The following is a 127,500-nucleotide window of genomic DNA, read 5'->3' on the forward strand; positions in this document are numbered from 1 at the left end:
CCCCACCTCCTCCCCCAACGTCCTCCTCCCTCCACCTCCTCCCTCCCCCCTCCTCCTCCTCCTCCCCCACCTCCTCCACCTCCCCCACCTCCTCCCCCACGTCCTCCTCCTCCACCTCTCCTCCCCCCTCCCTCCTCCTCCTCCCCACCTCCTCCACCTCCCCCACCTCCTCCCCCACGTCCTCCTCCTCCACCTCCTCCCTCCCCCCTCCTCCACCTCCTCCACCACCTCCTCCCTCCTCCCCCTCCTCCTCCTCCCCCCTCTTCCCCTTCCTCCTTCCTCCCTCCTCCCCTTCCTCCTCCCCTTCCTCCTTTCTGCACCTCCTCCCCCTCCTCTTCCACCTTCCTCCACCTCCTCCCCCCTCCTCTCCCCTCCTCCTCCACCTCCTCCTCCTCCATCTCCTCCCCCTCCTCCCTCCCTCCTCTCCCCCCCCCCCTCCTCCACCTGCCCCTCCCCCAGTCCTCCTCCCCCTCCCCCCGTCCTCCTCCTCCCCCTCTTGCTCCACCTGCCCCCTCCCCCCCGTACTCCCCCCCCCCCCACTCAGGGCTGATTTTTAATTTCATGGCTCCAACACGCAGCGGCAAATTTGCATATTCGCTGCCACGCCATTTAAATAAACTAAATTACTCCGTGAGAAATTGGAATCTGCAAAATGCAAAGAGGGCGTCGTTATTTTATGCAGTGGCGATTGTATGCTGCTGCTGCTGATGTAGCTGCTGCTGATGTAGCTGCTGCTGCTGCTGCTGATGTAGCTGCTGCTGCTGATGTAGCTGCTGCTGCTGCTGCTGATGTAGCTGCTGCTGCTGCTGATGTAGCTGCTGCTGCTGCTGATGTAGCTGCTGCTGTTGATGTAGCTGCTGCTGCTGCTGATGTAGCTGCTGCTGCTGCTGATGTAGCTGCTGCTGCTGATGTAGCTGCTGCTGCTGCTGATGTAGCTGCTGCTGCTGATGTAGCTGCTGCTGCTGATGTAGCTGCTGCTGCTGCTGCTGCTGCTGCTGGATGTAGCTGCTGCTGCTGATGTAGTTGCTGCTGCTGATGTAGCTGCTGCTGATGTAGCTCCTGCTGCTGCTGATGTAGCTGCTGCTGATGTAGCTGCTGATGCTACCGCTGCTGATGTAGCTGCTACTGCTGCTGCTACTGCTGATGTGCTGATCCTGCTGCTACTGCTGCTGATGTAGCTGCTACTGCTGATGCTGATGTAGCTGATACTGTTGCTGCTGATGTAGCTGATACTGCTGATGCTGATGTAGCTGATACAGCTGATGCTGATGTAGCTGATACAGCTGCTGCTGATGTAGCTGCTGCTGATGCTGATGTAGCTGCTGCTGATGTAGCTGATACTGCTGATGCTGATGTAGCTGATACAGCTGCTGCTGATGTAGCTGCTGCTGATGTAGCTGCTGCTGCTGATGTAGCTGCTGCTGCTGCTGATGTAGCTGCTGCTGCTGCTGATGTAGCTGCTGCTGCTACTGCTGCTGTTGATGTAGCTGCTACTGCTGCTACTGCTGCTGCCAGAGCAGATGCTTCGTCTGCTGGCTGCTGGTGGTGCAGCAGTTAGCGCACTGCCCTGCTGTGAAATCCCCTCCGCACCCCCTCAGTTGTGAGTGCGAAGGGACTGGTGGCTACGGGAGGTAATGACAGGGGAGTCAGTTGTGAGTGCGAAGGGACTGGTGGCCACGGGAGGTAATGACAGGGGAGTCAGTTGTGAGTGCGAAGGGGACTGGTGGCCACGGGAGGTAATGACAGGGGAGTCAGTTGTGAGTGCGAAGGGACTGGTGGCTACAGGAGGTAATGACAGGGGAGTCAGTTGTGAGTGCGAAGGGACTGGTGGCCACGGAAGGTAATGACAGGGGAGTCAGTTGTGAGTGCGAAGGGACTGGTGGCCACGGGAGGTAATGACAGGGGAGTCAGTTGTGAGTGCGAAGGGACTGGTGGCCACGGGAGGTAATGACAGGGGAGTCAGCTGTGAGTGCGAAGGGACTGGTGGCCACGGGAGGTAATGACAGGGGAGTCAGCTGTGAGTGTGAAGGGACTGGTGGCCACGGGAGGTAATGACAGGGGAGTCAGTTGTGAGTGCGAAGGGACTGGTGGCCACGGGAGGTAATGACAGGGGAGTCAGTTGTGAGTGCGACGGGACTGGTGGCCATCGGATGTAATGACAGGGGAGTCAGCTGTGAGTGCGAAGGGACTGGTGGCTACAGGAGGTAATGACAGGGGAGTCAGTTGTGAGTGTGAAGGGACTGGTGCCTATGGGAGGTAATGACAGGGGAGTCAGTTGTGAGTGCGACGGGACTGGTGGCCATCGGATGTAATGACAGGGGAGTCAGTTGTGAGTGCGAAGGGACTGGTGGCCACGGGAGGTAATGACAGGGGAGTCAGTTGTGAGTGTGAAGGGACTGGTGGCCACGGGAGGTAATGACAGGGGAGTCAGTTGTGAGTGTGAAGGGACTGGTGGCCACGGGAGGTAATGACAGGGGAGTCAGCTGTGAGTGTGAAGGGACTGGTGGCTACGGGAGGTAATGACAGGGGAGTCAGTTGTGAGTGTGAAGGGACTGGTGGCCACGGGAGGTAATGACAGGCGAGTCAGTTGTGAGTGCGAAGGGACTGGTGGCCACGGGAGGTAATGACAGGGGAGTCAGTTGTGAGTGTGAAGGGACTGGTGGCCACGGGAAGGTAATGACAGGGGAGTCAGTTGTGAGTGTGAAGGGACTGGTGGCCACGCGAAGGTAATGACAGGGGAGTCAGTTGTGAGTGTGAAGGGACTGGTGGCCACGGGAAGGTAATGACAGGGGAGTCAGTTGTGAGTGCGAAGGGACTGGTGGCCACGGGAGGTAATGACAGGGGAGTCAGTTGTGAGTGTGAAGGGACTGGTGGCCACGGGAAGGTAATGACAGGGGAGTCAGTTGTGAGTGTGAAGGGACTGGTGGCCACGCGAAGGTAATGACAGGGGAGTCAGTTGTGAGTGTGAAGGGACTGGTGGCCACGGGAAGGTAATGACAGGGGAGTCAGTTGTGAGTGCGAAGGGACTGGTGGCCACGGGAGGTAATGACAGGGGAGTCAGTTGTGAGTGCGAAGGGACTGGTGGCCACGGGAGGTAATGACAGGGGAGTCAGTTGTGAGTGTGAAGGGACTGGTGGCCACGGGAGGTAATGACAGGGGAGTCAGCTGTGAGTGCGAAGGGACTGGTGGCCACGGGAGGTAATGACAGGGGAGTCAGCTGTGAGTGTGAAGGGACTGGTGGCCACGGGAGGTAATGACAGGGGAGTCAGTTGTGAGTGCGAAGGGACTGGTGGCCACGGGAGGTAATGACAGGGGAGTCAGTTGTGAGTGCGAAGGGACTGGTGGCCACGGGAGGTAATGACAGGGGAGTCAGTTGTGAGTGCGAAGGGACTGGTGGCCACGGGAGGTAGTGACAGGGGAGTCAGTTGTGAGTGTGAAGGGACTGGTGGCCACGGGAGGTAATGACAGGGGAGTCAGCTGTGAGTGCGAAGGGACTGGTGGCCACGGGAGGTAATGACAGGGGAGTCAGCTGTGAGTGTGAAGGGACTGGTGGGCACGGGAGGTAATGACAGGGGAGTCAGTTGTGAGTGCGAAGGGACTGGTGGCCACGGGAGGTAATGACAGGGGAGTCAGTTGTGAGTGCGAAGGGACTGGTGGCCACGGGAGGTAATGACAGGGGAGTCAGTTGTGAGTGCGAAGGGACTGGTGGCCACGGGAGGTAATGACAGGGGAGTCAGTTGTGAGTGCGAAGGGACTGGTGGCTAGGGGAATGATCGAGAAGGGAGCGTGGTCAGCTGACGGAAGAGGACGGTGGAGTTTGCTGGTGTAGCGAGCTTCCAGAGTCAGCGAGAACGGTCGAGAATGGGGGCGTGGTCTCGTGTCGTTATAAAAGGAAGATGCGTGGAAGAATCGGGGCTGTCGCGGTGTGGATCTCCGTCTGGTGTCAAGTGGAACGCGCCTTAAATAAAGTGCCATCTCAAGAGAAGTGTGGCAAGTCGTCATTACACTATTATCATCATTATCATCATCATCATATAAACGCTGCTGCTGCTGCTGAGTGGAGTGGTGGCGCAGCGGTGAACGCAATGAGCTGGGATCCTCAGTTCGCTCTTTGACCACTCTGCGGGTCGTTGCGCGTGTGTCACTTCGCAGGTAGCTTTCGTAGGCGCTGCTACTCTTGAACAGCAACTTGCCCCAACAGTCTGGTGAATTGCCCGATGATGCTGGATACAATTACCAGCGAAACGTCGTACTCAAATTGTAAATGTTGTGGTTTCACGCTTCAACACACCGGTGTGGGGCTAAAGCAGTGAACTATTTGTCTTTTGTCAACGTGACACTTTTTTGCTGATTGGCCGTGTCGGGTGGTGGAGGGTTACGACACATTTATAAATAACGCGATCTAAACACAAAAACGTTGATTATGAATAATATTGGTCGCGAAAGCCTGCTACGTGTTAAACTGAGTCTGTTTGGGGCTATACGAGACGGAGAGTGGGAGTGGGTGGTAGGATCTTTGTCTTTTGTTATGACGGATAGGTATTCGGGTAACATTACAGCCGTGCAGTTTGTATCATAGGCCAGTAGACATGGTATCTTTGAAGTAAATGTTTTTTTAATGGCAGGACATAATACAAATAAAAATATATAATGTATATACGAGAGAGAAAGCGTGAGCCCGTGTAGCATTATCTGTTTAATTCATGGGCAGTGTCACGGACGACGCTGCTTGCTGCTGCTGTCCACAACAAATGGAGCCACAGGGCAACTTTCATGTCTGGCTGTGCACGCGCCTCCTGCTCCACGGGGAAGAGAGAGAGACACTTTCTCTCTCGCACACACACCACACACACAGCACACACACAGCACACACACCACACACACAGCACACACAGCACACATACAGCACACACACACACACAGCACACACACAGCACACACACACACAGCACACACACACAGCACACACAGCACACACAGCACACACACACACAGCACACACACACCACACACACACCACACACACAGCACACACACACACACACAGCACACACACAGCACACACACACCACACACACACCACACACACAGCACACACAGCACACACACAGCACACACAGCACACACACACCACACACACACCACACACATCACACACACACCACACACACACCACACACACCACACACACAGCACACACACAGCACACACACACCACACACACAGCACACACACAGCACACACACAGCACACACACAGCACACACAGCACACACACAACACACACACACCACACACACAGCACACACGCACACACACAGCACACACACACCACACACACACATCACATCACATACACATCACACACAGATACACACACACACCACACATCACACACACACCACACACACAGCACACACACACAGCACACACACACCACACACACAGCACACACACAGCACACACACAGCACACACAGCACACACACAGCACACACAGCACACACACACCACACACATGACACACACATCACACACACACCACACACACACACTACACATACACCACACACATACACCACATACAAACCACATACACACAACACACACACCACACACCATACACACACCACACACACACCACCCACCCACACACCACCCACACCATACACACACCACACACACCACATACACCACACACACCACACACACACACACCACCCACACACACCACACACACCACACCACACACACCACATACAAACCACACACACACACCACACACACCACAACACACACCATACCACACACACCACACCACACACACACCACACCAGACACTATACCACACACACCACACCAAAAAAACCCCACCCACCACATTCAAACGCGCTGGGCCAATTTTATTGCTTATAAATTATTTAACAAAAAATATAAATAAAATATATTAACAAAAAAAATGTCCCTTGCTTAATAAGACTTCCCCTCGCCCCCCCCCTCGTCCTCCCGTCGCCCCCCCCTCGCCCCCCCTCGCCCCCCGCCCCGCCGGGCGGTGTTGTGGAGGGGGGTTGGGTAACGAGGGGCACGGAGAGTCTGGGGGAGGGCCGATAAGACACGGACACGTGGGGCCTGCCACTGCGGAGGGAGGAGGCGTGGGTGGGTTGGTGGTGGGTGGTGGTGGGTGGTGGGTGGGTTGGGTGGGTGGTGAGTAGGTTGGGTGGTGGGTTGGGTGGGTGGGTGGTGAGTGGGTTTGGTGGTGTGTGGGTGGGTTGGGTGGATGGTGGGTTGGGTGGGTGGGTGGGATGGGTGGGTGGTGAGTGGGTTGGGTGGTGGGTGGGTTGGTTGGTTGGTGGGTGGGTGGTGGGTAGGTGGTGGTGGGTGGTGGGTAGGTGGTGGTGGGTGGGTTGGGTGGGTGGTGAGTAGGTTGGGTGGTGGGTGGGTGGGTGGGTGGTGGGTGGGTGGGTTGGGTGGATGGTGGGTTGGGTGGGTGGGTGGGATGGGTGGGTGGTGAGTTGGTTGGGTGGTGGGTGGGTTGGTTGGTTGGTGGGTGGGTGGGTGGGTTGGGTGGTGGGTGGGTGGTGGGTGGGTGGGTTGGGTGGGTGGTGGGTGGGTGGGTGGGATGGGTGGATGGTGGGTTGGGTGGGTGGTGGGTGGGATGAGTGGGTGGTGAGTGGGTTGGGTGGTGGGTGGGTGGGTTGGTTGGTGGGTGGGTTGGTTGGTGGGTGGGTGGGATGGGTGGGTAATGGGTGAGTGAGTGGATTAGTGGGTAGTGGGTGGGTGAGTGGGTGGGTTGGGTGGTGGGTGAGAGAGTGAGTGGGTGGTGGATGGGTGAGTTGGTTGGGTAGTGGGTGGGTGGGATGGGTGGGTGGTGGATTGGGTGGGTGGTAAGTGGGTAAGTGGTGGGTGAGTTGATTGGTTGGTGGGTGGGTTGAGTGGGTGGTGGATGGGTGGTGGTTGAGTTGGTTGTGTGGTGGGTCGGTTGGGTGGTGGGTGAGTAGATTGGTTAGTGAGTGGAAGGTGGGTTGGTGGTTGGCTGGCTGTTTAAGTTTGGTTGGTGAATACGCACCGCAGTATTAACCAGGGCGGGCGCTGGATTTGAACCGTGAATGCGCTACCGCTACCCCGTGATGGCAGCGCGGTTTGTGCAGCCGGTGAAGTCCTCGTCCACGATCAGCGCGTCCGTGGTGGCCGGAGTTTCACTTCGACTCTGATCATCATCAGCATCATCATTGGCATCATCATCAGCATCATCATCAGCATCATCATCAGCATCATCATCAGCATCATCATCATCAGCATCATCATCAGCATCATCATCAGCATCATCATCAGTCCTACTCACATAATGCTCATCATTACCACCACCACCAGCAACATCACAGAGGGACAGAAGCAGAGAGAGAGAGACTCACAGAGAGAGACAGAGAGAGAGAGAGACAGATAGAGAGACACACAGAGAGACAGAGAGAGAGACAGAGAGAGACACGGAGCGAGAGACAGACAGAGAGACACACAGAGAGACGGAGAGAGAGACAGAGAGAAACAGAGAGAGACACAGAGAGACACAGAGAGAGACACAGAGACACAGAGAGAGAGACACACACAGAGACACAGAGACCGAGAGAGAGACAGATGGAGAGACACATAGAGCCAATGGAGCGAGAGACAGAGACAGAGACACGGTGAGAGAGGGGAGGGAGGATGAAAATATGTGGGGGGATGGGGGGATGGGGGATGGTGGTGGTGGTGGTGCAACGGATGAGATGTAATGAGCATTCGAACTTGTCGGTGTGTCTGGCATTTTACATAATTAATGTGGAGGTGAAAGGCCTATTTATATGCAGCGTCGTGGTCTGATTAACTTCGCAGCAGCAGCAGCAGCAACAGCCCGTGCCAGATTCCCGCACGGCACGAAGCAATCCGCAGTGTTTTGGGGTTCAGCTCGCAACGATGGCACGACACGAAACTGAACTTTCGTTTTTTTGGAAATGTTTATTTCGCCAGGTTACGGGGGCCCCATTGGAGCACGAAGGCTCTGAATCAGACGCGAGGCTTTGGCGATTCGAGAAAGGTAGCCCATCATCATCATCATCACCACTGCGGAGGGAATGTTCGCCAGTAGCCACGCGTGGCTCTGAAATGCGTGATGAACTGGAGCAGGTCACGGAGAGAGAGAGACACGCAAACTCCAAATATACAGCAGCAGGCGTCAGGGTCGGGATCGAACCCACGAGCTCCAGTAGACCAGGCGAGGTAGTTGACATCTCCTAGCCACCGTGATGATGATGATGAGAGAGAGACACGCAAACTCCAAATATACAGCAACAGGCGTCAGGGTCGGGATCGAATCCACGACCTCCAGTAGACCAGGCGAGGTAGTTGACATCTCCTAGCCACCGTGATGATGATGAGAGAGAGAGAGACACGCAAACTCCAAATATACAGCAGCAGCAGGAGTCAGGGTCGGAATGGAACCCACGACCTCCTGTACACCAGGCGAGGTAGTTAACATCTCACTGCCCATAGACTCAACACTGCCCATAGACTCAACACTGCCCATAGACTCAACACTGCCCATAGACTCAACACTGCCCATAGACTCAACACTACCCATAGACTCAACACTGCCCATAGACTCAACACTACCCATAGACTCAACACTGACCATATACTCAACACTGTCCATAGACTCAACACTGCCCATAGACTCAACACTGCCCATAGACTCAACAATGCCCATAGACTCAGCACTGCCCATAAACTCAACACTGCCCATAGACTCAACACTACCCATAGACTCAACACTGCCCATAGACTCAACACTGCCCATAGACTGAACACTACCCATAGACTCAACACTGCTCATAGACTCAACACCGCCCATAGACTCAACACTGCCCATAGACTCAACACTACCCATAGACTCAACACTGCCCATAGACTCAACACTACCCATAGACTCAACACTGACCATATACTCAACACTGTCCATAGACTCAACACTGCCCATAGACTCAACACTGCCCATAGACTCAACAATGCCCATAGACTCAACACTGCCCATAGACTCAACACTGCCCATATACTCAACACTACCCATAGACTCAACACTGCCCATAGACTCAACACCCCCTTACTGGACATCTGTGACCCCTACGCCACTCAACGTCTTATTTTCGATCGCGTAGTTCGAAACGCTTTCCATGGCTGTACCGGAGGAATCTCCATCTGGTACAGATACAACGGGAGGCTGATCAATGCCCGGGTGCGATCAAGGGATGGCTTCCTATTGCTCAACCATGTTATGTATGCCGATGATTTGGTAATTGCTGCTCACTCAGAGGAGGAGATGGAGGCACTGCTGCTGAACCTGGAGCGTGCCACTAAGAGGTGGGGTCTTACCATCAGCCCCATCAAAACTAAGCACCTGCCTGGGGATTTTGTGCCATCAAACACTCCACCTTTCAGCTCCCCATTGGTGATGGGGCAGTTGTGGAGAGAGTGGAAAGTTTCCCATACCTGGGCAGTGTGCTCATGACCAGCTCCGGTTTGACACCAGCGGTCTCACTCCGAATCAGTCGAGCGGCAATATCTTTCCATCGGTTGCGTAACGCTGCCGAGTGGAAGCTACCTGGTCTGTCGCTCCGCACGAAGCTTCGGGTCTTCTCGGCCATGGTCATGCCCTCCTTTATCTACGCTTGCGAAATTTGGACCCCCCTAATGGAACATCTGCGCCGGTTAGAAACATTCTGGCTGGCCTGCCTACGATCCATCCTGGGTTTAACCGGGCTGGATTGTGTGAGGCGCTTAGAAATCATAGAGGGGGCTGAACGAGCTAGACACAGGCTGGAGAAGAGATGGAGTGATGTGGTACAGGAGGATGTGAAGCTGAGTGGACTTGCCCAAGACCGCTACTAGTGGTGTCACGATCGGACGCTTTGGAGGAGGCTGCTGGGTTCCACCACCACCACAACCATCACCACGCCACCACCAACACGTCACCACGCCACCACCACCACCACCACTCCACGACCACTACGTCACCACCTCCACAACCACCACTACGCCACCACAACCACCACTACGTCACCACCACCACAACCACCATGCCACCACCACCACCACCACGCCACCACCACCCCTATCATGTCACCACCACCACAACCACCACCACACCACCACTACACCACCACCACCACCACCACGCCACTACCACCATAACCACCACAACCACCATCACGCCACCACCACCACCACTACCACCACGCCACTACCACTACCACCACCACGTCACAACGCCACCACCACCACTACCACCACAGCACTACCACCACCACAACCACCACCACGTCACCACTACCACCACGTCACCACCACTACCACCACGTCACCACCACACCACCACGTCACCACCACCACCACAACCACCAGGTCACCACCACCACCACAACCACCACAACCACGCCACCACCACCACGCCACCACCACCACACCACCACGTCACCACGCCACCACCACCACGCCACCACCACCACCACCACCACCACCACGCCACCACCTCTTGCCAGCCGCCGCGCGAATCGGCCCGCCTGCAATTCGTGACACTCGTGAAAATGCAAAATTGCGTTTAATTTGAAGTGCTGTTTATGCTCTACAAGGGTCCTTCACTGGGCCATAATGAGCCTCTAATTAGGCGCAGTAATTGTTGCGGTGATCGATCGTGAACCGCGTCTCGCTGGCTGGGCCAGGGGGAGGGGCGATCACACCCCCCCCCCCCCCACTCAGAGACTCACCACTGTCTAGACAACAGGCAGACTCCTCACCTGTGTCTAGACAACAGACAGACAGACTCACCTGTGTCTAGACAACAGGCAGACTCACCTGTGTCTAGACAACAGGCAGACAGACTCACCTGTGTCTAGACAACAACCCGACACTGACGCCTGCTGCTGTATATTTGGAGTTTGCGTGTCTCTCTCTCATCATCATCACGGTGGCTAGGAGATGTTAACTACCTCGCCTGGTGTACAGGAGGTTGTGGGTTCGATCCTGACCCCTGACCCCTGCTGCTGTATATTTGGAGTTTGTGTGTCTCTCTCTCTCATCATCATCACGGTGGCTAGGAGATGTTAACTACCTCGCCTGGTGTACAGGAGGTTGTGGGTTCGATCCTGACCCCTGACCCCTGCTGCTGTATATTTGGAGTTTGTGTGTCTCTCTCTCTCTCAACATCATCACGGTGGCTAGGAGATGTTGACTACCTCGTCTGGTGTACAGGAGGTCGAGGGTTCGATCCCGACCCTGACCCCTGCTGCTGTATATTTGGAGTTTGCGTGTCTCTCTCTCTCATCATCATCACGGTGGCTAGGAGATGTTAACTACCTCGCCTGGTGTACAGGAGGTTGTGGGTTCGATCCTGACCCCTGACCCCTGCTGCTGTATATTTGGAGTTTGCGTTTCTCTCTCTCTCTTCGGTTTTTTCCCTCCACGTTTATAATCGACGTCATGCGCTTCGAGGATTTGGAAACTGCTATAGATGCCCACGTGGTGATGATGATGGTAAGTCCACTTCGTTGAGCTACAGCTCAGTAGTGCGCCTTACACCTGGTGAAATACAAACATCGTCCCGTTTAAATGACTGAATTGGCATCACACAGCAGCGGCATAGGCAAACATCGCTCCCTACTGCCACGCAAACCTGGCAGGACCCTCTTGAAAACGAGCCCTCGGGACTCGTTGAGACTATTCCGGGTTTAACGAGCGTATCAGCAGTAGCAATAATAATAATAATCATCATCATCATGAAAGCACACACACACACACACCCCCTCCAATGCCCGTGAGATATCAAATGATCTCAGAGCAGATGGCCGAGAGAGAATCATCATCATCATCACCGTCACCGGTCTTCTTCCTCCTCCTGCTGCCTGCCGTGTGGTCACGGCGAGAGGCAAAAACAAAGTTACAAGAACCCAAAGTAGTTAAGGCACCACGGCGGCTAGGAGATGTTGACTACCTCGCCTGGTGTGCAGGAGGTCGTGGGTTCGATCCCGACCCTGACGCTGCTGCTGTATATTTGGAGTTTGCGTGTCTCTCTCTCTCTCTCATCATCATCATCACGGTGGCTAGGAGATGTTAACTACCTCGCCTGGTGTACAGGAGGTCGTGGGTTTGACACCGATCCTGACGCCTGCTGCTGTATATTTGGAATTTGCGTGTCTCTCTCTCTCATCATCGTCATCACGGCGGCTAGGAGATGTTAACTACCTCGCCAGGTGTGCAGGAGGTCGTGGGTTTGAACCCGACCCTGACGCCTGCTGCTGTATATTTGGAGTTTGTGTGTCTCTCTCTCATCATCATCACGGTGGCTAGGAGATGTTGACTACCTCGCCTGGTGTACAGGAGGTCGTGGGTTCGATCCCGACCCCGACGCCTGCTGCTGTATATGGTGGTGGGAATCAGGTTTCAAGTAGGAAACTGTGTGGGTGGCTTTCCTGGAGACAGAATGTCCCAAGGAAACATCAGGTCTCCTCTCAAACAGAACATTTACGAACGTCCACCCTGCGTCATTCCCTGTGGAAGAGGTATGTGGATGACACTTTCGTAATTTGGCCACATGGCCTCCCAGCATTGAACCATTTCCTGGACCACATCAATTCCAGACACCCATCCATCAGATTCACCATGGAAGTGGAGAATGATGGCAAATTACCACACTCATACACACACACACCCCCACATACACCCGCTCCCACACACACACCCCCACATACACTCCCACACACACACCCCCACAAACACACACACTCCCACACACACTCACAAACACCCCCACACACACCCACACACACACCCCCACATACACTCACACCCCCACACACACCCCCCACACACACACCCCCCCCACACACACACCCCACACACACACTCTCACACACACACACCCACACACCCACACACACCCACACACACACCCCCACACACATACACACCCCCACACACATACACACCCACACAGACCCCCACACACCCCCACACACACCCTCACATACACTCACACACCCACACATACACCCCCACATACCCCCACACACACGCCCACACACAACCTCCCACACACACCCCCACACACCCCCACACACACCCCCACATACACTCACAATCCGACACACACCCCCCACACACACACCGCCACACACAACCTCCCACACACACACTCCCATACACATCCACACACACACCCCCCCCACACACCCCCACATACACTCATACTCCCACACACACCCTCCACACACACCCCCCACACACACCCCCACACACACACTCCCACACACACCCCCCACACCCCCCCCCACACACCCTCCCCCACACACACCCACCCTCCCCCACACCCCCCACACACACACCCCCACACACACCCCCACACACACACTCCCACACACACCCCCCACACCCCCACCCTCCCCCACACCCCCCACGCACACACGCACCGAGGCTCAGCACCCCTAAAGTCTAATGATCCTCGTAAATCACGGCCGAGGCGAAAGGGCCCCCCCCCCCTCCCCCATTGAGGGTGACATAATTAATCAGGAGTCAAGTCTGTGGTGGGGGGTCCTTTACACGCTGCCCCCCCTCCCCCTTCCCCCCTCCCCCCAGCCCCCCCGTGACCGACCCAACCCCCCCAAAGGATTTATCTCGACATTGTCAGACTCGTGGCTAACGGTGCTTCGTGTTCGAGAGAAGTGGTGGCGGTGGTGGTTGTGGTTGGTGGTGGTTGTGGTGGTAGTTGTTGGTGGTGGTGGTGTTGGTTGGGGTGGTGGTTGGTGCTGGTGATTGGGGTGGTGGTTGGTGGTGATTGGTGGTGGTCGTGGTCGTGATGGTGGTGGTCGTGGTGGTGGTTGGGGTGGTGGTTGGTGGTGGTGGTCGTGGTGGTGGTTGGTTGTGGTCGTGGTAGTTGGTTGTGGTCGTGGTGGTGGTGGTTGGGGTGGTGGTTGGTGGTGGTCGTGGTGGTGGTCGTGATGGTGGTGGTGGTCGTGGTGTGGGTTGGGGTGGTGGGTGGTGGTGGTGGTTGGTGGTTGGTGGTCGTGGTGGTGGTCGTGGTCGTGATGGTGATCGTGGTGGTGGTGGTTGGGGTGGTGGTTGGTGGTGGTCGTGATGGATGGTGGTGGTGGTCGTGGTGGTGGTTGGTGGTTGGTGGTCGTGGTGGTGGTCGTGGTGGTGGTGGTCGTGGTGGTGGTTGGTGGTTGGGGTGGTGGTTGGTGGTGGTGGTGGTTGGGGTGGTTGGTGGTGGTTGGTGGTGGTGGTCGTGGTGGTGGTAGTGATGGTTGGTGGTGGTGGTGGTCGTGGTGGTGGTGGTCGTGGTTGGTGGTGGTCGTGATGGTGGTGGTCGTGGTGGTGGTGGTTGGTTGTGGTTGGTGGTGGTCGTGGTGGTGGTTGGTGGTGGTCGTGGTGGTGGTTGGTGGTGGTGGTGGTCGTGGTGGTGGTTGGTGGTGGTTGGTGGTGGTCGTGGTGGTGGTTGGACACGTTTCGTTCGCCCGCCTGTCAATATACTTAGATAGGTTTGTTGTTGACTATTTATTTTTTTGCAGAAGCGACTTGGCCACAAATGACAGGTCGACGAATTGGGATGATCATCAGCATCATCATCACGTGTGGAATGTGAAGGTTGCAGCCAAATACTCTGAACGCGTGGTCCTGTTGATTCTAAATGTGAAAGGGGTGGAAAAAAACACGGAGGACCCCGAGAAAAATCCACGCAAACACGGGGAGAGAGAGAGAGACTCAAACTCCAAATATACAGCAGCAGGCGTCAGGGTCGGGATCGAACCCACTACCTTCTGTAGACCAGGCGAGGTAGTTAACATCTCCTAGCCACCGTGATGATGATGAGAGAGAGACACACACCAACTCCAAATATACAACAGGCGTCAGGGTTGGGATCGAACCCACGACCTCCTGCAATCCAGGCGAGGTAGTTAACATCTCCTAGCCACCGTGATGATGATGAGAGAGAGACACACACACAAACTCCAAATATACAGCAGCAGGCGTCAGGGTTGGGATCGAACCCACGACCTCCTGCACACCAGGCGAGGTAGTCAACATCTCCTAGCTACCCGGTGTCTCGGACGATTGACTCCGAACTGCAGTTGTTGCGTTTAGTCACTTTACGATGTTTCTTGTTCATGCTTTTGTTTGTTGCGGTTGCACCCGAGTCAAGAGCCGCATGGTTCACAGGGTTATACCTAATAATGAAATTAAATGAAAAGCAGTGGCGACTGCCAGCGGTAAAGAAATGGTGAAGGGACGAGAAATGACAAAGCGTGGCAGGGGATAATTGATGGAGCAGACGAGGGAGTGATCTGCATATTAGCCATCAATATTAATAATAATGTTCAATCTTGATTAGAAGCTTTCGTGACTGCAGGAATCCATACTCTTTGGTTCTTTTGGTAAAGTCATGTTGGGTAGAAAAATAAAATAAAAATAAAATATTATGTTTTGTTTGATTTTATTGTCTATTGCCGCGAGTACGGGGCCTAAGTAAAAGTAAAACACGTAAATACTAAAACACATACATTTTGAACTCGCACGGTAAAATAATTGTATTTTTTCATTTGCTATACAGTCCAGATAATACGACAAATCGCTAACCTTAAACACCCAGTCGTTCGTAAAAGTCGAAGGCGGTATAGTACTATAGTAATAGAGCAAGTGCAGAATCACTGAACCGGAGTTGACAGCTTGAAAGCGTTTAGTGCGGGGCCCTTGAAAGTGCTGGGCCCGTAGCTACTACACGTGTAGTACACGTGTAGTAGCTACTACACGTGTAGTAGCTACTACTACATGTGTAGTAGTAGTAGCTACAGCAGGGCTCACACACTCACTCCATCAACACACACACTCACTTACACACTCCATCAACACACACACACACTCCATCAACACACACTCCTCCATCAACACACTCCATCAACACACACACACTCACACACTCCATCAACACACACACACACTCCTCCATCAACACACACACTCACTTAAATACTCCATCAACACACACACACACTCCATCAACACACACTCCTCCATCAACACACACACACTCACAAACTCCACCAACACATACACACTCCATCAACACACACCATCAACATACACACCATCAACACACACACACTCCATCACACACACACACCATCAACACACACACACACTCACACCATCAACACACACACTCCATCAACACACACACACACACATTCACTCACGCACAGCAGGACTCACACAGGACCTAATCAGTGAGGAAGGGGGGGGGGTCATTTGTTCTACAAATTTTTTTTGGGATGGTGATGGTGGTGGTGATGGTGGTGGTAGGGGTGGTGGTGGTGGGGGTGGTAGGGGTGGTGGTGGTAGGGGTGGTGGTGGTGGTGATGATGGTGGTGGTAGGGGTGGTGGTGATGGTGGTGGTAGGGGTGGTGGTGATGGTGGTGGTAGGGGTGGTGGTGGTAGGGGTGGTGGTGATGGTGGTGGTGGTGATGGTGGTGGTGGTAGTGATGGTGGTGATGGTGGTGGTGGTGGTGATGGTGGTGGTGGTAGGGGTGGTGGTGGTGGTGGTAGGGGTGGTGGTGGTGATGGTGGTGGTGGTGGTGATGGTGGTGGTAGTGATGGTGGTGATGGTAGGGGTGGTGGTGGTGGTGATGGTGGTGATGGTGGTGATGGTTGTGATGGTGGTGGTGGTAGGGGTGGTGGTGGTGGTGGTGGTGGTGGTAGGGGTGGTGGTGGTGGTGGTAGGGGTGGTGGTGGTGGTGGTGGTGGTGGTAGGGGTGGTGATGGTAGTGATGGTAGTGATGGTGGTGATGGTGGTGATGGTGGTGATGGTGGTGATGGTGGCGACTTTACCGAAAGAACCAACGAGTATGGATTCCTGCGCTCACCAGAGCTTCAAATCAAGATGAAACAGAATCCTCTTTCAAGGAACCACGTCTGCATTAACCACGCAGATATTGATGGTGAACATGCGTGCGTGTGTGTGTGGTTCACGCAACTGGTCATGCCTAAAGAGCTTTTGTTCGGCCGGATCGAGGGGGCTAAACGGGCGCGGCACGGGCTAGAGAAGAGATGGAGTGATGTGGTACAGGAGGACGTGGAGCTGAGTGGACTTGCCGATGACTGGTACCAGCGGTGTCAAGATCGGCCTCTGTGGAGGAGGCTCGTGAAGGACGCTACTGGGCAGTTGGAGGTAGTCGCCCTCCAACAACAACGGAGGGCGGAGGAGCGACGCTCACAACAACGAGCGGAGCGCCGGGTGGCTAAAGCACAGCAAGTTGGTACAGTAGGGGGCACAGGTGGTGCATCAGCCAGTCATCTCGGTCAGTCGACCCGTGGCACCTGCTGGGTCTGCCCCGTGACCTCCGGCCAGCGGGCGTTTGACACTTCACGTGGTAGCCTCAAGGTGCACTTGGCCTGGCACAAGCGTCGTGGTGACGTCACCGCCACTTAGTGGCGAATGGCGGTTGTTGTTGTTGTTGTTGTTCACGCAACTGTTTAATGGTCAGAAAAGATTCCGGAAAGAGAGATGCCCCATGATGTGGCTGCTCAACACCCGAGGTGTCAATGTCCTGATCGTGTTGTTCGCCTGTTGGCATCCTCTGGGTCTAACACCTGAAGACGGCCGCTTGTGTTGCGACCGAAACGTCGTCTTCTTGTTTTTTTCGGTAAAGTCACGTAGAAGGGAAGTAATAAAATAATAAAAAGAAACATAATAAAATAATATAATAATGGAAAATAATGCAATATATTAAAATATTTTATTATGTTTTATTTCTATTATTTTATAATTTCCCTTCCACGTGACTTTACCGAAAGAACCAAGAAGATGAATCCCTGCAGTCACGAAAGCTTTAAATCGAAATGTTATGATGTTTTATTTTAATTATTTTATTATTTCCCTTCCACGTGACTTTACCGAAAGAACCAAGAAGATGAATCCCTGCAGTCACGAAAGCTTTAAATCGAAATGTTATGATGTTTTATTTTAATTATTTTATTATTTCCCTTCTACGTGACTTTACCGAAAGAACCAAGAAGATGAATCCCTGCAGTCACGAAAGCTTTAAATCGAAATGTTATGATGTTTTATTTTAATTATTTTATTATTTCCCTTCCACGTGACTTTACCGAAAGAACCAAGAAGATGAATCCCTGCAGTCACGAAAGCTTTAAATCGAAATGTTACGATGTTTTATTTTAATTATTTTATTATTTCCCTTCTACGTGACTTTACCGAAAGAACCAAGAAGATGAATCCCTGCAGTCACGAAAGCTTTAAATCGAAATTTTATTATGTTTTATTTTAAATATTTAATTATTTCCCTTCCACGTGACTTTACCGAAAGAACCAAGAAGAGGGCTACACCTAATCAATGAACTTGAACTTTTCCTGGGCCACCGCGTGAATTCGAACACGCAAAAGAAGTCCTTCCCCACCAGTCCCCGTAGTCCTCCGCCCGTGGTTCGCCCCGCCCCCGCCCCCGTCCCCCCCACCCCCCCCCGTGGCGCCGCTGTGCGCCCGTGCTAGTAACCCTACGCCCCGAGCTATAGTCCCAGCGGCGAGATGAATGATGGTAGCAGGATTAGCGGTGTCACTTTGGCGACCACCACGGGAACTCTCTGATGCCAACTCAAAGGTGGAGGTGATTCGGGTGAGCGTAACCTAATTCCATATGAAGAACCGTCAGGAGGTTTAAAAGTACAACAAAAAAAATTCTGAATCTCTAATTAATAAATTGCTAATTACTAATTAGTGTTAAAAACAAATCTCTTGTCACACGAGACATTTAAAAAAATAAATAAACGTGCATTTAAACGATGTGTTGGCAGAAAACAGATGTTTTTTTGTATTACGTGAAAGATAATAATTAGGTATTAACGATGTAATAATAAATTAGCAATTCATTATGTTATATATTAATTATAATTTTTTTATTATCTAAAACATCTGTTACTGCCAACACATCGGTTGAATGCAAATTAAATTGTTTCTGTTTGGTGACAGCAGACAATGTCCTAACCTCGTCACACAGAATCATATTCACAGAATCTCTACGTGTCTCTACAGGTCTCTGTGGGTCTCTGTGGGTCTCTATGGGTCTCTATGTATCTCTATGGGTCTCTGTCTATCTCTATGGGTCTCTACGTGTCTCTGTGGGTCTCGATGGGTCTCTGTCTATCTCTATGGGTCTCTGTGGGTCTATATGAGTCTCTATGGGTCTCTACGTATCTCTACGTGTCTCTACGTGTCTCTACGGGTCTCTATGGGTCTCTGTGTATCTCTACGGGTCTCTGTGTATCGCTATGGGTCTCTATGGGTCTCTGTGTATCTCTACGTGTCTCTACGGGTCTCTATGGGTCTCTGTGTATCTCTACGTGTCTCTGTGGGTCTCTATGGGTCTCTGTGTATCTCTATGTATCTCAACGTGTCTCTACGGGTCTCTATGGGTCTCTGTGTGTCTCTGTGGGTCTCTATGGGTCTCTATGGGTCTCTACGTGTCTCTATGTGTCTCTGTGTATCTCTATGTATCTCTATTGGTCTCTGTGTATCTCAACGTGTCTTTACGGGTCTCTCTGGGTCTCTGTGGGTATCTATGGGTCTCTGTGCATCTCTACGTGTCTCTATGGGTATCTACGTGTTTCTCTGTGCCTCGGTGTATCTCTGTGTATCTCTATGGGTCTATGTATATCTATGAGTCTCTATCTATCTCTCTGAGTCTATATGTATCTGTATAGCAGAGATCGCAAACGGGTTTTGATTCCGTATCCGTACCCGTACCCGGCCGCACCAGGGTTGCAAACGGATGCCCGTACCCGGCCGGGTACGGGTAGCCGGGTATCGGGTAGGGTACGGGTATCGGGTACCCGGTTGCGACCTCTGCTGTATAGGTCTCTGTGTATCTCTATGGGTCTCTATGTATGTCTATGGGTCTCTATTTATATCTATGGGTCTGTGTGTATATCTGGGGAGAGTGGGGAAGGGCTGGGTGGGGGGGCTGGGTGCGGAGGAGAGGGGCTGGTCACCTCGTGGTGCCCTTATAAAACTCAACGTTTAACCTACTCACGCCGGCTTGTGCCCGCCCTCACAGTCGGGCATATTTGTGGAATACACCACGCCGCCGTTGACCCTGCAGGCCATTGACCGAGCAACCCAACGTTCCTACCAGCTCCCTCCGCAGGAATGTGTTTTCGGCAAAGTTACGTTGGTAGTATAAAAAAAAGAAGACCGCTTGTGTTGCGATCGAAACGTCGCGATGTCTTATTTTATCTAATGTTTTATTTTTATTTACGTTTCTACCCACGTGACTTTACCGAAAGCACCAAAGAGCACCACGTGGTTGTCGCAGCGACGACCAATGGCAACGGTCGTGGTCACGAGGTCAGTGACGACACAAAAGAGGTGGGCCGATCGGTGCGAGCGAGTGGCCGTCGAGTGATTAATTGGTGGCTTGCAACAAACAAAAAAACAGCGCGCAACGCGGGTGTTGTTTGCGTTTAGGGCCGAGACGAGCTCGTGATCGTGTTTACAGAGGCACACACGAGGGAGAGATTGATCGTGTGTCTGTCAAATCCATAATGATGACACAACGAGAGAGAGAAAAACAACAACTTCATTGAGTTGTAAGCGTGCGCGCGCGTGTCTGTCTCTCACGTGCAGGTGTGTGGCGTGAGAGGGACGCGGGGAGGGAGAGACACGGGGAGAGAGACACGGGGAGGGAGACACGGAGAGAGAGAGACACGGGGAGAGAGACACGGGGAGGGAGAGACACGGGGAGGGAGAGACACGGGGAGAGAGACACGGGGAGAGAGAGACACGGGGAGAGAGACACAGGGAGGGAGAGACACGGGGAGGGAAAGACACGAGGAGAGAGACACGGGGAGAGAGACACGGGGAGGGAGAGACACGGGGAGGGAGAGACACAGGGAGGGAGAGACACGGGGAGAGAGACACGGGGAGAGAGACACGGGGAGGGAGAGACACGGGGAGAGAGACACAGGGAGGGAGAGACACAGGGAGGGAGAGACACGGGGAGAGAGACACGGGGAGAGAGACACGGGGAGGGAGAGACATGGGGAGAGAGACACGGGGAGGGAGAGACACAGGGAGAGAGAGACACGGGGAGAGAGACACGGGGAGAGAGAAACACGGGGAGGGAGAGACACGGGGAGAGAGACACGGGGAGGGAGAGACACGGGGAGAGAGACACGGGGAGAGAGAGAGACACGGGGAGAGAGACACGGGGAGAGAGAGACACGGGGAGAGAGACACGGGGAGGGAGAGACACGGGGAGAGAGACACGAGGGGAGAAAGACACGGGGAGAGAGACACGAGGAGGGAGAGACACGGGGAGGGAGAGACACGGGGACACGGAGACACGGGGAGAGAGACACGGGGAGGGGGAGACACGGGGAGGGAGAGACGCGGGGAGAGAGACACGGGGAGAGAGAGACACGGGGAGAGAGAGACACGGGGAGAGAGACACGGGGAGAGAGAGACACGGGGAGGGAGAGACACGGGGAGAGAGACACGGGGGGAGAGAGACACGGCGAGAGAGAAACGAGGAGGGAGAGACACGGGGAGGGAGAGACACGGGGACACGGAGACACGGGGAGAGAGACACGGGGAGGGGGAGACACGGGGAGGGAGAGACACGGGGAGAGAGAGACACGGGGAGGGAGAGACACGGGGAGAGAGAGACACGGGGAGGGAGACACAGAGAGAGAGAGAGAGACGGGAGGGAGAGACACGGGGAGAGAGACACGGGGAGAGAGACACGGGGACACGGAGACACGGGGAGAGAGACACGGGGAGAGAGACACGGGGAGGGAGAGACACGGGGAGGGAGAGACACGGGGAGGGAGAGACACGGGGACACGGAGACACGGGGAGAGAGACACGGGGAGGGGGAGACACGGGGAGGGAGAGACACGGGGAGAGAGAGAGACACGGGGAGGGAGAGACACGGGGAGAGAGAGACACGGGGAGGGAGACACAGAGAGAGAGAGAGACGGGGAGGGAGAGACACGGGGAGAGAGACACGGGGAGAGAGACACGGGGATACGGAGACACGGGGAGAGAGACACGGGGAGAGAGACACGGGGAGGGAGAGACACGGGGAGGGAGAGACACGGGGAGAGAGAGAGACGGGGAGGGAGAGACACGGGGAGAGAGACACGGGGACACGGAGACACGGGGAGAGAGACACGGGGAGAGAGACACGGGGAGGGGGAGACTGGGGGTGCCCTTAGGCTAAACCACACAACAGCAGCAACAGCAACATCACCTCCCCTACTGACAGACTAACACACAGAGACAGCTGTCATTGGTGGTGGCCGCTGTGGTAACCACAGCGCCACCACCGCCACGTGCGCTTAACAATCACCATTATCAAGGTCCCCGCGCTAAACGCTTTCAAGCACCCGGTTCAGTGATTTTGCACTTGCTCTATTACTATAGTACTATACCGCCTTCGACTTTTACGAACGACCGGGTGTTTAAGGTTAGCGATAAATTCGTATTATCTGGGCTGTGTAGCGAATGAAAAAATACAATTACTTTACTGTGCTAGTTGAAAATTTGTGTTATAATATTTACGTTTTTATTTTTTTTCGGGCCCCTTTAGAGCATCGCATGCTACAGGCCCCGCACATGACGATGATGATGATGCTGCTGCTGCTGATGATGATGATGATGCTGATGATGATGATGCTGATGATGATGATGATGACGACGACGACGATGATGATGATGACAATGCTGCTGATGATGATGACGATGATGATGACAATGCTGCTGATGATGACGACGCTGACGCTGAAGACGATGCGTAATGAAGACGACGGGAATGACTCTGCCACTCACTCGCATCTCGGGCGAAATGCAAACTAGTCGACATGAAGACGGCGACTTTGAGGCCCTTTCAAATTGCCTTGGCGAAAATTGTCTCCGGCTAAATTGGCAACCGCGCGAAAGAACGGTGCCAAGTAGAGGCAAAGATCCCCCGCATAGCCTCAACAGACGGTGAGGGGCAAGTGCTGTTCATGAAGGCCGGGAAGCCACACTCGGTCGCCTTTGTCTCTCCCCAGTAGCGGTGCTTGAGCACCGCGTCAGGTACTCGTTTGAGGCTGAGTCGACCTAGGGGAGGCCCAAGGCCGGTTCGCATAAGCGTCACCGGTGTTGACCATGAGCGGGAATCGAACCCGGGTGGCCGGGTTTGTAGCGCAGTGTGGCGCTAACCGCTACACCACCGCACACACACACACACGCAGTGACACACACACACACACAGGGACACAGACACACACAGACACACAGACACACACACAGGGACACAGACACACAGACACAGTGACACACACACAGACACACACACACGCGGACAAGGACATTAACACACACAGACACACACGGACAAGACATTAACACACACACACACAGTGACACACACACACACAGACACGTGACTGTCAAGAGCAAATTGTCTCATAATTACACTTCTTCAAACGGCAGTGACAGTGCCCCGCAGGGGATGGCGTACGGGTCGGAGCTGTGTGACGAACACGGCGCGTAATTTGTTACAAATTACGCGCTAATGTCATTGCAATACATCACCGTGATTCTCGCCCATTCATCACTCACGTCCCGGGGAACGGTGGGACAAAAAAAAAAGAAAGTTGCAACACGGGGCAGGCGAACGTGACGTGTTCTCAATAAATAAATAACGTTTCGATTTAAAGCTTCTTTCGTGACTGCAGGGATTCATCTTCTTGGTTCTTTCGGTAAAGTCACGTAGAAGGGAAGTAATAAAATAATGAAAATTAATAAAATAATATAACATTTTTATTATGTTTTATTATTTTAAAATAATAAAAATAAAACATAATAAAATAATATAATATTTGTATTATGTTTTATTATTTTATTATGTTTTATTTTTATTATTGTATTACTTCCCTTCTACGTGACTTTACCGAAAGAACCAAGAAGACGCTTCAAATCGCTTTAAACTATTGTCATTGTAGTGCGTATTTAATGTGGCGCTGCACTCTGATGTCGTGGGAGAAAACATTTATTAAAAAGTATATTTAATTAAGTAGAACGTGTTGTCTATATTTATTTAAAGTTGCGCATTTTGATGTGACGTCACATTTCTCAAACCCCGCCCCCCCCTCGTCACACATCGTCACAAATGTCTGACACCCCCCCCCCACCGCCTAGGTGCGTGACGTCATTTATGGGCGGCCCCTATACAATGGGTGTGGCATCGTTAATGTAAGAAAGATAATGCTGTCGTCATAGTCGTCGTCCACGTGATGATGATGATGATGACGATGGTGATGACGTCACGTGGGCCAGCTGTTGTCGTCATAGTCGTCGTCCACGTGATGATGATGACGATGGTGATGACGTCACACGTGGGTGAGCTGCTGTCGTCACAGTCGGCGTCCACGTGATGATGATGACGATGGTGATGAGGTCACGTGGGCGAGCTGGTGACGTCATAGTCGTAAATTCGGGTGGAGGGGGGGGGTGTAAAGAGTCCGCGTGCGTACAGGGAGGGGGGCAGGGGTCAAGGGTTGACAGATTTGAATGGGGCCCCTGGGGACCCCACGTGGGCACCCTTTTCAGAAGCGATCCCGACCAATCACAGACGACGGCGGCTCACCCCACGTGTGACGTCATCACCATCGTCATCATCATCACGTGGACGCCGACTATGACGACGGCAGCTCACCCACCTGTGACGTCATCACCGTCGTCATCGTCATCACGTGGATGACGATTATGACGTTATCAGCTCACCCACGTGACGTCATTACATCGTCATCATCATCACGTGGATGACGATTATGACGTCATCAGCTCACCCACGTGACGTCATCACCATCGTCATGATCATCACGTGGACGCCGACTACGACGTCATCAGCTCACCCACGTGACCTCATCACCATCGTCATCATCATCACGTGGACGACGACTATGACGTCATCAGCTCACCCACGTGACCTCATCACCATCGTCATCATCATCACGTGGACGACGATTATGACGTCATCAGCTCACCCACAAATGTTGACACTCCGACTGATGCTCCTGCTGTTGTGGAGTGACTCATGCAGCCAGCTGTAGCTGCAGGGTTTGGTGGTACATGTTCTTTAAGTCGTTTATTGTGAAAATTCGGTCACAGTTCCTATGACCACTGCTGTTTCATTGCTTTCATGGCTTTATTTTGGTGATTTTTGAAAAGTTTTTCGGTTTGGCCATGTTTGTTTGTTGTAGTACAGAGTTAGACTGATGGCCTTAATCTAAGTTGTCTTGTGGTTGTTGTTGTTGTTGTTTGACTTGCATCCCACTGGGATTTTTGCACACAGCGTTGGTGTACGGTCATTTTTCTGCAATGTTTTGCTCTCTTTTCTTGGATTTTCTGTTTGCACTTAGTCACATATATTCACTTTAAGATGTTTTCTTGTTCATGTTTTGTTTTTTTGTTTGTTGCGGTTGCACCCGATTCAAGAGCCGAATGGCTCACAGGGCTACACCTAATAAAAATGAAATGTCACCGACACATAACCGACATGTAACCGACATGGAACCGACATGGAACCAACATGGAACCAACATGTAACCGACATGTAACCGACTGCTTTTCCTGCTCTGCCCGTGAACTCAAATGCCCCAAAATGACTCAATCTCCCTTCAACCCCCTACGGCCTTTCGCTACGTTGGCGGTGCTGATTGTGGCTGGCGGGGGGAGGAGGAGAGGAGAGGAGGGGGCTGCGCTCAGGAATTGTCCTCGGAAGGGAAAACCAAATCCCCGTGAGATTCTAGATTTGAAGCTTTCGTGACTGCAAGGATTCATATTCTTAGTTTTTTTTCTTTCGGTAAAGTCACGTAGGTTAAAAGTAAAAATTAAGACGGAAGCTTGTGTTGCCTCCGAAACGTCGTGATTTTTTATTTTATTTTTTATTTTACTTTCATTAATTTTAATTGTTTTACCTACGTGACTTTACCGAAAAAAACCCCCTAAGAATATGAATCCCCGCGAGATGTTTCGAGTTCTCCGATTTCTTGTTGTTGTGTGTGTGCGGGGGGGGGGGGGGTGGTCGACTTCTAATAACTAATTTAAATTAAAACATCTTCGTCTTTGATTTATCGCGGTAATCTGTCGCGGGGGTTGGGCGGCGATAATTCTCCGTTACAATGTTGCAATCGCGACATTTTATTTTGTTTACAATTATTTCCCGAGCAGAATTAACGGCGGGGACATGCGGGGCAATTTGTCAAAATCGCGTGATTATTCCAATTTTTGGAAACGCATTTTCATTTTTTTGTTAAGACATCGTTTTAACAACACTTGCTTGCGGCTCGGAGCGGCTAACGATGCACAATGGGAGTGGATGTTTGGATTTAAAAGGATAGAATGCTGATATTGTCGACGTCATCACCATCATCATCCGCAGCATCAGCAGCAGCAGCTACGGTTAATCCACTGCAAGATGAACATCTCTACTCTTTGCTTCTTTCGGTAAAGTCACGTAGATGAAAAATAGAAATTATAGTAAAAATAATAAAATGAAAATAACAAAATTTAATCGCGACGTTTCGGAGGCAACACAAGCTGCATTATCAGTGGTGTAGTAACGGCATCATCGGTTTGGTGTAGTAACGGCATTATCCTTGAGCGTAGTAACTACATTATCGGTGAGCGAAGTGACGGCATTATTGTTGGGCGTAATAACTATATTATCAGTGGTGTAGTAACTATATTATCAGTGGTGTAGTAACTACATTATCAGTGGTGTAGTAACTACATTATCAGTGGTGTAGTAACTACATTATCAGTGGTGTAGTAACTACATTATCAGTGGTGTAGTAACTACATTATCAGTGGCATAGTAACTACATTATCAGTGGTGTAGTAACTACATTATCAGTGGTGTAGTGACTACATTATCAGTGGCGTAGCAACTACATTATCAGTGGTGTAGTAACTACATTATCAGTGGCATAGTAACTACATTATCAGTGGTGTAGTAACTACATTATCAGTATTGTAGTAACGACATTATCAGTGGTGTAGTAACTACATTGTCAGTGGCGTAGTAACTACATTATCAGTGGCGTAGTAACTACATTATCAGTGGTGTAGTAACTACATTATCAGTGGTGTAGTGACTACATTATCAGTGGCGTAGCAACTACATTATCAGTGGTGTAGTAACTACATTATCAGTGGCATAGCAACTACATTATCAGTGGTGTAGTGACTACATTATCAGTGGTGTAGTAACTACATTATCAGTGGTGTAGTAACTACATTGTCAGTGGCGTAGTAACTACATTATCAGTGGCGTAGTAGCTACATTTGTGTTCAAGGCCTACTGAGGAAGATTACACGCCTCTCCGTGCCTCCGAGCGAAGGCTTGCGGTAAAGCCTCCTCGTTTTCCCCCTCCGATTTTGGAGGGAATATTCCAGACGGCAGGAGTGGGTCTCTCGCGTTCTCTCAGCTAGTTGGAATATCTGCTCCATAAGCCAGGGTCTCTGGGGAGGGTCTGGGCTGCGTACTCAACGCAGCCACAGAAGTTGGTTGAGCCACAGGCCTGAACCTCGCCAATTTCCCGTTGGCATCTGGATGAGGGGTGGGGGACGATGCCAACCCCCGGCTGCAAGAAATGATGAAATTCTCGCTTGCAACTTTCATCAGCTGGCTGCGACGCAAACACACAAACACAAGGGTGCATGCACACACGCACTTGTACAGACACAAACACAGACGCACACCTATAGGTGCACGCTGGCACACTGGTACACAGACATACTGACAACAACAACCGCCATTCGCCACTAAGTGGCGGTGACGACACCACGACGCTTGTGCCAGGCTATGTGCACCTTGAGGCCACGTGAAGTGTCGAACGCCCGCTGGCAGGAGGTCACGGGGTAGACCCAGCAGGTGCCACGGGTCGACTGACCGAGATGACCGAGATGACTGGCTGATGCACCACCTGTGCCCCCTACTGTGCCAACTTGCTGTGCTTTAGCCACCCGGCGCTCCGCTCGTTGTTGTGAGCGTCGCTACTCCGCCCTCCGTTGTTGTTGGAGGGCGACTGCCTCCAACTGCCCAGTAGCATCCTCCACGAGCCTCTTCCGCTGAGGCCGATCTTGACATACTTACAAACACACTGACACACATACCCACTGATAGACACACTGCTACACAGACCCACTGATAGACCCACTGATAGACACACTGCTACACAGACCCACTGATAGACACACTAATAGACAAACACTGCTAGACAGACACACTGCTAGACACACTGACAGACCCATTGATACACAGACACACTGACACACAGACCCACTGATGCACAGACACTGCTAGGTAGACCCGTTGATAGACACACTGATACACACAACCCAGACACAATGTAAAAACGCATCCACGCTAACACATCAGTCACTGTGAGGCGCATACGATTGGCTGAGAAGGCACCATGTGACCGCGAATACCCATGGGCGATTGGCTGAATTATTCAGTGAATTGGACAATTGAGTACAAATTGCCGCCATTTTATAATTGTTTACTTTGTTGTTGTGCGTGGGTTGCCAATGCCTCCATCCTAATTAACGATTCGTTAGGACGGCAATTAAAACCTGCCACGAATTAATAACGATGTTTTCTTTTGAAAAAAAAAACACACCCAACGAGGTTTTCTCCCTGGCTCCTCACCACGATCACTCAACCACAATCAACACCACCACAACCACCACCACCAAAGAGAAATATCTTCCCCATGTAGCCTTATTAGACTGTCGGGGCAAGTGATGTTAGCGAGTAGCACCTACGAAGGCCGGCACGGCACACGTGGGGCGTGGGTGGGTGGCCAGCACCACTCCCTGCCGCCTTTGTCTCCCCAACGGCGATGATAATTACACACCGCACCAACTACTCTTTCGAGGCTGAGTCGACCTAGCGGAGGCCCAGGACCGGTTCAGATAATCGCCACGTGGTGTTGGTGGCCGTGAGCGGGAATCGAACGCCGGACGCCGGGTTCGTAGCGCGGCGTAGCGCTAACCGCTGCACCACCGCTCCCTACCATCACCACCACCACCAAAACAGACATTTAATCTCGCACAATACTAACGAGATGCGAAATTAGAATTAATCTTAATTCCCCTTGTATGAGTGATAAACAACCGCTTAATGAGACGCTGCAAATAGCGTGGGATGATTATAATATATATGTTTTAAATCCGTTTCTCGAATGATCTACACAACAGCTTACGTGAAAGACACGCTGGGGAAAACGCTCCAATTGCAACGCGGTCCGAAGGATTGTTTTACATCGGGACATCGACACGGCCCAGCGGCACCGCTGAGCTCGCGGTTTGGCATCAAGGCTCCACGTCCCCACGTGCAGGCCAGGCGCTGAGTCAACCCTTTGTGCTGCACGGGGTTAGCTGCCGCTGGGGGTGCCCCCTTTCGAATGCTGTTGAGACGCGAGAGAGGTGGGCAAGGTGCCCATCGACTCTTCGTTTCAAGTTTCAAGTTCATGTATTAGGTATAGCCCTGTGAGCCATTCGGCTCTTGAATCGGGCGCAACCGCAACAAACAGAAAACAAAAACATGAACAAGAAAACATCTTAAAGTGACTATGCGCAAACAGAAAATCCAAGAAAAGACCGCAAAATATTGCAGAAAAATCACCATACACCAACGCTGTGTGCAAAAATCCCAATGGGATGCAAGTCAAACAACAACAACCACAAGACAACTTGGATTAAGGCCATCAGTCTAACTCTGTACTACAACAAAAAAACATGGCCAAACCGAAAAACTTTTCGAAAATCACCAAAATAAAGCCATAAAAGCAATGAAACAGCAGTGATCATAGGAACTGTGACCGAATTTTCACAATAAACGACTTAAAGAACATGTACCACCAAACCCTGCAGCCATAGCTGGCTGCATGAGTCACTCCACGACAGCATGAGCATCAGTCGGAGTATCAACATTTTTCAATGCACCTTTAAGATCAGCACACTAAATCAAAATACAGATCATACTTTGCAGCGGTCATCCGGAGCGAAACATTTGATTTTAGGCCACTAAATTGCAGTGGCAGCTATGGGTGTACAACTCCTCTAGAGCAGTTTTGAGTGAAGATCTCACAGGTAGTGACTCAAGTTGCAGTTTATTGGCATTTGCATTCCAGACCCTGGGGGCATCAATAGCAAAGGCCCTTCCTCCAATATGCTGTTGAGGCGCGAGAGAGGTGGGCAAGGTGCCCATCGATTCTTCGTCGTCAATAAACGCGCAAACAAAACAACGAAAAAAAATTAACCCGTAAAAACAAAGTTTTTCACTATAAATTCTTTATATGCGTGTTCAATGGGCCACAACCCAGCCCACATTGGTCTTTGAAACGGGCGGCTAGAGTCCTCTCGTCCTCTGGCTTGAGATGGCTGCCACCTATGGGTCAGATGATTGCCTGCCACCATTAAGCAATTGGTAATAAAATATACATTTTTTTACCTAAAAAATTTAAAATTTTGGAAAAAAAATTTCACGAAAATAAATTGTCACGCACGAGTCTGTGTGCAAAATGTCAGCTCGATTGGATCACGGGAAGTGGGTTAAAAAACGACCGAAAGATTTGCACCGTCGTAAGCGCGCAAGCAAGCAAGCGAACTTAATATAAAGGATTTTTAAAAACACAATCACCGATGGCGGGTTGAGGTGAGGGTCAAACCGGGGCTGGTCACGAGCACATTGGCCAAGTATGGGGGAAACTCGCAGCTCTCTCCACAACTGCTCCATCACCGATGACGAGCTCCGTGGTGACCGCCACTTAGTGGCGGATTGTGGTTGTGTTGTTGTATGAGTCCTGTTCTTTTGCTATGTGTGCAATGTCATGGTGATTGTGATGATTACGAGTGTTACTTGAAAACACATTCCTGCGGAGGCAGCTAGTAGGAACGTTGGGTTGCTCGGTCAATGGCCTGCAGGGTCAACGGCGGCGTGGTGTATTCCGCAAATATGGCCGACTGTGAGGGCGGGCACAAGCCGGCGTGAGTAGGTTAAACGTTGAGTTTTATAAGGGCACCACGGGGTGAACAGCCCCTTCCCTCCCCACCCAGCCCCACCCCTCCCACCCCCCACCCAGCCCCAGGCCCCTCCCCACCCAGCCCCTCCCCACCCACCCCTCTCTACCCAGCCCCATCCCTCCCATTTTTGGATGCACGACGGACGGACACAACAATCCCCTGTGGGCTGGTGGAACCAGGTGGTTCCTACCAGTATGTGTTGTTTGCAAAGGGAACACTGTTTTACCAGAGGCGTTTCTATTCCTCGTTTTGCAATATTTTATCGATTCGTATTCTTCACTCTGGATGCACCATTTTGCAAAATGTTTCTCTAATCTTAATGTTCACTTTAGCTAAATATTGAATTCATAATTAAGCAATACATTGTAATTTTTTTACATTTTTTTACTTTTTTCATTGCTGTATTTATTGTATTTGTCAATATTTATGCAACCTATCGCAAACATTGTTTTTAATTTGACAGTTTTTTTTGCTTCTTAGCTCACAGGGCAATTCTAAATAAACTGTTCAGCTGTGTGCGAGGAGCGGTGGTGCAGCGGTTAGCGCTACGCTGCGCTACGAACCCGGCGACCCGAGTTCGATTCCCGCTCACGGCCAACGTCATCAGTGACGATTATCTGAACCGGTTCTGGGCCTCCCCCTAGGTCGACTCAGCCTCAAACGAGTACCTGGTGCGGTGTGTAGAAATCGCAACTGGGGAGACAAAGGCGGCCGGGCGTGATGCTGGCCACCCACCCCCCTCGTGTACCACAGTGCCGGTAGCCATCAACACTTACTTTAACATTTTATCTACTAAATTACACCTTGCCATATTTGCTACATGTTAGCCTATTTGTATTTTTGTATTTTAAGATTGTATATTACGGCTAATTTACATTTTATATTGTATACTTATTCAAAATTTGACATACTTTAGCCCCTTAGTATTAGTTAGACTTTGTAACTTCAGTATAGTTAGACTGTATACCACTTAAATTTCGATTTAAAGCTTTCGTGACTGCAGGGATTCATCTTCTTGGTTCTTTCGGTAAAGTCACGTAGAAGGGAAGTAATAAAATAATAAAAATCTGTTATTACTTCCCTTCTACGTGACTTTACCGAAAGAACCAAGAAGATGTATACCACTTATTTAAGTTTTAAGATTCCTACATGTTGATTGTATGCACCTTCCTGCCATAGTAAATTCCTTGTCTGTGCGAACTTTCATGGCGAATAAACCCCTTTCTCATTCTGATTGTGCTACTCGCTAACAGCATTTGCCCCCGAAAGTTCTGTTAGTGGCTACAGCGAGAAATGACAAGACAGCGAAGACGCGTGGATAAGCATTTGAAGACTCAGTTTATTATAATTATTAAGAGGTAGTATGTGAACAACAATGGATATTCACAAAGTATAATATTTCTGTTGGTTTTCTTCTCTTTATTTTTAAAGATGAGATATCATTTCTGAGGTAAATTTCTTTTTTTTTTTAAACCTTTTACTTTTAATCATCATCATCAATTTGTCGTCGTTTGACTTCCTTCACAAATGAGTATAAAAAAAACCGATTTCAGCTACAACCCCGCCGATGATTTTCATTCCCTCACCTCCACCACCACCACCACCACCTCATCCCCCCTCCACCACCACCACCACCTCATTCCCCCACCTCCACCACCACAACCACCATCTCTTCCTAACAATATGTACAGGAACACTGGGCGATATCTGACGCAAAGGGAAAGGGGGGAGAGAACCCGCGCGAGGTACAAGTACCGAAATGTCAAATCGGCGGCACTTGCTTCTAACTGTCTCGGCTATTCAAATCAGTTGTTGACGTGTGGCGCGAGAGGAGATGACAAGACGCCCACCATTGTAATTCTCGATTCGTCATTGATTTTGTTGTTTGTATGTTTGTTGTTGTTTGTTGTTGTTTGTTGTCGCCGGGTGGTAGGTAGGTAAGGTGGGGGGGGGGGGCGGGGGTGGGGTGGTTTCCCCCCTCCCCCCCCCCCGGCGTAACCACGTGACCGCGTTCCCACGTGACCACGTAACCACGTGACCGCGTTCCCACGTGACCGCGTAACCACGTGACCGCGTTCCCACGTGGCCGCGTTCGTGGCCGTCGAATCTTGCGAACGGCAAGTTCATCGTCGCGCGCACGATCGTGAAATTGCGTGGACGCATCGGCCGAATGGTTGGCGAGCGAGCTCATACGGTCGGTCATCGGCGCGACAATTTTTTACTTTGCTTGGCTGCGTTTGGGCGGGTGGAGGGTTATTAACGACGCGAAAAACTTTGGTCCCGATCGTTATCGTCGTCGTCATTGTCGCCATCGTCATCATTATAAGCGTTGTTGTCATCGTCGTCGTCATCGTCATCGCAACAACAACAATTACGAATCGTATTCGGTCGCGTCAAGGGAGCCTACACACAAATAAACTCCTTAAAAAAAGTTTTTTAAAAAACAACGGTTTTATTAACAACTTCGTTCAACTCACCGTCGAGAAGTACGTCAATGGCGCCTGAGACAATCGGCGCCTGATTCTTGTGCGAGGCGATTCCACAGTTTAGGGACCGCGGCGTTTTTGACCTACACAAAAATCTATAATTAATAAGCCTAGATTTGAAGCTTTCGTGACTGCAAGGATTCATACTGTTAGGTTTTTTTCGGTAAAGTCACATAGTTTACCTACGTGACATTACCGAAAAAACCTAAGAGTATGAATGAATAAGCCGTCGATACAAAAATTGCAATTGCTTGAAAGGAGGCAATTACTTGATGAATTAATGCCGATTTGCATACAGACATGCATCGTCACCGGATCTGAGTACGCGTGCAAAATTTGGAATTGATTTGACAACAGGAAGTAGACTAACTTTTGATTACAAGATTTGACCACGACAAACACGAGTGAAGTTAAATAAAACCGTTGAAAAAACGCTCAGGACACGAGACATCACTTGTTATTAGTGTTGTTGTTGTGGTTGTTGTTTTCTTTTAAATCCATCTCCTACAATAACAAACATGCGTTTTGTACACATTTAAGTAGAAAATTTAAACCGAAATTAATTTCCCACAGCGACTACAACAAGCCTCGCTGGACATGCGAGAATAAAACTCGAAAAATGATTCCACTCTTACAGCTGATATCGAACCCTGTAAGTTCTATGTTTATATAGTTTTCGATTCGAACGAAGGGGAAATCTGCAAGCTCGGGTCGATCAGCATCGTCGACGAAATCATCGTCAGTAGAGTCGAAATCGTCGTCAGCAGAGTCGAAATCATCGTCGCCAGAGTCGAAATCATCATAGGCAGAGAGACGAAATCATCGTCGGCAGAGAAGAAATCATCATCAACAGTCAAAATAATCGTCGACTGAGTCGAAATCATCGTCAGGAGAGTCGAAATCATCATCGCCAGAGTCGAAATCATTGTTGACGAAATCATCGTCGCCAGTTGAAATCATCATCGCCAGAGACAAAATCATCGTCGCCAGAGTCGAAATCATCATTGACGAAATCATCGTCGCCAGTCAAAATCATCATCGCCAGAGACAAAACCATCATCGCCAGAGTCGAAATCATCATCAGCAAAGTCGAAATCATCATCGCCAGAGTCGAAATCATCATTGGCAGAGACGAAATCGTCACCAGAGTCGAAATCATCGTGGACGAAATCATCGTCGCCAGAGTGGAAATCATCATCGCCAGAGACAAAACCATCGTTGGCAGAGACGAAATCATTGTCAGGAGAGTCGAAATCATTTTTGACGAAATCATCGTCGCCAGTCGAAATCATCGTCGCCAGAGACGAAATCATCGTCGCCAGAGTCGAAATCATCATTGGCAGAGACGAAATCATCGTCGGCAGAGACGAAATCATCATCGCCAGAGACGAAATCATCATTGGCAGAGTCGAAATCATCATTGCCAGAGTCGAAATCATCGTCGCCAGAGTCGAAATCATCATTGGCAGAGTCGAAATCATCATTGCCAGAGTCGAAATCATCATTGCCAGAGACGAAATCATCGTCGCCAGAGTCGAAATCATCATTGGCAGAGTCGAAATCATCATCGCCAGAGTCGAAATCATCATCGCCAGAGACGAAATCATCATCGCCAGAGACGAAATCATCATTGCCAGAGACGAAATCATCGTCGCCAGAGTCGAAATCATCATCGGCAGAGTCGAAATCATCATCGCCAGAGTCGAAATCATCATCGCCAGAGACGAAATCATCATCGCCAGAGTCGAAATCATCATCGCCAGAGACGAAATCATCGTCGCCAGAGTCGAAATCATCGTCAGCAGTCGTCGTCGTGCCCACGAGCGACCGCTTTGTCTCCACGTGCCCCGCCCCCACCCCTGCTTGGCTGACGCGGACAATTGTAGATCGTAAACGGGCCAATCGAATCGTGCCGCCGACGTCACGTGGCGGACTGGACGGGCCGCCGTGATTGGCTCGACGCTCTCTCTCTCTTCCCGCTCTCTCTAACATTCCGTGATCTCTCTTTTTCCGCGCTCTCTCTTCCCGCTGTCTCTTCCTGTTCTCTCTCTCTCACTTCCCACGTTATCTCTCCGCACTCTCTACCTTCCCGCTCTCGCTCTCTTCCCACGCTAGTTGCTCGCAACCGGTGTGCAGGGCAAGGGGGGGGGGGGGCGACATCGGGTCCAGTTGTGTGCAACCGATCGCTCGGGGTGTCGGCCCGACTTCAGCATCGGTGTGAGAATGAGAGTGGAGGATTACTTTAAACCCCGTGGTGGGCTCGCGGATTTTTCTCCGCGGGTCCTCCGGTTTATCCCCCCTGCTGTAAAATTTGACGCGGCGACTACGACGACGACGACGACGACGACGACGATGACGACGACGATGACGACGACGACGATGATGACGACGATGACGACGACAATGATGACGACGATGACGATGATGATGACGATGATGACGACGACTACGACGATGACGACGACGATGATTATGAAGCCAACTTCGTAGAGCTATCGTTTGTGGTGACCACGTCGCTTCTGAAAATGAGCTCCGCACAGCTCAGTGGGACCTTCACCTGGTTAAAATAAAAACCAAGATTTCGTTTAGCTGTAATCACAGGGCCGTGAGAATTACTCTCAGTTGCGCAAACGTTGTCTCTGTTGCGAGCCACCGGTTGCGGAGGAGACCGCACCCGAGCAATCAGTTGCGCGCAACTCGGTTGCACGCAGCCTGAGCAATCAGACGCGTGCAACTCAGTTGCACGCGACTGAGGCACTGCCAATTGATGACAATGTGTTCTTGAACTCACGACTGACCATAACCACACCACGTAGATTTTTTTGAAAAACATTTAAAATGTTTCGTCCCCCAAAAACAATTGCAAAGTTGCACTTTAAATCACCTAGTCTCCTCAATCCTGTCCGCACCGTGAAACAGTTAAACATTTTCTATTTGGTGTTTGAACGTCTTAACACCTGCTTTATTGCCACGAAGGCTAAAACACCTATTCTTCTATTTTTGTTCGTAGGTGAGTAGGTGAAAATTTTCCTGTCGGCAAAACGCCGGTCGCACGGACCGGGGCGCGAAATCGACGAAACCCGATGCATTGTTGGAAAACCAAATCACCCAACCACGTCGCTAGTTAGGTGGGGGGGGGGGGGGGGGGGCTTCCTGTAGGTAGACTCAGCATAAAATCAACAACAGTCCGACTGACAAATCCAGCTTCCTCTAATGTAATTTTCCTCTATAATACATTTGCATTTACATCTTTTGCCGCCGCTCAGCCGTGGGCAGTCAAAGCCGTCAAGATTATTTTCACGGTTAAACAAACGAGTAGACGAACAAACGACCGACCGAACCGAACCCCAGGGACCCCGCGTCTCCCTCGCCCCCCTCCGCCAAAAAAACGGAGCGACCGGTTTTCCCCGCAACCCAGAAAACAAAAACCGCGAAGATTTAAAAAAAACAACCACCACCACCACCACCACCGCCGCCACCGCCACCACCACCACCACCACCGCCACCGCCACCACCGCCACCGCCACCGCCACCACCACCACTACTACCACCGCCACCACCGCCACCAAACTCCACCGGCCCACAACGACCGCCCCCGGTTTCGTCCACCACCTCTGAGCGAGCAGAGAGAGAGAGGTTCTACATGGCGCGGTTTTACCCTTTTTGCCGCCCATCGCGGCCATGCCGGGCTATATTTTTATTTTTATTTTTTAACCGACGAACTTTGTCCATCGTCGAACGAGAGCAATCCCGGTCCTTCGTTGGTGGGGGGGTGGAGGTGGGGGGGTGGAGGTGGGGGGGTGGAGGTGGGGGGGTGGAGGTGGGGGGTGGAGGTGGGGGGGTGGAGGTGGGGGGTGAGGGTGGATGGGGTGAGGGTGGGGGGGAGGAGGAAGGGGGGCGGTGGTGGTGGTGGTTGGGGGGGGGGGCATCGTCCGGTCACGGAAGCTCCCCGTCAAACGCCTTCGGTTTTTTGTTTTTGGAATTCGCCAACTCGACGTTTCGCGCCGCCGACACGTCAAGCCGACCGCGCTGCTCACAATCGGAGGGTGGGCGCGAGGGAAGGAGAGGGTTGTACAATTTTGATTGACAGCGGCCGGCGGTCAATCAAAGTCGAGGACGATTCAGAGGCGCGGGGGGGGGGTTTCAATCAATCAATCAAAAAACCAACCGCGGGCGAAGGAGCTGGCGAGCGCGGGGTCGCGGGGTCACCGAATCGCGCCAAAAAATTAACCAAAATTCTCCGCTGATCCTACAACGGGGGATGTTGTCGTTCGATCGTTTGTTGTTGTTGTTGTCATCGTTGTTGTTGTTGTCGTTGTTGTTGTTGACACATCCGCGACGACGAGCCGTGGTGCTCCTTCCCATCCTCCTCCGTCATCTTCCGTCTTTCGCAAACGGCCACGCGACATAGAAAAAGTTCAAAATGAAAAAAAACCCAAAAACAAACCAGAACCAAGTCCACGCCGCTTGCCTCGAGAGCGCGACGCCGATCGATAAACAAATTGTTGTTGTTGTTGTCGAGCCGGCACCACCGCTCGCAAGTCGTCGACCGCGCTTGCGATCGGTGGAGGGGGGGCGGTTGCGCAACCGGTTGCCGCCTTTCGAGCGACGGTTGCGTGAAACCGATTGCTCGGGCGTTGACACCCCCCCCCCCCCCCCCCGGGGTTGAACGGAATATGATTATATATAATATATCTTATTAGTTGCACGCCGGACAACACTAACGCATCCGCGCTCAAACTAAATTGTTCCCGAGCAAGCGACTGTCCTTACAATTGGATAGTTTATTGTTTATTATTTCTTCTTCTTATATATTTTGTCTTCCGAAGTTACAGATGCGGCGTGTTGAGTCTATGGGCAGTGTTGAGTCTATGGGTAGTGTTGAGTCTATGGGTAGTGTTGATTCTGTGGGTAGTGTTGAGTCTATGGGTAGTGTTGAGTCGATGGGCAGTGTTGAGTCTATGGGTAGTGTTGAGTCTATGGGCAGTGTTGAGTCTATGGGCAGTGCTGAGTCTATGGGCAGTGTTGAGTCTATGGGCAGTGTTGAGTCTATGGGCAGTGTTGAGTCTATGGGCAGTGTTGAGTCTATGGGCTGTGTTGAGTCTATGGGCAGTGTTGAGTCTATGGGCAGTGTTGAGTCTATGGGCAGTGTTGAGTCTATGGTGCAGTGTTGAGTCTATGGGCAGTGTTGAGTCTATGGGCAGTGTTGAGTCTATGGGCAGTGTTGAGTCTATGGGCAGTGTTGAGTCTATGGGTAGTGTTGAGTCTATGGGCAGTGTTGAGTCTATGGGCAGTGTTATTCTATGGGCAGTGTTGAGTCTATGGGCAGTGTTGAGTCTATGGGCAGTGTTGAGTCTATGGTGCAGTGTTGAGTCTATGGGCAGTGTTGAGTCTATGGGCAGTGTTGAGTCTATGGGCAGTGTTGAGTCTATGGGTAGTGTTGAGTCTATGGGCAGTGTTGAGTCTATGGGCAGTGTTGAGTCTATGGGCAGTGTTGAGTCTATGGGCAGTGTTGAGTCTATGGGCAGTGCTGAGTCTATGGGCAGTGTTGAGTCTATGGGCAGTGTTGAGTTTATGGGTAGTGTTGAGTCTATGGACAGTGTTGAGTCTATGGGCAGTGTTGAGTCTATGGGTAATGTTGAGTCTATGGGCAGTGTTGAGTCTATGGGCAGTGTTGAGTCTATGGGCAGTGTTGAGTTTATGGGCAGTGTTGAGTCTATGGGCAGTGTTGAGTTTATGGGCAGTATTTATGTATGTGAGTGCATGTTGAACTTCTTTCGCACCGTACGTAGCCAACCGTGCCTATCGGAGGTGCGATCATGGTCTTGGTTTTCCTGCCAGATCGGTCTTGGGAAACCTTTGTCTCCCCAGGACATTACAAGTTGCGTAATTGTGTAACAATGAAAAAATTAAAAGTTGTACGGAGATTTGCGGGTGGTGGAGCGGCCCAGCGGAAGCCGCGCGATCGCCAATCGGTTCAAAGGTGCCGCGGTTCGTGCCCGGTGGGCTGCCCTGGTTAATACCGCAGTGCGGGAATAAAACGTGATGATTATAATGTGCCCCGCCGCCGCTATGCGCCGTGTGCGCTTCGCTCAAAGCGGACGTTGAAAAGTACCCGTGAGGTGGTTCACCCTCTCCCGTGTTACGAGACACAGCGTGTGGGTGGGTGTGGGTGGGTGTGCGTGGGTGTAGATGGGTGTGGGTGAGTGTGGGTGAGTGTGTGTGAGTGTGGGTGAATGTGTGTGAGTGTGTGAGTGTGAGTGTGGGTGAGTGTTGGTGAATGTGGGTGAGTGTGGGTGAGTGTGTGAGCGTGAGTGTGGGTGAGTGTTGGTGAATGTGGGTGAGTGTGGGTGAGTGTGTGAGCGTGAGTGTGGGTGAGTGTTGGTGAGTGTGGGTGAGTGTGGGTGAGTGTGTGAGCGTGAGTGTGGGTGAGTGTGGGTGAGTGTGGGTGAGTGTGGGTGAGTGTTGGTGAGTGTGGGTGAGTGTGGGTGAGTGTGTGAGCGTGAGTGTGGGTGAGTGTGGGTGAGTGTGGGTGAGTGTGGGTGAGTGTTGGTGAGTGTGGGTGAGTGTGTGAGCGTGAGTGTGGGTGAGTGTGGGTGAGTGTTGGTGAATGTGGGTGAGTGTGTGCGAGTGGGGCGTGAGTGTGGGTGAGTGTTGGTGAGTGTGGGCGTGAGTGTGGGTGAGTGTGTAAGCGTGAGTGTGCGAGTGTGGGCGTGAGTGTGGGTGAGTGTGGGGGAGTGTGTGAGTGTGGGTGAGTGTTGGTGAGTGTGGGTCAGTGTGGGTGAGTGTGTGAGCGTGAGTGTGGGTGAGTGTTGGTGAGTGTGGGTGAGTGTGGGTGAGTGTGGGTGAGTGTGTGAGCGTGAGTGTGGGTGAGTGTTGGTGAGTGTGGGTGAGTGTGTGAGCGTGAATGTGGGTGAGTGTTGGTGAGTGTGGGTGAGTGTGGGTGAGTGTGTGAGCGTGAGTGTGGGTGTAAGTGTGGTGAGTGTGGGTGAGTGTGGGTGAGTGTGTGCGAGTGTGGGCGTGAGTGTGGGTGAGTGTTGGTGAGTGTGGGTGAGTGTGGGTGAGTGTGTAAGCGTGAGTGTGCGAGTGTGGGCGTGAGTGTGGGTGAGTGTGGGTGAGTGTGTGAGTATGGGTGAGTGTTGGTGAGTGTGGGTCAGTGTGGGTGAGTGTGTGAGCGTGAGTGTGGGCGTGAGTGTGGGTGAGTGTGGGTGAGTGTTGGTGAGTGTGGGTGAGTGTGTGAGCGTGAGTGTGGGTGAGTGTTGGTGAGTGTGGGTGAGTGTGGGTGAGTGTGTGAGCGTGAGTGTGGGTGAGTGTGGGTGAGTGTGTGAGCGTGAGTGTGGGTGTGAGTGTGGGTGAGTGTGGGTGAGTGTGGGTGAGTGTGGGTAGAGTGTGGGCGTGAGCCTGAGTGAGTTACTAGTTGGCTATGTCGGGTGGTGGCGGGTTTAACGACACATTTATCTATTTACGCGATCTAACCCGCAAAACCTGCATTACGGATGATATTGGTCGCGAAAGCCTCCAACGTGTTAAACTGGAACGGGGGGAAAGGTTGCCAAAGAGGCATCTCCCTCGCGAAGTCACGCGCCCGGCACACCACATCGAGTGAATCCCTCCTCCCCACCCTCTTCCCAGGCGCTCAGCGACGATCGACAAATCCACGCGGCCGCGAATCCGCTCCGCGCTCTAAACCGGCGAGCTGGAAAACCAAAAAAAAAACCGCATCGTTTGAAAAGTGAAGCCCTCGTTGAAACGGGACAGGCGGCTGTACAACGGAGGTCGTGGAGCCGGCGGTGGTCGTAGGTTTGAGTCGCTTGCCGTGGTTCCGCTGGCTGTTGACACGCACGGTGGAGTCACAGGCCCAGGCCGTGGTGATAGTCCAGTCCCAGCGCGTGGAGTTAACGACCGGGGCTGGGAGTCGCGAAGTGGACTCAAGTCGTGGACCGGATTCAGAAGTCGTGGACTGGATTCAGAGTCATGGACCAGACTAAAAAGTCGTGGACTAGATTCAGAGTCATGGACCGGACTAAAAGTCGTGGACTGGATTCAGAATCATGGACCGGATTCGGAGTCGTGGACCGGATTAAGAGTCAGGGACTGGACTGAAAGTCGTGGATCGGACTCCGATTCATGGACTGGACTAAGAGTTTTGGCGTGGACTGAGAGTCATGGACCGGACTGGGTTTCATGCAGCAGACTGAGAGTCATGGAGCGGATTAGGAGTCATAGAGTGGACTACGAATCATGGACTGGACTAGAAGTCATGGATCGGACTAAGAAACATGGACCGGACTAACAGTCGTGGACTGGACTAAGAGACAAGGACCGGACTCGATCAACTTCACATATGTGAGCCATCGTCAACGGAAACAAAAACACACACACACACACACAAAACACAAACCACTGATATTCCCGTCGCTGAACTCGTGAACGAAATGAACGGTGGCGAGACGTCGCCAGTGAGACACACGCGCTCGCGAACACGTACGCGCAAACACGTGCTCGCAAACACGTGCTCGCGAACACGTGCTCGCGAACACGCGCACGCAAACACGTGCTCGCAAACACGTACGCGCAAACACGTGCTCGCGAACACGTACGCGCGAACACGTACGCGCAAACACGTGCTCGCGAACACGTGCTCGCAAACACGCGCGCGCAAACACGTACTCGCAAACACGTACGCGCAAACACGTGCTCGCGAACACGCGCTTGCAAACACGTACGCGCAAACACGTGCTCGCGAACACGCACGCGCAAACACGTACGCGACCGCACGCGCGCACGACCGCACGCGGTTCCGCGAGAGAGCGGCGACGGCGCTAATTGGAGGTGTCAGAGTGGACGCTGCCGGGGCCGTCGGCCGGAGACGGCGTTGTGGCCTCCTGCCAGCGACCGTTCGTCTGCAACGAGAGAGAGAAGGGGGGGGAGAGAGGGAGAGAGAGCGCAAACGACGTCATCGGCCGAGCGTCGCTGGTGTCGTGGACGGGCGCTCGCTAACAAACGAACCACGTGACGGTGGACGGGCGCTCGCTAACAAACGAACCACGCGACGGTGGACGGGCGCTCGCTAACAAACGAACCACACGACGGTGGACGGGCGCTCGCTAACAAACGAACCACGTGACGGTGGACGGGCGCTCGCTAACAAACGAACCACGTGACGGTGGACGGGCGCTCGCTAACAAACGAACCACGTGACGGTGGACGGGCGCTCGCTAACAAACGAACCACGCGACGGTGGACGGGCGCTCGCTAACAAACAAACCACGCGACAGTGGACGGGTGCTCGCTAACAAACGAACCACGTGACGGTGGACGGGCGCTCGCTAACAAACGAACCACGTGACGGTGGACGGGCGCTCGCTAACAAACGAACCACGTGACGGTGGACGGGCGCTCGCTAACAAACGAACCACGCGACGGTGGACGGGCGCTCGCTAACAAACGAACCACGTGACGGTGGACGGGCGCTCGCTAACAAACGAACCACGTGACGGTGGACGGGCGCTCGCTAACAAACGAACCACGTGACGGTGGACGGGCGCTCGCTAACAAACGAACCACGTGACGGTGGACGGGCGCTCGCTAACAAACGAACCACGTGACGGTGGACGGGCGCTCGCTAACAAACGAACCACGCGACGGTGGACGGGCGCTCGCTAACAAACGAACCACGTGACGGTGGACGGGCGCTCGCTAACAAACGAACCACCGGACTGTGGACGGGCGCTCGCTAACAAACGAACCACGTGACAGTGGACGGGCGCTCGCTAACAAACGAACCACGTGACGGTGGACGGGCGCTCGCTAACAAACGAACCACGCGACGGTGGACGGGCGCTCGCTAACAAACGAACCACACGACGGTGGACGGGCGCTCGCTAACAAACGAACCACGTGACGGTGGACGGGCGCTCGCTAACAAACGAATCACGTGACGGTGGACGGGCGCTCGCTAACAAACGAACCACGTGACGGTGGACGGGCGCTTGCTAACAAACGAACCACGTGACAGTGGACGGGCGCTCGCTAACAAACGAACCACGTGACAGTGGACGGGCGCTCGCTAACAAACGAACCACGTGACAGTGGACGGGCGCTCGCTAACAAACGAACCACGTGACGGTGGACGGGCGCTTGCTAACAAACGAACCACGCGATGGTGGACGGGCGCTCGCTAACAAACGAACCACGTGACAGTGGACGGGCGCTCGCTAACAAACGAACCACGTGACGGTGGACGGGCGCTTGCTAACAAACGAACCACGCGATGGTGGACGGGCGCTTGCTAACAAACGAACCACGTGACAGTGGACGGGCGCTCGCTAACAAACGAACCACGTGACGGTGGACAGGCGCTTGCTAACAAACGAACCACGTGACGGTGGACGGGCGCTCGCTAACAAACGAACCACGTGACGGTGGACGGGCGCTCGCTAACAAACGATCCGTGCGACGATTCATCGGCGCCGCCATCGCCGTCTCCCACGGTCTTGCGACGGCGACGATCCAATCCTCCGTGCCTGCGCACGAGCCGATTCCATCGCTCCATCTCTCTCTCCGCTGGAGGACGCGGTCGGGGAAAATGACGTCGTCGTCGTCGTCATCGGTACCGAGGCCACGCGGTTGGGGCGTGCGTCACGGTCCGGCGCCGGCTAGCGGAGCTCGCAGATGCCTTCGGAGCGAGGCGGGGTGAACTTTGGGCACGTTTCCGGCATTTAGAGAACGGACCGCGTCTGGCAGAGCAGATGCCGGGGAAGTCACGGGCTGCTCTCTGCTGTATGCCCCACAGCGTCGTCACTGGGAGACACCTCGGAGGTCACGCTGCGATATCCGAAGGGCCGTTCTCCAACAACACGGAGGAGGAGGAGGGAGAGAGGGAGGATATTTCCGAAGGGGATTCCCCCCGCCCACTCTGGTCTCGTGACGACGTCATAATGACGTCGCCGTGACGACAATGACGTGACGTCGCCACGACGACGACGCCGTCGTGACGTCGCCGTGACGACACCGCCTTGACAAAGCCATGACGACAAAGGCGTGACGTCGACGCCGTGGCGACGCAGTGATGACGACGTAATGACGACGACCCCATGACAACGATGTGACGATGCGGTGACGACGCTATGACAACGCCGTGATGACGACACCGTGATGACGACACCGTGACGTCACCGTGACGACGCTATGACGACACCGTGATGACGACACCGTGATGACGACACCGTGACGACGCTATGACAACGCCGTGACGACACCATGACGACACTATGACGACACCGTGACGTCGCCGTGACGACGACACCGTGACGTCGCCGTGACGACGACACCGTGACGACGCCGCCGGTGGCGGTAAAACTTGACGGGGGGCGTCGGGTGACCGCGGCACGGCCGGCGACTTACGGTGAGAGGTTGTGGACTGTACATGTGGCGCGCCCCCACGGGGTCACTGTATCCGACGGTCTGATTGATATGGCGAAGGGAAGCTACCTGCACGACGGGAGACACACGGAAACACACGCATGACAGTCGACACACGGAACACGCACACGCATGAAAGCAGACACACCGAACACACGCACACGCACGCACACACATGACGACAGCAGACACACCGAACATACACAGACACGCACGCACACGTGTTCAGTTTCATCATGACAACGAAGATGGCGACGGTGGGATGGGTGGGTTGAGGTGGTGCTGATTAAGCTGCCGGCATGCGCGGCTGAAACGTCGGACATCGGCGAGGAGCGAAACGCGGTCCCAAAACGCGTCGGCAGGGCCACGAATGTAAAATCCGCAAAAAGAAACACAAGGCCGGGCGGGAGGGCTCTGAGATGTTAAACCAAAGAGTCAGGGTCAGGATCTAACCCACGACCTCCTTGCACACCAGGCGTGGGAGAGTTCCCAATCGGACGATTCGTTCGTGTCGCGATGCCGATAGCAGCCGTCACTGCGACACTTGGGTGAGGGGATGGTGGTGGTGGTGGCGGGAAATATGACGGTGACAGTTTTTTGTTTTTAAAGATGGATATCTCCGTGCAGAATGCTCAAGGATGCACGCGGTGTATTTTATCCCACCCCTCCCCCCTCGTTCCACTGGAACGCCGCAGCCGTGCCAGCGCTGACGCCTACACAGCACAGGTGGATTGGTGGTTTGCCGAGCCGGGTCGTGACCGCACAAGCGGGGTGGGGGTTGTGGTGGCGTTTGTAGCCTGGCTTGGGAGGCCAATCAGGGCCTCTGGTGGGGGGTGAATGGGAATCAGAGTGTTGATTTCAGGATCAGGATATTGTATTTATTCTGGAGGAATCCGATGAGCTATGAAGCTCCAGCAGCAACGACGCGTCGGTAGCGTCACGTCGGTCGGTGCCGACGCCGTGGGGACGCGGTATTACCACAGCGGCGTCTATGCAGTGGATGGAAAAAAAACGTGCTGGCTCGGCACGGTTCTGGCACGGCTCAGTTGTGTCAGTGGGAAAATAAAAAAAACCCGTGCTGGTTCGGCACGGCTCGATTGTGTCAGTGGAAAGGAAAATGAAAAACCCGTGCTGGCTCGGCACGGCTCGGTTGTGTCAGTGGGAAAAGATACACCCGTGCTGCCTTGGCATGGCTGGATTGTGTCAGTGGAAAGGAAATAAAAACACACCGTGATGGCTTGGCACGGCTCGGTTGTGTCAGTGGAAATTAAAGGAAAAAGAAAAACCCATGCTGGCTTTGCAGGGCACGGTTGTGTCAGTGGAATGGAAATAAAAAAACGTGCTGGCTTGTCACGGCTCGGTTGTGTCAGTGGAAAAAGAAAAACCCGTGCTGCCTCGGCACGGCTCGATTGTGTCAGTGGAAAGGAAAGGAAAACGAAAAACCCGTGCTGGCTCGGCACGGCTCGGTGGTGTCAGTGGAAAAAGAAAAAAACCTGTGCTGGTTAGGCACGGCTCGGTGGTGTCAGTGGAAAAATAAAAACCCGTGCTGGTTCGGCACGGCTCGATTGTGTCAGTGGAAAGGAAAACGAAAAACACGTGCTGGCTCGGCACGGCTTGGTTATGTCAGTGGAAAAAGAAAAACCCGTGCTGGCTCGGCAAAGCTCGGTGGTGTCAGTGGAAAAAGAAAAACCCGTGCTGCCTCGGCACGGCTCGATTGTGTCAGTGGAAAGGAAAACGAAAAACACGTGCTGGCTCGGCACGGCTCGGTGGTGTCAGTGGAAAAAGAAAAACCCGTGCTGGCTCGGCACGGCTCGATTGTGTCAGTGGAAAAATAAAAACACGTGCTGGCTCGGCACGGCTCGGTGGTGTCAGTGGAAAAAGAAAAAGGCACCGTATATCGTGACATCCCTACCTGTGATTGCACATGGCTCCCAACCTGTGAGGAGGAGAAGCTTTCGCCATTGAGACTCTGCATCATGAACAAGTCTCCTGCATTAGGCAAGCTAAAGGGTACGACGGAGGAACCTGAAAACAAGATAATCCTGCCTGAGCGTTAGGCTTTAACGGGAGGAGGTTCACGTGACGCGAGGTGGTTTAGTGTCGCGAAGGCGCCACCTGCGGAGAGACGGACAGGGGACGACGGGGCCGACACTCAGATCCAGGAGACCCAGAGAGGACTCTGATGGTTTCAACTCTCAACCCGTGACCTCCTTGCTTCCCGCCGAACGTAGGATCGCAGAGCTCGGGCGATTGTTGGCAGCGCTCGATCGGGCGGACGTTTCCCACCCCTCGGACTTGTGGCTCATGCCCATCGAGCAAAAACTGCGGTCATCGCGCGGCGCTTTTAGATGCGCTTCTGTGGCCGTCTGAAACGTTCTTTCTACCGATGTTCGGAAGCCGCTGGGAGCTGTGGTGCAGTTCAACATCAGCTAAGTAAGTCTGTGCAGGGTCTCTTTGTGACTCTGTGCGTCTCTATGTAACGCTACGGGTCGCTGTGTAACTCGATGAATTTCGAACTCTCTGTAACCGCAACGTCCTGTTGCTGGACTCGTCAAGGAGTTCAAAACCATCGTCACGCGACACTCCACGTCGAACAAAAACGGCAGTCACCGCATCATCGCGTGGCGCTTTCAGATGCGCTTCTGTGGCCGTCTGGAACGCTTTTCCCTTCCGATATTAGGACGCAATTGGAGCTATGTACTTTTACATCATCTAAATTGACAAACTACATTTCTTTAGAACTGCTTGTTGGTTTAACGCGTAGGAGGCTTTCGCGACCAATAGCATCCATGATGCAGGCTTTTTTGGGTTAGATCGCGTAAATATATAATTGTGTCGTTAAACCCGCCACCACCCGACACAGCCAATTAACCTCTTACTAATTGGCTGCCACCACCCAACACAGCCAATTAATTCTAGATTTGAAGATTTCGTGACTCCAAGGATTCATATACTTAGGTTTTTTCGGTAAAGTCACGTAGGTAAAAAATACTTTTATTAATTTTAATTTTTTTACCTACCTGACTTTACCGAAAAAACCTAAGAATATACAGCCAATTAACCTTACTAATTGGCTGCGTCGGATGGTGGCGGGTTTAACGACACATTTATATATTCACGCGATCTAAACCAAAACAACCTCTGTTTTGGAGAACTGTTTGTTGTTGTTGTTTTTAGTTTGGCGGCGGCGATACAGGAGGCCGTGGCGCCTTTAAACGTTTCTTTTATTTTTAAAGTTTTGATTCCAGTGACTTGCTGAGCTTCCCGTTGCAGCAATTTGCCACCCCCTGTCGCGTTGCGTTTCTTTTATGGTCGTTTGCCATCGTCTGTCACTCGTCACCGCTAGCCCCACCACCTTACTGGAAATCTCTTACAACAACAACAACATATAAAAAGAGAGCTGTGTAGTTCGCCGGATTTTACCGCTCTAAATCGAGATTCCGATTCTGATTCAGGTCGTTTCTGACAAAAGGTCTCCATAGCTCAGTGGTGGGCCTTACACCTGGTGTAAATAAAAAAAGAGAGTGTCGTTTTTAGTGGACGACAACGCCGAGGTCACTGCGGCCCGGGGTTCTGCAGGGGCGAGTCTCCATCAGCATCGCGACTTTACGCCGGAGTTACGTTCGTATCGGATGGTCTCGCGAGTTACCGTGACCCCCACGTTACAGACAGACAGACAGAGCCAATGCGTTAACCCCTTGGTCAATGAGTCTGGTGTTATGCAGGGTGAGTCCATACGACTTTACCCTAGAGCAGGGGTGGGGAACGTCCGGCCCGCGGGTCCGTACAAGGCCCGTGAAATCATTTGGTCTTGGCCCTGCCAAGGCAACCGCAGGCGGGACTCGAAATTCAATAAATCTAGGAGCAAACCTGGAAAAGCAGTTGCGAGTAGCAACATCATCAACACCAGCTAACATCACACGCCTCGCCGAAGAGAAGCAGTTCCAGCTCATCGCATTAGGGGGCGAGTTAATTAAAAGTTTGACCAAATATAGCGGGCTAATTTTTAAGTTGATCATTTTGTATGGCCCGCGAAATGATGTTTTAAATATCCAAATGGCCCTTGGCAGAATAAAGGTTCCCACCCCTGTCCTAGAGTCTCACTCATATCGGATCGACCTCCCCCACGTTACGCACGGACGGACAGACGACAGCTCTAGCGGATCGATGCTTTGAAAACAACTTGGTTTAGGAGGGGTGGGGGTGGGTGGTCTCCTGGATCTAAGTTTCGAGAGGCAGTGCCAGCTTCATGCAGAACGCAGGACAACAGAGGTTGGGACAAAGGGCATTGAAACATTCAGCGTGGATTCTTAGGACAGCTCCTGCTGAGGTGGCTAGGAGATGTTAACTACCTCGCCTGGTGTACAGGAAGTCGTGGGTTCGATCCCGACCCTGAGGCCTGCTGCTGTATATTTGGAGTTTGCGTGTCTCTCTCTCATCATCATCATCACGGTGGCTAGGAGATGTTAACTACCTCGCCTGGTGTGCAGGAGGTCGTGGGTTCGATCCCGACCCTGACGCCTGCTGCTGCATATTTGGAGTTTGCGTGTCTCTCTCATTATCATCATCATCACGGTGGCTAGGAGATGTTAACTACATCGCCTGGTGTGCAGGAGTTCGTGGGTTCGATCCCGACTCTGACGCCTGCTGCTGTATATTTGGAGTTTGCGTGTCTCTTTCTCTCTGTCTCCCCGCGGTCGCGTGGATTTTTTTATCCGGGGTCCTCCGGTTTTTTCTCCCCCTCCACATTTAGAATCGTATTTGTGGCTGCCGCTATACATTTCCCGCTGCGTACATTACCCGCCAAAATAAAATTAAAACGCACGCGGATTTTTTTTACACCTCGACTCCAGCGGGTCCATTCGAGCCAATGGCGTTACGTCGCCGGTGGAAATTCCACGTTCCCATGGCGGCGGGCGAGGGGGTAAGGACATCCATCGGCGGGCCACATGATCGCCCTTTGTGCATCAGTCTCTTGCTCCGACACCGGTCGTGAGACAAGGCCATGATTCAGGTGTCGAGGAGCTTGCGTGCATTGTTATCAGAGCACGTAAGTCCGCGTGTTTTGCCACGAGCGTGTGTGCTTAATGCAGCCTTGATGGGTGGTGATGATGATGATGCCTTCCAATACGTGTCTGTTTGTTGTTTGACGATCTTAACACTGCCCCGTATTGGTTTAACACATAGCAGGCCAGAATTATCCATAACAGAGGTTTTTGTTGGGGTTAGATCGCGTGAATGTATGAATGTTGTGTCGTTAAACCCTCCACCACCCGACACGTAAACAGAACGTGGCCAATTCGTAACCAGTATAGCACACACACACACCGGTTGTGCGTTGGAGAGTAAATCCCAGAGGTGGGACAAAGTCATTGTTATGCAAGTCCAAGTCGAGTCGCAAGTCATCAAATTCATGACTCGAGTCTGACTCGAGTCCAAGTCACATGACTCGAGTCCACATCTCATAGGTGGGACAAAGTCATTGTTATGCAAGTCTAAGTCGAGTCGCAAGTCATCAAATTCATGACTCGAGTCTGACTCGAGTCCAAGTCACATGACTCGAGTCCACATCTCATAGGTGGGACAAAGTCATTGTTATGCAAGTCCAAGTCGAGTAGCAAGTCATCAAATTCATGACTCGAGTCTGACTCGAGTCCAAGTCACATGACTCGAGTCCACATCTCAGAGGTGGGACAAAGTCATTGTTATGCAAGTCCAAGTCGAGTCGCAAGTCATCAAATTCATGACTCGAGTCTGACTCGAGTCCAAGTCACATGACTCGAGTCCACATCTCATAGGTGGGACAAAGTCATTGTTATGCAAGTCCAAGTCGAGTCGCAAGTCATCAAATTCATGACTCGAGTCTGACTCGAGTCCAAGTCACATGACTCGAGTCCACATCTCATAGGTGGGACAAAGTCATTGTTATGCAAGTCCAAGTCGAGTCGCAAGTCATCAAATTCATGACTCGAGTCTGACTCGAGTCCAAGTCACATGACTCGAGTCCACACCTCTGGTAAATCCACAACATTTACAATCGCGGATTTACCATTGTGGATATACTCTGCAACCCAGCGGTGTTGCTGTACTGTACTAGTGACGAATTGGCCACGTTCTGTTCACGTGACACTAAGCCTCACTAATTGGCTGTGTCGGGTGGTGGTGGTGGTGGCGCGTTTATTGACGCAGCATTTATATTTACCCGATCTAACCCAAACAAACTTCTATTATGGACTTCCTGTTTGATCGCGCCGGGGAATTGGTAAATTAAGCCTACGTTTATGTACACCTCTTTTAGCCCCGCCCCCCTCCCAATACGTTCCATTCATTGGCTACCACGTTCTGATACGCCCCCCCCTCCTCCCCCTTAACTTGTATTTAAGAACTTGCATCTTGGAATCCCTGCCTCACTTGATACAGAAAATCTGGCTGTGACGGTCCCACCTGATGACGGAGACTTGTGTTGCCTCCGAAACGTCGTGATTTTTTATTATTTTATTTTTTATTAATTTAAATTTAAATTTTTTTACCCACATGACTTTACCGAAAAAACTAGTATGAATCCTTGCAGTCACGAAAGCTTCAAATCTAGAATTAAGCCTATTGTCTATTTATATTTTGTCATCATTATCATCATCATGGTTTGAGACGCATCATAAGCAGAATACCGCGATTGTGCTAAGAATCCAGGTCTGAATTCGTTTTTTTGCAAATGGATTTTAACCGCGTGCGGACAGAAACACACAGCAAAAGCAAACTGGGCATGCCAAGCAAGTTAAGTGAGCCTCGCAGAATTAAGCATGACAATCATATTCTTCTCACGCCGGGTTAGGAGATGCATTTGCAGAACAGTTGCTCATGAAGCGAGTGGGTTTTTCTGCTGATTTCAGTTTGGGTGTGCACACTCAAACACCTACACGCGCACACATACAGACACACCGATACACACACATATACTTAACAACAACAACCGCCATTCGCCACTAAGTGGCGGTGACGTCGCCACGACGCTTGTGCCAGGCTATGTGCACCTTGAGGCCACGTGAAGTGTCGAACGCCCGCTGGCAGGAGGTCACGGGGCAGACCCAGCAGGTGCCACGGGTCGACTGACCGAGATGACCGAGATGACTGGCTGATGCACCACCTGTGCCCCCTACTGTACCAACTTGCTGTGCTTTAGCCACCCGGCGCTCCGCTCGTTGTTGTGAGCATCGCTCATCCGCCCTCTGTTGTTGTTGGAGGGCGACTGCCTCCAACTGCCCAGTAGCGTCCTTCACGAGCCTCCTCCACAGAGGCCGATCTTGACACCGCTGGTACCAGTCATTGGCAAGTCCACTCAGCTCCACGTCCTCCTGTACCACATCACTCCATCTCTTCTCTAGCACGTGCCGCGCCCGTTTAGCCCCATCCATCCAGCCAAACAAAAGCTGTTTAGGCATGCGGTGGCTGGGCATGCGGGCTACATGACCGAGCCAACGCAGCCTTGCCTGCCGGAGGAGCTTACCGATGGGACTTTGTCCAGATCTTTCGAGGATTTGTAAGCTCCTCACACAATCCAGCCTGGTTAATTCCGAGATGGATCGTAGGCATTCTAGATTTGAAGCTTTCGTAGGCAGGCCAGCCTAAATGTTTCTAACTGGCGAAGATGTTCTATTATGCGGGTTCACGTTTTGCAAGCGTAGAGAAGGGAGGGGATGACCATGGCCGAGAAGACCTGAAGCTTTGTGCGGAGCAACAGACCAGGTAGCTTACACACAACGTTACACAACCGATGAAAAGATATTGCCGCTCGACTGATTCGGAGTGAGACCTCTGCTGTTAAAATGGAGTCGGTCATGAGCACATTGCCCAGGTATGGGAAACTCTCCACTCTCTCCACAACTGCCCCATCACCAATTGGAAGTTGTGGGGGTGGAGTGTCATATGGCACAGAATACCCAGGCAGGTGCTTAGTTTTGGTGGGGCTGATGGTATGGCCCCACCTTTTAGTGGCACGCTCCAGTTTCAGCAGCAGCGTCTCCAACTCCTCCTCTGAATGAGCAGCTATTACCAGATCATCGGCATACATGACGTGGTTGACCAATAGGGAGCCATCCCTTGACCACACCCGGCATCGATCAGCCTCCCATCATATCTGTTCCAAATGGAAATTCCTCCGGTACAGCTACTGAAGGCTTCACAAACTACGTGGTCGAAATAGATGTTAAACAATGTTGGAGCCAGAGGACATCCCTGTCGCACCCAAAGGTGTACAGGGAATGGCTCTGACTCCCGGCCACGTAGTTTTACCCGGGCCTGCTCAGCATCATGAAGGTCCTTAATGAGCGTTAGCTTGTCCTCCCGGGGCCTACGGCACAAGCTTGTTAATTACATTTTGTGTTCGTGGTTTAGTGGTAATTTATTGAAGGTGGAGGGATTACCAGCCCCTCGCACCCATCCAGAGCTCCTATTTAGCCGCTGTGGTGGTCACAGACGCCACGAGGGGAAAGGCCAATCGGAATTGGCCCTCCCCCCCTCAGCACTGTCCACGACAGCGTTGCCCGTCCGGCACCACACCTACACACACATACAAAGATACAAAGATCCCCCGTATAGCCTTAACAGACTGTAGGGGCAAGTGCTGTTAGCGAGCACCTATGAAGGCCGGAACGGTACACGAGGGGGTGGGTGGCCAGCACCACGCCCGACCGCCTTTGTCTCCCCAGTGGCGATGTTTACACACCGCACCAGGTACTCATTTAAGGCTGAGTCGAACTAGGGGAGGCCCAGGACCGGTTCAGATAATCGTCACTGGTGTTAGCAGTGAGCGGGAATCGAACCCGGGTCTCCAGGTTCATAGCGCAGCGTAGCGCTAACCGCTACACCACCGCTCCCCACACACATACAGACATACCGACACACTGACACACACACACGCCCCCTCTAACAGAAGAATCTCACTTTTTTTTTTTTACCAAATTGACCAAACGGTTGCGAACTTGCAGGGATGTCACGATACCGCGTGCTGGGACACCGACATCTCAACCAGCTCCGTGGTTGCTCGTGGCGGTGGTGGCGATGTTTCGTGGTGGTGGCGGTGGCGGTGGTGCAGCGGTGGTGGCGATGTTTCGTGGTGGTGGCGGTGGTGCAGCGGTGGTGGCGATGTTTCGTGGTGGTGGCGGTGGTGCAGCGGTGGTGGCGATGTTTCGTGGTGGTGGCGGTGGTGCAGCGGTGGTGGCGATGTTTCGTGGTGGTGGCGGTGGCGGTGGTGCAGCGGTGGTGGCGATGTTTCGTGGTGGTGGCGGTGGTGCTGGCCGGGGCGGTGGCGGTGGTGCAGCGGTGGTGCAGCGGTTAGCGCCACGCCGCGCTACGAACCTGGCGGCACGGGTTCGATTCCCGCTCACGGCCAACACCACGTGACGATTATCTGAACCGGTCCTGGACCTCCCCTAGGATCGACTCAGCCGCGAATGAGTAAGCCGGTGCTGCGCTTAGGGAGACAAAGGCGGCCGGGCGTGGTGCTGGCCACCCACTCCCTCGTGTGCCGTTCCGGCCTTCATCGGTGCTGCTGCTACTCGCTACTGACAGCACTTGGCCCCAACAGTCTGTTCAGGCTACTGACAGCACTTGGCCCCAACAGTCTGTTCAGGCTACTGACAGCACTAGGCCCAACAGTCTGTTCAGGCTACTGACAGCACTTGGCCCCAACAGTCTGTTCAGGCTACTGACAGCACTTGGCCCCAACAGTCTGTTCAGGCTACTGACAGCACTTGGCCCCAACAGTTTGTTCAGGCTACTGACAGCACTTGGCCCCAACAGTTTGTTCAGGCTACTGACAGCACTAGGCCCCAACAGTCTGTTCAGGCTACTGACAGCACTTGGCCCTAACAGTCTGTTCAGGCTACTGACAGCACTAGGCCCCAACAGTCTGTTCAGGCTACTGACAGCACTAGGCCCCAACAGTTTGTTCAGGCTACTGACAGCACTAGGCCCCAACAGTCTGTTCAGGCTACTGACAGCACTAGGCCCCAACAGTCTGTTCAGGCTACTGACAGCACTTGGCCCTAACAGTCTGTTCAGGCTACTGACAGCACTAGGCCCCAACAGTCTGTTCAGGCTACTGACAGCACTAGGCCCCAACAGTTTGTTCAGGCTACTGACAGCACTAGGCCCCAACAGTCTGTTCAGGCTACTGACAGCACTTGGCCCTAACAGTCTGTTCAGGCTACTGACAGCACTAGGCCCCAACAGTCTGTTCAGGCTACTGACAGCACTAGGCCCCAACAGTTTGTTCAGGCTACTGACAGCACTAGGCCCCAACAGTCTGTTCAGGCTACGTGGCGGATTTGTGTCTTTGGTGTTTGCCGGCCGAAGTTGGGGTGTGGTGGGCGATGTGGCTGGGCTGCCGTGCCGGTGATGGTTGCGGTGGTGACGGTTGCGATGGTGGCGGTGGCCGCTTTTACCGGCCGACGCGGCGTGCCGTCGATGTTTGCGGTGGTGATCGTGGTTGCGACGGCAGCGGTGGCGGTGGCCGCGTTTACCGGCCGACGCGGCGTGCCGTCGATGTTTGCGGTGGTGATCGTGGTTGCGACGGCGGCGGTGGCGGTGGCCGCGTTTACCGGCCGACGCGGCGTGCCGTCGATGTTTGCGGTGGTGATCGTGGTTGCGACGGTGGCGGTGGCCGCGTTTACCGGCCGACGTGGGCGTGGTGGGCGAGGTGGCTGGGCTGCCGTGCTGCCCGGCGGCGCTGGTGGCCGACACGGCCGTCTTGGCCGCGTACAGGTTCGCCTCCTCCTGGAACTTGCCGATGTTCTTCTTGTACCGGATCCGCTTGTTGCCGAACCAGTTGGACACCTGCGCGCACAGTGACGGCCGTAGCCACGGTGACCGCCGTGGCCACGGTGACCGCCGTGGCCACGGTGACCGCCGTAACCACGGTGACCGCCGTAGTCACGATGACCACCGTAGTCACGATGACCGCCGTAGTCACGATGACCGCCGTAGCCACGGTGACCGCCGTAGCCACGGTGACCGCCGTAGCCACGGTGACCACCGTAACCACGGTGACCATCGTAACGACAGTAACCAATGTAACCACGGCGACCATCATACCCATGGTGACCACCGTAACCACGGCGACCATCATACCCATGGTGACCACCGTAACCACGGCGACCACCATAACCACGGTGACCACCATAGCCACGATGACCACCGTAACGACAGTGACCACCGTAACGACGGTGACCAGCGTAACGACGGTGACCACCATAGCCACGGTGACCACCGTAACCATGGTGACCACTGAACCCCCGGTGACGACTGTAACCACAGTGACCACCGTGCCCTAGCGAGGGAGAAATCTGCATCGCTGTGTCACAGGCCTGGAGAGAGCCACCACCACCACCACCAATGTCACCACCGCCACCACCAACGCAACCACTACAGCCATCCTGGTGGGATGCGGTGGTGGTGGCGGTAGAGAAACAGTCACTCTCAGAGCCTGCACATCATCGTCATCGTCGTCGTCATCGTCGTCGTTGTTGTCGTCATCGTCGTTATTGTCATCATCATCATCATCCTCATCATCGTCATCATCATCATCCTCATCATCATCGTCGTCATCATCATCGTCATCATCGTCGTCGTCGTCGTCGTCATCGTCGTCGTTATTGTCATCATCGTCGTCACCTTCATCATCGTCGTTATCGTCATCCTCATCATCATCGTCGTCATCGTCGTCATCATCATCAGCGTCACCATCGCCATCATCATCGTCGTTATCGTCATCATCATCATCCTCATCATCAGCGTCACCATCGTCATCATCATCGTCGTTATCGTCATCATCATCATCGTCATCATCGTCATCATCGTCGTTATCGTCATCGTCATCATCGGCATCATCATCATCGTCGTCATCGTCGTTATCATCATCATCATCATCGATGTTATCGTCGTCGTCATCCTCATCATCATCATCGTCGTCGTCGCCATCATCATGGTCATCATTATCATCATCGGCATCATCGTCGTCGTCGTTATCGTCGTCATCATCGTCATCACGACATCATCCTCATCGTCATCATCGTCGTCATCATCACGACATCATCGTCGTCGTCGTCATCGTCGTCATCATCGTCGTCATCATCGTCATCATCATCATCGTCATCATCATCATCACGACATCATCCTCATCGTCATCATCGTCGTCATCATCACGACATCATCGTCGTCGTCGTCATCGTCGTCATCATCGTCATCATCATCGTCATCATCGTCGTTATCATCGTCGTCATCGTCATCATAACCATCGTCGTCGTCGTCGTCATCATCGTCGTCATCGTCATCATCATCGTCATCATCACCATCGTCGTCGTCATCGTCGTCATCGTCATCATCGTCATCCTCATCATCGGCGTCACATCGTCGTCATCATCGTCGTCATCATCACGGCATCATCGGTGGTGGCGGTAGCGGTAGCGGCGGCGGCGGCAGCATCGGCCGCCTCCACACCTGCGACACAGCGATGCAGCACTTCTTGGCCAACTCCTCCTTGGCCTCCTCGCTGGGGTAGGGGTTGCTGAGGTGCGAGTAGAAGTACTCGTTCAGAATCTCCGTCGCCTGCTTGCTGAAGTTGCGACGCTTCCTCCTGCGGTGACGCGGACACACGGGGAGGGGGCGGGAGGGGGGGGGAGAGAGAGGGGGGGAGGGGGGGGGAGGGAGGGAGGGGGGGAGGGAGGGGGGGAGAGGGTGGGAGGGAGGGGGGAGGGTGGGGAGAAGGAGAGGGGGGGAGAGGGAGGGGGGGAAAGGGAGGGGGGAGATGGAGAGAGGGAGGGGGGAGGGGGGGGAAAGGGAGGGGGGAGATGGAGAGAGGGAGGGGGGAGGGGGGGGAGGGAGGGGGGAGGGGGGAGGGGGGAGGGGGTAGGGGGAGGGGGGAGGGGGAGGGGGGAGGGAGGGGGGAGGGAGGGGGGGAGGGGGGGAGGGAGGGGGGGAGGGAGGGGGGGAGGGGGGGAGGGAGGGGGGGAGGGAGGGGGGGAGAGGGTGGGAGGGAGGGGGGGAGGGTGGGGAGAAGGAGAGGGGGGGGGAGAGGGAGGGGGGGAGAGGGACGGGGGGGGAGGGTGGGGAGAGGGAGAGGGGGGAGAGGGAGGGGGGAGATGGAGAGAGGGAGGGGGGAGGGGGGGGAGGGAGGGGGGAGGGGGGAGGGGGGAGGGGGTAGGGGGAGGGGGGAGGGGGAGGGGGGAGGGGGGAGGGGGAGAGGGAGAGGGAGGGGGGAGAGGGCAGAGGGAGGGGGGAGATGGGGAGAGGGAGAGATGGGGAGATGGAGGGGGGGGGAGATGGGGAGAGGGAGGGGAGAGATGGAGAGGAGAGATGGAGAGGGTGGGGAGAGGGAGGGGAGAGATGGGGAGAGGGAGGGGGGGAGGAGATGGGGAGAAGGGGGGGAAAGGGGGGGATAGATGGAGAGGAGAGATGGAGAGGGTGGGGAGAGGGAGGGGGAGACGGGGGGAGATGGGGGGGAGGGGTGAGCAGGCGTGGTGTCCATGCTGCATCACGCGGCACCTCTCACGTGATCAGTGCCGGAGTCTTCAATCCTCTCTTCCTACCTGGCTCCGCTACCCCCCCCCACCACATACCCCCCACGTACCCCCCACGTACCCCCCCCCCCACCCCCCACGTACCCCCCCCACCCCCCCCCACGTGCCCCCCCCCACCCCCCACCTACCCCCCACCGCGTCTCACCGCGCGTCGAGGAATCGCGAGCGAAGGATCATGACGGCCTCGCACGTGCTCTGCTTGAGCTGCATCTGGATGGAGCTGAACTTGCGGTGGATGATTCCCACCATTCGCTCGATCTCCTTGGGCGAGATGGGCCGCGTGCGGCTCTGCTCCCGCAGCAGGTTCATCACGTGGGTCGTGAACTCGTTGCACGCCTGCCGCACAAAAAGGCAAAGGTGCCGCGCCGCCGGATAGCCTTTGGAGGGTGTCGGGGCAAGTGCCGTCAGCGATGGGGGGGTGTGGGTGGCCAACGTCGTTCCCGGCTGCCTTTGTCTCCCTAGTGGGCGATGTTTTTTTTGTATACAACGCATAGACACTCAATTGAGGCCGAGTCGACCTAGGGGAGGCCCAGGACGGGATCAGATAATCGTCATTGATGGTGTTGGTGGTGGTCGTGAGCGGGAATCGAACTCGGGTCGCCGGGTTTCGTGGTGCAGCATAGCGCTGACCGCTACGTCGTCGTGAGCATCGTTAACGTCGTTAACGCGGTTAACGTCGATAACGTCGTTATCGACGTTATCCTTGTCGTCACCGTCATTAACATCGTCATCATTAACGTCGTCATCGTCGTTATAGTTGCCGTAAGCATCGTTAACATCATCGTAGTCGTCGTCATCGTCGCTGTCGTCGCAATCGTCATCATCGTTTGCGTCGTTGTTGTAATCGTTGTAATTGTTATCATCTTCGTTAGCAATGTCGTCATCGTCATCATCATCGTCGTCATCATCGTCGTTAGCTCCGTCGTCGTAATCGTCGTTAGGGTCGTCATCGTCGTCGCCATCGTCGTCATCATCGCAGGCGTTCTCACCGTTATCATCGTCGTCACCATTATGGTCGTTACCATCGTAATCGTTGTTCACGTCGTTATTGACGTCATCGTCAACATTATCGTAATCACCATCGTCATCATCGTTATCGTCATCGTTATTGTCATCACCACCCAGCTGGTGGTGGTGGTGGTGATGGCGGAGGTGGCGGCGATGGTGGCGACGGTGATGGCGGTGGTGGTTGTGATAGCGGTACTGGTAGCTATGGTGGTAATGGTGGTGGTGTTGGTAGCGGTGATTGTGATAGCCGTGCTGGTGGTGGATATGGTGGTGACAGTAGCGGCAGTGGTGGCAGTGGTTGCAATGGTGGTGACAGTGGCGATGGTGGTGACAGTGGCGGCGTTGGTAGCGGTGATTGTGATAGCCGTGCCGGTGGTGGAGATGGCGATGGTGGTGACAGTCACGTGGTGGTAGTGGTGGCGATGGTGGCGATGGTGGTGACAGTCACGGTGGTGGTAGCGGTGGCGATGGTGGCGATGGTGGTGACCGTCGCGGTGGTGGTAGTGGTAGTGGTCATTGCGACAGCGGTGCCCGGTGGTGGCAACGATGGTAGCGGTAGCGGTAGTAGTGGTGGTGGTGGTGGCGATGGTAGCGGTGGCGGTAGTAGTGGTGGTGGTGGTGGCGACGATGGTAGCGGTGGCGGTAGTAGTGGTGGTGGTGGCGATGGTAGGGGTGGCGGTAGTAGTGGTGGTGGTGGTGGCGACGATGGTAGCGGTGGCGGTAGTAGTGGTGGTGGTGGTGGTGGTGGCGACGATGGTAGCGGTGGTGGTAGTAGTGGCGGTGGTGGCGGTAGCGGTGGCGGTGCTGGTGACGACGGTAGCGGTGGCGGTAGTGGTTGTGGTGGCGGTGGTGGTGACAGGGGTAGCGGTGACAGTGGTGGTGGCGATAGTGGTGGCGGTGGTGGCGACGACGCTAGTGGTGGCGGTAGTGGTGGCGATAGTGGTGGCGGCGGCAGCGACGGTAGCGGTGATGGTAGTGGTGGCGGTAGTGGTGGCGACGACGGTGGTGGCGACGGTAGTGGTGGCTGTAGTGGTGGCGGTGGCGGTGACGGTGGCGGTGACGGTAGTGGTGGCGGTGGCGGTAGTGGTGGCTGTAGCGACGGTAGCGGTGATGGTAGTGGTGGCGGTAGTGGTGGCTGTAGTGGTAGCGGTGGCGGTGACGGTGGCGGTGGCGGTGACGGTAGTGGTGGCGGTGGCGGTAGTGGTGGCTGTAGCGACGGTAGCGGTGATGGTAGTGGCGACGGTAGTGGTGGCTGTAGTGGTGGCGGTGGCGGTGACGGTGGCGGTGACGGTAGTGGTGGCGGTGGCGGTAGTGGTGGCTGTAGCGACGGTAGCGGTGATGGTAGTGGTGGCGGTAGTGGTGGCTGGAGTGGTGGCGGTGGCGGTGACGGTGGCGGTGACGGTAGTGGTGGCGGTGGCGGTAGTGGTGGCTGTAGCGACGGTAGCGGTGATGGTAGTGGCGACGGTAGTGGTGGCTGTAGTGGTGGCGGTGGCGGTGACGGTGGCGGTGACGGTAGTGGTGGCGGTGGCGGTAGTGGTGGCTGTAGCGACGGTAGCGGTGATGGTAGTGGTGGCGGTAGTGGTGGCTGTAGTGGTGGCGGTGGCGGTGACGGTGGCGGTGACGGTAGTGGTGGCGGTGGTGGTAGTGGTGGCTGTAGCGACGGTAGCGGTGATGGTAGTGGTGGCGGTAGTGGTGGCTGTAGTGGTGGCTCTAGCAACGGTAGTGGTGCCGGGCACGGCAAACCTGCTCGTATTTCTCGAGCTCCGTGTGGTAGATCTGCCGGATCTGCGCCAGCTTGGCGCGGTAGTCCGAGTGCTCGATGGAGTTGTCGGTGTTGGGGCCTCCACCTCCTCCACCTCCTCCACCTCCTCCTCCGGCCGCGGCGGCCGCTGCTGCTGCCGCGGCCGCCGCCGCTGATCCACCTCCTTTCTCGGGGCCGGCCACCCCCTCGGCCAGCAGCATGTTGTCCAGACGCATGAGCTGCGGATCGGGGGGCTCCTCTTCCTGTGCCCCCCGGATGCTCAGCACTGTGGGGGGGTGGGGTGGGTTTGGGGGGGGGGCACAGAGCGGGCCGACGATGATCTCTCAGCTCAAGTTTCAAGTTTCATTTATTAGGTGTGTGGCCCTGTGAGCCATTCGGCTCTTGAATCGGGTGCAGCCGCAACAAACAAAAAAACTAAAACGTGAACAAGAAAACATCGCAAAGTGATTATTCTTTGGTTATTTCGGAAAAGTCACGTATAAAGATAAAATAATAAATTAAATAATAGCATACGACGTTTCGATTGCAACACAAGCAATCGTCATCAGGGGGAGCCCCAACCACCCCCATCCCTCCAACTCCCCCCCAGCCCCCCACCACCCCCAACCACCCCCCCCCGCCCCCCCACTGGGGGTCCGCGTTTGTCGCGAAAATACAAAATGCGGTCCGAGCGAATTTGAGTCAGCGGAGATGAAAAATAAAAACGCGGTGATATTTTAGAATCACAAACACATCGTGAGCATGGCAAACACACCGCAAACACATAGCAAACACATCACAAACACATCACAAACACATCGCAAACACATCGCAAACACATCGCAAACACATCGCAAACACATCGTGAGCATGGCAAACACATCACAAACATCGCAAACACATCGCAAACACATCACAAACATCGCAAACACATCGCAAACACATAGCAAACATCGCAAACACATCGTGAGCATGGCAAACACATCACAAACACATAGCAAACACACCGCAAACACACCACAAAGACCACAACCATCACAAACACATCGCGAACATCGCAAACACATCGTGAGCATGGCAAACACACCGCAAACACATCACAAAGACCACCAACATCACAAACATACCAAAAACATCACAAATACATCGTGAACATCGCAAACACATCGCAAACAGATCGTGAACATCGCAAACACATCACAAACACAACACAAATACCACAACCATCACAAACAGATCGCGAACATCGCAAACACATCTCACATCGCGAACACATCGTTTTAATTGAAGCTCTGTGACCTATTCATAAATCGTGCAAAGCCAACGATCTCACTCTCTCTCTCTTCTTCTTCCGTGAGGGTGGTAATTATCTTTTATTTTATTTTGTCCGTGTCGCCAAATTTGGTGGTAAAAGGTCGCTTATGAAACGCATTGATGCGTGCGCACGTGTGAGGGTTTGCACGTGTGTGTACGCGTGTGCGCGCGTGTGTGTGTACGTGTGTACGGCTCGCTAACAGCACTTGCCCCTACAGTATGTTAAGGCTATACGGGGGATCTTTGTCTTTATCTTTGTACGTGTGTACGGCGCATCCACACAACATCATGGATGCATGCCGGGTCCAAGCAAGAACATGTGCTGGACTACGTAGTGACGGAACAGCGGATGCGGGCCCATGTCCTTGACACCAGGACCTACCGTGGAGCTGATCTGCCCTCTGACCATCGACTTGTCATCTGTAAGATGCGCCTGCCATTCTTCCACTCCAGTGGTGGGTGTACACCCAGGACCCCATTCAAACCCATAGTGACTTGGTCTAAGCTAGCAGATGAAAGTCCCATCGGTGAGCTCCTCCGGCAGGCAAGGCTGCGTTGGCTGGGTCATGAAGCCCGCATGCCCAGCCACCGCATGCCTAAACAGCTTTTGTTCGGCCGAATAAAAGGGGCTAAATGGGCGCGGCACGGGCTAGAGAAGAGATGGAGTGATGTGGTACAGGAGGACGTGGAGCTGAGTGGACTTGCCGATGACTGGTACCAGCGGTGTCAAGATCGGCCTCTGTGGAGGAGGCTCGTGAAAGACGCTACTGGGCAGTTGGAAGCAGTCGCCCTCCAACAACAACGGAGGGCGGAAGAGCGACGCTCACAACAACGAGCGGAGCGCCGGGTGGCTAAAGCACAGATTGTGCCGTGCCGGCCTTCATAGGTGGTGCTACTCGCTAACCGGGGGAATCTTTGTCTTTGTTGATGATGATGGCGATCATGATGGAGATGATGATGATAATGGTGGTGGCGACGGTGTTGGTGATGATGACGATGGTGGTTGTCGTGGTGGTGGTGATGTTGATTATGGTGGCGGTGATAATGAAGACGGTGATGATGATGTTGTTGGTGGTGATGATGACGATGGTGGTTGTGGTGGTGGCGGTGATGATGATATTGGTGGTGGTGATGATGATGACGATGGTGGTTGTGGTTGTGGCGGTAATGATGATCATAATGTTGGTGGTGATGATGTTGGTGGTGATGATGTTGGTGGTGGTGATGATGACGATGGTGGTTGTGGCGGTAATGGTGATGATGATGTTGGTGGCGGTGATGATATTGGTGGTGATGATGACGATTGTGGTTGTGGCGGTGATGATGACGATTGTGGTTGTGGTGGTGATGATGATGATGTTGGTGGTGGTGGTGATGTTGGTGATGGTGATAACGATGGTGGTTGTGGCGATGATGATGATGATGGTTGTGGTCGTGGCGGTGATGATGATGATGTTGGTGGTGGTGATGTTGGTGATGGTGATAACGATGGTGGTTGTGGCGGTGATGATGATGATGATGGTGGTTGTGGTGGGGGCGGTGACGTTACTCGACTTGATTTCAAATTCACATCTCCGGCGGTCGTTAAAACGATGCTTGCATTGCCATCAGACAGAGGGCCCCAGGGCTTTCGATGTCCATGGCTAAGCGTGACCTTTAGAGACGTACACTATCACGGTGCAGAGTTCACTTCATAACCCCCCTGGGGAGAGACTGGGGGGGGGGGGGTGTTGAGTCTATGGGCAGTGTTGAGTTTATAGAAAGTGTTGAGTCTATGGGCAGTGTTGAGTCTATGGGTGGTGTTGAGTCTACGGGCAGTGTTGAGTCTATGGGCAGTGTTGAGTCTATGGGCAGTGTTGAGTCTGGGGTAGTGTTGAGTCTATGGGTGGTGTTGAGTCTACGGGCAGTGTTGAGTCTATGGGTGGTGTTGAGTCTACGGGCAGTGTTGAGTCTATGGGTAGTGTTGAGTCTATGGGTAGTGTTGAGTCTATGGGTAGTGTTGATTCTATGGGTAGTGTTGAGTCTATGAGCAGTGTTGAGTCTATGGTGCAGTGTTGAGTCTATGGGCAGTGTTGAGTCTATGGGCAGTGTTGAGTCTATGGGCAGTGTTGAGTCTATGGGCAGTGTTGAGTCTATGGGCAGTGTTGAGTCTATGGGCAGTGTTGAGTCTAGGGGTAGTGTTGAGTCTATGGGCAGTGTTGAGTCTATGGGCAGTGTGTTTGAACTTCTTTCACACCGTACGTAGTCAACCGTCATAATCGGAGGTGCAGGGGAAGGACAACAAACTAAACACACAACAAGGAGTTCTTAAAGAAATGAGTTCGTCAATCTCGACGATGATGATTTAAAAGTTTACAGCTCCCAGTTGCTCCTTAATATCGGGAGGAAGAACGTTCCAGACGGCCACAGAAGCGCATCTGAAAGCGCCGCGCGATGCGGTGACCGCCGCCTTTGTTCGATGGTAACTCGTTTTGAGGCTGAGTCGACCTAGGGGAGGCCCAGGACGGGTTCCAGATAACCCCAACTACTTTTGGGCGGGTGGGTGGCCAGCACCAAGCAACGATAGCATTACAACAAAGATCGCGGATATAGAGACACACACAAAGATCCCCCGTACAGCCTCAACAGACTGCCGGGGCAAGTGCTGTTAGCGAGTAGCACCGCCAATGAATGTCGGAACGACAAAGGAGGGGTGGGTGGCCAGCATCGCACCCGGCCGCCTTTGTCTCCCCAGTGGCGATGTTTACTAAGCACATCACCAAGTAACTCATTTTGAGGCTGAGTCGACCTAGCGGAAGCCCAGGACCGGTTCAGACACTCGTCAGCGGTGTTGTTGTCCGTGAGCGGGAATCGAACTCGGTTCGCCGGATTCGATGACGCCTGTGGTACGCTAACCGCTGCGCCACCGCTCCCCACCACCACCACAACTGAGCGGATTTCTAGGCGGGTGGTTGGGTGGGTGGGGGGTGGTGGTGGTGGTTGGACTGTGGAATTGTCTGCCTTGTTTGGCAGGCGTCTTCAATGTTTTATGAATCATCGGTTGTGCCGGGCCCGGAGAAAAAAAAAATTCCCGCGTTTCTCGGAATGTTTTTCGAGCCCCTCCCCCCCTCCTCCTCGCCCCGCGCCTCTCTTCCGCTGCTGTGTTGGCGGCTAATTCGTCACTTTTTTGTGTGTGGGGGGAGGGGGCGGTGGTGGAATTTTATTCTTTTTTAACTTTATCCCCCCCCACTCTCCAATATATAAATGCACACGTTTTTATTTTTTTGGGAGGAGTTTTGGAATTTTTTTTTTACTTTAACCCTCCCCCCTCTACCCCCTCCACCCCCCTCTTCCCCCCCACACAAATATATAAATATATAAATGCACACGGGGTTCTTTTTTTTGTGTAGAAATAAAAAAAATGTTGGGGAATGTTTTTGTCGGCTTGGAGTGTGCGCGATATTTTATTTAATATTTTACACGTGGAAGATGTATTATATTACAAACATTAAAATGTATTGTTTTATTATTTTATAAATATAAATGTATTGTATTATTTTAATATAAAATGTAGCTTTATTATTTAATTTACATACGTATTTTTATTCTCATTTTATGCTCTTAATATAAAATGTATTGTTTAATATTTAATAAATATAAAATGTATATTAAATTTATCGTTTTATTATGTCACATTTAATAAATATAAAATGCATTGTTTTATTATTTTATATTTTATTAATATAAAACGTATCGTTGTATTATTTTATTAATAAAAAAATTATTGTTTTATTATTTAATTAATATTAAGCGTATTGTTTTATCATTACAATTTTAACTGATGGAACATTTATCGTGTCATTATTTAACATTTCACTAAAACAAAAAAGCATTGTTTTATTACCTTACGTCACGTTTCATTGTATACGTTGCAAAATCACGGAACGAAAATCATTGCTGCAAGCATCAGTCGCTTAACCGCTCCACCTACCAAACAAAAACCTTTCTCAGCCAAACAAAAACCACAACACCGAAGTATACAAGAAGACCCCCGGCTGTACTCATATCACAAAGGCAAAGATTCCTCTCCCCGTGTAGGCTTAACAGACTGTAGGGGCAAGTGCTGTTCACAAGCAGCGCATATGAAGGCCGGCACGGCACACGAGGGGGTGGGTGGCCAGCACCACGCCCGACCGCCTTTGTCTCCCCCAGTTGCGATGTTTACTACACACCGCACCAGGTACTCATTTGAGGCCAAGTCGACCTAGGGGAGGCCCGGGACCGGTTCAGATAATCGTGACTGGTGTTGGCCGTGAGTGGGAATCGAACTCGTGTCGCCGGGTTCATAGCGCAGCGCGCTAACCACTACACTACCGCTCCCCACACAGTGACACACACACAGTGACACACGCACAGTGACACACGCACAGTGACACACGCACACACACAGTGACACACACAGTGACACACACAGTGACACACACAGTGACACACACATAGTGACACACACATAGTGACACACCCACAGTGACAAACACACACTGTGACACACACACACACTGTGACACACACACACTGTGACACACGCACAGTGACACACACACACACAGTGACACACACACCTAGGGGAGGCGCCAGGACCGGTTCAGACAATCGACCAAACGGCGTTGGCCGTGAGCGGGAATCGAACCCCGGTTCGCCGCGTTCTTAGCGGAGTGCGCTCACCGCTGCACCACCGCTCCTAATGTCACTCACGCGCGCACACGTGCCACTTGGATGGCTCGGACACGTACATCAAGGTCTCAGAGCAATAGCCGTCAACCCATCACGGTTTACTCCGTATTCTTGTGCAGGGAAAATTGAGTTTTCAGGTCCATACGGCGTACGGCCGTTTCAATGCGGTCAAACAACCAACATATTCAATTTAACACGTAGCAGGCTTTCATCTTCTTGGTTCTTTCGGTGAAGTCACGTAGAAGGGAAATAATAAAATAATAAAAATAAAACATAATAAAATAATTCTCACGACGTTTCGGCCACAACGCAAGCAGCCGTCCTCAGGTGAAGAACACTGTCTTTCCAACAGACCTGTTCTTTCAGAATTCAGACGCTGTCTTTCCGACAGACCTGTTCTTTACATGAGGACGGCTGCTTGCGTTGTGGCCGAAACGTCGTGAGAATTGTATTTTTAACGTTTTATTTTATTATTTTATTATTTCCCTTCTACGTGACTTCACCGAAAGAACCAAGAAGATGAATCCCTGCAGTCACGAAAGCTTTAAATCGAAACGTAGCAGGCTTTCACGACCAATATTATTCATAATCAACGTTTTTGGGTTTAGATCGCGTTATTTATAAATGTGTCGTAACCCTCCACCACCCGACACGGCCAATCAGCAAAAAAGTGTCACGTTGACAAAAGACAAATAGTTCACTGCTTTAGCCCACCGGTGTGTTGAAGTGTGAAACCACAACATTAACATTTTTTTGAGTCGTACGACGTTTCGCTGGTAATTGCATCCAGCATCATCGGGCAATTCGCCGTTTGATGGGACTTTGTAGGATGAACGTTGAGATTTATAAGGTGGCACGGGTTGACCAATAAGGTCTGAGTTGGTCTGTGATAAAGTAGGGCACCGATAAGGGGTTGACAGACAGACGGATAGACCCACGAGACCCACAGAGACCCACAGAGACCCACAGAGACACACAGAGACACACAGAGACCCACAGAGACCCACAGAGACCCACAGAGACACACAGATAGGGGTCGGCACGGTTTGGCTCAAACCACCAAACCGCGGTTTGAACCGAACCAAATCGGTTTGGTTTGGCTCTGTTTGAACTGGTTCGGTTTGGTTTGGGGCTACGAAAACCGACTCGGTTTGGCTCGGACAGGGTGGAACCGGCTCAAACTAGTTTGGTTCAAGCCAACTTAAGAGGTTTGGTTTAGCTTAGTTTGGTTTGGTTTTGGTTTGGTTTGGTTCAGTCGTCGCTGGTTTGGTTTGGATTGCTCAATTTGAAACCAGTTTGAGTCGGTTCAAACCGTGCCGACCCCTACACACAGAGACCCACAGAGACCCACAGAGACCCACAGAGACACACAGAGACACCCACAGACCCCACAGAAATAGATACCGTGTCAACCCATACGGATTACCGCGTATTCTTGTACAGGGAAATTGGCGTACGGCCGTTTCACTACGGGTAAACAGCAAACATATTTTTCTGGGACCTCCCTTGACGGTATCAAAATGTAAGATTAGGTTGCACCCTTTCTGGCAGTAAAAACAGGAGTTGTGTAAAGATGTTAAAACACCAAACAGAAAACCTCTTACTCTTAGGTTTTTTCGGTAAAGTCACGTAGGTGAAAAATTTTAATTAAAAAATTCACGACGTTTCGGAAGCAACACAAGACGGAGGCTTGTGTTGCTTCCGAAACGTCGTGAATTTTTGAATTTGTTTTATTTTACTTTAATTAATTTAAATTTTTTACCCACGTGACTTTACCGAAAAAACCTAAGAGTATGAATCCTTGCAGTCACGAAAGCTTCAAATCTAAAAAAAGAAAACATCTTGCAAGGAATCATGTCTGCACGAAGTTATTCACGACTACCACGTTACGGACAGACAGACAGCAAATGTGTCAACCCCCGCCGAGTAAATGAGTCAGGTATTCTCCGGGATAAGTCCCTAACAGTCACACGAATTAATCCTGAAGTCTCACTCACATCGGATGAACCCTACAAGAGTTACCTAGACTAACTCTTTGGTTCTTTCGGTAAAGTCACGTATAAAGATAAAATAATACATTAAATACTAGCATACGACGTTTCAATTGCAACACAAGCAATCATCATCAGGCATAAATGAAATAGAAACACAAATCTAGTATATTTCGATTTAAAGCTTTCGTGACTGCAGGGATTCATCTTCTTGGTTCTTTCGGTAAAGTCATCACGTAGAAGGGAAATAATAAAATAATAAAAATAAAACATTTTATTATAAAGTTACGTAGAAGAGAAATAATAAAATAATAAAAATACAACATTTTATGATGTTTTATTTTTATTATTATTAAAGTCACGTAAATAATAATAAAAATAAAACATTTTATGATGTTTTATTTTTATTATTTTATTACTTCCCTTCTACATGACTTTTCCGAAAGAACCAAGAAATGTAGTATACTTAGAAATGTAATGTAATACAACAGAGAGTCGGATAACATAACAGTCAACACCGTGACCTCCACATTACCGTGACCCCTCAGTTACACGCTGACACGCCGAGCCAATGAGTCTGGGTTTTCCTCCGGAATGAGTCCCTAACAGTCACCCTGAAGTGATCACTCGTACCCGTGACCCTCCACGTTACGCACGGGCGGACAGATATTGACGTGGACAGACGCATCGAGCAACCGACAGACAGACGAGCAGAGAGAGAGACGGAGAGACACAACGCACAGACGAGATGGATGGAAGGGCCCACCACCAACAGATGGTGCAGACAGACAGAGCAGCCGAAACGTCGTGAGAATTATTTTATTATGTTTTATTTTTTTATTACTTCCCTTCTACGTGACTTTACCGAAAGAACCAAGAAGACGAATTCCTGCAGTCACGAAAGCTTTCAATCGAAATGTATCCTTGGTTCTTTCGGTAAAGTCACGCCGATAGAAAATAAAAACAAGATTAAATTAAAATACCAAAAATAATTAAAATAAGAAATAAAAGCAAAAAAACACGACGTTTCGATCGCAACACAAGCGGTCTTCATCAGGCGGAGAGGAAAAAAAAACGGATGGTCATCTGATCAAAACTAAAATCTATTAGCATTTGGTGTCAGTTGACTTTGTCGTATATGCACAAAGACAAAGATGCACCCATCATCCCGTGTAGCCTCAACAGACCGTGGGGGCAAGTGGCTGTGAGCGAGTAGCAGCGCCTATGAAGGCCGGCAACTGTGGCACACGAGGGGGTGGGTGGCCAACACCACGCCCGGCCGCCTTTGTCTCCCCCAGTGGTGATGTTTTTACACATCGCACCAGGTATTCAGTTGAGGCTGAGTCGACCTTGGGGAAGGGACCCAGGACCGGTTCAAATAATTAATCGGTTCGCCGGGTTTGTAGCGCAGCGCGCTAACCACTACGCTACTGCTCCCCACACACACACCTACACAGAGCTTCCCCGTATAGCCTTAACAGACTGTTGGGGCAAGTCTTGTAAGCGAGCACCTATAAACACACACCCCACACACTCACACACCACACACATTAACCCCACACACTCCATACATACCACACACTCACACACACACACCCCACACACACACATACACACCACCCCACACACACACACACACACCACACACGGAAACCCCACACACACTAACCCCACACATACACACCACACACTCACACACATTCATACACGCAGCACACACTCACACACCACACACACACCCCACACACTCACACACACTCATACACGCAGCACACACTCACACACCACACACAAACCCCACACACTCACTCACACACGCAGCACACTCACACACCACACACTCACATGCCCCACATATATACACACACACCCCACACACTCACACTCACACACGCAGCACACACTCACACACCACACACACCCCACACACTCACACTCATACACGCAGCACATTCACACTTTAGATTCCTGTGAAATTGTTCGCCACGTGCGATGATGACGACGCCAGCTGTCACTCAAAGCTGCTCTCAAGAAGGGCCATCGCCCGAAACGTCGCGAGAGCGAGCAACCCGCCAGCAGGCCTGCGGCTTTCCCCCAATTTTTAATTAAAACCAAAAATCTCGACAATTTTTTTTTCGTGTCAAACGACCCCGAAACCAACCGGAGCGTTGACGGAGTTCGCGTCGTCGTCGGGTGCCTCGCGGTGTCTAATTTAACAGCCTCGGAACGAGGGGGTGGGGGCGGTTCGGGGGGGGGGGGGGGGTTGGGGGGAGGTGAGGGGGTTGGGGGGGTTGGGGGGGGTTGGGGGTGAGGGGGTTGGGGAGGTTGGGGGGATGGAGGGTGGGGGTTGGGGGGGGTTAGTGGTTGGGGGAGTTTTGGGGGGTGGGGGTTGGGGGAGGTGAGGGGGTTGGGGGGAAGGGGGGTGGGGGTTAGGGGAGGTTGGGGGGGTGGAGGGTGGGGGTTGGGGGGTTGGGGGGATGGTGGTTGGGGGAGTTTGGGGGGTGGGTGGGGTGGGGGTTGGGAGGACGGGGGGGTGGGGGTTGGGGGAGATTTGGGGGTGGGGGTTGGGGGAGGTTGGGGGGGGGGTTTGGAGGAGGTGAGGGGGTTGGGGGGAAAGGGGGGGTGGGGGTTGTGGGAGGTTGGGGGGGTGGGGGTTGGGAGAGGTTGGGGGGTTTGAGGGTGGGGGTTGGGGAGTTGTGGGGGTGGTGGTTGGGGGAGTTTGGGGGGGGTTGGGGGAGGTTGGGGGAGGTTAGGGGGTGGGGGTTGGGGGTAGTTGGGGGGTGGGGGTTAGGGGGGGTTGGGGGTGGGGGGGTGGTTGGGGGGTGGGGTGGGGGATTGGGTGCATGCAACTTGGTTTGCGTGCAACCTGTTTTTCGTGCAACCTGGTCTGCACGCAACTTAACAGACTGTTGGGGGCAATTGCTGTTAGCGAGTAGCCGCACCTATAAGGGCCGGCACCGTGACACACGAGGGGGGGGGGGGGTTGGCCAGCAACACGCCCGGCCGCCTTTGTCTCCCTTCGTGGCGTTGCTGACTACACACCGCTACACCAGGTGCTCATTTGAGGCTGAGTCGACCCAGGTGAGGATGGCCCAGGACCGGTTCAGAGAATCCTCGCTGGGGTTGTATCTGCGAGCCGGTTGTCGTAGCGTGCACCCCCTCTCGTTGCGTGCAACTTGACTGGAGTTCTCAATAAGTAATCATTAAAAATACTTTTTTTTAAACACGCTTTTATACACTACACTACTATACACTACACTATACACTACACTACTATATACTACACTAATATACACTACACACTACACTACTATACACGACACTATACACGACACTATACACTACTATACTTTACGCTATGCACTAGGCTATACACTACACTATACACTATACTACTATACTGTACACTACACTATACACTACACTACTATACACGACACTATACTATACACTACTATACTCTACGCTATGCACTAGGCTATACACTACTATACACTACGATACACTACACTATACACTATACTACTATACACTACACTATACACTACACTATACCACTATACACGACACTATACACTACACTATACACTACACTACTATACACTACATTATACACTACACTATACACTACACTATACTACTATACACGACACTACACACTACACTATACACTACTATACACTACATTATACACTACACTATACACTACACTATATTACTATACACTACACTATACACTACACACTACACTATACACGACACTACACACTACACTACTAAATACAAGTCTGACCAATTCTCGCACGCACCCCCAGGTCCTCTGTACAGCGCTGTCAATATTTGTATAAATATATAAAAGTGGAAAAGCAAAAAAAACATGAACTAATTGAAAGCTACGGACAAAGTCAACATTCGGTGTGGGGGGGGGGGGGAACGAATCGATTCCCTAAACCTTTAAACAATTTGCAGTGCAAACTTCTGTGGCCAGGTAAAAAAAATGAAATAAATAAAGTAAAATAAATAAATACCCCCCGTTGGAATGGACCGCTCAGCCATTGGTCAGTTCAAACGCACACCTGCTCTGCGATTGGTCGACGCTTCAAGTGGTTTCAGCCAATCACAGTGGCCGGTGGGTGGGTCACGCACCAAAAAAAATGGCACTCACCGCACGTGGCACCGAGAGGTTGAGCGTTTGACGGTTTGCCTTCACTCGAGTGTTACGAATAGAGTTTGTTGTTGGTTTTTGTTGTCGTTTGTTGTTGTCGTTTGATGATGTTGTTGTTGTTGTGGTTGTCAGTTGGTACACTGCCAAACCGGGACACGCGTTCCGGGAGCCACGGGTGGTGAGAGGGTGGTATGAGTGGAGGGAGTGGCGAGTATGAGGGGGGTGGTATGAGGGGGGTGGGTGGTGGGTATGAGGGGGGTGGTATGAGGGGGGTGGTATGAGGGGGTGGTATGAGGGGGTGGTGGGTATGAGGGGGGTGGTATGAGGGGGGTGGGTGGTGGGTATGAGGGGGGTGGTATGAGGGGAGTGGTATGAGGGGGGTGGTATGAGGGGGTAGTGGTTATGAGGGGGCTATGAGGGGGGTGGTATGAGGGGGGTGGGTGGTGGGTATGGGGCGGTAGTGGTTATGAGGGGGGTGGTATGAGGGGGGTGGGTGGTGGGTATGGGGCGGTAGTGGTTATGAGGGGGGTGGTATGAGGGGGGTGGGTGGTGGGTATGGGGCGGTAGTGTGTATGAGGGGGGTATGAGGGGGTGGGTGGCTACGCGAGTATGGTCTGCATTATAGGAAGTCTAGGTTACAATAACCATCGCGAGAAAATCCTTTAGGGATTCAAAAATGCAACGCACAGCCCGGCAGGAATTTGCACTGCCCTGAAACGTGTGTGAGTGTGTGTGTGTGCCTCTGTGTGTGTGTGTGTGCCTGTGTGTGTGCCTGTGTGTGTGTCTGTGTGTGTGCCTGTGTGTGTGTCTGTGTGTGTGCCTGTGTGTGTGTCTGTGTCTCTGTGTGTGTCTGTGTGTGTCTGTGTGTGTGTCTGTGTCTCTGTGTGTGTCTGTGTGTGTCTGTGTGTGTGTCTGTGTTGGTGTGTGTGTGTCTGTGTTGGTTTGTGTGTGTCTGTGCGTGTGTGTGTCTGTGTCTCTGTGTGTGTCTGTGTGTGTGTGTCTGTGTTGGTGTGTATGTGTGTCTGTGTTGGTGTGTGTGTGTCTGTGTTGGTTTGTGTGTGTCTGTGCATGTGTGTGTGTCTGTGTTGGTGTGTGTGTGCCTGTGTGTGTGTCTGTGTGTGTGCCTGTGTGTGTGTCTGTGTCTCTGTGTGTGTGTCTGTGTTGGTGTGTATGTGTGTCTGTGTTGGTGTGTGTGTGTCTGTGTTGGTTTGTGTGTGTCTGTGCGTGTGTGTGTGTCTGTTTTGGTGTGTATGTGTGTCTGTGTTGGTGTGTGTGTGTCTGTGTTGTTGTGTGTGTGTGTCTGTGTTGGTATGTGTGTGTCTGTGCGTGTGTGTGTCTGTAGTGTGTGTGTAGTGTGTGTGTGTAGTGTGTGTGTGGTGTGTGTGTAGTGTGTGTGTGTGGTGTGTGTGTAGTGTGTGTGTGTAGTGTGTGTGTGGCGCGTGTGTGTGAGGAGCGGTGGCGCCTTGGTTAGCGCCGCCGCTCGCAAATTCCCGGCCAACGTCAGTGGCAACCAGAATCTCTCATCCTGTGGCTCGCCCTCTGCCCTACGCCCCTGTGCAATCATCACCATCATCAGCAGCAGCAGCAGCGACAGGGCAGGGAAGACAAAGACGGCCGGGCTTCGTGGTTTGTCACCCACACAGGTGCGCCCCCTTCATCGTTGTGGGCACCCATCGCTCACCGCACTTGCCCCAGAGCCCTGCTGGAGGCTACGCGGGGCACCTTTGGCTTTGGGCGCGCGCCTGAGGATCGCTGAGTGCCAACTCCGCACTCCGCAAATGTGTTCCTCATTTCCGCGGTCCACGATCTCACTCCCCTCACTCCCCTCACTCCACTCACTCTTCTCTCTCTCGATCTACTCCCCCACAGAACCAGACCCACCAGGCATCTCTCTCTCTCTCTGCGTCTCTCTTCATGTGTGTGTCTCTCTGTGTCTCTCTCTGTGTCGCTGTGTGTCTCTCTCTCTGTGTCTCTCTCTGTGTCTCTCTGTCTCTCTGTGTCTCTCTCTGTGTCTCTCTCTCTGTGTCACTTTCTGTCTCTCTCTGTGTGTCTCTTTCTCTGTCTCTCCGTGTGTCTCTCTCTTTGTGTCTCTCTCTGTCTCTCTCCATGTGTGTGTCTCTCTGTGTATCTCTCTCTGTCTCTCTGTGTCTCTCTCTGTGTCTCTCTCTGTCTCTCTGTGTCTCTCTCTGTCTCTCTGCGTCGCTCTCTATGTGTGTGTCTCTCTCTGTGTCTCTCTCTGTCTCTCTGTGTCTCTCTCTGTGTCTCTCTGCATCTCTCTCTCTATGTGTGTCTCTCTCTCTGCGTATCTCTCTCTGTATCTTCATGTGTGTGTGTCTCTCTGTGTGTTTATCTGTCTCTCTGTGTATCTCTGTGTGTGTCTCTCTCCCTGTGTTTATCTTTCTCTGTGTGTATCTCTGTGTGTCTCTCTCTCTCTCTCCCGATGTGTCTCTTTCTCCGTATCTATCTCCGTGTCTCTCTGTCTCTCTCCCTGTTTGTGTGTGTCTCTCTCTAAGTCTCTCTATGTGCGTGTCTCTCTATGCGCGTGTCTCTCTCCCTGTGTGTATCGCTCTGTACGTGTCTCATCTGTGTGCGTTTCTCTCTCTATGCCTCTGCCTGTGTGTCTCTCCCCGTCACTCTGTGTCTCATCCAGCAGTGGATTGACCATAGCTGCTGTTGCTGCCACCCCAACCAATCATGATGAGGCTCTCGCCCGGCATAACTTTACCGGACATGTGTGCCATAAAACAAAGAGCTTTACAGCTAATAGGATTGCCCCCCCCCCCCTCCAAGTATATAAATAAATAATCTGATTCTGTTTTACGCAAATTATAAACCGATGACGACGATGATGATTATGGCCTATGGGCAGTGTTGAGTCTATGGGTCGTGCAGAAGGGGAGATTGTCTAGACTGGGGCTCCCTGGAGGTCTCTCTCACAACGGGAACCACCGTCGCCTCGACCGCCACCACCACCACTATCGCTACACAAATGCATACAACATACACTCCACATACACACATCACATACACCACCCACAACGCACAGACACCACACATACAGCACACATAAACAGCATACATAAACACCACACACACACCACACCCACACACCATATATACACCACACACACCAACCACACATACACCACACACACCAACTACACATACACTCCACACACATACATACACACCACACACACACACACATCACACACACCACACACACACACATCACACACACCACACACACACCACACACACACACACACCACACATCACACACACCACACACACCACACACACCACACACATACATTTATCACACACACACACACCACACCACACCACACATCACACTACACATTACACACACCACACACACATACATTCATCACACACACAACACACACAACACACCCCACACATCACACACACCATACACTCACACCACACACACACTGCAGACACACACCACACACGCACACTACAGACACGCTACACATACACTACACACACTACACACACAATTCACACACACCACACACACCACACATCACACATCACACACACCACACACACCACACACAGACACACCACACACATACATTTATCACACACCACACACACACACACCACACACACCATACATCACACTACATATTACACACACCACACACACATACATTCATCACACACACCACACACACAACACACACCACACATCACACACACCACCCACGCACACTACACACACACACTACACACACACACTACACACACTACAGACACACACATCACACACACATTAATCACACACCCTAACACACACCACACACACACACCACACATCACACACATCACACACACACCACACACACATACACCACTTCACACACACCACATCACACACACCACACACACACCACACACACACCACACACACACACACCACACACACACACACCACATCACACACACCACACACACACACACACCACACACACACACCTCACACACATCACACACACCACACACACATACATTCATCACACACACACACACCAATCACACACACACACCACACACACACCACACATCAGACACACCACACACACCACACACACACCACACACACATACCACACACACACGACACACACACACACCACACACACCACACATCACACACACCACACACACACATACATTCATCACACACACCACACACACAGCACACACACACATACCACACACACACGACACACACACACACCACACACACCACACATCACACACACCACACACATACATTCATCACACACACCACACACACAGCACACACACACATACCACACACACACGACACACACACACACCACACACACCACACATCACACACACCACACACACACACCACACACACCACACATCACACACACCACACACACACACCACACACACCACACACCACACACACCACACACACACCACACACACATACCACACACACACGACACACACACACACCACACACACCACACATCACACACACCACACACATACATTCATCACACACACCACACACACAGCACACACACACATACCACACACACACGACACACACACACACCACACACACCACACATCACACACACCACACACACACATCACACACACCACACATCACACACACCACACACACACACCACACACACCACACACCACACACACCACACACACACCACACACACACACGACACACACACACACCACACACACCACACATCACACACACCACACACATACATTCATCACACACACCACACACACAGCACACACACACATACCACACACACACGACACACACACACAGCACACACACCACACATCACACACACCACACACACACATCACACACACCACACATCACACACACCACACACATACATTCATCACACACACACCACACGGACATCACAGCATTAAACACGGAGCAATGGGCCACAGACCCCCCCGACTATTCAACACAAACCACTTGCGGCCAAGTAACATCATCTACACACCGCCGCCGCCACCACCACTCTGCAGGAAATGGCCTTGGACCTACAACCTGAGATGTTTGACTCCCTGGCTGGGGGGAGGGGGGGGTCATCTCAACGGCAAAAATAACAGCTGAGCTCACTCTACTCCCTCCCCTCCCTCAGCTCTCTTCCCCTCCCTCCCCTCCCTCTACTCCCTCAGCTCCCTCCCCTACCTCCGCTCCCTCCCCTCCCTCCCCTCCCTCCGCTCCCTCCCCTCCCTCTGCTCCCTCCTTCCCCTCCCTTCCCTCATCTCCCCTCCCTCCCCTCCCTCTCCGCCTTCCCCTCCTCTCTGCTCCCTCCCTCCCCTCCCTCCCTCCCCTCCTCTCTGCTCCCTCCCCTCCCTCCCCTCCTCTCAGCTCCCTCAGCTCCCTCCTCTCCCTCTGCTCCCTCTGCTCCCCTCCCTCCCTCCCCTCCTCTCCCCTCCCTCCCCTTCCTCCCTCCCCTCCTCTCTGCTCCCTCCCCTCCCTCCCCTCCTTCCCCTCCTCTCTGCTCCCTCCCTCCCCTCCCCTCCTCTCCCCTCCCTCCTCTCCTCTCCGCTCCCTCCCCTCTCTCCCGTCCCTCCGCTCCGCTCGGGGGTCTTGGCCGACGACCGTTTTCAAGCCACTGAGATCCCCGTTGATAAGGGACATCACGGTGGCTAGGAGATGTTAACTACCTCGCCTGGAGTACAGGAGGTCGTGGGTTCGATCCCGACCCCTGACGCCTGCTGCTGTATATTTGGAGTCTGCGTGTCTCTCTTTCTCTCTCTCATCATCATCACGGTGGCTAGGAGATGTTAACTACCTCGCCTGGTGTGCAGGAGGTCGTGGGTTCGATCCCGACCCTGACACCTGCTGTATATTTGGAGTTTGCGTGTCTCTCTCTCTCTCTCATCATCATCACGGTGGCTAGGAGATGTTAACTACCTCGCCTGGTGTGCAGGAGGTCGTGGGTTCGATCCCGACCCTGACACCTGCTGTATATTTGGAATTTCCGTGTCTCTCTCTCTCTCATCATCATCATGGTGGCTAGGAGATGTTAACTACCTCGCCTGGTGTACGGGAGGCCGTGGGTTCGATCTTGACCTCCCGCCTGCTGTTGTATCTTGCGGCGTCTCTCTCGCTCTCTCTCTCTCTCCCCGTGGAATTTTCCTCCGGGACCTTTCGTTTTTTTCCTCCCTTCACGTTAAGAGTCCACGTCACCACGTGTTCGGGGCATGTGGCTGCTGCGATTACATTTCCACGCGGTGGTGACGATAATCGACCACTTCGTTGGGCGAATATTTGCTGGCAGGTCCCTTCTGACAAAGAGTTACACAGCAGCTAGGGGGAGGCCTTACCTGTTAAAATAAAATTAACAGTTTTAAATAAAAAAAAATATAGATCGGTAGGGTCTGCTTTTGAAAAGCAGTTTAACAGCAGCTACGTGAGGGCATTACCTGTTAAAATAAAATGAATAGTTTTAAATATAAATAAAATATATAAAATATACATAGGCAGGGTCTGCTTTTGAAAAGGAGTTGAACAGCAGCTACGTAGGGGCCTTACCTGTTAAAGTAAAATTAACAGTTTTAAATATAAAGATAAAATATATAAAATATAGATAGGTAGGGTCCTGCTTCTGAAAAGGAGTTACACGGCAGATACGTGAGGCCTTACATGTTTAAATTAAAATTAACAGTTTCAAATACAAAATTAAAAATATAAAATATAGATCGGTAGGGTCCTGCTTCTGAAAAGGTGTTAAACATCAGCTACCTGGTAAAATAAAATTAACAGTTTTAAATAAAAAAAAAATACAGATTGGTAGGGTCCTGCTTTTGAAAAGAAGTTTAACAACAGCTACGTGGGGACTTACCTGGTAAACTAAAATTAATAGTTTTAAATAAAAAATAAAAAATATAAAATTTAGATCGGTAGGGTCCTGCTTCTGGAAAGGTGTTAAACAGAAGCTACGTGGAGCCTTACCTGTTAAAATAAAATTAATAGTTTTGAATAAAAAATAAAAAATATAAAATATAGATAGGTAGGGTCTGTTCTCAAAAGGAGTTAAACAGCAGCTACGTAGGGGCCTTACCTGGTAAAATAAAATTAACAGTTTTAAATAAAAATAAAAATATATAAAATATAGATAGGTAAGGTCCTGCTTCTGAAAAGGTGTTAAACGGCAGCTACGTGGAGCCTTACTTGTTAAAATAAAATTAATAGTTTTAAATAAAAAATATTAAACATACATAGGTAGGGTCTGCTTTTGGAAAGGAGTTAAACGGCAGCTACGTGAGGGCCTTACCTGTTAAAATAAAATTAACAGTTTTAAATAAATAATAAAATATATAAAATATAGATCGGTAGGGTCTGCTTTTGAAAAGTAGTTAAACAGCAGCTACGTGAGGGCCCTTACCTGTTAAAATAAAATTAATAGTTTTAAATAAAAAATAAAATATATAAAATATAGATCGGTAGGGTCCTGCTTTTGAAAAGGAGTTGAACAGCAGCTACGTAGGGGCTTACCTGGTAAAACTAAAATTGTTTTAGTTTCATTTTAGAAAAAATCTGAATCAACGGGGGATCTTTGTCTTTGTAGTGGTGGAGGATTGTGAAGGACGCAAGGGGACGGTGCCAGGCTAGGTGCACTCCGAGGCCACTGGGCAATCGGAGGCCGTCGCCCTCCGGGAACAACACGAGGGCAGAGGAGCGACGCTCACAACAACGAGCGGAGCGCCGGGTGGATAAAACGCAGCGGGTTGGCACAGTAGGGGGGCACAGGTGGTGCATCTGCCGATCATCTCGGTCAGTCGACCCATGGTACCTGCTGGGTCTGTCCCAAGACCTCCTGCACCTAGCCTGGCACAGTAGGGGGGTACAGCTGGTGGTTCATCTGCCGATCATCTCAGTCAGCCGACCCATGGCACCTGCTGGGTCTATCCCAAGACCTCCTGCACCTAGCCTGGCACAGTAGGGGGGTACAGCTGGTGGTGCATCTACCGGTCATCTCAGTCAGTCGACCCGTGGCACCTGCTGGGTCTGTCCCGAGACCTCCTGCACCTAGCCTGGCACAGTGGGGGTACAGCTGGTGGTGCATCGGCCGGTCATCTCAGTCAGTCGACCCATGGCACCTGCTGGGTCTGTCCCATGACCTCCTGTCAGCAGCGAGCCTTCGACACTTCACGCTATAGAAGCTAGCGCACCTAGCCTGGCACAAGCGTTGCGGTGACGTCACCATCACTTAGTGGCGAATGGCTGATATTGGTATTGGTGGTAGCGGTGATGTTGGTGATGGTAGCGGTGGTGGCGGTGCTAGTGGAGGTGGTGGAGATGGTGGAGGTGGTGGTAGTGGTGGTAGTAGTGGTGCTAGTGGAGGTAGTGGAGGTGGTGGAGGTGGTGGTAGTGGTGGTAGTAGCGGTGGTGGTAGTGGTGGTGGTAGTAGTGGTAGTGGAGGAGGTGGTGGAGGTGGTGGTAGTGGTGGTGGTAGTGGTGGTAGTAGCGGTGGTGGTAGTGGTGGTGGTAGTGGTAGTAGTGGTGGTAGCGGTGGTGGTGGTAGTAGTGGTGGTGGTGGTGGTAGTAGTAGTATCGGTGGTGGTGGTGGTGGTGTAGTAGTGGTGGTGGTAGTGGTAGTAGTGGTGGTAGTGGAGGTGGTGGAGGTGGTAGTAGCGGTGGTAGTAGTGGTGCTAGTGGAGGTAGTGGTGCTAGTGGAGGTAGTGGAGGTGGTGGAGGTGGTGCTAGTGGTGGTAGTAGCGGTGGTGGTAGTGGTGGTAGTGGTGGTGGTGGTGGTAGTGGTGGTGGTAGTGGTAGTAGTGGTGGTGGTATCGGTAGTAGTGGTGGTGGTAGTGGTGCGAGTGGAGATAGTGGAGGTGGTGGAGGTAGTGGTGGTGGTGGTAGTGGAGGTGTTGGAGGTAGTGGTGGTGGTGCTAGTGGTGGTAGTAGCGGTGGTGGTAGTGGTGGTAGTGGTGGTGGTGGTAGTGGTGGTGGTAGTGGTAGTAGTGGTGGTGGTATCGGTAGTAGTGGTGGTGGTAGTGGTGCGAGTGGAGATAGTGGAGGTGGTGGAGGTGGTGGTGGTAGTGGTGGTAGTGGAGGTTGTGGTGGTGGTGGTGGTGGTAGTAGTGGTGGAGGTGGTGGTGGTAGTAGCGGTGGTAGTGGTGGTAGTAGCGGTGGTAGTGGTGGTAGTGGAGGTAGTGGAGGTGGTGGTAGTGGTGCTAGTGGAGGTGGTGGAGGTGGTGGTAGTAGCGGTGGTAGTGGTGGTAGTAGCGGTGGTAGTGGTGGTAGTGGAGGTAGTGGTGGTGGTGGTGGTGGTAGCGGTGGTAGTAGTGGTGGTAGTGGAGGTGGTGGAGGTGGTGGTGGTAGCGGTGGTAGTGGTGGTAGTAGCGGTGGTAGTGGTGGTAGTGGAGGTAGTGGTGGTGGTGGTGGTAGCGGTGGTAGTAGTGGTGGTAGTGGTAGTGGTGGTGGTGGTAGTGGTGGTGGTGGTAGTAGTGGTAATAGCGGTGGTAGCGGTGCTAGCGGCGATGGTGGATGTGAGAAACTTGACCCACGATCGTTTCCTCTGGCACGCCGCAGCCGCCGCCGCCGCCGCAGCGTCACATGAATAACACGGCGCGCGAAATATCCACGCGTATAAATATACATACATATATAGATACACATATACTCGTATAGACACGTGTGTGTGTGTCCTACGTGGGGAGCGGTGGTGCAGCGGTTAGCGCGCTGCGCTATGAACCTGGCGACCCGGGTTCGATTCCCGCTCACGGCTAACACCAGTGGCGATTATCTGAACCGGTCCTGGGCCTCCCCTAGGTCGACTCAGCCTGAAATGAGTACCTGGTGCGGTGTGTAAACATCGCCACTGGGGAGACAAAGGCGGCCGGGCGTGGTGCTGGCCACCCAACCCACTCGTGTACCGTTGCGGCCTTCATAGGTGCTCGCTAACAGCACTTGCCCCTACAGTCTGTTAAGGCTATACGGGGGATCTTTGTCCTACGTACAATGCGCAGTGGGGGAGCGGTGGTGCAGCGGTTAGCGCTACGTTGTGCTACGAAACCCGGCGACCCGAGTTCGATTCCCGCTCACGGCCAGCAACACCAGCGGTGACGATTGCCTGAAACGGTCCTGGGCCTCCCCTAGGTCGACTCGGCCTCAAATGAGTACCTAGTGCGGTGTGTAGTAAACATCGCCACTGGGGAGACAAAGGCGGCCGGGCGTGGTGCTGGCCACCCACCCCCTCGTGTGCCGTTCCGGCCTTCATAGGTGCTGCTCGCTAACAGCACTTGCCCCAACAGTCCGTTCAGGCTACACGGGGGATCTTTGTCTTTTTCTCGTACAATGTATAATGGAGGCTTTGTTTCAGCACGTCCAGAATTTTGTTTGTAATAATAATTGTAAATAATTACAATTCGATATTAATTACTAATACTATTATTAATAATACTTAGTATTATAAACTTGACCCCATCGTTTTAACTTAGTATTATTTTTAATAATACTTTTAATAATACTTAGTATTTCGATTTGAAGCTTTCGTGACTGCAGGGATTCATATTCTTGGTTCTTTCTGTAAAGTCACGTAGAAGGGAAACAATAAAATAATAAAAATATAAAACAATAAAATTCTCACGACGTTTCGACTGCAACACAAGCAATCATCATCAGGAGTGAAATCCACAGCAAGAATATTTTCTTTTGTTTAAATTTTCTTGCTGTGGATTTCACAAAAAATTCTTACTGTGGATTTCACACCTGACGATGATTGTTTGTGTGAAACGTCGTGAGAATTTTATTGTTTTATTTCTATTATTTAATTACTTCCCTTCTACGTGACTTTACCGAAAGAACCAAGAATAAGTCATTATCATTTATACATCTCTCCGAAATTATTCATCGCGGGCAAACGAACAACGGCGCGTCGGAGGCCAACGATGGGAACGACGGAAAGTGAAACGAATTTTTTTTTTAAAAAATCACGAGACGCGGCACGACGCAGCAAACGCGTCTTTAAATAAAATAAATCAGACAAATAAAAATCCCAGAATTTACGTGATCATTCCTGGCGCCGTTCGCTCCGCCCTGCTCATTATTTATATTGTCACCGCCGCCGCCACCGCCGTTATTATTTAGCGTCGCGGTTATACGAGCGATTCATTTGAATCTCGCACGGAGGGAGCGGCGGCGAAGACGAATGGGGCGCTTTTCCCCTGGATCGCGACGCACATTCTCCGACCGGCTCCAACCTCCCCGTCCGAGATGTGGTGAAAATAAATTAGAAACAAATAAATAAAATTCATCGTCGGTGACCAGTCCGAATGTAATTCTAGAGGTGTGTGAAAAAAACAAAACCAGTATAGGTTTTTGTGATTTATAATTTAATTTCTATTATTATGTTTTATTATTTTTATTTTATCATTTATTTTTACCTAAGTGACTTTACCGAAAAAAAACCTAAGAGTAACAGTAGGTCTGTCTTCTCGACAGACCTGTTCTCCACCTGAGGACGGCCGCTTGCGTTGTGGCCGAAACGTCGTGAGAATTATGTTATTATGTTTTATTTTCATTATTTTATTATTTCCCTTCTACGTGACTTTACCGAAAGAACCAAGACGATGAATCCCTGCAGTCACGAAAGCTTTACATCGGGAGATAACATTGCTCGCGAAAGCCCCCCCCCCTACGTGTTAAACTCCCCTGCCAGACACCAATAGACCCCGCGGAAACCAGACTCCGAACCCACTCGCCCCAAAAACATCGCACGCAAAGCACGTGGTGACGCGAACAGCCCTCCCCCCACGCCGATCACCACAGCGTGGCCTGAATACCGCTCCAAGCCTGGGGTGTGTCATTCAGACGCTGTCTTCTCGACAGACCTGTTCTTCACCTGAGGACGGCTGCTTGCGTTGTGGCCGAAACGTCGTGAGAATTGAATTTTATTATGTTTTATTTTTATTATTTTATTATTATGTTTTATTTTTTTAATTTCATTATTTTCATTATACATGACTTTACCGAAAGAACCAAGAAGACGAATTTTTTAATTTCGATTTAAAGCTTTCGTGACTGCAGGAATTCATATTCTTGGTTCTTTCGGTAATAAAAAATAAAAAGTAAAACGTAACAAAATATTTAATTATTTTTATTTTATCATTATTAATAATAATACAAATGTATACTTTATTACGTAATATTTTTATTATTTTATTATTTCCCTTCTACGTGACTTTACCGAAAGAACCAATAAGAAAAAAAAATAACAACGCGAGAACGCTTTGGCGGACTTCGCTCGCAAAGCGTCTGGTTCAAAATTGATCGGCTTCAAGCCTCGTCCCTCGCAAAAGAGCCGGTTCGGGAACGACAACATGACCGTGCGCGTGACATATTGGAAACATAAATCTCCGCCACCACCACCACTGCCGCCGTCGTGGTCGTTATTCTCGTGGCCGCAGACGGAACAATGCTCGCAGTGCAGTAGCGCCTGGTTCGGGCACATATCTTGCAACGCGCTTTGATATTAATTCCATTCAAACGCAGCTCGGTAAAGTAATAAAAACAAAACCACGACAAATCGCTTTAATGCCGCGCGCAAATTTGATCCTTTTTTTTTTGCTCGCGAACATTTTTGTTCGATAAAAATTTTTATCGAAAAATATTTGTCGGATACGTGAGTTGCGGTTGATGTTTGCACGCGCTCGCGCGCGCACGTAGATGTATTTTTTTTTTGTTGCTTCCGAGAATTGTTGCGACGCCGGCGATGGTCGTGATGTCGCTTAAAAGGAGTGCAAGGGGCCGACCATAAATGACGTCACGCGATTTTGGACGATTTTTGACCCCCTGACCCCCCCCCCGCCTTGTCACACTGTGTCACGAAAAGTTAGACCCCCCCCCTCAAATATGACGTCACAAAGCTCTGCCCCCCCCCCAAAAAAAAACTAAAACATGCTTCCGATCGCTTTAAACTATTGTCATTGTAGTGCGTATTTAATGTGGCGCTGCAACTCTGATGTTGTAGGAGAAAACATTTATTAAAAAGTCTATTTAATTAAGTAGAAGGCGTTGTCATATTTATTTAAAGTAGCGCAGCATTTTGATGTGACGTCACGTTTCTCTAACCCCGCCCCCCCCTCGTCACACATCGTCACAAATGTCTGACCCCCCCCCTCACCCCCTAGGTGCGTGACGTCATTTATGGACGGTCCCCAAGGGATGCGTGGGTGAGACATTGACAACAACAACAACAAAATAATACGTAAAGCGTTCTTATATAATGAAGTCGATGGGATTGATAATCTGTGGTTTTTTCGGTAAAGTCACGTAGCTAAAAAAATAATAAAAATGAAAAGAAATAAATTAAATCTTTAAAAAGACGGAGGATTGCGTTGCTTCCAAAAACGTCGTTATTTAATTGAGTTGTCATTTGTTTATTTAATTTATTTAATTTGTGATTTAATTTCATTGTTTTCTTTTTTTTACCTACTTGATTTTACCGAAAAAACCAAAGGATGTGCATCCTAGCAGTCACGAAAACTTCAAATCTAGAATTACTGCCCATAGACTCAACATTACCCATAGACTCAACACTGCCCACAGACTCAACACTGCACCGTAGACTCAACACTCCCCATAGACTCAACACTGCACCATAGACTCAACACTGTCCATAGACTCAACACTGTCCATAGACTCAACATTACCCATAGACTCAACACTGCCCACAGACTCAACACTGCACCATAGACTCAACACTCCCCATAGACTCAACACTGCCCATAGACTCAACACTGCCCATAGACTCAACACTACCATAGACTCAACACTGCCCATAGACTCAACACTGCCCATAGACTCAACACTGCCCATAGACTCAACACTGCCCATAGACTCAACACTGCCCATAGACTCAACACTGCCCATAGACTCAACACTACCATAGACTCAACACTCCCCATAGACTCAACACTACCCATGGAATCAACACTGCCCACAGACTCAACACTACCATAGACTCAACACTCCCCATAGACTCAACACTACCCATAGACTCAACACTGCCCACAGACTCAACACTACCATAGACTCAACACTCCCCATGGACTCAACACTACCCATAGACTCAACACTGCCCACAGACTCAACACTGCCCGTAGACTCAACACTACCCATAGACTCAACACTGCCCATAGACTCAACACTGCCCGTAGACTCAACACTACCCATAGACTCAACACTCCCCATAGACTCAACACTCCCCATAGACTCAACACTGCCCATAGACTCAACACTGCCCACAGACTCAACACTGCCCATAGACTCAACACTCCCCATAGACTCAACACTCCCCATAGACTCAACACTTCCCGATGGGATCAACGACGCCGCCCGTCCCAAAACAGCGGCTCCACACGAGGAGAGACGGAGGGTGAGGGATGGGTGGGTGGGGGCCTCTGTTCGTCGCACTCCCAGCCCGACGATTTGAAATGACGCGTCGTTTCAAAATGAATGAATAGAAAATTAAATGGCCCGTCTTGGAGGAAACGACGCTTTGGGAATGAAATATTTTATTAATAAAAATTTTGATAAAATATAATTTTTTTATTTTTTAAACCTGAGGGGCGGTTTCAAAACGCAAATCTCCCTTAAAAAATCGCCACGGCAAACCCTCCCGTCCCACCGCTTCTCGACCCGTTTCTATTCAACATTTTGTAAACGTCAATTGTCGAGGCTCGTGGGTTTCTTTTTTTCTCTCTTTCTCTGCTCTGCTAAGGAAAAGCAAATCTTCGCGGCAAATCGCTTCTCTCTTTTTTTTTTTTGAACGGCGGCTTCAACAGTTCACAACGTAGGCCCCCCACCAGCCCCCCACCAGCCCCCCACCAGCCCCCCACCGCCCCACAGCCCCCCCCCCCCCCGGCCGGGCGACATCGAACCTCCCGTTCGTATTTAAACGCGACGCGCTACGGAACCGATGGGCGTCACGCTGCCGACGGATATTCGCTCGCGTGAATTACTCTGACAAACGGGGTACATAGTAGTAGGTTTTTACCCTTTCAACTGGTACAAAACTGACACCTTTATACGAGGCATCATGTTTGCAATAACCACAACACAAGCAGTCAAAATGCAAACAAAAGGAAACAACTCTGATAATTTTTGATTTAAAGCTTTCGTGACTGCAGGGATTCATCTTCTTGGTTCTTTCGGTAAAGTCACGTAGAAGGGAAGTAATAAAATAATAAAAATAAAACAATTCTCACGACGTTTCGGCCACAACGCAAGCAGTCGTCCTCAGGTGAAAACCAGGTCTGTCGAGGCAACAGCGTCCCTTCTACGTGACTTTACCGAAAGAACCAAGAAGAACTCTGATAATGTTAATGATATGCACTGTCCTTGAAGTTGATTGGTCCACACCCGAGACAGCTTTTCTTAGAGCCTAGTCTCCATTGGTGTTGGACCAGATGACGCCAAAAGGCGTACAACTCAAAGACAGCGCACTATCAGAGTATTGAGAGCTCGGGGTAAGCATTTACACTATGAGACATCTCCTTTACCAGTGGCAAAAGATAGTAGTAGGTTTTTACCCTTTAAACTGGTACAAAATTGACACCTTTATACAAGGCATCATGGTTGCAATAACCACAACACAAGCAGTCAAAATGCAAACAAAAAGAAACAACTCAGATAATGGTAATGATATGCATTGTCCTTGAAGTTGATTGGTCCACACCCGAGACAGCTTTCCTTAGAGCCTAGTTTCCATTGGTGTTGGACCAGATGACGATAAGGGGGTACATTTCGGCTGGCTTTTTTTGTTTGTTTGCGAGAATTGGGAGGTGGGAGCGGGGGGCGGGTGGGGGATTAAAATGTTGACACTTTTAGAAACCTATTCTTGGTTCTTTCGGTAAAGTCACGTAGAAGGGAAATAATAAAATAATAAAAATAAAACATGATAAAATACAATTCTCACGACGTCTGAATGAGACGCTGTCTTTCCGACAGCCCTGTTCTTCACCTGAGGACGGCTGCTTGCGTTGTGGCCGAAACGTCGTGATAATTATTTTAAAATGTTTGATTTTTATTATTTTATTATTTCCCTTCTACGTGACTTTACCGAAAGAACCAAGAAGATGAATCCCTGCAGTCACGAAAGCGTTAAATCGACTTTTACAAACGTTGTGCTTTTTGCCCCCCCCCCTCCCGCCGGGTTCGCGTATTTTTTACGATGCGTGGATTTTGTGGTTTGTTTGACGATTGGTGAAATAATTGAGCAAATGCCCCAAAAATATTTGGGGCATTCACGCTCGTGCGATGACGGAGGTTTTAATCGCACGGTCCGCTTCACCGCGCACGTGGGGAGAGATGTTTGGGAACGCCGTGAATCGGTTTGAAATGTGGTCGCGGTGGGAATCTTGGTTTTGGTCAGGGACATATTATTAATATTGTTGTCGTCGCGTTAATTTACACGCGAAATGTTTTTATTTTTACATTTCAAACGACGGATTTGATCGTCACCGCTCGGCTGAGCAGAGCAGGTGCTCAGGTGGCAGTAGTGGTGGTGGTGGTAGTGGTGGTGGTGACGGTGGTGGTGGTGACGGTGATGGTGGTGGTGGCGGTGGTGACGGTGGTGGTGGTGGTGGTGACGGTGGTGGTGACGGTGGTGGTGGTGATGGTGGTGGTGACGGTGGTGGTGGTGGTGGTGGTGAGGGTGGTAGTGGTGGTGGTGACGGTGGTGGTGGTAGTGGTGGTGGTGATGGGGGTGGTGGTGGTGGTAGTGGTGGTGGTAGTGGTGGTGGTGGTGAGGGTGGTAGTGGTGGTGGTGGTGGTGACGGATGGTGGTGACGGTGGTGATGGTGGTGGTGGTGGTGGTGAGGGTGGTGGTGACGGTGGTGGTGAGGGTGGTAGTGGTGGTGGTGGTGGTGGGGACGGTGGTGGTGGTGGTGACGGTGGTGGTGGTGATGGTGGTGATGGTGGTGGTGGTGACGGTGGTGGTGACGGTGGTGGTGACGGTGGTGGTGGTGGTGACGGTGGTGGTGACGGTGGTGGTGGTGGCGACAGTGGTGGTGGTGACGGTGGTGGTGGTGGTGGTGATGGTGGTGGTGGTGACGGTGGTGGTGGTGATGATGGTGGTGGTGACGGTGGTGGTGACGGTGGTGGTGGTGACGGTGCTGGTGATGGTGGTGGTGACGGTGCTGGTGGTGGTGGTGGTGGTGACGGTGGTGGTGACGGTGGTGGTGGTGACGGTGGTGGTGATGGTGGTGGTGGTGGTGACGGTGACGGTGGTGACGGTGATGGTGGTGGTGACAGTGGTGGTGGTGGTGGTGGTGATGGTGGTGGTGGTGGTGACAGTGGTGGTGGTGACGGTGGTGGTGGTGGTGGTGACGGTGGTGATGGTGGTGGTGGTGACGGTGGTGGTGGTGGTGGTGGTGACAGTGGTGGTGGTGACGGTGGTGATGGTGGTGGTGGTGGTGACGGTGGTGGTGGTGGTGACGGTGGTGGTGATGGTGGTGGTGGTGACGGTGGTGGTGGTGACGGTGGTGGTGGTGGTAGTGGTGGTGGCGGTAGTGTTGGTGGTGATGGTGGTGGTGATGGTGGTGGTGGTGGTAGTGGTGGTGGTGGTGACGGTGGTGGTGGTGGTGGTGACGGTGGTGGTGACAGTGGTGACGGTGGCGGTGGTGCTGGTAGTGGTGGTGGTGGTGGTGATGGTGGTGGTGGTGGTAGTGGTGGTGGTGGTGACGGTGGTGGTGATGGTGGTGGCGGTGCTGGTGGTGATGGTGACGGTGGTGGTGGTGGTGGTGGTGGTGATGGTGGTGGCGACGGTGGTGTGGTGACGGTGGTGGTGGTGGTGGCGGTGGTGGTGAGGGTGGTGACGGTGATGGTGGTGGCGACGTTGGCGACGGTGGTGGTGGTGACGGTGGTGGTGACGGTGGTGGCGGTGGTAGTGGCGAAGGTGGTGACGGTGGTGGTGACGGTGGTGGTGTCGTTGGCATGGGGAGAGAGGCCTTCATCCAGCCGTCACTTCGATGATGACAAAACATCTTTCAACGTGAAGTAGATTCGACGAACCGTCGAAATTGCAACCTCTATCTGCAAGTGGCTTCGCGGAACCAAATATGCATCCACGTGCGCTTCTGCTCGCCCACATTTCATTTTCCCTTCCCCGTACGTTCTGAAGACACGTGTGTGTGTGTATATAATTCACGCGATTTCCCGCAAACGGTATGTGTTTGTGGTGGGGGGGTGGGGGGGAGCGAACCACTGTGGATTTTTTTTTAGTTGTTACATTTTTTACCACCGCTACTTCTGTAATTCCCGCAACGTCGAGAAAGTAACAAAAATAAATTAGGCGAACATTTTACACCACCACCAGCACCACCACCACTACTACCACCGCCACCACCACCACCACCACAACCACCGCCACCATCGCCACCAATGCCGTCATCGCCACCACCGCTGCTAACATTTTACTCCACCACCACCAGCACCACCACTACCACCACCGCCACCACTACTGCAAGCACCACCACTACCAGCACCGCCACCACCACTACCACCACCACTACCAACACTACCGCCACCACCGCCACCACCACCGCAACCACCACCACTACTGCAACTACCACCACCAATACCATCATCACTACCACCACTACGACCGCCACCACCGCCGCCACCACCACCACTACTGCAACCACCACCACCACAACCACCACCACCACCGCCACCACAACCACCACTACTGCAACCACCACCATCAGCTTCATTGCAGAGCGTTGCTGAGAAACGCGCGTGTGGGCGTGCACAGTTCTACACGCCACGCACGCACAGAACGTTTCCCAAAAAATATTTTTCTTAAAATTTCTTCGCAAAAAAATTCTAACCGCTGCAATGGCAATACATCGCTACCGCACGTCTGTTGTGTGTGTATATATATATTTACGTTTATACTTATGTTCACATTACAATGTCGTACCCGTTGCACGCAACTAAGTCGCTCGCCAACAAGAAAAAACCGCAGCTACTACCTCGCAGCCGATCCCGTCAGGGAGGTGATCGACCTGTCATCTTCACGGCGGCGCGCTGTCGGATGCTGCTGCTTCTACGGCCCGTCTGGAACGCTCTTCCCTTTGCGATGTTAGGAAGCCCACTGGGAGCTGTGATGGAACTTTGAAATCGTCGTCATTTCGATTGAGAACGCATTTCCTGACAACTGCCTTTGTGCGTTTAGTTTATTGTTGTCCTTCCCCCGCAACTCCGATTAGCGCGGTCGGCTACGTACGGTGCGGAAGAAGTTCAACATAGACTCAACACTGCCCATAGACTCAACACTACCGATAGACTCAACACTGCCCATAGACTCCACACTGCCCATAGACTCAACACTACCCATAGACTCCACACTGCCCATAGACTCAACACTACCCATAGACTCCACACTGCCCATAGACTCAACACTACCCATAGACTCAACACTACCGATAGACTCAACACTGCCCATAGACTCCACACTGCCCATAGACTCAACACTACCGATAGACTCAACACTGCCCATAGACTCCACACTGCCCATAGACTCAACACTACCCATAGACTCCACACTGCCCATAGACTCAACACTACCCATAGACTCCACACTGCCCTTAGACTCAACACTGCCCATAGACTCAACACTATTCAAAGACTCAACACTGCCCATAGACTCAACACTACCGATAGACTCAACACTGCCCACAGACTCAACACTGCCCATAGACTCAACACTGCCCATAGACTCAACACTGCACCATAGACTCAACACTACCCATAGACTCAACACTGCCCATAGACTCAACACTGCCCACAGACTCAACACTGCCCATAGACTCAACACTACCCATAGACTCAACACTGCCCATAGACTCAACACTGCCCATAGACTCAACACTGCCCACAGACTCAACACTACCCATAGACTCAACACTGCCCATAGACTCAACACTGCCCATAGACTAAACACTACCCATAGACTCAATACCGCCCATAGACTCAACACTACCCATAGACTCAATACCGCCCATAGACTCAACACTGCCCATAGACTCAACACTACCCATAGACTCAACACTACCCATAGACTCAATACTGCCCATAGACTCAAAACTGCCCATAGACTCAATACCGCCCACAGACTCAACACTGCCCATAGACTCAACACTGCCCATAGACTCAACACTGCCCATAGACTCAACACTGCCCATAGACTCAAAACTGCCCATAGACTCAACACTGCACCATAGACTCAACACTACCCATAGACTCAACATTGCCCATAGACTCAACACTGCCCATAGACTCAAAACTGCCCATAGACTCAACACTGCACCATAGACTCAACACTACCCATAGACTCAAAACTGCCCATAGACTCAACATTGCCCATAGACTCAACATTGCCCATAGACTCAACACTACCCATAGACTCAAAACTGCCCATAGACTCAACATTGCCCATAGACTCAACACTGCCCATAGACTCAAAACTGCCCATAGTCTCAACACTACCCATAGACTCAAAACTGCCCATAGACTCAACACTGCCCATAGACTCAAAACTGCCCATAGACTCAAAACTGCCCATAGACTCAACATTGCCCATAGACTCAACATTGCCCATAGACTCAACACTACCCATAGACTCAAAACTGCCCATAGACTCAACATTGCCCATAGACTCAACACTGCCCATAGACTCAAAACTGCCCATAGTCTCAACACTACCCATAGACTCAAAACTGCCCATAGACTCAACACTGCCCATAGACTCAAAACTGCCCATAGACTCAACACTACCCATAGACTCAACACTACCCATAGACTCAACACTGCCCATAGACTCAACACTGCCCACAGACTCAAAACTGCACCTCCGTTTAGCACGCTTTGCTACGTACGGTGCGAAAGAAGTTCAACGTGCGGTACATAAACGCAAAGATGGATTTGATCAAATAAAAGTCTGACCAGTCCCACATACAGTTACTCATACATAACAGCAGCACGGTCAGTTTATGTTGCCCTGCTTACATAAATATTGTGCGCGGTGCCTACACACACACATCATATATATATGATGTGACAGGCAACGTTACCGAGTAATGTGAATTTACACCGCAGTGGGCACCTTCAACGTGCGCGTCTCTCTGCCCTTCCACTGCTGGATGAAGGGGGGCATTCCTATGCCGGGTGCGGCGGGGGGCGGGCTGGGTGATTCGACCATACTTCACCGTGCCGGTCAGCGTGGTGTTGGCGACGGAGAGTGAGGTCTCCTCCGAGAGGTCAGGGTTCAAGCGAGCGACGCACACCCGGCCAACGCCACGTCCAGGAACGCCTACGATGAATTGTTGTTGTTGTTATACTGGTAGGAACCTCCTGGTTACACCAGCCCACAGGGGATTATTGTGTCCGTACGTCTGTCGTGCAGGGATGGGCTGGGTGGGGAGGAAGGGGCTGGGTGGGGAGGGTGGGGAGGGGCTGGGTGGGGTGGGTGGGAAGGAAGGGGCTGGGTGGGGAGGGGAGGGTGGGGAGGGGCTGGGTGGGGAGGGTGGGGAGGGGCTGGGGGGGCTGGGTGGGGAGGGGCTGGGTGGGGAGGGGCTGGGTGGGGAGGGGCTGGGTGGGGAGGGTGGGGAGGGGCTGGGTGGGTGGGGAGGGGCTGGGTGGGGTGGGAGGGGTGGGGCTGGGTGGGGAGGGGCTGGTCACCCCGTGGTGCCCTTATAAAACTCAACGTTTAACCTACTCACGCCGGCTTGTGCCCGCCCTCACAGTCGGGCATATTTGCGGAATACACCACGCCGCCGTTGACCCTGGCCATTGACCGAGCAACCCAACGTTCCTACCAGCTCCCTCCGCAGGACAATGTGTTTGACGTTGCCTTGTAAGGCGCAAGCTTGTTCCTCAATCATCGTGGCACCTCCGGTTGGCACGACTCTTCTCTGTACCGTTTCGATGAGTACGCACGGACACGCTGCGCATGATGAACATCCCAATATCCCTGGCTGTGTCTGTTGAGAGGCATCATTTACGTCGCACATGCAGACCCATATAACGACACAGAGACAAAGATCCCCTGTATAGCCTCAACGGACTGTTGGGGCAGGCGCTGTTAGCGGGTAGCATCTATGAAGGCCGGCACGGCACACGAGGGGGTGGGTGGCCAGCACCACGCCCGGCCACCTTTGTCTCCCCCAGTGGCGGTGTTTACTACACACCGCACCAGGTACTCTTTGAGGCTGAGTCGACCTAGGGGAGGCCCAAGATCGGTTCAGATAATCGTCACTGGTGTTGGCCGTGAGTGGGAATCAAACTCGGATTTTCTGGTTCGTAGCGCAGCGCAGCGCTAACCACTACACCACCGCTCCCCACATATACTGACACACACACACCTACACACGTCACCACGGCGCCCATGCTAGGCCAGGTGCACTTTGAGGCCACGTGACGTGTCGAAGGCTCGCTGACAGGAGGTCACGGGACAGACCCCGCAGGTGCCATGGGTTGACCGACTGCGATTACTTGGCATATGCACCACCTGTGCCCCCTACTATGCCAACTTGCTGAGTTTTAGCTGCCCGGCATGCCGCTCGTTGTTGTGAGGGTCGCTCCATAGAGGCCGATCTTAACACGGCTGGTATCAGTCTTTGGCCAGTCCACTCAGTTCCACATCCTCCTGTACCACATCACTCCATCTCCACTCCAACCCATGTCATGCCCGTTTACTCCCCTCTATCTGGCCGAACAGAAGCTGTTTGAGCATGTGGGCTACATGACCCAGCCAATGCAGCCTTGCCTGCCAGAGGAGCTCACCGAGGATTTGTGAGCTCCTCACACAATCCAGCCTTGTTAAGCCCAGGAAGGATCGTAGGCAGGCTAGCCTGAATGTTTCCAACCAGCGCAGATGTTATTCTTTTAGAGGGCAAAACGTTTTGCAAGCATGGAGAAGGGAGGGCATAACCGTGGCCGAGAAGACTCAAAGCTTCGTGTGGAGCGACGGAACAGGTAGCTTCCACGCGGCATTGCGCAGCCGATGAAAATATAATGCCGCACGGCTGATTCTGAGCGAGACCGTGGCTGTAAAACTGGAGCCGGTCATGAGCACACTGCCCAGGTACGGAATCATCTCCACTCTCTCCACAACTGCCCCATCACTCATGGGCAGTTGCTTAGTTTTATCTGGGGATGATGGTAAGGATCCGACCCTTTGTATAACGCTCCAGGTTCAGCAGCAGCGCCTCCAACTCCTTCTCAGAGTGGGCAGCAAACACCAGATCATCGGCATAAATAACATGGTTGACCAAAAGGGAGGCATCCCTCGGCTGCACCCGGCAACCGATCAACCTCGCATTGTATCTGTTGTAGATTACATCCATGGAAAGCTTCTCGAACTACGTGGTAAAAGAAAATGGTAAATAGCGTAGGGGTTAGAGGACATCCCCGTTGCACCCCAAGCTGAACAGGGAATGGCTCCGACTCCCGGCCACGTAGCTTTGCCCGTGGCCTGCCCACCATCATAAAGGTTTTTAATGATTGTGAACATGGGGTCTAGAATTCCGAAAGCACGAAGAACGACCCAGAGCCCCGGCCGATTGATGGTATCATAGGCCTTGACCAGGTCAATAAAACAGAGATGCAAGTCCTGTTGAAATTCCCTTCACAGACTCAATCAGAGAGAGACCCAAAGCTTCACACAGAGACCCACAGGTTCACACATAGACCTACAAATTCACACATAAACCCACAGGTTCATATAGAGACCCACTGATTCACACAGAGACCCACTGATTCACACAGATACCCACAAGTTCACAAAGAGACCCACAGATTCACAAAGAAACCCACAGGTTCACACGGAGACCCCACAGATCTGCCAAGACAGGAATCACAATAGGGTGTTTCCCCTTTCTGGCAATAAAACAGGAGTTGTGTTACGGTGTTTAAACACCAAATAGATGCCTTTTGCAAGGAATCAAGTTACTACATTAACCACGCACACAGTGCTTGCGGGGAACACGCAAACAAACATGGTTCTGATAATATATGGCATTGTGTTTGAAGCTGATTGGCCTACACCAGAGTCTGGTAAGTGAGATTTAAACCCGAGAAAGTGAGATGTAAACCCGAGAAAGTGAGATTTAAACCCGACAAAAGTGAGATTTAAACCTGAGAAAGTGAGATTTAAACCCGAGAAAGTGAGATTTAAACCCGAGAAAGTGAGAATTAGACCCGAGAAAGTGAGATTTAAACCCGAGAAAGTGAGATTTAAACCCGAGAAAGTGAGAATTAGACCCGAGAAAGTGAGATTTAAACCCGGGAAAATGAGATTTAAACCAGAGAAAGTGAGATTTAAACCCGAAAAAGTGAGATTTAAACCCGAGAAAGTGAGATTTAAACCCGAGAAAGTAAGATTTAAACCCGAGAAAGTGAGATTTAAACCCGAAAAAGTGAGATTTAAACCCGAGAAAGTGAGATTTAAACCCGAGAAAGTGAGAATTAGACCCGAAAAAGTAAGATTTAAACTCGAGAAAGTGAGATTTAAACCCAAGAAAGTGAGATTTAAACCCGAGAAAGTGAGATTTAAACCCGAGAAAGTGAGAATTAGCCCCGAGAAAGTGAGATTTAAACCCGAGAAAGTGAGATTTAAACCCGAGAAAGCGAGATTTAAACCCGAGAAAGTGAGAATTAGACGCGGGTAAGTCAGCATTAAACCCAGGAACAAATGCTGCCGTACGTACGTACGCACTGCACGTTGAACTTCTTTCGCACGGCACGTAGCCAACCGCGCTCATTGGAGACGCGGGAAATCGGTAGGCGCGCACGGGCGAGGCGGGCGTGGAGCCGAGTGCAAGCGTGGTACCTGTTTTCTCTTTGATTTCGCAGAGGACGCTGAAGAGCGCCGGCTTCATTCGGTGGCAGTTTAATCCGTGCTTTCTGCGGCGTGACAAAGCAAAGCGGCATCGGCAAATTAGCAACAGCAACCGCCTATGGGCATGTTGATTAGCGCGCGCGCGCACATGCATGCATGCATGCCCAAAGACAAAGATCCCCCGTGTGGAACCCGCACAGATCATTTGGGAGGGGCAAGTGCTGTTAGCGAGCAGCACCTGTGAAGGCCGGCACGGCACACGAGGGGGTGGGTGGCCAGCACCACGCCTGACCGCTCCCCCCACCCCCCCTCCCCACAAAAGATCAAAGACAAAGATCCCCCGTATAGCCTTAATAAACTGTTGGGGCAAGTGCTGTTAGCGAGCACCTGTGAAGGCCGGAACGGCACACGAGGGGGTGGGTGGCCAGCACCACGCCCGACCGCCTTTGTCTCCCCAGTGGCGATGTTTACAAATCGCACCAAGGTACGCATTTTAGGCTGAGTCGACCTAGGGGAGGCCCAGGACCGGTTCAGATAATCGTCACCATGGTGTTGGCCGTGTGCAGAAATTGAACCCGGGTCGCCAGATTTGTAGCGCAGCGTAGCGCTAACCGCTACACTACCGCTCCCCCCCCACACACGCACGCACGCACGTGTACGTATGCGCAACCGTGGCTAAGAGATGTTAACTCCCTTGCCCGGTATGCAGGAGCTCGTGGGTTTGATTCCGACCCCGACGCCTGACGTACATTTGGAGTTTGCATCTCCCTCTTTCTATCCCCGTCGTGAGATGTTGACTACCTCGCCTCGTATGCTGCAAGGTGGTCGTGGGTTCGATCTCGACCCTGATGCCTGCTGTATATTTGGGAAAGACCCGGAGAAAAATCCACGCCACCACAGGGAGAGACGTGCAAACTCAAAATATACAGCAGCTGGTGTCCGGGTCGGGATCGAAACCACGACCTCCTGTATACCAGGCGAGGTAGTTAACATCTGCTAGCTACCGTGATGATGATGAGAGACACGCAAACTCCAAATATACAGCAGCAGGCGTCAGGGTCGGGATCGAACCCACGACCTCCTGTACACCAGGCGAGGTAGTTAACATCTGCTAGCCACCGTGGAGCCTTACACCTGGGGCCTTAACACTTGGGTCTTAACACCTGGGTCTTAACACCTGGGTCTTAACACCTGGGGCCTTAACACCTGGGGCCTTAACACCTGGGCCTTAACACCTGGACCTTAACACATGGGGCCTTACACCTGGGGCCTTAACACCTGGGCCTTAACACCTGGGCCTTAACACCTGGACCTTAACACATGGGGCCTTAACACCTGGGGCCTTAACACATGGGGTCTTAACACCTCGGGCCTTAACACCTGGAGCCTTAACACCTGGGGCCTTAACACCTGGGCCTTAACACCTGGAGCCTTAACACCTGGGGCCTTACACCTGGGCCTTAACACCTGGGGTCTTAACACCTGGGCCTTAACACCTGGGGCCTTAACACCTGGGGCCTTACACCTGGGCCTTAACACCTGGGGCCTTAACCTTGGGACTTTAACACCTGGGCCTTAACACCTGGGGCCTTAACACCTGGGGCCTTACACCTGGGGCCTTAACACCTGGGGCCTTAACACCTGGGCCTTAACACCTGGGGCCTTAACACCTGGGCCTTAACACCTGGGGCCTTAACACCGGGGGCCTTAACACCTGGGGCCTTAACACCTGGGCCTTAACACCTGGGGCCTTAACACCTGGGGCCTTAACACCTGGAGCCTTAACACCTGGAGCCTTAACACCTGGGGTCTTAACACCTGGGGCCTTAACACCTGGAGCCTTAACACCTGGAGCCTTAACACCTGGAGCCTTAACACCTGGAGCCTTAACACCTGGGGCCTTACACCTGGGGCCTTAACACCTGGGGCCTTAACACCTGGAGCCTTAACACCTGGAGCCTTAACACCTGGGGCCTTAACACCTGGAGCCTTAACACCTGGAGCCTTAACACCTGGGGCCTTGCACCTGGGGCCTTAACACCTGGAGCCTTAACACCTGGGGCCTTAACACCTGGGGCCTTAACACCTGGAGCCTTAACACCTGGGGCCTTAACACCTGGGGCCTTAACACCTGGAGCCTTAACACCTGGGGCCTTAACACCTGGAGCCTTAACACCTGGGGTCTTAACACCTGGGGCCTTAACACCTGGAGCCTTAACACCTGGAGCCTTAACACCTGGGGCCTTAACACCTGGGGCCTTAACACCTGGGGCTTAACACCTGGGGCCTTAACACCTGGGTCTTAACACCTGGGGCCTTAACACCTGGGGTCTTAACACCTGGGGCCTTAACACCTGGGGCCTTAACACCTGGGGTCTTAACACCTGGGGTCTTAACACCTGGGGTCTTAACACCTGGGGTCTTAACACCTGGGGCCTTAACACCTGGGGCCTTAACACCTGGGTCTTAACACCTGGGGCCTTAACACCTGGGGTCTTAACACCTGGGGCCTTAACACCTGGGGCCTTAACACCTGGGGTCTTAACACCTGGGGCCTTAACACCTGGGGTCTTAACACCTGGGGTCTTAACACCTGGGGTCTTAACACCTGGGCCTTAACACCTGGGGCTTTAACACCTGGGCCTTAACACCTGGGGCCTTAACACCTGGGTCTTAACACCTGGGGCCTTAACACCTGGGGTCTTAACACCTGGGGCTTTAACACCTGGGCCTTAACACCTGGGGCCTTAACACCTGGGTCTTAACACCTGGGGTCTTAACACCTGGGGTCTTAACACCTGGGGCTTTAACACCTGGGCCTTAACACCTGGGGCCTTAACACCTGGGCCTTAACACCTGGGGCCTTAACACCTGGGCCTTAACACCTGGGGTCTTAACACCTGGGGCCTTAACACCTGGGGCCTTAACACCTGGGTCTTAACACCTGGGGCCTTAACACCTGGGGCCTTAACACCTGGGGCCTTAACACCTGGGGCCTTAACACCTGGGGCCTTAACACCTGGGTCTTAACACCTGGGGCCTTAACACCTGGGGCCTTAACACCTGGGGTCTTAACACCTGGGGTCTTAACACCTGGGGTCTTAACACCTGGGGTCTTAACACCTGGGGCCTTAACACCTGGGGTCTTAACACCTGGGGTCTTAACACCTGGGGCCTTAACACCTGGGGCCTTAACACCTGGGGCCTTAACACCTGGGGTCTTAACACCTGGGGTCTTAACACCTGGGGCCTTAACACCTGGGGCCTTAACACCTGGGGTCTTAACACCTGGGGTCTTAACACCTGGGGTCTTAACACCTGGGGTCTTAACACCTGGGGTCTTAACACCTGGGGCCTTAACACCTGGGGCCTTAACACCTGGACCTTAACACATGGGGCCTTAACACCTGGGGTCTTAACACCTGGGCCTTAACACCTGGGGCCTTAACACATGGGCCTTACACCTGGGGCCTTAACACCTGGGCCTTACACCTGGAGCCTTAACACCTGGGCCTTAACACCTGGGCCTTAACACCTGGGCCTTAACACTTGGGGCCTTAACACCTGGGGCCTTAACACCTGGGGCCTTAGCCTTGGGACATTAACACCTGCGCAAAAAAAAAAAAACCGTGTCCCAACAATTTTTGTTCGTTTAGCATATGTTCACGTACGGCACAAGTGTGTATACACACACACGCACACGTGCACACCGTACGTACGGACGCGCACACACGCACCTGGCTTGCGCCTCGTCAAGGCTCTGGTCGGTGATGGTCATGATCTGCTGCAGGATGTCGCCGATGTCGTGCTTGCCGCGGCCGTCCGCCTCATCCCCGCCGTGCGTGTGCAGGCCCATTGGAGCGGTGTGGGCGCTCAGCGCCAGGCCCGGGTGGCCCTGCATCATCCGAGTGGGGTCATCCATCTCCGCCTCCCTCCTGCTCCCCCACCTCCTCCCACTAGCCTGCGCGCACACGCGGAAGGAGGGGGGGGGACACACGCGCACGTGTCGGCGTGTACGTGACGGGGACGCGCGCGCGTGCACCCGTGTGTCGGTGAGCGCGTGACGTGGGGACGTGTTGACCCCAGTGGGGTCATCCACATCTAGATTTGAAGCTTTCGTGACTGGAAGGATTTTGTACTCTTAGGTTTTTTCGGTAAAGTCACGTAGGTAAAAAATAAAATTCAATCAGTATATATCAGAGGTCGCAACCGGGTACCCGATACCCGTACCCTACCCGATACCCGGCTACCCGTACCCAGCCGGATATGGGTACGGGTAGCCGTTTGCGACCCTGGTGCGGCCGGGTACGGGTACGGGTAGGCCGTGAGTCACTGGTGAGTAACTGTTTGTCACTCATTTCGGGTAGGGTACGGGTAGGGAACGGGTACCCGTACCCGGCCGGGTACGGGTACGGGTATCCATTTGCGACCCTGGTGCGGCCGGGCACGGGTAAGGAATCAAAACCCGTTTGTGACCTCTGGTATATATACAATGTCGGGGTCTTTTGGGATTTCTCTTTACTTGATACAGCAATCGTGCAAATTTGTGCTAATTATGCATGAGTCGTAATGTGTGTCTATCTACATTGTACACGGCACTACGTGTTTGTGCGTCGTGTACATCGCTTTGTAAATGCGTAAAGATTCCGATCCCGTGTGCATCTGTGTATCCGTGTTTATTATCATTGTTGTATCTGTATATATATTGTTAATATTATAGAAATTAGAAACCCAATGTTCACACTTGAATATACGCGTAGACAACGTCGCACAAACAGCGCACACTACACAAAGACAAAGATCCCTCGTGTAGCCTCTAACAGATTGTTGGGGCAAGTGCTGTTAGCTAGCACACACAGATAAATATCCCCCGTGTAGCCTCGAATAGACTGTTGGGGCAAGTGCTGTTAGCTAGCACACACAGATAAAGATCCCCCGTGTAGCCTGTAACTAACTGTTGGGGCAAGTGCTGTTAGCTAGCACACAAATACACAAAGATAAAGACCCCCGTGTAGCCTCGAACAGAATGTTGGGGCAAGTGGTGTTAGCTAGCACACACAGATAAAGATCCCCCGTGTAGCCTTAACAGACTGTTGGCGCAAGTGCTGTAAGCTAGCACACAGATAAAGGTCCCCCGTGTAGCCTCGAACAGACTGTTGGGGCAAGTTCTGTTAGCTAGCACACAAAGATAAAGATCCCCCGTGTAGCCTTAACAGACTGTTGGGGCAAGTGCTGCTAGCTAGCATACAGATAAAGATCCCCCGTGTAGCCTCGAACAGACTGTTGGGGCAAGTTCTGTTAGCTAGAATACACAGATAAAGTTCCCCCGTGTAGCCTCGAACAGACTGTTGGGGCAAGTGCTGTTAGGTAGCACACACAGATAAAGATCCCCCGTGTAGCCTGCCACAGACTGTTGGGGCAAGTGCTGTTAGCTAGCACACACAGATAAAGATCCCCCGTGTAGCCTGCCACAGACTGTTGGGGCAAGTGCTGTTAGCTAGCACACACAGATAAAGATCCCCCGTGTAGCCTGCCACAGACTGTTGGGGCAAGTGCTGTTAGCTAGCACGCACAGATAAAGATCCCCCGTGTAGCCTGTAAGAGACTGTTGGGGCAAGTGCTGTTAGCTAGCACACACAGATAAAGATCCCCCGTGTAGCCTGCCACAGACTGTTGGGGCAAGTGCTGTTAGCTAGCACACACAGATAAAGATCCCCCGTGTAGCCTGTAAGAGACTGTTGGCGCAAGTGCTGTTAGCGAGTAGCAGCAGCGCCTATGAAGGCTACCGGCACTGTGGCACACGAGGGGGTGGGTGGCCAGTAACCACGCCCGGCCGCCTTTGTCTCCCCAGTGGCGATGTTTACTGCACACCGCTACACCCCAGGTACTCATTTGAGGCTGACATAAATTCAGACGCGTATCACGGAACTCCACACGTACACAAATGTAACAACACCGCTAGACAATTGACACACTAACCCCCCCCCCCCCATCTCTCTCGTAGTTGTATATCTGCACGGTAAACTTTTTGCAATGTTGGGTCAAAAGTTTGTTCCAAAACCACCGGGCAATAAGGTTTGCTGAACGTTGGGTGAACGTTGGCCCAACGTTGGCATTCCAAAAGGGGGGAGCACCAATTCTCCAGTGGCAGCTGTCCCTGTGCGGCAGCGAGGTGAATGTTGGACGTTTTGTGTTTGCCAACTATCATAATGATGAAGAGGAAAACCCAACAACAACAACAATAGGTCTTTGTGTTATAGACGTTCAAACACCCACAACTAGACATATAGCAATAGGTTTTTACCCTTTCAACTGGTACAAAGATTGACACCTTTATACAAATTCTTATTCTTAGGTTTTTTTAAAGTCACGTAGGTAAAATTGAAAATTAATGCAAGTAAAATAAAAATAAAATAAAAATCACGACGTTTCGGAGGCAACACAAGCTTCCGTCTTCAGGTGGAACCGTCACAGCACGATTGCTGTATCTTCTTTGTTCTTTCGGTAAAGTCACGTCTGACGCTGTCTTTCCGACAGACCTGTTCTTCACCTGAGGACGGCTGCTTGCGTTGTGGCCGAAACGTCGTGAGAATTATTTTATTATGTTTTATTTTTATTAATTTATTATTTCCCTTCTACGTGACTTTACCGAAAGAACCAAGAAGAAGAAAATAATAAATTAAATACTAGCATACGACGTTTCGATTGCAACACAAGCAATCATCATCAGGTATAAATGAAATAGAAACACAAATCTAGTATACTTATAAATGTAATGTAATACAACAGAGAGTCGGATAACATAACAGTCAACACCCGACCTGGTTGATAACGTTCTTCCCGAGAATGCTAAATTTTAGAGAGAGATTAAACACAGAACCAGAGACATATAGACAGACATATAAGTAGAGACAGACATCACAAAGATACATAGAGAGAGAGACGTACATAGGCACACAGAGAAACCACGTCTCTGTGTCGAGGCCTTAAATAGAGAGAGGGGGCGGGGGCGGAGAGAGAGGGTAGGCTACTTACTATTAACATTCCTTCCCTTGATTAATACTACCCCTATCCCCTCCCTTTGATGCTGCTAATCCTGCATACTGCACGGGCATAATGACTTTAAACCCCTCGCCAAACCTCCTACGCATTTCACAAGTAGTACTAATCGCATATCTGCATTTCCCATAAATATGCGAAATTCCTCTTGATATGCAAATTATTTTGTCAAGGCGCTCTTCCCCCCTCCATCCCAGCTTAAATAGACGCTCCAAGCCTGGGGCTTGTCATTCAGACTCTGTCTTCTCGACAGACCTGTTCTCCACCTGAGGACGGCTGCTTGCGTTGTGTCCGAAACGTCGTGAGAATGATTTTATTATGTTTTATTTTTATTATTTCATTATTTCCATCCTACGTGACTTTACCGAAAGAACCAAGAAGAAGAGGGTAGGCCAATCAGCTTCAAAGACGACGCATCACACATTAGTATCAGAGCCACGTTCTTGTGTGCACGTTCATCACGAATACCACGTGCAGCTAACGCAAGTCACTTGGTTATTCGTCGCCTGATGAAGCTGGTCGTATTGACCGGCGAAACGTCGTACTCAGCTGGATTTGTGGAGTGACTCATGCAGCCAGCTATGGCTGCAGAGTTTGGTGGTACATGTTGTTGACGTCGTTCATTGTGAAAATTCGGTCACAGTTCCTATGATCACTGTTTCATTGCTTTTATGGCTTTATTTTGGTGGATCTTTGTCTTTGTAGAATGTGTAATATGTGCCCTGCACCGCAATGATTCTACTTTGTGTGCACGATTGCGTTATCGTTGTGATGTTAAAGCATGGGTACAAAGATAAAGATCCCCCGTGTAGCCCTTAACAGACTGTAGGGGCAAGTGCTGTTAGCGAGCACCTATGAAGGCCGGAACGGTACACGAGGGGGTGAGTGGCCAGCACCACGCCCGACCGCCTTTGTCTCCCCAGTGGCGATGTTTACACACCGCACTAGGTACTCATTTGAGGCTGAGTCGACCTAGGGGAGGCCCAGGACCGGTTCAGATAATCGTTACTGGTGTTGGCCGTGAGCGGGAATCGAATCCGGGTCGCCTGGTTCGTAGCGCAGCGCGCTAACCGCTGCACCACCGCTCCCCATATCATAAACGGTTATTGTTATGCGTGTTAGAAGTGGACGGATGGACTATTGTGTATACTACGGAATGCACGTGTTACAGAGTGTACGTGTAACACATTTAATCACACTGCATAGTATGCTGTGGTACAATTTCAGAGGTGATTACGCAGCAAATCGTGTAACCATAACGCCGTTTCTCCCGTTACAACTATTCCACACAGACTGTGTTACTTGACACTTAACAATACCGTAACGTGTTACGCTACTTTGTGTTACCAGTGGACGCAATGTCTATGACATAATTCACGTCTCGTGTGTACACAACAACAACAACAGACGCTGTTGTGTACACGTTACGCACTGTGTATAAACTACAGGCAGTCCCCGACTTACGATGGGGATGCGTTACGACGACCCCATCGTAAGTCGAAAATATCGTAAGTCGAAAATATCGTAAGTCGAAAAGATCGTAAGTCGAAAATATCGTAAGTCGAAGATGGCCTATTGCCTGCCCAGGAGCCTTAAAGAATGGTGATAATTTAGCAAAACAGCAATTTACAGTACCGTATTGTATAAACTATATATTGAATATATGCATTAATTACAAAGCTGTATTGCACAGTAACATTTAAAGTAAAAAAACACAAGGTAAATTCTTAGCCTACCTATATGAACTGAAATTTCATAGAAAGTTTTTGCAGGAAACAATCCTATCTGCTATAATAAAAACTTTTAACATGCATTGAACGAATCGTATCGTGGTAACCCTACAATTAAATCGCTAATGCTACGTATCATAGTGTAGTGTATAGTGTAGTGTATAGTGTAGTGTATAGTGTAGTGTATAATGTAGTGTATAGTGTAGTGTGTAGTGTATAGTGTAGTGTATAGTGTAGTGTATAGTGTAGTGTGTCGTGTATAGTGTAGTGTATAGTCTAGTGTATAGTAGTGTAGTGTATAGTGTAGTGTGTAGTGTATAGTGTAGTGTATAGTGTAGTGTATAGTAGTGTAGTGTATAATGTAGTGTATAGTGTAGTGTATAGTGTAGTGTGTAGTGTAGTGTATAGTGTAGTGTGTCGTGTATAGTGCAGTGTATAGTGTAGTGTATAGTAGTGTAGTGTATAGTGTAGTTTGTAGTGTATAGTGTAGTGTATAGTGTAGTGTATAGTAGTGTAGTGTGTAGTGTATAGTGTAGTGTATAGTGTAGTGTGTAGTGTATAGTGTAGTGTATAGTGTAGTGTGTAGTGTATAGTGTAGTGTATAGTGTAGTGTGTAGTGTATAGTGTAGTGTATAGTGTAGTGTGTAGTGTATAGTGTAGTGTAGTGTATAGTGTAGTGTATAGTAGTGTAGTGTATCGTGTAGTGTATAGTAGTGTAGTGTATAGTGTAGTGTATAGTGTAGTGTGTAGTGTATAGTGTAGTGTATAGTGTAGTGTGTAGTGTATAGCGTAGTGTATAGTGTAGTGTATAGTGTAGTGTGTAGTGTATAGTGTAGTGTATAGTGTAGTGTGTAGTGTATAGTGTAGTGTATAGTAGTGTAGTGTATAGTGTAGTGTATAGTAGTGTAGTGTATAGTGTATAGTAGTGTAGTGTATAGTGTAGTGTATAGTGTAGTGTATAGTGTAGTGTGTAGTGTATAGTGTAGTGTATAGTAGTGTAGTTTATAGTGTAGTGTGTAGTGTATAGTGTAGTGTGTAGTGTGTAGTGTATAGTGTAGTGTAGTGTGTAGTGTATAGTGTAGTGTATAGTGTGTAGTGTATAGTAGTGTAGTGTATAGTGTAGTGTATACATGCATTGAACGTATCGTAACGTATCATATTGTCACTGTACCCACCAATATTCTGTCCGTCGTCTGCATACTCGAACGATGTTAGGTTGTCGATGGCAATTTTGTCGAATCGCCCTCGTAAGATCGAAATATCGTAAGTCGGGGACTACCAGTGCCGTGATCGACTTGGTACTAACTGACACACACACACACGTGTATGTGTGTGTGTGTGGCCATACTTCCCCAGCCTGGTCAATCGGCGTTAGCGCACGTAACGACAATAACGCTTTGCTACGGTCAAACACAATCACGTACACACTTTATCCTATTCGTGTGTTGCTACAATAATATCTACACACTTAAGGACGCTCATGTGTATATATAACGTTATAACGAATCGTCTGCATTGTGTTTCGTAGAACAACAACAACAACACACACACGCAGGCACGCAGTGATACGCCGTTGTACAATAGCAACGATCATTACTGTTGAAGGATGATGTCAAATCACCCTGACCGCGATGATTTGACACTCGGCAGGATATAAACAAGAAGGGGATATGGGGATTGGATATGAACGGAATGAACACACACGCACACGCGCGCGCGCTGTACGAAGCGGTCAACGTTGTGTGGCATTTGCATCGGCAAGGTGATTATCGATTGTTGCAATCGTTACAATTGTAACAATTAAATCGTTACAATTGTAACAATTAAATCGTTACAATTGTAACAATTAAATCGTTACAATTGTAACAATTTAATTACGCAAAGTGTTAGCCGACAGTGGCCACGCTGACTTTGAGTGTACAGTGTACATGCAGGTACACAAAGATAAAGACCCCCCGTGTAGCCTCCAACAGACTGTTGGGGCAAGTGCCGTTAGCTAGCACACAGATAAAGATCCCCCGTGTAGCCTGTAACAGACTGTTGGGGCAAGTGCTGTTAGCTAGCACACACAGATAAAGATCCCCCGTGTTGCCTCTAATAGACTGTTGGGGCAAGTGCTGTTAGCTAGCACAAAGATAAAGACCCCCCGTGTAGCCTCTAATAAACTATTGGGGCAAGTGCTGTTAGCTAGTACACAAAGATAAAGATCCCCCGTGTAGCCTGTAACCGACTGTTGGGGCAAGTGCTGTTAGGTAGCACACAAAGATAAAGATCCCCCGTGTAGCCTCTAATAGACTGTTGGGGCAAGTGCTGTTAGGTAGCACACAAAGATAAAGATCCCCCGTGTAGCCTCTAATAGACTGTTGGGGCAAGTGCTGTTAGCTAGTACACACAAGATAAAGATCCCCCGTGTAGCCTGTAACTGTTGGGGCAAGTGCTGTTAGCTAGCACACACAGATAAAGATCCCCCGTGTAGCCTCTAATAGACTGTTGGGGCAAGTGCTGTTAGCTAGCACACAAAGATAAAGACCCCCCGTGTAGCCTCTAATAAACTGTTGGGGCAAGTGCTGTTAGCTAGCACACAAATACACAAAGATAAAGATCCCCCGTGTAGCCTGTAACTGCTTGGGCAAGTGCTGTTAGCTAGCACACAAAGATAAAGATGCCCCGTGTAGCCTCGAACAGACTGTTGGGGCAAGTGCTGTTATTGAGCAGCACCTATTGAAGGCTACGGGCGCTGTGGCACACGAGGGGGTGGGTGGCCAGCACCACGCCCGGCCGCCTTTGTCTCCCCGGTGGCGATGTTTGCTACAACACCGCACCAGGTAACACATTTGAGGCCGAGTCGACCTAGGCGAGGCCCAGAACCGGTTCAGACAATCGTCACTGGTGGTGTTGGTTGTGGCCATGGAAGGGAATCTCACTTCGCCACGACGGTTTGGGGCCAGAACCTCATCCAGCAGTGGATTGACACATTGGCTATTGACATGTACTGTACATGCAACATACAACGGACATGTGCCACATGTAATATTTACTCATGCGTGCTCTACATGTGCCACAATAATACACGAATACGACGCATGTGCTACACATGTACTGCATGTGTACATAGTAAATATACAATATAATACAACATGTACTACTCAATACATGTACTACATTCATGCATGTTATTCACATGTACTACATGTACACATACTACACCTACTACACAATAATACACATTTACACGTGTGACAATACACATGTACTATGTCATATATGTACTCCATTCACACACGTACTACATGTACACATATATTACATGTGCTACACAATAAAACACATGTACTGTGTCATACATGTAGTCCACACATGTACTACACAATAATACTACATACACTACACAGTAATACACATGACCTATGTAATACATTCACACATGTAATACACATGTACTACATGTACACACATATAGTACATGTACGACATGCACCATGTCATACATTTACGTCATACGTGTACTCAATTAATACATGTACTACAATAACATATACTGCATGTACTACACACTGATGCACATGCACTCTTTGTCATGCATGTACTATGTCATACATGTACTACATCTACACATGTACTACACACTAACACACATGTACTCTTTGTCATGCATGTACTATGTCATACATGTACTACATCTACACATGTATTACACATTATGATGCACATACACCACAATACACATGCACCCAATGTACACATGCACAACATACGGATGAACATATTACGCACATGCATGGCACTAGCATGTCCTACATGTACACAACTGCACGTGTGTGTGTGTTGTTGTTGTTGTTGTGTGTTACACAGCCACAGACTGCATCACAGACTGCATTGACCGATGAGTGAAAGCAGTTGTGGCACCCACCACGCTTCGCTATCGACATCACGGAGCACAACACAACAACAACACAACAACAACAACACAACCACGTAGAACGTCTCTCGCTAGCGTTGCGAAAATCACAGACGATCATCATCACCATCATCATCATCATCACGGCGACAGAGAAATAAATAGATACGTACATTCACGGTTGGGTTATCTTCACTCGGTTTTTCTCGGGGGTTGCGTTTTTTTTTTGTCCCTTCCACGAGGTATGAGCACGATCTTCCTCCTCCTCCTCCGCTTTCGAATTTCCTCCGTCTCGGATGTCAAGTCGTGCGGAGAACTCCCACGAGTGAGGTCTTGACGAGGCCCGACGATGATCTATGATGATGATCTTGATGATCTTGATGATGACGGTGATGAAGGTGACAGTCGAGAAATCAACACACACACACAACACACGCGCGCGCGTGCGTGTTGTGTGTGTGTGTTGTGTGTGTGTGGTCTTTAGTACTGAATAATATTCGGCGTGCTATGGGTGGCTATTGGTGAAAGACACGCACACAACAGCAGCTGTATTGCTGTTCGCGCGCGCGTGTGTCGCTCTTTACGATTTGACAAAGCAGGAATCCCCCTCCACTCACTCAGCACTTCTCGTCTGGAGATTGACCAACAAGAATCCCAGCGCTTTCACTCCTCCTTCTCTTCCTCCTCCCATCCACTCCCCTACCCCCCTGTTCTTTCCAGCGCCACCACCACCACCAACCACCACCACCACCATCACCCGCAACACCCACCCACCCATCCAGCCGGCTACAATCTCCCTCCCTCCCTCCCCTCCCACCCCTTCCATTCCATGCTTTCTCTCTCTCTCTCTCTCCTCCCTCCCTCCCTCCATTCATTCCTCTCTCTCGCTCTCACTACCACCCCCCCTCCTCCTCCTCCTCCCTCCACATCCTTCCACTGCCAGCCAGATATTGCTCCCTCCCTCCTCCCTCCCTCCATCCATCCCCTGCTCCTTCCACCAGCAGACAGTCGGCCACTCTCCCCTCCTGCACCACCGCCACCACCACCACCACCGCCACCGCCACCGCCGCCACCGCCACCACCACCACCACCACACAGACAAACAGTCGCTCTCCAATCCTCGCTTCGTGTCCCTTCCTCTTCCACCCACCACCCACCCACCCTCCCTCCCACCCACCCACCCACCATCCACCCACCCACCCACCCACCATCCACCCACCCACCCACCCACCCACCCACCCACCCACCATCCACCCACCCACCCACCCACCATCCACCCACCCACCCACCCACCATCCACCCACCCACCCACCATCCACCCACCCACCCACCATCCACCCACCCACCCACCATTCCTCCCACCCACCCACCCACCATCCCTCACTCCCACCCTCCCTTCCACCCACCACCCACCATCCACCCACCATCCACCCACCATCCACCCTCCCTCCCACCCACCACCCACCATCCACCCACCATCCACCCTCCCTCCCACCCACCACCCACCCACCCATCCACCCACCATTCACCCACCATCTCTCCCTCCCACCCATCCATCCACCCTTCCTCTCACCCTCCCATCCAGCCATCCATCCTCCCACCATCCACCCACCACGCACTCAGCCATCCACCCTCACTCCCTCCCTCCCTCTCACCACCCACCCACCCATCCACCCACCCTCCCACCCACCCACCCACCCACCCACCACCCACCCACCACCCACCCACCCTCCCACCCACCCATCACCCAACCATCACCCACCCATCACCCACCCACCCATCACCCACCCATCCACCCGCCCTACAACCACCCACCCAGCCATCCACCCTCCCACCCACCTATCCATCCACCCTCCCTTCCACCCTCCCACCCATCCATCCACCCTTCCTCTCACCCACCCAGCCACCCACCCAGCCATCCTCCCTCCCTCCCTGCAATACTCACTCCCTCCTCCAAGCACCACCACCACCACACAACCACTCTTCCCTTCTCCCTTACAACCCCGCACCCAGCCACCACCACCACCACCACCCACCCACTCTGCGCTCCTACCACCGCCTTCTACAGCGATGTTCCTGCCCTCTCAGCCCTCACCCTCCGCTATTGCTGCTGCTGTTGCTGATGATGCTATTGCTGCTGATGCTGCTGCTGCTGCTACTGCTGCTGCTACTGCTGCTGCTATTGCTGCTAATGTTGGTATTGCTGCTGCTGCTGCTATTTCTGCTGCTGTTGCTGCTATTGCTGCTGATGCTGCTGCTGCTGCTACTGCTGCTACTGCTGCTGATGCTGCTGTTGCTGATGCTATTGCTGCTGATGCTGCTGCTTATGCTGCTATTGCTGCTATTGCTGCTGCTGTTGCTGCTATTGCTGCTATTGATGCTGCTGTTGATGCTACTGCTGCTGCTTTTGCTGCTGCTACCGCTGATGCAATTTCTGCTGCTTTTGCCGCTGTTGCTGATGCTACTGTTGGTGTTATTGGTTGCTGCTGCTATTGCCGTTGCTGATGCTACTGTTTATATTGCTTTGCTGTTGCTGATGATGTTGCTGCTGCTGTTGCTGCTACTGATGCTGCTACTGCTGCTGCTACCACTGCCGTTGCTGCTGATGTTGTTATTGCTGCTACTAATGCTACTGCTGATGCTACTGTTGCTGCTGCTGATATTGCTGTTGGTGCTACTGCTGCTGCTGCTACTGCTGCTGCTGCTACTGCTGCTGTTGACATAGCCAGCAAGGTTTTGTGTGTAGGAAGGGGGCGGGGGGGGGGGAGAGCGGTGGCGCAGTGGTTAGCGTACTGCGCTTACGATTCCGTCCATCCTGAGATTGGTTGCCGGCCAAGAAAACGAACTAAAATGTTTCAAAAGTGCGCAAAGAAGAGCGGCTGAATGCACGCTTGGAGTCACTGAGGGGCGACACAAGGAACGCGTGGATTAGAGAGCGCACAAAGTGGCTAGGAGATGTTAACTACCTCGCCTGGTATGCAGGAGGTCGTGGGTTCGATCCCGACCCTGACGCCTGCTGCTGTATATTTGGAGTTTGCGTGTCTCTCTCTCATCATCATCACGGTGGCTAGGAGATGTTAACTACTTCGCCTGGTGTACAGGAGGTCGTGGATTCGATCCTGACCCTGACGCCTGCTGCTGTATATTTGGAGTTTGTGTGTCTCTCTCTCTCATCATCATCATCATCGCGGTGGCTAGGAGATGTTAACTACCTCGCCTGGTGTGCAGGGGGTCGTGGGTTCGATCCCGACCATGACGCCTGCTGCTGTATATTTGGAGTCTGCGGTGTCTCTCTCTCCGTGGTCGCGTGGATTTTTCTCCGGGTCCTCTGGTTTTATCATCGCGTGAAAATGACTATCCGCCAAATACTCTAAACGCGTGATGTTGATTGTGAACGTGGGGGGGCGGGGGGCAACAGGTGATGATACTCCGTTACACGTTGGCGTCATTGGGCTACCCGCGTATTTAATTGTTCAGAAGCGATTACGTGCGTGCGTGTCACTGTGCGTGTCACTGTGCGTGTCACTGTGCGTGTCACTGTGCGTGTCACTGTGCGTGTCACTGTGCGTGTCACTGTGCGTGTCACTGTGCGTGTCACTGTGCGTGTCACTGTGCGTGTCACTGTGCGTGTTTGTCACTGTGTGGGGAGCGATGGTGTAGTGGTTAGCGCGCTGCGCTATGAACCCGGCGACCCGGGTTCGATTCCCGCTCACGGCCAACACCACCGTTGACGATTATCTGAACCGGTACTGGGCCTCGCCTAGGTCGACTCAGCCTCAAATGAGTACCTGGTGCGATGTGTAAACATGGTCGCTAGGGAGACAAAGGCGGTCGGGCGTGGTGCTGGCCACCCACCCCCTCGTGTGCCGTTCCGGCCTTCATCGGTGCCACTCACTAACAGCACTTGCCCCAACAGTCTGTAAAGGCTACACGGGGGATCTTTGTGTGTGCGTGGGTAGCCGGATAGAGGGGGGGGTCTGAGCGGGCGCGGCTCGGGTTGGAGGGAGGAGATGGAGCGATGTGGCACGGGAGGATGTGGAGCTGAGTGGACTTGCCGATGAGTGGTAAGTGTCCATCAGAGGTCGCAACCGGGTACCCGATACCCGTACCCTACCCGATACCCGGCTACCCGGCCGGGTACGGGTACGGGTACCCGTTTGCTACCCTGGTGCGGCCGGGTACGGGTACGGGTAGGCCGTGAGTCACTGGTGAGTCACCGTTTGTCACTCATTTCCCAACGTCTTGTCTCTTCTCACAATTCAAGTTTCTAGAATCAACCCACCCGCGCCTGCAACATGGCTTCATCCCAGAGGTCGCAATCAGGTACCCGATACCCTAGGGTACGGGTACGGCCGGGTACGGGTACCCGTTTTGCGACCCTGGTGCGGCCGAGTACGGGTAAGGAATCAAAACCCGTTTGCGACCTCTGGGGTCCATCCATTGAATCCGTACGCATGGAGAGGGGAGCGGGGGTGGGTGGAGGGTTAACCCCAATGCGTAACGCTTGCGTATGGGGGGGGTGGGAGGTGGGGTGTCTGCTGACAATGTGACTACTCATAGGAAACGGGGCGGTTTGTGGGGTGTTAGTGAAGCCTCGATAATGATTTGTCGACATCGGTCACAGTTTAGTGTCTTCAGCTGTCAGACAAGGAGCGGTGGGACTTGTGGGATGGGTGTCACTTGCATGCCGACGTGCCCCCGACTGCTCAGCAAAGTAAGTGGCCGAGGAACGCGACTTTCTAATTCCTTACTGGTAGGAACCTCCTGGTTACACCGGCCCACAGGGGATTGTAGTGTCCGTGCGTCGTGCAGGGAGGGGCTGGGTTGGGGAGGGAGAGGCTGGGTGGGGAGGGGCTGGGTGGGGAGGGGCTGGGTGGGTGGGGAGGGGAGGGGAGGGGAGGGTGGGGAGGGGCTGGGTGGGGAGGGTGGGGCTGGGTGGGTAGGGGAGGGTGGGGAGGGGCTGGGTGGGGAGGGTGGGGCTGGGTGGGTAGGGGAGGGTGGGGAGGGTCTGGGTGGGGAGGGTGGGGCTGGGTGGGTAGTGGAGGGTGGAGAGGGGCTGGGTGGGGTGGGGAGGGGCTGGGTGGGGAGGGGAGGGGCTGGGTGGGGAGGGTGGGGCTGGGTGGGTAGGGGAGGGTGGGGAAGGTGGGGAGGGTGGGCAGGGTGGGGGAGGGTGGGGAGGGTGGGGGAGGGTGGGGGAGGGTGGGGCTGGGTGGGGAGGGAAGGGTGGGGAGGGGCTGGGTGGGGAGGGTGGGAGGGGTGGGGAGGGTGGGGAGGGGCTGGGTGGGTTGGGTGGGGTGGGGGGTGGGTGGGGAGGGGCTGGGTGGGGAGGGGCTGGGTAGGGAGGGGCTGGGTGGGGAGGGGCTGGTCACCCCGTGGTGCCCTTATAAAACTCAACGTTTCACCTACTCACGCCGGCTTGTGCCCGCCCTCACAGTCGGGCATATTTGCGGAATACACCACGCCGCCGTTGACCCTGCAGGCCATTGACCGAGCAACCCAACGTTCCTACCAGCTCCCTCGGCAGGACAATGTGTTATTGTTAATCATTGGTCGTTTCTGCGTGGATTCAATATCGGCGTTCTATAGGATTCGGGGGGGGGGGGGGGTAAACAGTCCGCGTGCGTACAGTGAGGGGGGGGGGGGTCAAGTTTTGACAGATTTTCGCGAACCTACTCAATGGATGGCCCCTAACTAGCGGTGTCAAGATCGGCCTTTGTGGAGGAGGAGGCTCGTGAAGGACGCTACTGGGCAGTTGGAGGCAGTCGCCCCTCCAACAACAACGGAGGGCGGAGGAGCGACGCTCACAACAACGAGCGGAGCGCCGGGTGACTAAAGCACAGCAAGTTGGCACAGTAGGGGGCACAGGTGGTGCATCAGCCAGTCATCTCGGTCATCTCGGTCAGTCGACCCGTGGCACCTGCTGGGTCTGCCCCGTGACCTCCTGCCAGCGAGCGTTCGACACTTCACGTGACCTCAAAGTGCACCTAGCCTGGCACAGGCACCGTGGTGAGGTGACCGCCACTTACTAGCGAATTGCGGTTGTTGTTGTTTTTGTGTGGGGAGCGGTGGCGCAGTGGTTAGCGCTGCGCTGCGCTACGAACCCGGCGACACGAGTTCGATTCCCGCTCACGGTCATCGGCACCAGCGGCGATGATCTGAACTCGCGGTCTCCGGGCCTCCACTAGGTCGACTCGACCTCAAATGAGTACTTGGTGCGGTGTGCAGTAAGCATCGCCACTGGGGGAGACAAAGGCGGTCGGGAGTAGCTACTGGTTCCGGCCTTCATAGGTGCTGCTACTCGCTAACAGCACTTTGCCCAAACAGTCTGTTAAGGCTACACGGGGGTTCTTCATCTTTGCTTTACAGCGTTGCAAAACAACCTTCCGATACCATAACGGTGTGCGGATTGACACTCGGTAGGCGTAATTATTGCTGGTAATTAGTTCATCAGCTTCCTCGGCTGAATTATAATTCACATCCCCGTGTCGTGAGAGAAGCATTGACGGGCTCTACAAAAAACTAAACTGTTAGATATTTTATTTTAATATTGTATCATGAGTAAGGCTCGCTCTGAGCTTCGTAGCTGTGTTTTTTTTCTTTCGAAAAGCGACCCCGCAAATGATAGCCCAACGAAGTGGGCTTCTCATCGTCATCATCAACAGCGTGGGAAGTTACAGCTGTAGCCACATGCTTCTAGATTTGAAGCTTTCGTGACTGCAAGGATTCATATTCTTAGGTTGTTTCGGTAAAGTCACGTAGGTAAAACATCAAAATTAAAAAAAAATAAAATAAAAAATCACGACGTTTCGGAGGCAACACAAGTCTCCGTCATCAGGTGGGACCGTCACAGCCGGATTATTTTATTTTATTTTAATTAATTTTGATGTTTTACCTACGTGACTTTACCGAAAAAACCTAAGAATATGAATAGCCACATGCTGTTACACCGGTGATGTTGATTCTCAATGGGGAAGGGGGAAAAACTCGGAGAGACCCGGAGAAAAATCCACGCGACCACGGGGAGAAAGAGAGAGAGAGAGTCACTGCAAATTCCAAATATACAATAGCAGGCGTCAGGGTCGGGATCGAACACACGAACTCCTGTATACCAGGCGAGGTAGTCAACATCTCCTAGATACCGTAATGATGATGATGAGAGAGAGAGAGACACGCAAACACCACATATACAGCAGCAGGCGTCAAGGTCGGGATCGAACCCACGACCTCCTGTACACCCGGCGAGGCAGTTAACATGTCCTAGCCACCATGATGATGATGAGAGAGAGACACGCAAACTCCACATATACAGCAGCAGGCGTCAGGGTCGGGATCGAACCCACGACCTCCTGCACACCAGGCGAGGTGGTCAACATCTCCTAGCCACCATGATGATGAGAGAGAGACACGCAAACTCCACATATACAGCAGCAGGCGTCAGGGTCGGGATCGAACCCACGACCTCCTGTACACCAGGCGAGGTGGTCAACATCTCCTAGCCACCATGATGATGAGAGAGAGACACGCAAACTCCACATATACAGCAGCAGGCGTCAGGGTCGGGATCGAACCCACGACCTCCTGTACACCAGGCGAGGTAGTCAACATCTCCTAGCCACCTCGGCTCGTATGTGGGGCAGGTCCTCATAATTCAGCGGTGGATTGACCATGGCAACCTCTGCCGCCGCTGCTGCCGCCGCTGCTGCCGCTGACGGCGCTAATGATGATGGCTTTCGGTGCAAAGCAAGTGTGTCAGCGACGGAGGTTTGACTCACTTTGTAATTCATTCCCCCCCCCCTCCCCAACGGAGCTTTGAGCGAGGTGGATAATGTCAAGTGTGTTTATTGGCATCACATATTCCACAGACACTAACGGACCGATTGGGGGTGGGTGGTGGTGGATTGGGGGGGGGGTCCATCACTTCCAATGACAATTCTGAATGGGCCGCGTTACACCCTGAGTGGTGTTGTCAGCGGAGAGGGCGATACTATTTATTTTTTATTTTGTTGTTGTTGTTGTTTGTCCTCTGCGTTGGCGGAGAAATAACACAACGAACACAAACGTACAGCCGTGGCTGTAGTAGTCGTATGCGTGCCGTCCGTCTGCAGTGCTGGATGAAGCTGATTGTGTGGCCCGTAGAATATGATCTTATGAAGGTTAAATTTCGATTTAAAGCTTTCGTGACTGCAGGGATTCATCTTCTTGGATCTTTCAGTAAAGTCACGTAGAAGGGAAATAATAAAATAATAAATAGTCGCTCCAAGCCTGGAGCGTGCCATTCAGACTCTGTCTACTTGACAGACCTGTTCTCCACCTGAAGACGGCTGCTTGCGTTGTGGCCGAAACGTCGTGAAAATTATTTTATTATGTTTTATTTTTATTATTTTATTACTTCCCTTCTACGTGACTTTATCGAAAGAACCAAGAAGACTCATAAAGGTTCCCTAAATAAATAAACAAAAAACACGTAAATATTCAAACACAATTTTTTCTTTACTCGCATAGTACACAGTAATTGTATTTTTTCAATTGTCATACAGCCCAGAAAATACGACAAATCGCTCAGCTTAAACACCGGGTCGTTCATCTTCTTGGTTCTTTCGGTAAAGTCACGTAGAAGGGAAATAATAAAATAATAAAAATAAAACATAATAAAATAATTCTCACGACGTTTCGGCCACGACGCAAGCAGCCGTCCTCAGGTGAAGACCAGGTCTGTCGGGGAGACAGCGTCTGAATGAAACACCACCACGCTTGGAGCGTATATATAAGCTGGGTTGGAAGGGGGGAAGGGCGCCTTGACAAAAGATTTTGCATATCAAGAGGAATTTAGCATATTTATGGGAAATGCAGGTATGTGATTAGTACTACTTGTGAAATGCGTAAGAGGTGGGCGGGTGGTTTCAAAGTCATATTATGCCCGTGCATTATGCAGGATTAGCAGCATCAAAGGGAGGGGATAGGGGTAGTATTAATAAAGGGAAGGAATGTTAATAGTATGTAGCTGCAGTAACTAAACAACCACGTAAAAAAAACTAAAGTATAAACTACATAGTATCATCTTGGTTCTTTCGGTAAAGTCACGTAGAAGGGAAGTAATAAAATAATAAAATAATAAAATAAAATAATAAAATATTTATTATTATGTTTTCGTGACTGCAGGGATTCATCAACTTGGTTCTTTCGGTAACGTCACGTAGAAGGGAAGTAATAAAATAATAAAATAAAATAATAAAATAAATTATTATGTATAATCGCTCACTCAGTCACTCACTCGCTCTCTCGGTTACTCAGTCACTCGTTCGTCCGCTCAGTCACTCGTTCGTCCGCTCAGTCAGTCGCTGGGTCACTCAGTCATTGCTCGTTCACTTCGCTCAGTCACTCGCTCATTCGCTCACTCAGTCACTCGCTCGCTCACTCGCTCGTTCCTTCAGTCACTCGCTCAGTCACTCACTCGCTCGCTCATCCATTCAGTTACACTGTCACCCATTCACTCGCCCGTTTAGTCACTCGCTCACTCAGTCACTCTCTCACTTAGTCACTCGCTCACTCAGTCACTCACTCACTCGCTCACTCAGTCACTCACTCACTCACTTAGTCACTCGCTCACTCACTCAGTCACTCAGTCAGTCGCTCACTCAGTCACTCACTCGCTCACTCAGTCACTCACTCACTCACTTAGTCACTCACTCACTTAGTCACTCACTCACTCACTCAGTCACTCGCTCACTCAGTCAATCACTCACTCAGTCACTCGCTCACTCGGTCAGTCACTCACTCACTTAGTCACTCGCTCACTCAGTCAGTCACTCACTCGCTCACTCAGTCACTCACTCAGTCACTCACTCACTTAGTCACTCGCTCACTCACTCAGTCACTCACTCAGTCACTCACTCGCTCACTCAGTCACTCACTCACTCACTTAGTCACTCACTCACTTAGTCACTCACTCAGTCACTCGCTCACTCAGTCAATCACTCACTCAGTCACTCGCTCACTCGGTCAGTCACTCACTCACTTAGTCACTCGCTCACTCAGTCAGTCACTCACTCGCTCACTCGCACAGATAACGTGGGGTGAGAAGTTCAATAACTTTGGGTCAAAAAACAGAACGTAATTAATGACAGAGCTTGCATCGCGAACATTACGAGCATCGCTCTGTCCATCATCCTTACCGTTCATTTAAAACCATCGGCATCCAATATTTCATCATCATCATTGCATCACCATCAAACAAGTAACAATCATCATCAATGCCAACATTTAACAAGTAATTTCTAATTTCTAACTATCATCGTAATCATCATCATCATCATCATCGTAAAATATCATAAAGCAATCTATAATCATCACCACCACCACCATCATCATCATAACAACTAGAATCATCGCAATTTCTACCACCACCAACATTTGTTGTGCATTGTAGACGAACAAAACCCCCCAAAGATAAAGATCCCCCGTATAGCTTACCACGACTGTAGGGGCAAGTGCTGTTAGCGAGCACCTATGAAGGCCGGCACGGCACACGAGGGGGTGGGTGGCCAGCACCACGCCCGACCGCCTTTGTCTCCCCAGTGGCGATGTTTACTGCAACACCGCACCAGGTACTCGTTTTAGGCTGAGTCGACCTAGGGGAGGCCCAGGGGACCGGTTCAGATAATCGTCAACGGTGTTGGCCGTGAGCGGGAATCGAACCCGGGTCGCCAGGTTCGTAGCGCAGCGTAGCGCTCACCACTGCGCCACCACTCCCCCACACAGTGACACACACAGTGACACACACACAGTGACACACACACACAGTGACACACACACAGTGACACACACACACAGTGACACACACAGTGACACACACACACACAATGACACACACACACAGTGACACACACACAGTGACACACACACACACAATGACACACACACACACAATGACACACACACACAGTGACACACACACAGTGACACACACTGCATTGCACACACACAGTGACACACACACACAGTGACACACACACACACACACAGTGACATGCACACACACAGTGACAAACACACACAGTAACACACACACAGTGACAGAGGCACACACACAGTGACACACACACAGTGACACACACACACACACACAATGACACACAGTGACACACGCACACACACAGTGACACACACACACAATGACACACACACAGTAACACACACACACACAGTCACACGCACACACAATAATACACACACAGTGACACACACACACACAATGACACACAGTGACACACACACACACAGTGACATGCACACACACAGTGACAAACACACACATTGACACACACAGTGACACACACACACACACACAATCACACACAATGACACACACACAGTGACACACACACACACAGTGACACACACTGCCATGCACACACACAGTGACACACACACACAGTGACACACACACAGTGACATGCACACACACAGTGACAAACACACACAGTAACACACACACACAGTGACAGACGCACACACACAGTGACACACACACAGTGACACACACACACAATGACACACAGTGACACACGCACACACACAGTGACACACGCACACACACACAATGACACATCCACAGTAACACACACACACACAGTCACACGCACACACACAGTCACACGCACACACAATAATACACACACAGTGACACACACACACACAATGACACACAGTGACACACACACACACAGTGACATGCACACACACAGTGACAAACACACACATTGACACACACACAGTGACACACCCACACACAGTCACACACAATGACACACAAAGTGACACACACACACACACAGTGACACACACACAGTGACACGCACACACACAGTGACACACACACACAATGACACACACACAGTGACACACACACACACAGTGACACACACACAGTAACACACACACACAGTCACACACAATGACACACACACAGTGACACACACACACACAGTGACATGCACACACACAGTGACAAACACACATATTGACACACACACAGTGACACACACACACACAGTCACACACAATGACACACACACAGTGACACACACACAGTGACACACACACACACAGTCACACACAATGACACACACACAGTGACACACACACACACACAGTGACACACACAGTGACACACACACACACAGTGACACACACAGTGACACACGCACACACACAGTGACAAACACACACAGTAACACACACACACAGTGACACACGCACACACACAGTGACACACACACAGTCACACACACACACAATGACACACAGTGACACACGCACACACACAGTGACACACGCACACACACACACAATGACACACACACAGTAACACACACACACACAGTCACACGCACACACAATAACACACACACAGTGACACACACACACACACAATGACACACAGTGACACACACACACACACACAGTGACATGCACACACACAGTGACAAACACACACATTGACACACACACAGTGACACACACACACAGTCACACACAATGACACACACACAGTGATACACACACACACAGTGACACACACAGTGAGACACACACACAGTAACACACACACAATGACACACACAGTGACCCAAACACACAATGACACACAGTGACACACGCACACACACAGTGACACACAGTGACACACGCACACACAGTGACATGCACACACACAGTGACACACACACACACAGTCACACACAATGACACACACACAGTAACACACACACACACACACACAATGACACACAGTGACACACGCACACACACAGTGACACACAGTGACACACACACACAGTAACACACACACACACACAGTCACACACAATGACACACACACAGTGACACACACACACACAGTGACACACAGTGACACACGCACACACATTGACACACACACAGTAACACACACACACACAGTCACACACAATGACACACACACAGTGACACACACACACACACATGACACACAGTGACACACGCACACACACACCTGCACGAAGGGGATGTCTCACTTCTCCAAATCAATCGCAAATCAATGTGCTCCGTGTGAGGTTAAACACGAGGCCACGGCCACCGTGTTTATGTAATTCTGATGGCACTGCTCGAGATAAATCAATCCTCACGACTCAGTTGCAAGCCGCTGGGGCTCGTGTCTGAGCGAGCGAGTGACTGAATGAACGAGCGAGCGAGTGACTGAATGAGTGAGTGACTGAATGATGGAGCGAGTGAGTGAGCGAGTGACTGAATGAGCGAGTGACTGAATGAGTGAGCGTCTGAGTGAGCGAGTGACTGAATGATGGAGCGAGTGAGTGAGCGAGTGACTGAATGAGCGAGTGACTGAATGAGTGAGCGTCTGAGTGAGCGAGTGACTGAATGATGGAGCGAGTGAGTGAGCGAGTGACTGAATGAGCGAGCGAGTGACTGAATGAATGATGGAGCGAGTGAGTGAGCCAGTGACTGAATGAGTGAGTGAGTAAGCGAGTGACTGAATGAGTGACTGAATGAGCGAGTGAGTGACTGAATGAGTGAGTGAGTGACTGAATGAGTGAGCGAGCGAGTGACTGAATGAGTGTCTGAGCGAGCGAGTGACTGAATGAGTGAGTAAGCAAGCGAGTGACTGAATGAGTGAGTGACTGAATGAGTAAGCGTGTGAGTGACTGAATGAGTGAGTGAGTAAGCGAGTGACTGAATGAGTGAGTGACTGAATGAGTAAGCGTGTGAGTGACTGAATGAGTGAGTGAGTGAATGAGTGAGTGAGCGAGTGGCTGAATGAACGAGCGAGTGACTGAATGAGTGAGTGACTGAATGAGTGAGTGAGCGAGTGACTGAATGAGTGAGTGAATGAGCAAGCGAGTGACTAAATGAGTGAGTGACTGAATGAGTGAGTGACTGAATGAGTGAGTAAGTGAGTGGCTGAATGAATGAGCGAGTGAGCGAGTGACAGATTGAGTGAGTGAGTAAGTGATGAAGTGAATCGTTGATTTGAAGCTTTCGTGACTGCAGGGATGCAAATTCTTTGGTTCTGTCGGTAAAGTCACGTGGGTAAAAAAATAAAATAAATCACGACGTTTCGGGCACAACACCAGCGTCAGTCGTGATTCATTTTATTTTATACCGTCGTGACTTTACCGAAAGAACCAAAGATAATTGAAAAGTGACTTCGTTTGTGAATGCTGAATTTGATTTCTTGTTAGCCTCGTACAAATTCAATTTTTTATTTTTCTTTAAACTATTTATTTCTTTTGAAAATATTACTGGGGGAGGGCTTACAGTACCTGGGGGCCGCCCATAAATGACGTCACGCGAATTTTGGACGATTTTTGACCCCCCCCCCCTCGTCACACGGCGTCACAAAAAGTCAGACCCCCCCTCAAATATGACGTCACAAAGCTCTGCCCCCCCCCCAAAATAAAACAATAAAACATGCTTCAAATCGCTTTAAACTATTGTCATTGTAGTGCGTATTTAATGTGGCGCTGCACTCTGATGTTGTAGGAGAAAACATTTCTTTAAAAAAAATAATTAAGTAGAACGTGTTGTCTTTATTTATTTAAAGTTGCGTAACATTTTGATGTGACGTCACATTTCTCAAACACCCCGCCCCCCTCACCATTTGAACCTCATTTGCCAGTAAAAAATATGATGATTGGTTTTTTACCCTTCTATCTGGCAACAAAACTAACACCTTTTTTTACAAGGAGTCATGTTTGCATAGACCACAATACATGCAGCCATAATGCAAACAAAAAACACAACTCTGATAATGAATGCACTGTCCTTGAAATTGATTGGTCCACACCCGAGACAGCTTTCCTTAGAGCCTAGTCTCACATGGTGTTGGACCAGATGACGCCAAAAGGCGCACAACTCAAAGACAATGCACCATCAGAGTATGAGAGCTCGGGGTAAGCATTTACACCATTGGAACCTCATTTGCCAGTAAAAATATGATAATTGTTTTTTTACCCTTCTATCTGGCAACAAAACTGACACCTCCCCCCTCGTCACACATCGTTACAAATGTCTGACCCCCCCCCCCACCCCCTAGGTGAGTGACGTCATTTATGGACGGCTCCCTATAGCCCCAGTGGGACTTACACAATCTTCATCCGATCTTAATTTGGAGCTTTCGTGACTGCAGGAATGACTCTTTGGTTCTTTTGGTAAAGTGACGTATAAAGATAAAATAAGAAATTAAATACTTCATCATGGGACCTCCTTTGCCAGTACCAAAATATACTAATAGGGGGTTTCCCCTTTTTTCTGGCAACACAACTGATACCTTTTTCTTCTTAGGTTTTTTCGGTAAAGTCACGTAGGTAAAACATCAAAATGAATGAAAATAAAATAAAATAAAATCAAAAATCACGACGTTTCGGAGGCAACACAAGTCTCCGTCATCAGGTGGGACCGTCACAGCCAGATTAGCTGCATCAAGTGAGGCAATGATTCAAGATGTAATCCCTTAAAAGCGAGTTGAGGGGGGGAGGAGAGGGAGGGGGGAGCTCATCAGACTATGGTAGCCAATGAATGGGACGTATCGGGAGGGAGGGGGGGCGAGGCCAAAAGGGTGGGCGACGGCGTGCAAGCGATTATGCGCAAGCGGCCAACTGCCGCACACGCCAACACAATGGGCAGAGAGGGGGAGGGAAGCTCTAATACACATGATAGACAAAAGAACGAAAATGCCCATGTTAATACCAATGCTGGCTGAACAATGAAGAGAGTACTGTTAAAAAATAACTGGGGATGAACTGATACATTTTGCAAGGAATCATGCTTACATTAACCACAATACTTGCAGTCAAACGCAAACAACAAAAAACAATGCTCTGATAATTTATACATTAAATTTGAAACTGTCAGTTTTTGTTGCCAGAAAAAAGGGGAAAACCCCTATTAGTATATGTTGGTACTGGCAAAGGAGGTCCCATGATGTATCTGCTCACCCCAAGCTCTCATTACTCTGTAAGTGCGTTGTCTTTGAACTGTGCGCCTTTTGGCGTCATCTGGTCGAACACCATATGAGACTAGGCTCTAAAGAAAGCTGTCTCTGGTGTGGACCAAACAGTTTCAAAGACAATGCATGAATTATCAGAGTATTGTTTTTTTTGTTTGCATTTGACTGCAAGTATTGTGGTTAATGTAAGCATGATTCATAATCAACGATTTTTGGGTTTAGATCGCGTTATTTATAAATGTGTCGTAACCCTCCACCACCCGACACGGCCAATCAGTAAAAAAAGTGTCACGTTGACAAAAGACA

The 127,500-nt window shown here is 51.5% G+C and overlaps 1 protein-coding gene across 2 annotated transcripts; it reads right to left on the bottom strand.

The window, feature by feature from the left end:
• Window positions 1–42,358: 42,358 nt before the first annotated feature.
• Window positions 42,359–111,899, bottom strand: LOC144951203 (pre-B-cell leukemia transcription factor 1-like). 2 transcript variants are annotated; one of them, XM_078881348.1, is made up of 10 exons: window positions 111,365–111,899; window positions 102,242–102,465; window positions 98,496–98,569; window positions 61,402–61,685; window positions 58,796–58,986; window positions 57,572–57,707; window positions 55,747–55,909; window positions 46,989–47,101; window positions 45,059–45,145; window positions 42,359–42,555 (listed from the first exon to the last, which is right to left on the bottom strand). In XM_078881348.1, the coding sequence occupies exons 2-10, from the start codon at window positions 102,424–102,426 to the stop codon at window positions 42,475–42,477; spliced, it is 1,314 nt and encodes a 437-aa protein (XP_078737474.1). In that variant the 5' UTR covers window positions 102,427–102,465; window positions 111,365–111,899; the 3' UTR covers window positions 42,359–42,474. The 2 variants fall into 2 exon arrangements, with proteins under 2 accessions (XP_078737474.1, XP_078737473.1); XM_078881347.1 differs by lacking the exon at window positions 46,989–47,101 and having other exon boundaries at window positions 42,361–42,555; window positions 111,365–111,897.
• Between the last annotated feature and the right edge of the window lie 15,601 nt (window positions 111,900–127,500).

Source organism: Lampetra fluviatilis, chromosome 61 (genome assembly GCF_964198595.1).
Source record: "Lampetra fluviatilis chromosome 61, kcLamFluv1.1, whole genome shotgun sequence".
Classification (NCBI taxonomy): domain Eukaryota; kingdom Metazoa; phylum Chordata; class Hyperoartia; order Petromyzontiformes; family Petromyzontidae; genus Lampetra; species Lampetra fluviatilis.

Coding starts and splice junctions, on each gene's coding strand:
- LOC144951203 (XM_078881348.1), bottom strand. CDS start 102,426: ATGGATGACCCCACTCGGATGATGCAGGGCCACCCGGGCCTGGCGCTG. Junction 61,686..98,495: donor CGAAATCAAAGAGAAAACAG/GTACCACGCTTG, acceptor ACCCCCCCACAG/TGCTGAGCATCCGGGGGGCA. Junction 58,987..61,401: donor AGCTCGAGAAATACGAGCAG/GTTTGCCGTGCC, acceptor TTTGTGCGGCAG/GCGTGCAACGAGTTCACGAC.